The sequence below is a fragment of the Canis lupus genome, chromosome 11, assembly GCF_011100685.1.
Source record: "Canis lupus familiaris isolate Mischka breed German Shepherd chromosome 11, alternate assembly UU_Cfam_GSD_1.0, whole genome shotgun sequence".
Lineage (NCBI taxonomy): Eukaryota > Metazoa > Chordata > Mammalia > Carnivora > Canidae > Canis > Canis lupus.
The window spans coordinates 22,950,954-23,080,863 of record NC_049232.1 but is presented as its reverse complement, the minus strand read 5'-3'; the positions used below and the strand labels follow the sequence as shown (position 1 = coordinate 23,080,863).

General features: G+C 43.4%; 3 protein-coding genes and 1 pseudogene across 11 annotated transcripts; all 4 read right to left on the bottom strand.

Moving 5' to 3' along the window:
• Positions 1 to 8,455: 8,455 nt before the first annotated feature.
• On the bottom strand, positions 8,456 to 47,866 carry CATSPER3 (cation channel sperm associated 3). 7 transcript variants are annotated; one of them, XR_005366692.1, is made up of 9 exons: positions 44,624 to 47,860; positions 42,488 to 42,641; positions 22,298 to 22,537; positions 17,019 to 17,201; positions 16,204 to 16,347; positions 15,735 to 15,854; positions 14,716 to 14,873; positions 11,952 to 13,771; positions 8,456 to 10,353 (listed from the first exon to the last, which is right to left on the bottom strand). XR_005366692.1 is itself a non-coding variant. In XM_038552209.1 (9 exons), the coding sequence occupies exons 3-9, from the start codon at positions 23,462 to 23,464 to the stop codon at positions 13,666 to 13,668; spliced, it is 1,044 nt and encodes a 347-aa protein (XP_038408137.1). In that variant the 5' UTR covers positions 23,465 to 23,606; positions 42,488 to 42,641; positions 44,624 to 47,866; the 3' UTR covers positions 9,370 to 13,665. The 7 variants fall into 7 exon arrangements, 6 of the variants coding, with proteins under 6 accessions (XP_038408137.1, XP_038408138.1, XP_038408136.1 ...); XM_038552209.1 differs by adding an exon at positions 23,372 to 23,606 and having other exon boundaries at positions 9,370 to 13,771; positions 44,624 to 47,866; XM_038552210.1 differs by lacking the exon at positions 42,488 to 42,641 and adding an exon at positions 23,372 to 23,606 and having other exon boundaries at positions 9,370 to 13,771; positions 44,624 to 47,866.
• Positions 42,090 to 42,269, bottom strand: LOC119876838 (annotated as a pseudogene).
• A 2,951-nt stretch (positions 47,867 to 50,817) lies between the features above and the next one.
• PCBD2 (pterin-4 alpha-carbinolamine dehydratase 2) lies at positions 50,818 to 104,852 on the bottom strand. 3 transcript variants are annotated; one of them, XM_038552203.1, is made up of 4 exons: positions 104,754 to 104,852; positions 101,169 to 101,300; positions 52,275 to 52,355; positions 50,818 to 51,062 (listed from the first exon to the last, which is right to left on the bottom strand). In XM_038552203.1, exons 1-4 carry the CDS (start codon positions 104,826 to 104,828, stop codon positions 50,967 to 50,969), a joined length of 384 nt encoding a protein of 127 aa, XP_038408131.1. In that variant the 5' UTR covers positions 104,829 to 104,852; the 3' UTR covers positions 50,818 to 50,966. The 3 variants fall into 3 exon arrangements, with proteins under 3 accessions (XP_038408131.1, XP_038408132.1, XP_038408133.1); XM_038552204.1 differs by lacking the exons at positions 101,169 to 101,300; positions 104,754 to 104,852 and adding an exon at positions 68,442 to 68,575; XM_038552205.1 differs by lacking the exons at positions 101,169 to 101,300; positions 104,754 to 104,852 and adding an exon at positions 62,806 to 62,934.
• Positions 104,853 to 108,132: 3,280 nt separating this feature from the next.
• Positions 108,133 to 122,792, bottom strand: TXNDC15 (thioredoxin domain containing 15). Its single transcript, XM_038552202.1, has 5 exons — positions 122,628 to 122,792; positions 117,348 to 117,835; positions 115,494 to 115,657; positions 110,759 to 110,889; positions 108,133 to 108,840 (listed from the first exon to the last, which is right to left on the bottom strand). Exons 1-5 carry the CDS (start codon positions 122,692 to 122,694, stop codon positions 108,644 to 108,646), a joined length of 1,047 nt encoding a protein of 348 aa, XP_038408130.1. The 5' UTR covers positions 122,695 to 122,792; the 3' UTR covers positions 108,133 to 108,643.
• Between the last annotated feature and the right edge of the window lie 7,118 nt (positions 122,793 to 129,910).

Below are 129,910 nucleotides of genomic sequence, written 5' to 3'. Positions count from 1 at the left end.
CTTGCTTGGTGCTGGACACCCCAAAGGGCTGCCGCAGGTTTAGAGTTGTGAATTAGAAATAGGCGGGTCAGAGGCTGGTGCCCAGCACTTTTCTGCAGGCACAGTGGGGTATCGAGGCAAAGTGCACAACCACCAGAGTGCCCAGTCATTGAGAGGAACCCAGGTACCTCCCCTAGCTTTATGGCCCCAGCCAGGCTGTAGGCCTCCCTCGGTGCCATGGCATCCCTTCGTACAGCTGCCAGAATCATCTAGAAGGGGCAGGGAAGTCACAGCCGGAAGATCCGCCTGGGAGGGGGCACTGCCCAGCACATCTAGGCCCTGGAGGTGGCTTGTGTCATCCTCTAGCTCCACATGCCCGAGCCTGCTGCTGCCCTGGGAGAATGCAGCAGACACCAGCAGGGTACCTGTCCCAGTCCCTGGGAGCCAATGGGGGAGACGACAGTAAGGGTGGCTCATGCCCACCAACCTCCCCATCTCCTGGGCCAGTTACTTGGCCCTGGCATCCCTAGGAAGCTTTGCTGTGGTCTTTGAGAGCAAGGGTCTGAGTCCCGGCTCCCCCCTCTGAGTCGCCTTGGACAAGAGACAATGTCTCTGAGCCTGTTTCCTCTTCCATAAAAGGGAATAAAAATCACTTCACATAGTTGTTTAAAGGATTGAGGGAGATAACACATAAGACACTCGTTGTGGGGCTGGCATATGGTTATTACTGGTAGTGGTGGCAGTGTTATTAGAGCAACACATCTTGCCTCTCCCCGGAAGGAATGGCCCAGTTCCCCACTTTCCACACTAACAGGGCTTCTCTAAGTGTCTCAACAGAGAAAATGTCATATGGAGCCCCACTCCGTTTTTCCCTCCAGCTTTGCTTGGTGTCGTGGATGTGAACCACAAATGCCTTTCCCACCACATCCTACCCAGGGACCCATCCTGGCCTTGGACCCTCAGGAACCCAGCCCATTGTCCCCTAGCCAGGGACTGGAAGGCATGGAGGAACAGGGCCCAATCCCTGCTGTCCACTGGGCCTGAGGAGAGGCACACAGGCAGTCAGGACTCTGAGAGATGAGCCAGGGGAGCAGAGGGGACCTTCAGCCCAGAATTCTCCACTAAGGGGTCCCTGCAACATGGGACAGAGAGGCCTGGACGCTTCATTTGTGCTCTATCGTCTTACTGATAGCTGACATCAGGCCCTGAGTCCAGGCCCCACGAAGCACTAGATAACAATTACAGGCTCACTCCTCAGGGGAGGGAGGGGCTCCTTCTCCTCACAGGGAAAGACACTGAGGCTCAGAGAGAAGCAACAGCTCGCCTGTGATGCCACACTGAATGAGACACAGGTGGGACCCACAATCCAGCCCTCTGATCCAGGTCCATGGTCCCCCTCCACTGCACTGTACACTCTCTTGACATTTGTACTGGGCAGCAGGGGATCAGGGGAAGGGTAAACAGTTATAATCCATTTCAATTCCTAATAAAAAGCTGGGCTCAGGTGTGCTCTGGGAGAGAAAGAAAGGCACCAGGCCCCCAGCATTTGCCTCCACTAAGCTCACTTGGCTCTGGAGGGAGGGCAACAGAGGGCACAGGTGACAGGGAGCCTGAGACAGCCCTGGGATGAGGGCAGCAGAATGGTGTGGGCAGGTGAGGGCACAAGGAAACTCTCTGGCTGGCGAAGGCTGGAGTATCAACCATCAAATCCAAACTCCTGTCTCCTTCAGTACTACAAACCTCTCATTTCCTAGATGCCTGCTTCCAGTTGGCCTTCCTCAGGAAGCCCTCCCAGGCTTCCACCCAGCCCTTGCTGGCCTGCCTCCTTGCCCCCTCACCACAAAACCCCACTCCTCACACTCCTGTGTAGCTGGTGTTGCCCAGAGCAGGTGTCTACCTACTGTGTTGCTATAGGAACTTCAAGAGACTCAGCCAGCCACCAGAGCCCAGCCAGGCTGGTGGGAGGGGAGGGGGTGCTGTGACCTGGGGCAGAGGAACAGGTCAAAAGCGATTGGGGTGGGGGAGCTGGCTCTGGCTGTCTCCATCATGTGGCCACATCTCACTCTGCACTAGCCCCTGCTGTGCACCATACATATTTTCTCTCTCTTTTTTTAAAAAAAGATTTTATTTCTTTGAGAGAGAGAGAGAACGAGAGGGAGGGAGGGGCAGAGGGAGAGAGAGAAGCAAACTCCCCACTGAGCAGAGAGCCCAATGGAGGCGGGGCTCAATCCCAAGACCCTGAGCCGAAAGTAGCTACTTAACTGACTGAGCCACCAGGCGCTCCTATTTCTCTTATGTCTCATTTTATAGATGAGGACGCTGAGGCTCAGGCACGTCATGTAACCTGTCCAAGGGCACACAGCTTTCAGGGACGCAGGTCCCAGCCTGACCACAGAACCAACAGCCCTGTCTAGTGTGGACACAGCCTCCCAGAGGTAGGGCACTGGCAGCTAGGCGGGGAGGCTGCAGTCATGGAGAGTCAGCACGCAGAGGCGGACAGGTGTGCACAGCGGCACCTGGAGAAGTGTCTGCACCCAGTCACACTGGATAAACACCTGCTGAATAAAGGAACTGAGGGCCTGCCTTCCCTTCCCCCTCACTCCACAAAACGTATCTCGGCCCTTTCTCCCTCCCCCTGCTCCTTTCTAGCCTCTCTCTTGCTTCTTTCCTTCCTCCACACACACTTACTCCTTGCTCTCAGCACAGGCAGCTCTGGGCACTGCTTTTAAAGGTGAATCAACAGGGGCACCTGGGTGGTGCAGCTGGTTAAGCATCTGAATCCTGGTTGCGGCTCAGGTCCCGATCTTGGTGCCCTCAGATGGAGCCCCGCATTGAACACTGCAAGGGGCTCTGCAAGGGGCTCTGCACTCAGCATGGTGTCTGCTTGGGATTTTCTTTCTCCCTCTCTCTGACCCTCCTCCTGCTTTCTCTCTCTCTCTCTCAAATAAATAAACCTTTAAAAAAAAAAAAGTGAATCGACAAAAAACAAACCACCCAATTCAAAAATGGGCAAAGGATTTGAATGGACATCTCCCCAGAGAAGACAGACACATGGCCAATAAACACATGAAAAGATGCTCAGCATCACTACTCATTAGGTAAATGCAAATCAAAACCACAGTGAGATACTGCCACACATCCATTAGGAATAAAACAAAATATCAAGTGTTGGCAAGAATGTAGAAAAACTGGAACTCTTATGCACCCATGGTAGGAACATAAATGGTACAGGTGCCCTAGAAAACAGTATGGCAGTTCCTCAAAAAATTAGACATAGAATTATCATATGATCTAGCGATTCTACTTCTGGGTATTTACCCAAAAGAAACAAAAGCAAAAACTCAAAAAAAAAAAATACTTGTACACCCACGCTCATTGCAGCATTATTCACAGTCCCAAAACGTGGGAGCCACCCAACCTGTCCATCAGATGATGAATAAACAAAATGGGGTCTATGCATACAATGGAATACTATTCAGCCTTAAGACAAGATATTCTGACACCTGCTACAACATGGACGAATCCTGAAAAAATTATCCTAAAGTGAAATAAGCCAGACACAAAAGGACAACTACTGTGATTCTGCTTATCTGAGATAACTGGAGAAGGCAAATTTATGCAGACAGAAAATAGGAAAACGGTGACCAGGGAGGTGGAATGGTCATGGCTTAATGGGTACAGAGCTTCATTTTGGGATAATGAAGTGTTCTGCAGATGGATAGTGGTGATGGTTGCACAACAATGTGAATGTAGTTAACGCCACTGAACAATATACTTTTAAAAGGTTAAAACAGAGGGACGCCTAGGTGGCCTCAGTCAGTTAAATGTCTGCCTTCAGCTCAGGTTGTGATCCTAGAGTCCCGGGATCAAGTCCTGCATCAGGCTCCCTGAGTGGAGCCTGCTTCTCCCTCTGACTGTGTCTCTGCCTCTCTCAGTGTGTCTCTCATGAATAAATAAATAAAATCTTAAAACAAAAGAAAGAAAACTAAACAAGACAGGCTATAAAACAGTATATAAGCACCATATCGTTTTTGCTCTTATATATGCAGAGGGAAATTCCTGGATGTGCAGAAAATGTTAACACTAGCCACTTTGAGGTGGTGGGAAATGAGGGATTTTTCTTTCATTTGTCCTTTCCAAGCGTCTTGCACTAAGCATGAGTTACTTTTGTAATGTGACATGAAACAATGAAGATTACTTTAAAAATACAAAGACCTGTGATCTATCAGCAGGACAGGGAGTGACATGCCCATGGGTCCCTGTCCTCACTCCAATGGGGTCAGTCATCACTGGCCTGGAATGACATGTCAACCCTCAGGATTCAGCCTCATTTGGGGGCCAGTGTGACAAGTATCAGGTAAACCTTTACTTTCAGATTCTTACAGAAATGAAATTTTTGCTTTCAAATACATTCTTCTTTAAATGGAGGCCAAATTAATAGGTGCCAAGAGGAATGTTTGGAGAGAATAATAATTTGTAACTCTCTCTCTCTCTCTCTCTTTTTTTTTTTTTTTTTTGGCTAAGCAAAAGGGGGGGGTGTCAGGGTTTAAAAATGGCTATTGTAGGCAGGGAGTCCATCCTTGTCCCATGTGTCCCTTGCTGGCCCTCTTGGTCCCCCACCACAGGTCCTCCAACTCAGCAACCTCTGTGCACTCCTACCTTGACTGCACACACACACACACACACACACACACGCACACATATGCACACAGGGTGTGCCTGCCAGCCAGCATGATCATGGAATCTTTATTAAAGAGGTCCAAATTACCAAGGTTTTACTACACTACTAAAAATAGTCATGCTTACTTAGCCTGCTTAATAAGCACACCATTTCTAATTTTTCTGCCTGAGTAAACTAAAACATCATTCCAGAAATACATTTTTACTTAAACAAGAAGGCTTGTTTTTTTCTTCTCCGTTCATACATTTTCCCCCCTTTCCCCTTCTCCCTCCTCTCCACCTCTCTCAGCTCCCTCAGCCCCCTGCCCCCTCCTCATTTTTAAATTTCAAAACAGAAAGGGGGAGAGTAACAGTAATTTGGACTTGGCTTTCACACAAAATGGGCCAATTTTTTTTAAGTGTTGGTAATTTGTCCTGAAAATGGATATAGGGAGTGGGGCGGGGGAAGCTTTGAAGAATGGGGTTTTACGAGAGGAAAATGAGGCCTGAGTGTGCGGGAATGTGTGCTGCACCTTCCCCTCGTGCCTGGGACAGTGCGGGCACGTGTAATAACCACAGCTAATAGCACCATTATTGCTATTATCACATTATATTATTATGATCCATCAGAATCAGACAAAGCATATTAACCCATTTAATTGAACCAAGGGCTTAACGTCCCAGTGACTTCACGGAAAGTGCTTGGCAAACTCTCCAAGACACTGTAGCCACAAAGCAGCCGGCCACTTTGCTGCTTGCCAGGCTGTGGCAGGGCCCAGTGAGGGTTTCCCCAAACTGTTCCCGCCTGTGGCCTATCTGGGAACCTTCCAGGACACACTGGGATGGATGCTTATCCCCACCCTTACTCCAGCCTTTTCATGCACATACCTCTCTGTCCCGGCGGATAAACGCAATCTAATAAAGGATAGATTTACATGAAACACCCCACACACACACACACACATACACACAGTGTGGCCCAGGACCCCTCCTCCATCCCCAAAGCTGCCACTCCTTTGGAGTCACCAAGGCATACACTATCCATGGTGAATGCCTAGCTTCTCCAGAGCTTCATGCCAACACTTCCAAAGCTCCTTGACTCTCCCACAGTCCGGACCCCAGGGTGGGGCTGCTGAGGTCACCCCTGGCCACCCCCACCCCAAGGCCACAGAGACTGACCCAGCCCAACAAAAGAAGGATACTAGCAGAGCTGCAGCTGGTCCAGGTGCCTGGGGGAGGCCTGGGCCCCCCCGGCTTCCAGCCCCTGGACTGGGCTTTCCTCCTCTCTGGGGCCTGGCCTTCCCTTCAATGGACCCTGAGTGTCCCCCTCTGTCAAACAGGCGCTGGGCCTGCCTGCTTGCCTCGTGGGCTTCGATGTCAGGGTTTGAAGAGACCCTGGATGTGACCAGTATGGAAGGTTCTGGGGTAGGCTCTCTCCTCTCACTGACCACCTATGGTTGGAGACTTTCCACCAGCTCGGTCTCCCGCCCCTCTACCCCGTCCTCCACCATGGTGGCCCTGCCAGCCCGCCCTAAGGGAAGCAGCCTGCTTTATTTCACTGGGGATGACAACACCCACGAGGCCTTAGGAGGGCTACTGCAACACCCCAGATCCTCCACTGGGTCAGGAGCTACCACCTGAGTGACATGGCATCGCCTTTCCACCCTGATGTCCATGTCCACTGGGCCTGGGGTGGCCAGGCACAGGATGGCCCTTCCTCTGCCTCAGCTCAGCTCACGTCCAGGGAGTGTGAGGGCCCAACACAAGCACATCACAGAGATTGAGAGTATGGGCTCTGGAGTGAGACAGGTTCAAGTCTCAGCACCGCCACTCTAGTGCCACATCCGCCTCTCCAAGCCCCCTCTCCTCACCTGCAAAATGGGGAGAGTGATGAAAAGGCAGAGTGTTTGCCACCATGCCTGTGACACCAGCTTCAGCTCGCTCCTAGGTCTGTACTGCCCACTCCTCCTCTATCCCCCAGGACTCAAAAGCTGGCATAACTCAGGCAATCCATCACTGGCATCCAGGTGTTAGGACAAGACTCCCAGGCCACCACCCTCACCCACTGGGACTGAGAGAGGAAGTACCTGTGGGTCTGAGTTGAAGGTCAGGTACAAAAGGCCAACGGTGAGAGCAATCTGGGAGGGCTTCCTGTGAGAGAGAGCCTGGCCCTGAGCCTCAAAGGACAAATAGGACTGGAATGAGTGTGCAGGAGTGGAGGAGTACAGACTGAGTCCTGGCAAAGGGAGCATGGGAGGTTTGGGGAGAGGAAGGGGGAAAGAGATTGGGGAAGTCCTACGTGCCAAGCGAGGGGAGTGAGGCCTCTCCTGGGTGGCAGGAATCCAATCTGGCCAGGTTACTGCCCTGCTTCCACGTTGCCAAGCTGAACACTCAAGTTCCTCAGGATCTGGCTCCAAACTGCTTCCCCAGTCCCACAACACCCCCACCCCCACACCCCATACACTGTGGTCACATTTGCTAAGCCCTCTATAGCTCTACCATCATTCCTTTGTGCATGGGGTTCCTTCTGCATGGAATGCCCTTCTACATGTCACAGGTGTGGGTACATGTGCACACCCTCCCCACCCAGCTTAACATTTCGTTCAAGGTGAAAATTGTGTGATTTTCCCTGATTATAGCATACATATTCATTCTTAAGATTCTTAAAGTTCTGGGGCACCTAGGTGGCTCAGTCAGTTGAGCATCTGCCTTCGGCTCAGGTCATGATTTTGGGGTCCTGGGATCGAGCCCCGCGTCATGCTGAGCAGGGAGTCTGCTTTTCCCTCTCCCTCTGCCTCTGCCCCTCCCCTGGCTCACATGCTCTTTTGCTCTCTCTCTCCCAAATAATAAATAAAATATATTTTTAAAGGATTTTATTTATTTATTCATGAGAGACAAAGAGAGAAAGGCAGAGACACAGGCAGAAGAAGAAGCAGGCTCCATATAGGGAGCCCGATGTGGGACTCGATCCCAGGACCCCAGGATCACACCCTGGGCCAAAGGCAAGCACCAAACTGCTAAGCCACCCAGGGATCCCCTAAATAAAATATTTTTAAATTTTTTTTAAGTTCAGAAAAGTGTGAGGACAAACTAAACCACCATGAGCGATGTCCTCCCAGATATCCCTCTATCTACATATGTGTGTAGGTACACATACATCATATATGTGCACACACTGTTACATACAGGATATCCTGTCATGCGTTGCTCAAGAAGCCACTTTTTTCACTCAGTATGAGATCAAGAACATCTATTCTTATAAAAAAAATCACTATTTTTAAGAGCCACATATACAGATTCATAAGAACTTAACCAGCATCCTCACCAGTGGGCATTTAAGTAACTTCCTGTTTTCCTTTATTTTTTTTTTAAGGTTTTATTTATTTATTCACGAGAGACACAGAGAGAGGCAGAGACATAGGCAGAAGGAGAAGCAGGCTCCCCGCAGGGAACTTGATGAGGAACTTGATCCCGGGATCACCCCTGGAGCCAAAGGCAGATGCTCAACCACTGAACCACCCAGGCACTCCAACTTCTTGTTTTCTTCCACTGTCTCTCTATTATAACAGGCCACAGTAACATCCTTATCCATGCATCTCTGTGCACTAGTCATTTGGCACCTTGGGGTAATTTCAAGAGCAGAACTATTGAGCCATGGGAACACGCACATAAAAATCCAACCTGCGTTGCCTTAGGAGAAAGCCACACCTATGGGCACGGCCAGAAGTGGACAAGGGGGCTCATTCTCCATATACTGGCCAATACTAGGTTTTGTGTATTATCTTTGCCACCTGGAAGAGAACAAATATTGCATTGCCACTTTGTATATGTGGTTTTATTTCTCCTTTTCAAAACAAAATACAGATGGTGTCATGTATGTACAGTTCTGTGACTGGCTTTTCCCACCTGCCAACTTTCATTCCTTTTCTGCACACTCATTCAAGGGTCATGGGCAAAGCCACCTACTCGAGCCAAGAGACTCACAGAGTGCCCCCTTTGGGTGCCGACAGCTTCTACCCTTGCTCATGAATTATCTGTGGGTACAGGGGCAGGCAGAGAACCAGAAAAAAACAGACCTCAAGGTCACCACCCAAGGCCAACCTTCTGGGTACAGAAACGGCTGGGTCTGCTCTACAAAGTACTGACAAGGCTGGCTCATCCCACCTGCCAAGTTCACTCCTGCTCGGCACATCCCCTCTGCTGGCCAAGCCTTCATGTGGGCAGACTTCACTGAAACCCAGGGAAGGGTGACTTCTAAGCCAAACCCTCTGCTGCCCAGGCTGTAATTTCCTGATTAGGCGCAATAGTCACAACCCTTTCATGCACACCGACTGCTTCTTGCCTTCCTCTCCATCTCTGAGGCTCCCAGGGCCAACCCAGGGGACACTGGGCCAGCAGACTTCAGAATCGGGCCCTGCTCTGAAGGCAATCATGGCTTGAATCTTAAAATTCAAAAAATAGCTTTGAAAAGAAAGATCAAGGTCACTGTGAGGCTGTAGAGCAGAGGGTATGTGTGTAGCCTGCATTTTGCCCTTTAATGACAATCCTGGCCAAGTGATGGTCCCTGTGAGTGCCTGCTTACCCACTTATAAAATCTTCCTTAGAAGATTGGTGCACAGCTTCATAGGAGAAGGGCACACGCGCCAGACTTGCATGGCTGTGAATCCTGGTTCTTCCTCCGTAGTTGTACAGACTTGGGGCAGGGAGTGGTTTCCATCACCTTTCTGAACCTCAGTTTTACCAGTTTAATGGGAATAACAAAAATACCTAAGTGTTGCAACAAGTCTCAAATCATGTATGTGAAAGTATCTTGTAAACACAAATGCCGAAAAAACAGAATAGAAGGCGTTGTTTCCACTGTCAACAAAGAGAATGGGCTATACCTTCAGAGCCTGGGCCCGAAGCCTGATTGGATGCCTCCTCCTCTGGAGGCCTTTTTATGAAGAGGACTTTTTATCCCAAACCACCAAGTAGGCATCAAGGTCCTGCTGGGGAAGAAGGGAGTCAAGGGCTATGTGTGCTGAACTGTGGGGCAATGGGGTGCCTCTGTTGTGAGAACATCATTGTCCCGTCACTGGTTTACAGAGGCTAGGGTCAGTCCAGTTTCCCAAGAGTTCTAGAATGGACTCTTCATATCTCTTTGGCTTCTTCCACACTTTGTTTTCAGACTTTGGTTTCACTTCGCAAAAATCCAGCCACATGTGGTACCACCACCCCCAAGGCCACTTCACCTAGAGGCTTCTGAGCCCAGCTGGGGATTCAGGCAGTGGTTTGCAAAGCCCTCTTTAACATTTCCCAATTTTAGCTTGAGAGGTCTCTATTAGACAGAATGATCTTTTGGCCAAATATAATCCAGATTCCACATGGTCAAATCTATTCAGGGGGTTCCATTTGTAAAGGGCACAGTTAGCAACCAAAAGTCATCCTAGAATGATCCCAAGCATGACCTGCCTCTCTCAGAGGACATCAGTGAGGATCCAGTTCCCACCCCCTTCAAGGACACCTGTCATGTCCATTTCTCCCCTTTGCAAGCCTCACACTCCAGCTGGGTCAGAACCTCTGCTTAAAAGTCTCTGACTCTTGGTCCTCGGCTTTTGCTTTCTTCTTCCCTCCCTGTCCCAGTTCCTGTTGGTGTAGATCCACCGTAATCTGACTGGTCTCTTCACCTGCTCTCTGTTCACCCTTTACCCTGATTCTCCATCACGGAGAAGAGACCTAGAAAGCACCAATTAAGAAAGCATTCAAGCTCAACAATTCTCTTCCCTTCCCTGTCTAGTCCTGGCTCTCCCCCAACCCCCCAGCACTTTGTCACCTAGAGTCTATAGTAAAGTCACAGACAGAACTCAACAATGGTGAGGGGTGGGGCTGACCAGCAGAGATCCGGGTAGCAGAACATGGGGAAGAGCGGGGCAGTCACATGTGGATAAATCTGTCTCGGTCACATGGGGTCCCCTTTCTCATCATTTCCCAAGCCCTGGGACTAGAACTAGCAGTCATTGCTCTCCCTTCTGGGTAGTCTACTTAGAAATTCAGAGCCATCCTCTCTCTTGAGAGCCTGTGAACCAAGCAAACAGGCCTAGGCAACCTGGGGCCAGGCACAGAGAACAAAGCAGGGAGAGAGACCACTGAGAGTGGAGTGTGACTGGGTAAAGGGCCTTTTAAATTAGGAGGGGTCCTGTCTCATCCACATTTGAAGAAAACACAAGGTGTGCAGTTTCTAGCATCTCCATAAGATTTCTAAGGGCTGTTGGAATAAATAGAAGAGAGTTTATATTCTCACTCACTGCCCGGATCTCCAAAATATAGGGACTGCTTCCTGCTGTGGAATCAACAAGCAGTTTAAAAAAAAAAAAAAATCCAGCCACCTTCCAAACACCTCCAGCCTTGGATTCTAGATCCTTCCCACAGGAGCTAGGGGAGGACCTGAGTGTGACCAAAAGACTCAAGCCCCAGGTCCCCAGCATTCCAAGGCAGCTACCAAACCACCAGGCTGGCAGAATGCAGATGAACGAGCCATCTGGGGACAGCTCTGCTGGATCTGAAGGCTGGGGGTTGGTGAGGAGGGTCCTGCTTTCCACTGCCAGGCCTGGGCAGGCAGAGCACTTCTGCCCCAAGCAAATCAATTGAAAGTCGTGGCCAAGCCTGTTTGAATTGGTGAGGACCCAAGTGGGAATTCCAATCTGCCAGTGTTTGCTCTGCAGACGAATAGAGCCAAACAGAAATGCTGCTTTGGGACTTTGCGCCAAATATCCGCTGGCTTGTTCTGGCAGCGGTGCTGGGCCAGCCCTCCACACGTCACCCTCTCCCGGCTCTCTGCTCTGTGACAGCCTTCTACTTGCGCCCTTAAAGGCGGCTCGCCCCGGCACACCGCAGCCCAGAGTCCTGTGCCTGGGACTCCCCTGCAGGGACACAGGCCTTCCAGGTCCTGCGCCATCTGCCCATTCCATGCCAGCTCCCCGTAGAGACCACTTCACCGCCCACCCCCAACACAGGTTCCTGACCTCTGCTCCCTGCTCTGGGCACCACCCTGGTGTTGGCCCCGTGCTTCTCTGCCCCTGACCAGCACGGCCCACTGCAGCTGGCCACCCAGCAGAGGCAGAGCTGACAGCGAAGCAGCACAGGCCACAGCTGACCACAGCTTTCCTCACAGCCTCACACATGTTTCATTTGATCCTTAGAAGTGGGTCCATTTTATCAGCCCATTTCTCAGAGGAAATAGCTGAATTTTCAGAAGATCTAGCACCTTGCCTGAGGTCACCCAATTACAGAATCCTGACCTCTACATTCCAGAACCGTAGCACTTTCCGACTTACCTCCCTGAGGCTGATTTCTTAATCTTTTGTTCACATCCAGGGACCTAGGGCGACTCTCAGGATTCCTGGTGAGAGCAGGAGAATGTGTTTTCATATTCTCCTGAGCAATGTAGGCACACAGCATGCCAACAGTGTGCACAGCAGGGCGGGCAGCAGCAATGTCTGCTTTGCCTCAGGCCTGAACCAGAGCCCTCCAATGCACCGGCATAAGCTCTTCTGCGCCTCAGGAAACAGCGAGGCTACAGCCCCTGCCCTCAGAGGGCTCCCCTATAGCATGGTGATGGGTCTCACCCTCCAGAGCAAGCCTTCTTCGCACTTTTACACGATTTTCAATTTGGCCCTGAGAGTGTGAACATTTGCAAATGCCAACAACCTGAGTATCTTAGAAGACATGTGCTCTCTGCATTCAAAAAACCGTCACTTCCTCAGGGAAAATCTCTCCTCCAGTCTGGCTGGATTACTGCTTCCTCCGCATAACCGAGGGCCCCAAGAGAACCAGGATTGGACTGTGGGTTTCTCATTACAGTACCCCCAGGACCCAGCACAGCTCAGTAAGGAGGAGTCGGATGTATGAACAAAACCATGAGGAAAGGTTTCCATGTGCCCTTGTCCCAAGGCCTTGAAGGCGCTGTCACCCATAGTGGGAGACCATGGGTCCACACAGGGATTCTTCGTCCTGCTGCTCTGTTTTACCCCATGTGTTTTCTGCTGACCTGACTCCCCACTATAGGTCTGGGGCTTTGTTCCCCTCAACTATAGATGCCAGTGTCCTACCCCAGCTCCACCCAGAACATATTCCTCCCACTGTCAGACAGGGCACTGCTAAAGTGATGAACCTCCAGAACAGCCCCCAGAAATGGGAGCAGAGGGGCAGTGGGGGTGTCATTTCAACCAATCCTGCTCTTCCTATGCCTTCAGAAGATTCCATCATGGCTGGATCGAGGTAGTGCCAGGACAGGGGCAACCCTGCTAGTCACGTGGCCAGGAATGACACAGAAAATGTCACCTTTTAAGTGAAGAGTCCTAATTAACCATAGGAGGGGCAACAGCCCAAAGGGCCTGATACTGCTGCTCCGTGGACACCATATGAGATGCCCCAGCACTGCTGGTGGGCCACTGCCCCAGGCCAGGCTACTGTGAGCTCCATGCCCACACAATACAGTCCTACTGGTCATGACCACACCCATTGCAGCAACATGACCACTGTGAGCCTAGAGAAAAAGCAAAGTCAACTTCCAAAGAGGGGTCCCCAAGAGAGTAGGTACATAGAAATACTGCTTTCCCTGGTGTGAGGCACCCACAAAGAGGAGCCCAGCTTTAAGAGGTTCCAAGATTAGTGTGGTTATACCAGCCCAAAGAAGCCATACACACTTATGGGGTTGCTGGAGGCCTTTCTTTGTCTGGGGTCCTCCAGGAACCCAGTGAGCCCTCGCTGCTGGGGTCAAGGGATGAGACAGCCAGTATGACCCTTGCATGTGGCCTCTAGCCAAGGGCAAGTCTTGAGCATCCCTCTCTCCACTCCCCAGGCCTGAATGCATCATGTGGAATGGGGAGCAATCAGACTTCATGGGTGCCTACTCGGACCCATCCCGCAGTGGCAGGCAAATACCATGATCCCAAGTAACTGCAGAGAGGGCAATTCAGAAAGCCTGTGTTGAACAAGAGACTGGCTCGACCTGCGAGGCACCTCAGTGCCTGGCTGCCCACGCCCCCTCTACTTCTCATCAGCCTTTTCGGAGGACTGGGACTGCTTCTTCTGCGGCAGGTCTTCAAGCATCAGGCTCAACACGTGTACAATCTCGTAGTACAGCTCCTGAAGCCTGGAAGAAGAGCCAGAGGAGAGGGGGCCTGGGCTCGGGGCGGGGACTCCATGCCGTCCCAGCCCCACCCCCCACATGCTTGCACCTGTGGATTCACCACATCTGGTAGGTATGGGTTCAGGGAAGAGCAGGGACTATAGAACTGGATCAGATCAGCTAAAATCTGGGTCTGCTGCTCTGCCTGTGGCCCCCAGAGTAAGTGATTTTAACCCATGTGTGGGGTTGGTGACATTGTGTGAAGGTGACCAGACACTGCCTGGCCCCACTCTTAGGCCGCAAGTGGATGTTCCCTGACCCCCTCCTTGGAGTTCCTCCAGCCTATGAAGCCCTCCAGGGGGCTGTTGTCATGAAGCCACCCTGCTTTCATTCTCCCTCCCTTCATCAAGAGCTCACTGTGACTCATGCTCCTCCCCTTCCTGTTCAGTAATGGCCCAGGTATAACTCCAGCTGATGCACACGTAGCATAGCCTTGAGCCCAGCCAACTCAAAGCTCCACACACTGTTTTTATAGAATCAGCCCCCATGATGGGAAAGGGGCAGATGGGAAAGGGGCAGAGACCTCCCCAGAGTCCCAAAAGAAGGTTGTGTCAGAACTAGGCCAGGAGCCTCAGCTCCTGCCCTGCCAAGCAGCACTCTTTCCTCTGACTTCTCAAAAGGGGGCAGTGAGAAAGGGGCTGGAAGAGTCCAAGGGACCAGCACCTTGATACCAGGGGAGGGGCAGGGGGACAGATGCCTCTGGGTCACAGGCCTGTCCATATTGCAGCGCCACCCCTGTGCACACAGTCCTGCACCCCCAAGAAGGACCTCGCTTCACCCACCCTGCACATCGGCCACCACCCCCTGGCTCTCCCAGACCACCTGACTTGGCCCCACGCTGAAGGAAACCTCAGGACTAGGAAAGGCCTGGTTTCCAAGGGGCCAGGGGCAGCGGGGTGGGTACTGACTTGTAGACTGTGGTGTCCTGGTTGTCCAGAGTGGACAAATAGACATCGATGAAGGGCAGGCTGGTGCCAAAATCATCCAAGACCATGGGGTCTGTGTGTCGCAGGGTCTTCTTGAAGTTCTCCACCAGCTCACTAAAACTTTTGTAGTCAGCGTTTTTCTAGAGAGGGGAGCGTAAAGAGGGCAATGGAAATGAAGAAGCAATAGCCAAGATGCAGAGAGACCTGGGGACCCTTCACAAGGGGCCCAGGCAAAGGCTTGAGCTGACTTTTGGGTTCGCCCTGACTCCTTCCAAGCCTCAATCCCCCTGACCACCATAGCCTCATAAGCCACCATCACTGAAGTGAGTACAGCTGACATGGAAAAGAGCCAGGGAGAGCCCAAGTGTGGCTGGGCGTGTTCTCACTGTGCCCTGGACAAATGGGCATGATCCAGACAGATGTCTCTAGCTCAGAGAAGGGTCTGAGGAGTGATGCACTGACTGCACAGGGGAGGAAGGGTGGAGATTCAGGACCCCCCAGCAGAGAACCCAGGGCTCTGCAAGAGGAGCTCAGAGAGCTTAGGCTGAAAAAAGAATGTTCCCTCCCCAAGCTTTCACAGGTGTATCATGCTTGACAGGAGACCTCCAGCCTGGTGTGCTTATCCTCACTCCACTTTAGAAAAACCAGGAGCACCTATCAGGACCTCCATGACCTCACTCAACTCCGTAAATGGGGCCTATGGGCTGCCTGGTGATCAAGGAGCCTCAGTCACAAAAGCATTCCAGGCAGTGGGCCTGGCAGTGGAGTTGTGCCCAGGGAGAAGGGAGAAACCGTAACTATAGTTCTCAACTCTCTAAGAGGTCCAGAGAAATACAAAAATATAGAGAATAAAGCCAAACTGTGGAAAACACAGAGCATTGGAACCTGCCCGGCCTAAGACCAGAGATGCCCAACACCACCTGCTGTCTACACTGGCCCCAAGGGCCTCTCTGTGGTCACTCCTTCAGGTCTGATGGTCCATGTGCCTGGAAATGGCCTACCTGCATCTGCATCAGCTTGCTGACCTCTTCCTGCTGCCGCCTTACAATCACCTGCTTCTCTTCCATGAGTGTCACATGTCTCTCCAGCATCAGCTCCCGCTCAAACTTTTTAATGGAGTCCTAGAGAGTGGAAAGATGGAGGTGAGACACAGGCTTTCACTGCCTCCCCACCCACCTACCCCCATCTTTCTTCTTCCCTAGCCTTGCATTGCTCCTCAGCAGGAGGAGCCCCACCCCATACAGGGCCAGCCTCAACTCAAGCTGCCATCTGCAGTTGCAGTGACTCCCCAAGCCCCTGTCCTGCTGACTACCATCACGAGACAGGAAAATGCACTGGCTCAGGAAGAAGAGCAGGGCTGGGGACAGGAGGGCCCACCTGACCACCTCCCCACCCCGTCCTGGACACTTGGCCTATGGCTCTGCCTGCCACACCTAAGCTGACCCCCTAGCCTCACAAGGGCAGCCTCACCTCAGTGTGAATGATCATTACACCCACAAACATACTGAGGAAGACGAAGGAGGCAAGCAAGATGAAGGTGATGGTGAACGTCCGGCTGAGAGGCAAGTTCCGACTGTCCAACTGCTCCTGCAGGTCTGTCCAGCCATCAACCTGCTTGGGCAAGGCAGGGTGTGCCAAGTGCCAAGGCTCATTGGGGCAGGCCTCCTCCTCACCTGTGCTACAGCAGCCCCAGCCCCACTGAGGAGGCAGCTGGCTTTGCCTTCACATCAGCCCCTCACCCACTGTCCAAGGACTCCAGTCCATACATGATGGCTGGGGATGCAAGGTGCCACTGGATATAGACACTACTGGCCAAGGTGCCCTGGGGGCTCTTCTCCAAAAGGCCTCCCATCCTTCCAAGAACTATATTGTCTCTCTGCAAGGCCCTCCTTTGGAAAGATTTCAGAGTCTGCCCTTCCAGACTTGGGCTTTGCAGCTTGATTCTAGGTGGATTTGTGATAGCCTAGTCCCAAAAAGCCTATGTGACATGGGCTTCATTTCTAAAGTAAACTTAATCCAAAAGAGTTCTCTTTTGAGAACTCTTTTAAAGTTTTACAACCCTGTGGGACAAATGGGAATGCTCTAGGGAGTCACAAGATTAGAGAGAGAAATGGACCCCTGGGCAGGGCCCTGGCCTCTCCTGAGAGGCTAGCCTTCCATTTCCCCAGCCCAGCTAAGCATCTGAACATGAGGAGGACCCCATGTGAGGCCCAGCCTGTCCACACACCCAGCTGGCTCTCCCTTTGTAAGGCCTCTGCCCCCACCACTGTTCCCAAACACAGTACCGTGGCCAAGCTGAAGAGGGTAAAGAAGGCCACAGCCAGGTTCCCCCAGTTATTCGGGTCACCCTTGTCTGGAACTCCAAACAGGCAGAAGCCCAAGATAGCGAAGATGTACATGAGGAGGAAGAGCAGGATGAGCACGGAGGCCACGATGTAGGCTGTCTGCCCCACGGCAGTGATGAGTGTCTGCAAGGCAGAGGTACTGGGGCTAGGCCAGATAGCCAGACTGGGTGGGGCTCAGCGGACAGGTCCAGTCTGCCCAGACCCCAGCTGTCCCCAGTATCCAGTGCCAGGCCTGGCACACAGTAGATGTTCTATAAAGGGTTGGATGGATGGATGGATGGATGGATGATGAATGGATGATTGTGAACTGTGTCCAAACTGAAGGCTGGACCAATCCAATAGTGGTTGATTGGTGCCTGGCCTCTATCCTCTGTCACTCATGGGCAGATGGTGCTGGTTGCCTCAGGCCTGGGTGTCTCTCCAGCAGCACCACTGGCCACTCCACTTGAGCCCTGGCCTGCCTTTGTGGTCATCGCAAGGTGTCCTGCTCCTGCCTCTCAGCTGAGGGCCAGCCCTGAATGCTCTGCCAAGCCCAGGAGGAGTAGGGGAGCTACCCTGGGAGTGGGAATGATGAAGGCTGAGAGGAATATGACTTCTCATTCTTTCTGGATCCTGTTTCAGATGCCCTAGAAAGTGGGCATTTGGCTTGCCTCCACACAGCAGATGTCTCCTCATTGTTCACTCTCTACACTCCACACAATAGGTGCTTAAGACATGGTCACCTACCTAGATGCTGCCACAGACATGATTTCAAGGCAGGTGACCATTATCATTTGTCACATTTCAAGATGAGGAAGCAGAGGCTTGGAAAAGCAAAGAGCCTTGGCCAGCATCACATTCCAATAAGTGGCAGAGCTAGAACCAACTCCTGAGCCCTTTGCCTTGTGCCACCAACTTCAACCATTAAAGCCTCATTTTCCAGGTCCAGAAACCATTTATTGGTTTCACACTATGAAAAGAAGCACTCGAGAGAGCTGGGCCCCAGGACAGGGAAGTGATGACAGTTTGGGATAATGTGGGAATCAGAAAGACAAGCTGAGAGCCCCGGCATTACCCTACGTGTGGACTGGCTTGACAGCTGCCCACAGAGGTGAACATTTCCTCTCTTTGGGAGAAGAAAATCAAGAGGTGAGATGTACAAAATTGCCTCCCTCCCTGTGACACAGAGACAGAACTTCTTTCACAAGAACTACTGCAGGTAAAGAAGGAAGTGGCCATGAGAAAATACTACACAGGCATACAGTACGGATGACGTCTGCCCAGGTGGCCTGGAAGGGGCAGCCCTGAGCCAGAGAACCTAGAGCACCAGGGACAGGAGAGTGGAGGACTGGCCCTGGCTGGGGGCTGCACTTCCAGGCCAGCGTGAGGCCCAGTGCAACCTGAGGCCAAAGCTGAGCAGCCTCGAGAACAACAGTGGAGAAGAGGTCACGCTCACCAGAAGGCCTGACATGTGGGACTCCTGACAGCTGGCCCTGACAATGTCCTTCAAACACAATCCAGGCGGGCTCCATTAGTCTGCAGTCCAGAGGTACAGAAATCCAGTCCCAGTGGATGACTGCCCAGAACCCCACAGGCTGATGACTCCTCCCCATGGAAGTCCTGGGCTTTCAAAGCTATGACCTGGTTCCCATAAGTGCCTGATTCTGAATTCCCAAATTCTCTGGGGAAGCAATTCCTAGCTGCTAGCTCAGCCATCCAAAGCTCTAGGTTAAGCCACAGCTGCCCTCCTGGCCCTGGGGCATTCAGGGTAAGGAGAAGATCTTGAGGCATGGCAGGTGCCCAGGCCTGGCCACTCTCAGAGGGCCCTTCTGTGCTGCTGCTTAGATGTGTGGAAAGTGATGAGCTCCAAGAAGTAGGAGCCCAGCATCTGATGGTTGTTCTTTGGGCCTAAATACAGATGAACAGGGGTAGTGTGGCCTCCTGGTACCCAGCCAACAGAACCTCTTTGTGTGCAAAATAACAAGGAACTATTTCCTCATTGTCCAGGTTTATTGTCATGAGGTGGGGGAGACAGAATGTCATTTTAATTAATCAGAGGACAGGAGCCAAGAATTTGCCAGAGTACCAGCTCTGTGGGCTTGGAGGCTATGACTCTGTTAAAGCATCATTTAGACTTCAAGGAATATAAATTAGCACAGAGGTACAGGTCTCCACCTCCAGCTCCACCTGGCCAGTGTACAGAGGATGTGTAATTTAGAGTCACTTCTGTGCTCCTAGGGATCTGGGGTCCTATGATATCCCAAAGGCCATAGGTGAGCCACAGCCAAGTGGCCTGATGATCCCCAGGGAACAACTTTGGGATACGAGGCTCTGCTTAATGACAGAAACCCCTGAAGTCAAACATGGGCCATATGTCTGTGTGAATATTCTATCTGCATGCCCATGGGTCTCTGTTCATGTCTACAAGAACCAAAGGCTGTGGTCACCAAGCAAGCCAGGCTGAGCTTTGGGATAGATGTTGGCCAGCGGGAAGGGCTGTCCTCTCCTTACTAGATCCCTGCCCTGCAAATAAGGGTTATCCCTGCCACGCTGTAAACCTCAGGCCTTAGCCTCTAACAAGGCTGCCACAACATAGCTAAGATGATGCACTTGGCAGATAGCTCATGCCCTCAGCTTCACAAGGAGTCAGTCTGGGTCACTGTCCCTGCCCCAGACCTCAGTCCTATATGGTTCCCTCCTCCTCACGCAGCCCTGGGCTTCCTTTCCCTTAGCTCACAGCCATCACCTTCTTCCTCACATGTTTCCCACCAGTTTCTGCCACTTTCATTCTGTGCTGACTTCTCTCCTGGCCTCACCTGAAAACCCTTTCCTTGGCAGGACATCATTCCTTAGCAGCCCTCTCAAGGGAAGCTGCCTATTCTTCCCAGCCTGATTCAGGAGGCCACCCTTGCCTCTCTCTCAGAGACGCTATCTCCATTGGTGAAGCTCCTGCTTCTAGAAAGAGCCAGCCTTCTAGCTAACCATTCCCCTTCATGTCTTGGAATCTCTGCCTGCAGGATCCACAACATGCTGCTGTCATCCTCGAGGCCTTCAGTATCCCTATGGAATATCAACCATCCCCCAGGCCTCTTTGTCCCTCAACTCCTTCATCTCCAGTGACCTTTGCACCAATTTAGGCCTCCACTATCTTGGTGTCTGTCCAACAACTGCACTAAGCAGACTACATTTCCAATCGCCTGATTGTGCCCTCAATCTGAGGTATCTATCACCCAGTATCTGCCTCCCAAGGACCTCCAGTCTTTTTTCCTGTCCACGTGGACTCCAATGCCTGGCACCTCTGACACATCCCTCCCCTGCTTCTAGGACACTTTATAGGGTCCATCTCTGGCCTACAAACAATGGGAGCCACTCTCAGCTTTGAAAGGAAGGCTGCCATGATTTGATGTACCCTTTAGAGATTCTCCCCAGCTGCAGGGGCATTTCTTTTTTTTTTTTTTTAATTTATTTTTTATTGGTGTTCAATTTACTAACATACAGAATAACCCCCAGTGCCCGTCACCCATTCACTCCCACCCCCCACCCTCCTCCCCTTCTACCACCCCTAGTTCGTTTCCCAGAGTTAGCAGTCTTTACGTTCCGTCTCCCTTTCTGATATTTCCCACACATTTCTTCTCCCTTCCCTTATATTCCCTTTCACTATTATTTATATTCTGCAGGGGCATTTCTGCCCCAGGGCTCTCGCAGGAGTATGGGAAGCCAGTGCAGGAATCCTGATGAAGGCGAGTGAGAATGGTGAAAAGATGATGGGCAGGGTGGGGTGGGAGGAGGTGATAAGATGTGGACAGGTCACTAACCACGTAGGAGGCCGTGCAACAGGACTTTGAGACAGAGGCGTCAATGCTGACACTCAAATTTATGACCTGGCAGTTGAATGGGGGTGGGGCACAGCCTTCACAAAAAGATATAATACAGAAGGAGGGGCTGGAGTCTGGGGATATGACTGCGGGAGAGCGATGACTTCCAGCTTAGACAGGATGGGTTTGAGGAGCATGTGAGTTGTCCAGGAGGCTGTGAGTCTGAAGGTCAGAGAGAGCCATGGGCAGGTGAAATCCCTGAAATGTGGAAAAGATCACCCAAAGAGGATATGCAGAGTTAGGGGAGTGGCGAAAAGAACTTAGGGTATAGTCCTGAGAAAACAGCACATAAAGACCAGGCAAAGCAAGCAGGCACCCAAGAAGTGCTCATGAGGCTGGAGGAACAGCAAAAAGAGGCAGTGAGAGGACAATGGAACTGGCCAGTGGACTTGGCAACAAAGAGATTGCTGACAACCTCAGAGAGGCTAGTTCCTTTGGAGGGAAGAAGCCAGGGCACAAATGACCAGTGAGGAAGCAGGGACTAGGAGTTACAGACACATCTTCCCAGGATGCAAGGGAAGGAGAGGAGAGGAGGGCTGGCCTGAGTTTGGGAGAGGACACACAGCCATGGCACTACATGAGAGCATGAAATGAGTGAATGGGGATCTGTGGTAGGGGAAGCTCTTTAACATTCTCCTCATCTTGTCCCCCAGGCCCTAAGACTGCTAAGTGTAGGGCCCAGGTCCTAGACAGAAGCCCAGGCCTGGCTGGGGGCAATCTCTCAGCAGAATAGGCTGACACACACCCTAGCTGGTCCAATGAGTCCAAAGCAGCCCCTTTCGGGAGAAGCGTGGACACAGGGCACAGTGCCAGGGAAACATACTGTCCCCGAGGTGAATGCTCAATGGCAGGTTGGGTCAGCGATGAAGTTTTTTCTGATACCTTCTGAGCAAAGAAAAACTAGTCACCTCACGACCTCTCAGCGGGAGCACCATCTCTAGAGCTGCCTGAACAAAGTAATGAGATTGTTCTCATCCAGAGAAGCAGCAGATTTTTAGCTGTATGGGGAAAGCATACAACTGAAAGTGTGTGACCAGTGCCACCAAAAAGCAAGAGACCCCTGGGAACATAGTTTAAAGGCCTTGCACCATGTAGCATGGGAGAGAGGAAAAGTTTGTGTGGCCACTGGAGCCAGCCACACCTCTCAAATCTCAGCTGTGTCATCTAACTGCTGAGGGACTGTGAGTCTCAATTTCTCCATCTGTAAAACAGAGATGATGACACTTTTCCTCATTAAGATTAGGTGAGATACCATTGGTAAAGATCAACCTGCCATACAGTAGGATTCAGTAACTGGATGATGGTGGTAGAATGATGACTTCATCAGGGGCTAGTGGGCAGACATGGCACCCCTAGGTCACTCACCCGGATGCCACGGCTATAGGTGATAAGTTTGAGGATGCGCAGGGATTGCATGCCATCAGCAATGTTGAGGTAGGGGTAGTGCTTGCCCTTGAATCTTCGGAGACCATAGGGGATGAAGATTGTGATGATGATGATTACATCCAGCAGGTTGTAGCCATCTTTCCAGTAGTTGATGGGGTCCACGTAGAGCTTCATGCAGAACTCGGAGCTATAGATGGACACAAAGACCAGCTCTGAGACCTGCAGGGATGTCAAGGGTTAGATGGTCAGGCCAAGCTGCAGCACCCCATAGTTCTGTCCTCTCCCTACCTGGGGCACCCAATTGGCTGTGTGCATCTTGGGGAGAGTGTACTCCTAGGTCCCCTGTGTGTGAGGGAAACCCAGGCAGAGCCCCAGGCACACAGTGGAGACATAGTATTGTGTCCTGATTCTCTTCCCCTTCTGCGTCTCCCCTCCCTGCAGCCCTCAGCCCTGGGGGTCACAGCCAGGTCACACCCAGGTTGCTCAAGAACGACGGACTGACCAGAAAACAGAATGACCATCTAGACCCCAGTATAAGGCAACTCAACATATCAGGTGACCTGAATGTAAGCTTTCCCAAAGAGAAGATCCCAAGAGTTTTCTGGCCCACCTGAATATTCAGGAATAGAGATGAAATACTCAAATATCTACTAATATATATTAGTAATGTTCATCACAATACTGAAAATCAGTTAACTACTTCTGACGAACATTCTGCTTTTTTCCCACTTTTACACTTGATGAAATAATCTAATCTTATTCAAATTTTCATGCATCTATAACTTCAGGTGAGCAAAGATTGGTTCAAAGAACAGAGAAGTTAGCATACTAGAAGAGAAAGGGGAGAGCAGAGCAGGAAATGCCGTTGGAGGGGCAGGCCACATAGGGAAGCCCTTATAGGCCTGGTGAGAGCTTTGAAGTTTAACACCCACCTTGGAGGATTCTGAGCAAGGGAGTGATAGGAACTGATTGGCATGCTTAAGAGACCTCTGTGGAAAAGAGACTAGTGGGAAGACTGGCAAGACTGACGACTAGTGGGGTGGGGGGACTTACGGAGGAAGAGGCAGGTGGCAGGCAAATGATTAGACTGGGGGATGGTTGGCATCGAAAGGAAGAGGAGAGAGTGTGTGTTTTGGAGGCTACCATGTCAGGACCTGGCTGCCGGAGTTGGGGTGTTCAGGAAAGGCAAGAGGCCAAGGAAGACTTTAGTGCTTCAGACAGAAGGGTCAGCGGTGATGCTTTCTCGGAGATGAATTTGGGGTGAGCTGAAGTGGGCTAGAGAGAGATTCTGGAGGGAAACAGAAAAGTTTGTGAGGTATGTCACCTTTTCAATACATGTCAGACACTACCACTGGAAAATGTAACTCAAGCCATAGCTACCCACTTAGATAACATGAAGGCAGCTGGTGTTTTTTTTTTTTTTTAATTTTTATTTACTTATGATAGTCACACACACAGAGAGAGAGGCAGAGACACAGGCAGAGGGAGAAGCAGGCTCCATGCACCGGGAGCCCGACGTGGGATTCAATCCCGGGTCTCCAGGATCGCGCCCTGGGCCAAAGGCAGGCACCAAACCGCTGCGCCACCCAGGGATCCCCAGCTGGTGTTTTTATTTGTCCTGCATACTTGTGTCTGTGGCCCTCTACTTGGCAACCATTTACATACCTTTCTATTTTTTAATGACTATGTAATATTTAAGATACACAAAAAGGTATAAAGAATAATATAATGAACCATATACTACCACCCAGCTTTAAGAAATAAAATATTATTACCATTGTAGGTAGTCTCCACTGACCAAGTCCCTTCCCTCTCACAAAAGTAACCCTACTGTAAGTCGGCAGCAGGTCATGCTCATGTATTTTATACTCTTACCACAAAGGTACCCCAAAAGTACATGGCATTTTTTTTGCATTTTTTATACATTATGGAAACAGCATAGACCCTGAAGTATTCTTTGGCAATTTGTGTTTTGTTTTGTTTTGTTTTGTTTTTCATTTAAAATTACATTCAGGCGCCTGGGTGGCTCAGTCAGTTAAGCATCCAACTCTTGATTTCAGCTCATGTTCTCAGGGTCATGAGATTGAGCCCCATGCCCATTGGGTTCTGTGCTTGGCGGGGAGTCTGCCGGAGGGTCTCCCTCTCCTTCTGTCCCTCCTCCCACCAGCATGCACATGCACACATGTGTGCTCTGTCTCTCCAAAATGGATAAATCTTTTTTAAAATAAATAAAACTACGAGATTCATCTATGTTGGTATGTGTAAATGTAGTTTATAGTTCTACTACTATGTAGCAACACCACTCATGAAAATACTGTAATTTATTTAACCCGTTACCCACTGGGTGATATTTGGCTTGTTGGTAATTTTTACTATTGCAAACAACCTAAGAGTACAAAAAGAGTGAGTAAATTCTTGTATGTTTTATCATATCTGTGTATAAAGCTTCTCTCAGTTATATACCTCGGGGTAGAATTAGCAAGTTGTAGGATATGAGTAACTGCAACTTCACTGGATAGTGAGATGTATTTTCTGAAGCTATTGTACCAATTTAATACCAGCAATGTTCCCACTGTCTTCCCTGCTAACCAACGCTTCCCAGGGCTGAGCTTCTTCATTTTTGTCAGACTGATGAATATTTGTCATTTCTCTAATTAATGACGTTGGATGTCTCTTTATATGTTTAAATTGTAAACCACCTGTTTCTTATCTTTTGCCAAATTGCCTGCTGGACTGTTTTCGGTTTTTTCTTATTGGCCTACCAAATGATCACTTTTTCAGATATTCTGAATCCTGATTCTTTACCCGTTATATGTACTGAAAATATCTTCTCCTACACTGACTTATGTTTTCACCTTTTCAATGATCTTTTGATAAACAAAAATTTAAAATCTTAATGGAATCAAAAGAACCAAACTGTTTTTTCATGACATATATTTTGTATTATATACTATATATATATTATAATACAAGCTTTAAAAAAGCTTCCTGGGGCACCTGGGGGCTCAGTGATTGAGCGGCTGCCTTTGGCTCAGGGTGTGATTCCAGGGTCCTGGGATTGAGTCCCACATCAGGGGACTCAGCAAGAAGCCTGCTTCTTCCTCTTCCTCTTCCTCTTCCTCTTCTTCTTTCTCTGCCTCTCTCTCTGTCTCTCATGAATAAAAATAATTTAAAAAAATCTGTAAGAAAAAAAAAAAGGAAAACTTCCCCTCCTGAGATTATTATAAATATTCTATTCTAAACATTCTGAAGTGTCACTTTTCACATTGGGTCTTTAACCCTGTTGTGTACGCTGTGAGGCAGAGATCCAGTTACATGCTTTCCCCACACACACACCCTATGGTCCTAGTACTGTTTCTAGCAGTAGGTACCCTTTTGCCCCTCACCTACAGCGCCCCCTGACAGGTACCAGGTCTCTGTATGGGCCAGGATCTATTTCCCAGCACTCTTACCTATTGCACTGGCTTCTTTGTCTACTACGTCATCACTCTTGCCTTCATTACTAAAGCTCTACACAAAATTTTATCTGGTTAAGTCTACCCTTTTCTCCCCCTTTTAACTTTCAAAGTCATCTTATTTGCTTTTTCTCTTTAATTCTTTTTTTTAAAGATAGATTTATTTATTTACTTACTTACTTATTTATTTATTTATTTATTTATTTATTTATTTATTTATTTATTTATTTATTTATTTATGATAGAGAGAGAGAGACAGAGGCAGAGACACAGGAGGAGGGAGAAGCAGGCTCCATGCCGGGAGCCTGACGCGGGACTCAATCCCAGGACTCCAGGATCGCGCCCTGGGCCAAAGGCAGGCGCTAAACCACTGAGCCACCCAGGGATCCCCCCCGCCGCTTTGTTTTTTTCCCCCGCCTTTTTTAAAGATTTATTTATTTATTTATTTATTTATTTATTTATTTATTTATTATAGACACAGAGAGATTCTCTTTGTTTCTCTAAATTTTAGCATCAGCTTTTGGCAACCCATGAAAAACACACTGCCTTTATTTCTTATTGGAATTGCACTGATTTTACAGATTAATTTGGGGAGATTGCATCTCTAAGAAATTGAGCTTTTCTATCCATGGTCTGATAGATCTTTACATTTCTTTGTCTTCTTTAATGACCTTTATATATTTGAATATTGTTTTCTCCTTAAGGATCACATAAATCTAGGGGCACCTGAGTAGCTCAGCCAGTTCCTGAGCCACTCAGGTGCTCGGGTCATGATCTCAGGGTTCTGGGATAGAGCTCCAGGCTGGCCTCCCTGCTCAGTGGGGAGCCTGCTTCTCCCTCTGCTCTTCCCCCACTACTCATGCTCCTGCTCACTCTCTCTCAAATAAATAAAATCTTTTTTAAAAATTCACAAATCTTTTATTAGATCTATTAGATTTTATTACATCTTTTGTCTAAATACTTTGCATATCTTGCTATTTGAAGTGCTGTTTTACAGTTAATATACTAAATGTAATTAATTTTATTTATTAATCATATATCCAGCAAACTTATTGGACTTAGTATTAACTTTACTAACAATTTTTTTCAGATTCTTTTGAGAGTTCTATGCAAAAATGACAGTATTTTTCTAATCCTTAAAAGAGAATACTGCTAAAGTTTCACCACTGAGTGTGAATTTTGATCCAAGTTTTACAAAGTACCCTTAATTGGGTTAAAAATAAGCCCTTTCTATTCCTAGTTTGCTAAGTTTTTATCTTAAAGGATATTCATGATAAACTTTTTTCTTCATCTTTTGAAATTATCTTTTTTTCTCCTCTAATATTTTAAGCTGGTTAATAAAATATGTAGATTTTTCTAATACTTGCATTCCTGAAAAAAACAAACCTGGCAATAACATATACTCTTTTTCATTCATTTTCTAATTCAGTTTCCTAATGTTCTGTTTGGGATTTTGTATTTTTTTAAATTTTTTTTAAGATTTTCTTTATTTAATCATGAGAGAGAGAGAGAGAGAAAGAGAGAGAGAGAGAGAGGGTCAGAGACACAGGCAGAGGGAGAAGCAGGCTCCATGTAGGGATCCTGATGTGGGACTTGATCCCGGGACTCCAGGATCACAGCCTGAGCCAAAGGCAGGTACCAAACAGCTGAGCCACCCACAGATCCCCATGGGATTTTTGTGTTAATGTTCATGTAATTGGGTGTGATTTTCTTTCTCATACTGTCCTTGTCTAGTTTTGGCATGAAGATTATGTCAGCCTTACAAGATGAACTATATGTGGGCAGGGCAGGTATACTCATTTATCTGATCACTTGCAAGCATTTTATGTTTGAAATTATATCTTCCACGAATGTAAAACCATCTAGTACAGGTTAGTTTGTAGGTTTTGGGGATAAAGTTTTAGCAACTAATTCAACACTTTATACCCATTAAAAGAAATATAAGGACATATAAAAATTAGCTCAGTTTTTTGCTTTTTTGTTGAAAGTCAGTTTTGTCAATTTTTTTCTAGAAAATTATCTTATCTCAGCTAGGTTTTCAAATTTTATTGGCAAAATTATTAGATTTCTGACATCTACTGTATCTGTTATTTTAATTTTAAAATGCTAACATACATACATACATACATACATACATACATAAGCAAGCAAGCAAGCAAACAAGCTAGCTAACATGAGGGTACATGGGTGGCTCAGTGGTTGAGCGCCTGCCTTTGGCTCAGATCATGATCCCAGGGTCCTGGAATCAAGCCCTGCATCAGACTCTCCGCAGGAAGCCTGCTTCTCCCTCTGCCTGTCTCTGTGTCTCTCATGAATAAATAAAATATTTTTGAAATAAAATAAATACTTACATGAAGATATGCTGAGTGAAATAAGTCGATCAGAGAAAGACAATTATATGGTTTCACTCATGTGTGGAATATAAGAAATAGTGAAAGGGCTTTTAAGGGAAAGGAGGGGAATTGAGTGGGAAAAATTAGAGAGGAAGACAAATTATGAGACTCCTAACTCTGGGAAACAAATAAGGATTACAGAAGGGGAGGAGGAAAGGGGGCGTGGGGAAACTGGGTGACGAGCACTAAGGAGGGCACGTGATGGGATGAGCACTGGGGGTTATACTATTTGTTGGCAAACTGAACTTAAATAATTTTTTAAATAAATAAATAAATAAATAAATAAATAAATAAATAAATAAATAAATAAATAAATAAATAAATAAATATAAATAAAAAATAAAACGCAAGCCTAGGGACGACTGCATGGCTCAGTTGATCAGCCATCTGCCTTCAGGTCAGGTCATGATCCTCGGGGTCCTGGGATCAAGCCCCACATCAGGTTCCCTGCTCAGCAGAGACTGTGCTTCTCCCTCTCCCTCTGACCCTCCCCTCTGCTTATACTCTTGCTCTCTCTCAAACGAATAAAAAATCTAAAAAAAAAAAAAAATCCTAACATGATTCAGGGCTGTCATTTGTCTTGACTGTCTCATGAAGAAAGCTATTTTATCATCGTTTTCTAAGATCGAACTTTGGCTTTATTAATACTATTGAATCTTTGCTTTCCTTAAAAAAAGATTTATTACTTATTCACGAGACGCAGAGAGAGAGATAGAGAGGCAGAGACAGGTAGAGGGAGAAGCAGGCTGCATGCGGGCGGAGCCTGATGTGAGACTCACTCCCGGGTCTCCAGGATCACACAAGCCCTAGGCTGAAGGCGGCACTAAACCGCTGAGCCACCCGGGCTGCCCCTTTGCTTTCTATTTCATTAATTTTTGCTCTTATCTTTATTATTTCCTTTTTTCTACTTTCCTTCTTTTCTTCTATTTTTCCTTCCTTTTTCCTTCTTTTTGATTTTATTCGGTTGCTCTTTTCCAAAAGGTCAGCTCATTAATTTTTTAAATTGAGGTATAATTCTTGTACCATAAAATTCATCATTTTAAAAAGTAAAATTCGTAAGGGGGGTTTAACTTTTGAGTACTCATAACCTTTGTTTTTGATTAGGGTAAAAAAATATATATATATAACATGATAAGTACACATTTACCCATTTGTAGGTGTACAATCAGTTCAGTGGAAGTAGTGCATTCACAATATGGTACAACCATCACTACCATCCATTTCCAGAACTATTTCATTTTCTCAAGCAGAAGCTCTCTACCCAATAAGCAGTACCTTCACATTCCCCTCTTCCCCAGCCCCCAGATAACTCCATTCTTTATGTCTGTGTTAATTTTCCTGTTTTAGGTACTTTAATACTTTCACTTATAGTGAAACCACACAATATTTGCCATTTTATACCTGGTTTATTTCACTTGGCATAATGTGTTCGAGGTTCATCCACATTGTAGCATGCATGTATCACAATTTCATTCTTTATAAAAGCTGAATAATATTCCATTTTACATATAGACCACATTTTCTTTATCTATTCATTTGTCAATCATGTGTCATGTGGCAATTCATGTGTCCACATGACTTGCTTCCACCTTTTGGCTACTGTGAACAATGGTGCTATAAACACTGGTGTACAAGTATCTGAGTTTGTTTCCAATTCTTTTGAATATACACTTAGAAGTGGAATTGCTGGATCATACGGCAATTCTATGTTTAACTTTTTGAGAAGATGTTCTCTAGAGCTTTTACATGATTTAACATTCCCACCAGCAATGCACAAATGTCCTAATTTCTTCTTGTCTACATCACTAACACTTGTTCTTTTCCATTTTGCAGTTTTTGTTTTCATAATAGTTGTAATAATTAGGGTGTGAAGTTGTATCTAATTGTGGTTTTGATTTGCATCTCCCATTCTAAAGGGATGACTAGTGATTCTGAACATCTTTTAATGTGCTTATTGGTCATTTACTATCTTCTTTGAAGAAATGACTATTCAAGTCCTTTGGGCATTTTTTAAAATTTAAATTGAATTTACCAACATATAGCATAACACTCAGTGCTCATCTCCTTTGGGCATTTTGTAATTGGGTTGCTCATATGTTGTTATTGTTATTACTGTCAAGTTGTGGGAGTTATTTATATAGTCTGCATGTTAACCCTTTATCAGATTCAGGATATGCAAATACTTTCTCCCTTTCTGTGGCTTATCTTCTCACTCTCTTGATAGTGCTCTTAGACTCACAAATGTTTTTATTTAATGAAGTCTAATTTATCTACTTTTCCTTTTGTGGCCTATGCTTTTGGTATCATCTCTAAGAATCTATTGTCAGATTCAAGGCCATAAACATTTACCTCTATGTTTTCTTCTAAGAATTCTAGCTTTTATACAGTTAATTTTTTAATACGGTGTGAGGTAGGGGTCCGACTTTATTCTTTGAATGTGGATAGCAGGCTGTCCTAGAACCTGACGAAGAGACTATTTTTTTTAAAGATTTTATTTATTTATTCATGAGAGACACACACAGAGAGAAAGAGAGACAGGGAGGGAGAGACACAGGCAGAGGAAGAAGCAGGCTCCATGCCGGGAGCTCGATGTGGGACTCAATCCAGGGTCTCCAGGATCAGGCCCTGGACTGAAGGCGGCACTAAATCGCTTGAGCCACCTGGGCTGCCCAAAGGTTCTTGCCCCAACTAAACAGTCTTGGCGTTCTTGTCGAAAATCAATTAGCCTACTTAATTTGGTTTTATCTCCAGAATTTCAATTGTATTCCATAGGTCTATGTTTATCCTTATGCCAATACCACACTGTTTTTTATTATATCTCTGTAGTCTAAAGTTTTGAAGTCAGAAAGTACAAGTCCTCCAACTCCGTACTTCGTATTCAGTAATATTGTTTTGGCTCTTCAGGGCTCTTTGCACATCCATATGAATGTGGGTATTCCTTTGTTAGGAGGTTTTTGATTAGTAATGTAGCCTCTTTACTTAATATAAGTCTGATCCAACATGTCAGTCTTCTATTTTTCTCTTGAGTCAGTTTTGCGGTTAGTATGTTTCTTGTAATTTGTCCATTTCATCTAGGTTGTCTAATTTGTTGGCATCCAATTGTTTATTCTTCTCTAACCCTTTTTTCCTATAAGGTCAGTAGTAAAGTCCCAACTTTCATTTCTATTATTAGTAATTAGAGTCTTCCCTTTTCTTTAGCCAATTTAGCTAATACTGTCAATTTTGTCAATCTTTAAAAAAAAAAAAAGGAAATTTTGGTTTTATCTCTTCTCTATATGTTTATCTCACTCTAAAATTTTTTATTTCCTTCTTTCTGCTAGCTTTCAGTTTGGTTTGCCCTTCTTTTTCTAGTTCCTTAAGGTATAAAGTTAGGTTACTAAGGTACAATCTGGGATCCCTGGGTGGCGCAGCGGTTTAGTGGCTGCCTTTGGCCCAGGGCGCGATCCTGGAGACCCGGGATTGAATCCCACCTCAGGCTCCCTGTGCATGGAGCCTGCTTCTCCCTCTGCCTGTGTCTCTGCCTCTCTCTCTCTCTGTGACTATCATAAATAAATAATAATTTTTCTTTCCTAATGCAGGCATCTACAGGTATGTATTTCCCTCTGAGCACTGCTTTTGCTGCATAAGTTTGTTTTTTTTAATTGAAGTATATTGAAATACAATTTTATATTAGTTTCAGGTGTACAACAGTGATTTGACACATACATTATGCAATGCTCACCATAGTAAGGGTAGGTATATGTGTCATCAAAGTTATTACAATATTATTGACTATAATCCTTATGTGTTATGCTGTGTGCTCATTTTCATTTACCTTACTTTCTAACCTCCCTTGTGATTTTTTTCTTTGACCTACTGGTTATTTAAGTTTATTTCCATATATTTGAACATTCTTCCAGTTTTCCTGCTATTACTGATTTCCAGTTTCATTCCATTTTTTTTAAACATTTTTTTTAATTTTTATTTATTTATGATAGGCACACAGTGAGAGAGAGAGAGAGGCAGAGACACAGGCAGAGGGAGAAGCAGGCTCCATGCACCGGGAGCCTGACGTGGGATTCGATCCCGGGTCTCCAGGATCGCGCCCCGGGCCAAAGGCAGGCGCTAAACCGCTGCGCCACCCAGGGATCCCTCATTCCATTTTTGTCAGAAAAAATACTTTGTATGATTTCATATTTTTAAATTTATTACACCTTGTCTATGGCCTAACATATGGTCTATCCTGGAGAACGCTCCATCTGCATTTGAGAAAAATCATTGTATTTTCTTAGTGAATTGACCCTTTTGTCAAAATACAATATCCTTGTCTCTTGTAACAATTTTTCCCTTAATGTCTATTTTGGCTGATATTTTAAACCCATCTGAGCTCTCTTTTCATTTCTACTTGCATGGAATAATTTTCTCCATTCTATTTTTTAAGATTTTATTTATTTATGAGAAACACAGAGAGAGACAGACAGACAGACAGACAGACACAGGCAAAGGGAGAAGCAGGCTCCATACAGGGAGCCTGACATGGGACTTGATCCCAGGTCTCCAGGATCATGCCCCGGGCTGAAGACAGCACCAAGCCGCTAAGCCACCGGGACTCCCCTAAAATAATTACTGATAAAGAAGAAATACCTCTGGCATTTTATAATTTTTTATATGTGTCACATCTCTTTTGTACCTCAATTTCTCTATTACAACTCATTTTCATGCTTGATTCTTTTGTAGTGTACCACTTGGATTCCTTTCTCTTTTCTTCTTCTATATATTTTTTAGTTCTTTTCTTGGTGGTTACTTTCATGATTACATTTAAGCTCTTAAACTTCTAACAATCCATTTTTAATACAACCTTAGCTTCAATAGTATATAACAATTATTTCCTTAGAATTTCATCTCCCCCTTTCACGTTTTGTTGTCACAAAACACATCTTTATACATTATGCACCCATTAACTATAATTATTGTTTTATGCATTTTTATTTTAAACCATATATACACATAGTGTGTGTATGCACACACATACACATACACACACACATATATAGTTACAAATTAAAAATATAATACTGACCTTTTATATTTACCTATGTAATTACTTCTATAAGTGGCTTCAAGTTACTGTCTAGTTTCTTTTCTTTTTTAACCTTCTTTTTGAAGATTTTATTTATTTATTCATGAGAGACAGAGAGAAAGGCATAGGGAGAGGGAGGCAGAGGGAGAAGCAGGCTCCCTGTGGGAAGCTCAATGTGGGACTCAATCCCAGGACCCTGGGATCACAACCTGAGCCAAAGGCAGACACTCATCCACTGAGCCACCCGGGCAACCCAGTTACTGTCTAACTTCATTTCCACCTAAAAGACTACCTTTAGCATTTTGTGTAGAGCTTCTACCAGCAAACTCTCTCAGCTTTTGCATATCTGGAAATGTCTTATTTTCTCTCTCTCTCTCTCTCTCTCTCTCTCTCTTAAGTAGGCTTCATGCTGGATGTGAAGCCCAATGCAGGGCTTGAACTCATGACCCTAAGATCAAGATCTGAGCTGAAATCAAAAGTCAGATGCTAACTGAGCCACCCAGGTACCCCTCTCCTTCATTTTTTGAAAGACAGTTTTGCTGGATATAGAATTCTTGGTCAACAATATTTTTCTCCCAGTGCTTGAAATATGTTCTGTCACTTTTTTCTGTCCTCCACAGTTTCTGAGAAACCAGCTGCTAATCTTATAGATAATACCTTATATGTGACAAATGGCTTCTCTCTTGAGAGTTCAAGATCCTAAGATTCTCTTTGTCTTTGGTTTTTGACAGCTCAATTATGTGTCTCAGTGTGGATCTCTTTATGTTTGTCCTTGGAGTTTACAGATTCTTGGATGCATATATCCTTTACCAAATTTGGGAAATTTCTAGCTACCATTTTTGTTAAATATTCTTTCTGCCTCTTTCCCTCTCTCACCTCTCTTTCTGGAACTTCCAATATGTATATGTTGATATGCTTGATTGTGTCCCACAGGTCTCTTAAACTCTGTTCATTTATCTTTCTTTTTTTTTGTACTTTTTTTGTTGTAGTTCATTTATCTTCATTCTTTATTCTTTCTGTTCCTCAGACTAAGCTCAATAGATTTGTCTTCAAGTTCACTGATTATTTCTTCTACCTACTCAAGTCTGCTCTTGAACTCTCCAGTGAATTTTTCTGTTATTGTACTTTTCAGCTCCAGAATTTGTTTGGTTCTGTTTGGTTCTAATTTCTATCTCTTTATTGACATTCTCTTTCTTGAGACACTTTTTCTGGTTATTTAGCTCTTTGCCCAAGGTTTCTTTTAGCTCCCAGAGCATATTTTACACAGTGGACTTATTAAAGTCTTTGTCTAGCAATTCCAATGTCTATGCTTTCTCAGGGACAGTTTCTATTCATTTCTCCTGTATAAAAGCCATACCTATTTGTTTATTTGCACACTTAATTTTTTTGAACTAGACATTTTAAATATAAGGTAGTAACTAAGATTTTAATTATTAGAGAGAGAGAGAGAGAATGAGCAGAAGCAGAGGGAAAGAGAGAAGCAGACTCCTTGCTTAACAGAGATCTCCATCCCAGAATCCTAAGGTCATGAACGGAGCCAGAGGCAGATGCCCAACTGACTGAGCCACCCAGGTGTCCCTACAATGTAGTAACTCTAAAAATCATATTCTTCCCTTTCCTCAGAGTCTGTTACTTTTTCTGAGTAGTAGTTGTTTTTGTAAAATTGTATTCTTTGCAGGGTGCCTGGCTGGCTCAGCCAGTAGAGAATATGACTTGATCTCAGGGTTGTGAATTCAAAGCCCCACATTAAGTACAGAGATTACTTAAAGATAAAATATTTTAAAAACTGTATTCTTTGTCATATGTGGTATTTGAAGTCTCTTCCTTTAGCTAGTGTTTAAAGAGAGATTTTCTTAAATGCTTCAAGTGAAAAGAAGAAAAGGAGGGAGGAAAGAAGGAACAAGAGAAGGAAGGAAGGAAGGAAGGAAGGAAGGAAGGAAGGAAGGAAGGAAGGAAGGAAGGAAGGAAGGAAAGAAGGAAGGGATAAAGTAGACAATACAATTCTTTAAGAACAAAGTCTGCTCTACTGCTTCTGGACCCAAGGAGACCAGAGTCCCTCACTGAGAACTCAAGCTGCCATCTTTAGGACTATCACCATGCTGAAAAAGGGAGTGGGTCAGGGACATATAAAAATGTTGCAAAGTTTTCTTCACTTTTAAAGGTTGACTCTTTCTTGGGGCGCCTGGGTGATGTAGTTGGTTAAGTGTCCAACTCTTGGTTTTAGTTGAGCTCATGATCTCAGTCATGAGATCAAGCCCTGCAACAAGCCCTGGGTCATGCTCCAAGCTCAGCAGGGAGTCTGCTTAGGATTCTCTCTCCTTCTCCCTCTGCCTCTTCCCCCAGCACTCATACTTTCTCTCTAAAATAAATATTTTCTTAAAATAAAATTTAAAAGTAAATAAAAGTTGACTCTTTCTTGATTCACAGTTTACTCATTTGCTATAAAACTTTGACGATTTTTCAGAATTCTGACAGTTATTGCCTCTTTTCAGGTATTTTTCTGGGGGTAGATGGACCCCTTAGAGCTACCTACTCTACCATTTTCACCAATATCACTCCTTCATTTTTGAAGGATGGGTTTTCTGGATGTAGAATTCTTGGTTGACAGTCTTTTTATTTCAATACTTTGAAAACAACACTCCACTGCCTTCTGGCCACTGTAGTTTCTTGGGATAAATAAGCATTAATTTTATTGAGGATACTTTGTATGTGATGAATCACTTCTCCACAGGTACTCTCAAATTCTTTGACTTACAACAGTTTGTTCATGATGTGTCTAGATGAATTTCTGAATCTTAGAGTTTACTAATATTTTTGGATGTGCAGATTGTTTTTTCATCAAATTTGGGGAATTTGGGGCCATTGTTTCTTTGTATTTTTTCTGTCCTTTCTCTCCTCTCCTTCTGGGATACCATATTTGATGGTGTTCCACAGGTCTCTGCTCATTTTCATTCCTTCATTTTTTCTTTCTGTTCCTCACACTGGAGAATCTCAATTAATCAATCTTTCTGTTTTTCAATTTCTTCCTCTACTAGCTCAAATCTACTATTAAATTCCTCTAGTGAAATTTTCAATTATTGCACTTCTCAACTAAGGAATTTCTATTTGGCTCTTTTTAATAATTTCTCTATATTCTCTATTTGATGAGACATTCCTCTCATACTTTCTTTTAGTTCTTTAGATATGATTTTTCTTTAGTCCTCTGAACATATTTACAATAGCTAATTTAAAAAATCTTTGCTTAAGTAAGCCCAAGAGATGGGCTTCCTTGGAGACAGCTTCTACTGAGTGTACTTTTATTTACTTGTGTGGAGGCCATACATTCCGGTTTCTTTGCATGTTTCATGATTTTGTTGTTCTTGGAAAGTGGACATTTTAAATTATAGAAAATTGGAACCCTGGAAATTAGAAGCTGCCCTCTCCTTAGAATTTTACTGTTGCCATTCCTTTTTTTTTTAAGATTTTATTTATTTGAGAGAGAGAGAAAAAAAAAAAAAAAACATGAGGAAGAGTAGAGGGAAAGAGAAAAGCAGGCTCCCCACCAAGCAGGGAGCCTGATGCAGGGCTCAATCCCATGACCCAGGTCATGATCCCTGAGGTCATGACCCATGCCAAAGGCAGATGTTCAATCAACTAAGCCACCCAGGTGCCCCCCCTTTTAAAGGGACTTTCCAGAAGTACTTCTGTGAAGTCTGTATTCTTTATCATACGTGAACAAAGTCTCCACAGCTAACTTAATGGCCTGCTAATAAATGGATAGATGTTTCTATAAATGTCAGGACCCACTAAGTCTCTGAGCCTTTTCTATGAGGCTCTGAGTGTTGGGGCATATATTTAATGTTCTAGCAGTTTACATCTCTGTCTCAGCCTTCATTTTCTGCTTGCAGAGTCTCAAGATTTTCCAAAGGTGAGAGATCGGGGTCTTCTCAGAACTTTCCTGATGCCTTCATTGAGATCTTCCAAAATAGTAATAATTTCTCAGAGTTTCATAGCTAATCAAGGTTTTTCATGCATGTTATTTCCAATGACCTCACAGCCATCCTGTGTGTATTAATAACAGTGCTTTACAAATGTTGATGCTGAACAATTTCGAGATTAAGTAACTTGCCAAAAACCTCAATTCGTATAACACTGAAATCTGTCTGCATCCCTTCCACAGCACAGAACATCCCTGAGGCTTGCAAACCAGGGCCCTACAGGATGTATGTTTTGTGACCCATATGGCCTCTGTAAGGCAATCAAAGATTCAGATTCCTCAACTCAGCTTTTTCCCTGACTCCTATCAAATCCTATACCTAACATGATGTTCTACAGTCCATTACCAAACACTATAGAATACTGGTGTGGATGCACTGCCATACCAACAAGCTCACAGAAGTACCAAATGAACATTGATCCTCACATTTCAGGTGTTGATTAGGGTATTCCATCACCTCCATGATTTCTGACCCCACATTATGTTGATGCAGGCCATTTTTACCACCAAGAAAGAAATTTGTTATTTACCATAAATAAAGACAGAGTATATTTTTAACCATTTTATTTTACAATAAAACATACATATAGAACCAAATAAACAAATATATAGCTTAATAGACTGTTACAAGACCAATACCCCGGTAACTATCACCTAGGTCAAGGAAAGCAACTTTGTTCACCAGCCATCCCAAAAGTCCTTCCATGTGCCCCATTCCAATTACAACTTCCTTCCTTTCCCCCAAAGTGACCACTATCCTGATTTTCATAGTAATCACTCTCTTGCATTTCTCTATAGATAGGTACCCCTGTAGATCCCTGGAACTAATACTTTAGTCTTCTCCTTTAAAATTTTAAAAAATTTGTTAAGTCTTTTAAGTCTTCCATTCCTTTTTTCCTTTCAGTTTACTTGTTGATGAATCCAAGCAGTTTGACTGGTAGAATTTCCAGTCTGGATTTTGCTGACTACACACTCATAGTGCAGCTCAGTATGCTCCTCTGTCCTCTATTTCCCAGAAGTAGGTAGTTGGATCCAAAGGCAAGATCAGATTCATGCTTCATCTCTTTGGCAAAATTTTAGGCTCTGTTCTTTCATAGCAGGCATATGTCTGCTTGTCTCTCCTTTTATGACATATGGTAGCAGCCACTCATACTCATTGCCTAGATTCATTACTTCACCAGGGGTTGAAAATAGTGATATTTTAATTCTACCATTTTTTCATTTATTAATTGGGATACTTCTATAGAGTTTTCCTTACTGATTATATGGTCACTCAGTAATATGGTTCGTGTAAGGTCAGTAATGGTTGATTCTTTATCTTAATTTAATAGTTTTTTAAATAAAGGATTAGTTCTTTTTTTACTCTCCAAAAGCAACATTAGTTTTCTGGTTTCATTATAAACTTATGGATTGTTTGATGAGTTTCAATCCATTGTAATTATTATCCTTTTTGAAGCTCAAAGTGTCCCATCTTTTGCAAGTTGGAGTCTCTTCAAGTAGTCTCCTAAGTCCTTTTGATAGGACTCCCATAATCTTTGATAGCTTCCTTGTTATGTGTATGACAAGATATTCCTGATTCATCTGGTATATATTTTGCCTTGACTGGCAGTCAATCATTTCTCTAAGAATCCCTTAGAGAAACAGCATTTCAACATCACATTATGAGCACTAAAGATGCATAATTACTGAGTGGCAATGTTCTCGGTTTTTCATGGTTAAGGATAAAATACTTTAGTAATTTATCCTGACATTTCCAACTTAAATGTCGAAAGAAAGTTTTTAGTTATCTTTATCTGTTTGTCCTTTCTTCCATGAGTATCCTAGTTCTCAAGAGTACTGAAGATAATAGAACTAAACTGCCACATATTTACCCACCTGCTTTATTCCATATTATAGACTCAACAGTTTCAAAATGGCACTACTACTAGTGTCGCCACTAAATTGACTTCTAAAAATGGTTTAAAATTTGTTTTGCTTTAACTCTCCCCATTCTCCTCCAGTTTTGAGTCACACTATATCTTCACTGTCATGGGATAGATTCATTATATGCTTTCTTCTTGTTAACCCACAATTATGATTAGTTCTACCAATAATTGTAATTAGCATTCACCACCCATCCTAATGTTGATGTGTCTCTAGTCATCTTGGTTGGATGCAACTTATTCTTTGCCAGATTCCGAAGTAAGGGCTTAAGGGAACACTATCACCCAAGTGTTTTCATGATTATTGACAGTTTCTGTGTGTGTGTGTGATCTGAAAGTCAATTATAATGGATCTAGAATTCTTGGTTTACACTTTCTTCCCTTAAGTATCTTAAACACGTTACTATTTTCTTTTACCATACAGCATTATCACGGCAAAGCCTGCCAATACTTTCCCTTTCCTTATCAGCCCCTTTGCCCAGATGCTCACAATTTCCTCCATCCAATTTTTTACTAGAATGTCTTGGTGTTTGTTGTTCTAAATCCATATACTCAGGGGTACAACACGTGCTCTTTCAATAAAGAATTTCAATTCTTTTATTTCAGGTAGCATTTCTTATAGATTTGTTTGCTCCATCCCTTTACTTTTTGTTTCAAATTCAGCGACTCTTATTATCCTTATGTTGGATCTTTTCTTCCCCCCATTTTCTTTGTCTTTTTAATCTTTTTTTCTTTTTCTTTTTTAACTTTAAAGTAATCTAAACCCAACATGGGGGGTCAAACTCACAACCCCAAGATTAAGAGCTGCATGCTCCACTAACTGGGGAGCCAGCCAGGTGCCCCTTCCCTCATTTTCCATATTCATCATTTTCTCTTGAATCCTTTTTATTTCTTCATTTCTGATTGAGTTTTAAAAATCTCCCCCATTGGGGATCCCTGGGTGGCTCAGCGGTTTAGCGCCAGCCTTTGGCCCAGGGCGCAATCCTAGAGTCCCGGGATCGAGTCCCGCGTTGGGTTCCTGGCATGGAGCCTGCTTCTCCCTCTGCCTGTGTCTCTAACTCTCTCTCTCTCTCTCTCTCATGAATAAATAAATAAATAAATAAATAAATAAATAAATAAATAAATAAATCTTTTTTAAAAATCTCCATTAATCCAATACTTCTAAGCTTACCCATTATGTTTACTCACTCTTAGTTTCATCTTCATTTTTGAAGTGACTTTTATTTCTAATTCTTTCCTGAGTTTTGTTACCTCACCTTTGTTCTTTCCTATCTCATATCATTTTCTTTCCTTCTTTTTAAAAAGATTTTATTTATTTATTTGACAGAGAGAGCAAGCACAAGCAGAGGGAGAGGCCAAGGGAGAGGGAGAAACAGACTCCCCACCAAGCAGGGAGCTCAATCCCAGGACTCTGAGATCATCAACTGACCTGAAAGGCAGACACTTAACTGAGCCAACCAGGCACCCCTTGTCTCATGATCTTGAAAATTTACCTTGTTTTGAAATAACATGCTACAGTTTTTATCTGTTTTTTGGACATGTCTTTGTGGTGGGCTTCTACTATCTACATGGATATTATTCTGTACTTCATTCTCTTTTCTCGTTTCATAATTCTGTATGGGATTTTACCTCAATCTCTTTCTAGTATACTTTTTTTATATGACATTAGTTTTCCTGAACTTTTAGATGCTATGGCTCTAACTTCACATAACTCATCTGTTTTGGTGGTGTGTTTTAAGATGTGCTAGCTTGATTTTTAAGGTTTCTTTGTTCCATTCCCCTCCTCTAATTTTATCTGGGCCTTCTCTTCCTTCAGCTCTGGGTCTCTACCCTGCTCAATTTTTATTCCACTCCCACTATTTCTCCTAAGTGGGTGGAGAGCAGGGGGTGTGTCCCTGAAGGGAGCCCTAACTGGTCAGTCTTCAAAGTTCACAAGGTTTAGACTGTTCTAGGCCCTTCAGAAATTACTATGAACCTCTTGTACTAACCCAGTACTGGACTGAACAACACTCTTCCCAATATCAAATGCTGTACATCAATAGATGAATGGATAAGAAGATGAGATGTGTATACACACACACACACACACACACACACACACACACACACACTGGAATATTACTCAACCATCAAAAAGAATGAAAGCTTTCCATTTGCAACAATGTAGACGGAACTAGAGGGTATCATGGTAAGTGAAATAAGTCAGTGAAAGACAAATACTGTACAATTTCACTCATTTGTGGAATTTAAGAAACAAAACAGATGAACATAGGGCAAGGGAAGGACAAATAAGACAAAAACAGGGAGGGAAATAAACCATAAGAGACTCTTAATCATAGGAAACAAACTGAGGGTGGTTGGAGGGGAGATGGATTGGGGGAAAGGGTAATTGGGAGATGGACATCATTAAGGAGGGCATGATATAAGTAGCACTGAGTGTTATATGCAACTGAGGAATCACTAAATTCTACCTTAAATTAAGTAATTTAAGATTACTTAAGTTCTACATTATATACTAATAATACAGTATAGGGACACCTGGGTGGCTCAGCGGTTGAGCATCTGCCTTTGGCTCAGGGTGTGATCCTGGAGTCCCAAGATCGAGTCCCACATCGGGCTCCCTGCATGGAGCCTGCTTCTCCCTCTGCCTGTGTCTCTGCCTCTCTCTCTCTCTCTCTGTCTCTCATGAATAAGTAAACAAAATCTTTAAAAAAAAAAAAAAACCTAATAATACAGTATATGTTAATAAAAAATGCTGTTCTCATATCAGCCCATATTTTCCAATTACTATTTTTTTTAATGTCCTCTGCTTCCTCTCAGAGACTCATACTGTGCAGCTGTGGCTCAGAGTAAGGATATTTTTTTGACTAGTTTTGATTTCGATGCTGCCCATGGGTTTTTGGTTTTGCTCCCAAGTTGCTCATTTTTTTAAAAGATATATGTATATAATATCTCACACTGACTGCTGAGTGTGGAGCCTGACACAGGGCTCAGTGTCACAACCCTGATATCATGACCTGAGCCAAAACCAAAAATTGGATGCTTAACCCACTGAGCCATCCAGAGACCCTCCAAGTTGCTTTTTTTTTTTTTTTTTTTTTTTTTTTTTACTACACTTGATCTTAGCCAAAAGGCCGAGAAGTGATGCTTTTTTTTTTTTTAAGAGGAAATTCAGAGACTGAAAAACCATGTCATCACTGCTACTATTGCTATCATGTTCCTAGATTTTAGACTATATTTTTCAAGTCCTTGAGAATTTTTTCTATGGAAAATTTTCTTGAACGAAATGTCTTAAAATTTTTTTAATGTTTTCACCAATAAAAAGGATGAAACAGAAGAAAGTTAACCCATTTTGTCTGCTTACCTCAAAAAGTCTGAACAAGTTGTATTTTGTGTTATAATCAGTCCACAAGACTACAAAAAAGGCATTCAGTGAGACGATGCTAATCATCATTATCTTAAAGAGACGACTCATTATGACTCTCTTCACAAATGCCTGACATTGGGTATCTTTCCTCCTGTCAAAAAGTTGAATAAGAGGTGTGATTATCTTACAATAAAACTAGATCCCAAACATTACACACATTTGCAGAGACTAGGGTCTGCTTTATCCCCTCTGTCAATATAAATTTAAATATATTTTTAAATTGCAACACAATGCAGGGCACCTGGCGGGTTCAGTCAGTAGAGCAAGTGACTCTTGATCTCCGGGTCATGAGTTTGAGCCCCACACTGAGTACAGAGATTACTTAAATAAATGCATTTTTTAAATTGTAACACAATGCTAATTGAATGACCAATAAAATATGTATGATGACTCCTGAGTTGATCTGTTCCCACTTAGTTACTTAGTTCCTTTTCTTTGGACCTCTGGGGTGGTGCGGGGGAGAGGTTACCAATTCTTCTTAAGCAAAACAAAGCATTATCTTCATTTACTCATTCAACAAATTTTTACTGAGTGATTACAAATGCCAAGCAAGGCAGCAGACAGCAGGCACTGTGGATACAAGGTGAACAAAACTAAATATTGTCAGTCTAGTAGGAAAAACTGGTAATAATAAAATCATCACCCATACAAGTGCTCACAAATCAATGATTAAAAAACTGGACACCCTAAGAAAAAAATGGGCAAACACACAGTCAATTCATGAAATAAATACAAATGGTAATGAACTTCCCCCAAAATGTTTAGTAGCATTACTAACCAGGGAAATGCAAATTAGGTACAATGATTGTTTTTGCTTATGAAATTAGCAAAGACTTGGGGCTCCCTGAGTGGCTCAGCGGTTCAGCGCCACCTTCGGCCCAGGGCGTGATCCTGGAGACCCGTGATGGAGTCCCACTCTGGGCTCCCTGCATGGAGCCTTCTTCTCCCTCTGCCTGTGTCTCTGCCTGCCTCTCTCTCTCTCTCTGTCTCTCATGAATAAATAAATAAAATCTTAAAAAAAAAAAAGAAATTAGCAAAGACTTAAACATAATAGTATCTAATGCTGGGAGTAGTTACTGTGATGAGGCAGTCTCATAAACTGCCTGGGGGCATGTAAATTGGCCAACTCTTCTGAAAAGCCTTAGTACTGTTTGTATCCTTTGATCCAAGGAACCTATCCCAAGAGAATGCAATCTGGAATAAAGTGGCTTTGGCCAAACATGTTCATCCCACCATTATTTAAGTAGTGAGAACTTGGAAACACTTTAAAAGTCTAACAAAAAAGACTGGTTAAGTACATTATGGCATATCCATCTCATGGAATATTATATAAATACTAAAATATGCCTATGCACTTTCTATGGTTTAAAAAGATGTTTATGATCCACTGGGTGGCAACGGATAAAAACAAAACAAGATACACAATTCTCTACTCAATATTATCTCAACTGTGCAAAAACAAGTAGAAAAAACTGAGAAGGAAACACACCAAAATGTTGATAGTGCCTGCCTGTGGATGGTGAGCTTACAGGTAATACTTTTTTTTTTGGTTATTAATATTTACCTGTGCTTTCCAATTTTTCTCAAAATCATGTATTACTTCCCCACTATATGCAACAAATTAACACACTCTCCTAAAAGTAAATAAATACAGAATGTATATACTTTTATAATCTATAAAAACAGGATGTATAATTTTGTCTGATTTGAGGTCTAATACCTCCAAAAAAACCTTCAAATTTTCTAACCTAGTAGCTAATAAAAGGAAAGTAAGAAGGACAAAAAGATAAAAAGGACTAAACTGAGTCAAATGCAGTATATGGGTCAAATGAGAGAGTGACTGAAGCTGACTTAACTAGCCAGTCATGGTATTAAAGCCAAAGAAGCAAAATGTCTGGCTGAGCCTTCACCAACCTTACCAGTCACAGAAGGCCAGTCCTCAAGGGCACATACCTCATTTTAGGCAGCGGAAGAGTATGTTTGTGAAGAAGCTAAGAGAACACTGGCAGCCTGCTCCCCTAAGCTGCCATCTGCACATTTCTTAAACAAACAATAGAAATAAAGAATATTTACTGAAATTTCCCGAATCTTGCACAGAACACCAGTGATGGATTATCCAACAGTGAGCTGGAAATGACTCTTGTTGTATCATTCTGGTAATGAAACTGTTGAGACATTTTCCAAATTTCTAATTTTTATTCCTTGATTATCTAACAAAAAAATCTCTGCTTAGGGATTTCCTTGGCATCCAGATTCTAAGAAGCCAGAGAGCAAAGCCCAGGAAGGGAACGCTTTGTTTATGAGGTCATTCTTGAACATTCTAGTACCTTACTAGCCTGGAGGCCCACAGAGTCAAATACTCCCTGGCTGATCTCTACCATCCACATCCTCTTAATGATGTGTTAGAGTAAATTAAGGGTCATATAAAAGGGAAGAGCAAAGTTCTCTGGGGGCTCTAAGAGCTAAGAGCATACATCCAGGGCACAGGACTGGAAACAGCAGGATGGACAGAAAAGATTTCTATGGATCTGGGGCTAGAACACAAGAAGTGGGAGGAAAGGAACAGAGGTTAGTCATGCCCAACACTAGGTTATGGGGCGGGCGGCATGTAATGTGCACATATGACTCGCCTAGATAGAGCGTAGGAGCTCATGAGCCTGTGGGTCAGATATATTTTAAGTACAGAAGCAATAGTGTTTCTGCTCTGTTCAATTCTTGGGATCAGTATATTCTCCTTGCTTTCCTTCTTTTAATCTCCTGCAAATCTAGACAGAGCAATCTGGGTAACCCTTTGTTGTATTAAATCTTCAGTGGCTAAATTGATCATAGTCGTAAAAACATAACTTCTTGAACCATAGAACAAGCAAATGATCACCACAATATCTCTGTAGTCCCAGGCATTCTGAAACAAGTGTATATAACTATTCTTGGTAGGAAAATACTCTTGTCAACAACCAATATACTGAACTGGGAAATAACATATTTATTCAGCTCCTCCTATACCTCCTACTGCCTCCTTAGGGGGTCATATGCCCCCTAAGGCCTTCTTAGCTAATGCCCAACATCCCCACAACAGCCCTCTGAAGCAGCTGCTGGGAAAAAGCCTGACTCAGTACTCCACCTGAGTCTGTTTCCACCTGCCCCATACATCAATATGCCTATTCAAGTTGGGACACAGAGAAGGCCCTTGGTACATGTATGCTGTATGAATATACAAATGAATGACATCAGGGGTCCTTATGCTCACTCAAGCACCTGAGTGAGCATGGTGGGAGTCCATCTCCAGGAACCCCAATGGTATACTTCCATACCTTCCCTCTTTAAGCATCAAAAGCACACTTTCGGAGAGAAATTGAGAGGAGATTAAGAATATAAAGAATTCTTTCAAGATGCTTGGAGGGGTGAGAAAAGATGGCCAGCTGGAAGCGCAAAGTCCAATTGTTGTTAGTATACATCAGCACAGCTAAGCACAATTGAATGTGGTCTCTGAAGTCACTGAGGAAGATATCTAGTCTGGGAATGGAACTTCAGCTGGTGAGTAGAATCAGAAGTGAAAAGCTTCTCCAGGGCCAAGTGAAATCATCCATATTTTCTCATGAAGAGGTGGGCACAACAGATACCCTGGACAAGAAGCCAAAGGGCCATCTATCTCTTCTGTCCTTCCAGCAGCAACTCACATCGTGCCTGACTTCTGCATCACCACCCCAGCCACACACAGCTAGGGAAGTCAGCAGTCAAGCACGCAGGCATGGCAGCTTGGTGGCTCAAGTCCCGGGGCCAAGTGTCATTCCTTTACTTGTCTCAAGAACTGGCAATGAAACAAAAAGCTCACATTTTATAACCAAACCCTATTCCAGCTCTTGGTGTTTTGCAGGGAATTCCACAAAATTTAAAGTGATAGAGTTTAACCAGTGTCTTTTTGAACACTGGATGAGAAAGCATATAGACTGTTGCATAATTAAACTAGTCCTGCAGGACATTAATGGGAGTCAGGTTTGTGTCCAAACACAATATACACACTGCTTCTTTCTCTAGAGCAAAAACATAAAGAACCATCCTTATTCTGTTTATCCAAAGATTTCCTAACTCCTATCGATGCCAGAAAGTAACCATTATTTTCATAACATTAACTTCAGTTTAGAAAAGGGAACTGTCAAACATCCCGCCACCTGTTTTGTTACCTGTGGAGGTCATACAAGGGGTCATAGTTCATGTCTTTGTAACTCCTCTCTACGCCAGAGATCATTTACAAAGAAAATGGAGGGAAATCGGAAGCTTACTGCATCAGAAAAAACACTGCCATCGCACAAGGATGTGGAATAGAAGGGAACCCAGGAGTCTCCAACTTTGACAAGTGTCTTCTGAGCTGAAATGTCAGTTACTTGAACAGTCTGGAGATTCGTTCTATTGCCATTTACCCTAGTGAGTACTTCCACAGCCTTTTACTATGGGATCGCTGATTCTCTAAAGTCTGTGAGTTCCAAAAGATGCAACAACCCTTAACAAGGACCTTACATCAAACCTTCTTGGAGCTGCTAATTAGTAGATGCACTCTCGGGTCTTCACCACTGCAGTCACAAGCCCTATCCTGCTCTCTCCATCGTGCTAATGTGTGGTATAGGTTAACAGCCAACAAGGTGAGCCTCTCACGCCTACATTCAAGATAAGGGGAAAAGTTTCCATTCAGGGTACAGTGAAACAAGTCAAAGGACACCAAAAGGAGCAAACAAATTCAGAAAGTCAGATACTCCACAGGACAACAACAAATGATCCCATTTTTACAGTAAGTCAATGACATGCAGAAAAGGGAGCAAAGGGGGGAGCTTGCTCATTGTAGATTGAAATGACAGAGACCGAATGTGATAGGTGAATTTCATGATTAGATCAAAATTACTGTCCAAAGGCATTCCTGACTTCAGGGAAATCTGATTTTGCCTGGGTGTTAAGTGATACCAAAGAATCATGGATTATTTTATTAGGTGTAATAATGGCATTATGGTTTATACAGGAAAATGACTGTATTATCTAGAGATATTTACTGAAGGATATAAGGGCAAAATGACATGCTATTAGGGATTTTTACATTTTAAAGCTATTTTAAAGCTTTTAAATGCTTTAGCAAAGAAAAATGAAGAATTCTATGAAGTAACTGGTATAAAATCTTGGTAACTGTTAAATCTCAGTGCACAAGGGTTCGATGTACTATTCATTCTATTTTCTTTTAAGATTTTTATTTATTTATTCATGATAGACATAGAGAGAGAGAGAGGCAGAGACACAGGAGGAGGGAGAAGCAGGCTCCATGCCGGGAGCCCGATGCGGGACTCAATCCCAGGACTCCAGGATCATGCCCTGGGCCAAAGGCAGGCGCTAAAGCACTGAGCCACCCAGGGATCCCCTCATTTATTTTTAAATATGCTTAAACTTGTTCATGTTTTAAAAATTCATGTGAAAAAACTAACTGAGCTAAAAATCTTTGGTAATAAAATTTACAAAAGTTCCAAAATCTATAATATAGGAAAGAGTTTATAAAAACACAATACAGGGTGGTACCTGGCTGGCTCAGGTGGAAGAGCATGTGACTTTTGGTCTCAGAGTTGTGAGTTCAAGCTCCAAGTTGAGGATAGAGATTACTTAAAAAATAAGATCTTAAAAAAAAAAAAGTTATGCTTTTTCCTCTAAAGTAAATTTCTAAGAGGCAATAAACCTGGATCTCCCAACAGCTAAAGAACCTGGGTGTCTTTTGTCTCTCTTCTCTCAGGTACTGTCAGTTTACCACTGACAGTACCTGAGAGTGGTACTGTCTCCCCCAAGCCAACAGACTCAATCAAGAACCAGCTTCAGAGAGCTCAGCCTCCTTGTCCTGTTTCCATATGGTTTCTCGGACTAACGCCAAGGTTGGGTAGGGAGGGGAAGGTTTACTTGTTATAACATACAGATTTTTTCTGGTCTCTGAAACAAGGTGGGTTACAAAGATGATCCCTATTAAATCCTGCTACCACAATGCTTCAAGGGATTAACACAACCTCCTTGGGCAGATATATATATTATTTTAATCTACATTCTAATCTTATTAATAAGTATATTCCATAGGCGCCTAGGTGGCTCAGTTGGTTAAGCATATGCCTTTGGCTCAGGTCATGAGTCCCGCATCGAGCTCCCTGCTCAGTGGGAGCCTGCTTCTCTTTCTCTCTCTGCCCCTCACTCCATCTCATGCTTTCTCTCTCATTCAAATAAATAAATTTTTAAAAAATTAAAATACATTAAAAAAATAAGTACATTCCTAGGGTGCCTGGGTGACTCAGTTGGCTGAGTGTGTCAGACTCTTGATTCCAGCTCAGGTCATGATCTTGCAGTTGGGAGATCAAACCCCACATCAGGTTCCGCACTCAGTGCGGAGTCTGCTTCAGATTCTCTGTCTCCCTCTTCCTCTTTCTGATAAATAAAATTGTTAAAAAATAATAAGTACATTCATGAGTTCCTTCAAAGAACACTGTAACTGTAATTTTTAAATAGACAACTTTTTTTTTTAATTGGGGTTCTATTTGCCAACAAATAGCATAACACCCAGTGCTCATCCCATCAAGTGCCCCCCTCAGTGCCCATCACCCAGTCACCCCATCCCCCCACCCACCTCCCCTTCCACTACCCCTTGTTCGTTTCCTAGAGTTAGGAGTCTCATGTTCTGTCTCCCTCTCTGATATTTTCCATTCATTTTCTCTCCTTTTCCCTTTAATCCCTTTCACTATTTTTTATATTCCCCGAATGAATAAAACCATATAATGTTTGTCCTCCTCCGACTGACTTACTTCATTCAGCATAATACCCTCCAGTTTCATCCACATTGAAGCAAATGCTGGGTATTCATTAAATAGACAACTTTGCATTCCATTTTTTCTCCTATCTATGACACACAGAATAAACAGAGTTCAATCCTGTATAAAAGCTCAGTAGCTTCTAACTTGGTAGTAACAGACCCTTAGTTCAGGAGTCACAAACTACAGATGATTTTCAAAAATGACCTTTAGTTCCTCTTTAAAAAAAAAAAAAGATTTTATTTGTTTATTCACGAGAGACACAGAGAGAGACGCAGAGACATAGGCAGAGAGAGAAGCAGGCTCCATACCAGGAGCCTGATGCAGATGCTCAACTGCTGAGCCACCCTTTGTTCCTCCTTAAAAAAAGAAAAAAAAAAAAAAAACATCTGGGGCACCTGGGTGGCTCAGTGGTTGAGTGTCTGCCTTTGGCTCAGGTCGTGATCTGAGGTCCCAGAATTGAGTCCTGCACTGGGATCCCTGCAGGGAGTCTGCTTCTCCCTCTGCCTATGTCTCAGCCTCTCTCTCTGTGTCTCTCATAAATATATAAATAAGACCTTTAAAAAAAATCTTATTTATTTATTTGAGAGAGAGAGCACAAGCACGGGGAGGAATAGGTAGGGGAGAGGGAGAAGCAGGCTCTGGGTTGAGTGGGGAGCCCAATGTGGGCTCTATCCCAGGACCCTGGGATCATGACCTGAGCCACAGGCAGAGGCTTAACCAACTGAGCCACCCACGTGCCCTGACACTTAGTTCCCCCTTAAGGCAGTAAGTCAAATAATGAACTGCCAAGTTGGTCACTGTGATGGTGAATCCTTATAATGCCCCAAGTTGCCAGAGGCCATGGATAAGACACTTAGTCTTCTCCTTCAACTCCCTCTCTGAACAGGATATAACACAAGGTATTGTTACCCAATTTCTGTGGCTTTTGTAATCTAATTATGTAACTAAAATAGCTACAATCCAAATCAACTTCGGCACCATAAGATCGTTATATATGGTTAAAACCCTTTATCTACAGAGTTCACCATTCTTCTACTTCTAATTATTCTCCATCATAATGCCTTGGTAAAGTCACCATAATCACTTAAACTTCTGGGTTATAAAATGTGTGCATACTCTCACATCACAATTTCCAGTCTTTAAGAATGTTACTTCTTGGGCACCTGGGTGGCTCAGTTGGTTAAGTGTCTGCCTTCAGCTCAGGTCATGACCCCAGCACCCTGGGATCAAGTCAGGGAGCCTGCTTCTCCCTCTCCCTTTGCCTGCTGCTCCCTGCTTATGCGCTCTCTCCCTCTCTGTCAAATAAATAAATAAAATGTTTTTTAAAAAACTAAATAAATTAAAAATTTTTTAAAAGAATGTTATTTCTCTCTGTGAATATTGCGAAAATAATTACTTGAGTTGGTTTACCTCATGTATATGATTAGAAATAATGAGAAATCCTCAGGCCCAAGTTTAATCATGTTGTAATTAAGCACTGATTGTACAAAAGACTATTCAAAAGGTGAACTTAAATTGACAACTGAGTTCGTTTATGTCAACTGCCTTTCACATACATGATGGCTAAGAGGCACACAGGGTTTGCATTTTCCAAGAAATCACACAGAAGCAGCTGCTTTGTCAATAAACGTGGCCAGTTTCACATCTCTCTTGGTCAGTCCGCCACAGTCATGCGAGGTTAGGGTTATCTGCACCTAAGAAACAGAGAAGCAGTTTTAAAAAGCTAGAGCTACAATTCATGCTACTCATTTTTGGTAGTTCACAAGTCATTTTATTATTCAACATTCACATCTAATACACAGTGCAGAGATTAAATAATTTACAAAACACTACATTATGAATAAGTGCAGCATTTCCAAAACCAAGTCTCCTGCAGGGGCACCGTGGGCTTCAGGCTGGGCCCAGCAGCTGCCCACAGATAAAAAAAAGGTCCTTTCACGTGAAGGGCAATCCAGTTGCCGGAATCTGTAATCTTGTCCCTCAAAAAAAAGAGACAGACTACGGTTCCATTTTGACTCCCATTACTTTAATTACACAACTATTTTAAGGCCACTGAGAAAAACCAAAGTATCAAATGTAGTATCTTAGGAACTACAGTCAGAAAAGCCCATTTCCAAATTAGGGAAATGGGGGGGGGGGGGTGGAGGAACAGACTGTGGCTTCTTGAAAAATCAATTAAAAAGCAAAAGTAAAATTATGGGCAGAGAGAGGCAACTAGGTAAGAAAGGTTTATCATGGTACCTGCGTATTCTGAATTATTCCAATAAATCACAAGTACATCAGAAAATGTTCTTTCTTTCAAAGAGAGAGAAAAGAGAATCATGCAGAAGTCTAGATAAGATACTTCAAATGGCATGACCATAAAGGCAAGGACATGGGGGGGGGGGGGCATGACTGTTCTTACTTGAGCCCCCTTCAAAACTACTTAAAATCTTTCTTTTTAGCCTGCTCTTTGTCTAATGAAGGTCAGTTCCCACTTAGAATGTAGAATTTAACAGTTATTTTTAAAGCACAGTTCTTGAGTAGTTATTTCAGTAAGATAATAAGGCCATATCTCTCTTATTTGCTACATTACATTCAAATATTTACCTTAGGAGAGTTTAAAATGTATCTGCATGGCTGATTTTCAACTTTAATTCAGAAGCCTTATTTGGCCGAACTCACTCACATTAGTTTCAGTAGAAGACAAGCATGAAAATAAAAGAGTTTTGTCACTGCTCTCTTGAGTAGATCTGAGAATTTGTTACTAATTTGCAATAATACACAGGGATTCACAGCAAAAGAATAAAAGAACCCTTTCCTAAGCACAATGACACTTGACACATCATTGCACAGGATAACAAGGAAGAATGAAATTTCTTAAACTTCACAGTGAAGGTGATCCCCAAATAAGGCAATTTAGTTACCTTGTTGTACACATTGAACCATTCCGGGTGATGATTCATCTTCTCTGCTTGCAAGGCGACTCGGGACATAAAGCCAAATGCCTGCATAAAATGAAGCTGAAACTGATTAGTGGCACTGCCTTCTACTCTGGACCTGCCCGAGCGAGACCAGAGCAATCCAGCCCGATAAAGACAAGGCTAGGATCCTTAGGGAAGCCTGCAGAAATCAGAAATGAAAGGGATTGCTCTCCACAGAGTTGGGGTAACGGTGTAGCAGGACCATGACCTGCTGGCTCAATGTTGAAAAACAATCAGGCTCAAATAAACAAACCAGGAAATTGGCCTCACCCAGTGACCTGTCTGGACTATTTAATTGTCCTCAGGACAAGACTCGCCAAAATAGCACAGGAGTAATTTCCCTTCAACCAAGTACCCTGGATCTCACTACCTGGCCCTAAAGCTTCGGGGCTACTTTTCTTGGGTCACAACTCCATTGTGTTTGGTGAACAGATTGCTAACTAAGGCATCAATCCCAAAACTATGGAAAAATATCTTCCAAGTTTGTCTTCAGTAAAAGCGCTGGCAGAACTGAACACCTTCCCCATCCTATCTCCCAGACAGGGCAGGATGGGATAAAAGACTTTTTTTGACATGTAAAGTGAGACAGGGAAGTCTGGCTTGCCTGCTCTGGGTCTTCTTGGAATTGCTCAGCAATGCCATGTGGAACAGAACACGCTCTTCCTCAGGGCAAAGGATGGCAGATTTAGGCACATGAGTAACAGTGGCCCTGTAGGGCTCTGTCTTCGTTCCATAGGGAAAGTGCAAACCTAATTTTGCTAAGCAGAAGGTAAACTTGTCCTGAAAGGACAAAAAACTTTTCTTTTGCTTGCTTTCCAGTTTTTATGAAGGCAAATGCAAACAATAGGAGAGTCTGTCTCTAATGTGTCCAAAGGCAGAAATACTTGGTAAGACTCTAAGGTAATGGTATATTAACTACAAATTTACAGTGGAATTCACAGGGCAGTACTCATTGTAGCCACATAAATAAATATTTAACTACATTACCCCAATCCAGAAAAACTGATCTGATGCTAGCTGAGCTATGCTTTTTGGATCACCAAATTGACATAGAGCACATTTCCAAGTAAATATGCGAAGTATGGAAGATGCTATTTTAAACCATTCTATGTTATTCAAAATGGTTCCTTTGTCAGAACAATTGTATTCCAGATAAAGGCTCCCATTTTGGCCTTTAATTAAAGGCCTGAAGGTTTTCCCTGTCAGGAAGAAAATTCAAGCAAAATCCATCTAATCACTCTTGGAATTATCAGTGGAAAAAAAATATTCACTCTCCTACCTCTTAATTTCATAATGTGATTCTCCAGATTCTGTCAAATGTGCAAAGTCTGTTTTAATTATCCAAATACAGAGTTAACCTGCATTAAATTATGTACAATGAGAATTTTTTAGTCTATTTGCCTATAAAGCATTATTCTTATTTAGCTTTAAAAGACTTTTATACTAGCACAAAAACAGACACATAGATCAATAGAACAGAAAAGAGAACCCAGAAATGGACCCTAAACTCAATGGTCAACTAATCTTCAACAAAGCAGGAAAGAATATCCAATGGCAAAACAAACAAACAAACAACAACAAAAAAAAAAACCCAGCTTCTTCAACAAATGGTGTTGGGAAAACTGGACAGCCACACACAGAAAAATGAAACTGGACCATTTCCTCACACCATACATAAAAATAGACTTAAAATGGATGAAAGACAAATGTGAGACAGGAATTCATCAAATTCCTAGAGGATTTTGCACAGGCAGTAACTTTTGTGATCTCAGCCGCAGCAATTTCTTACTAGACACATCTCCAAAGGCAAGGGAAACAAAAGCAAAAATGAACTATTGGGACCTCATCAAGATAAAAGCTTTTGCACAGCAAAGGAAACAGTCAACAAAACCAAAAGACAACCAACAGGATGGGAGAAGATATTTGCAAATGATATATCAGATTAAGGGCTAGTATCCAAATCGATAAAGAACTTATCAAACTCAACACCCAAAGAACAAATAATCAAAAATGAGCCAGAAGATACGAGCCAAAGAAGACATACAAATGGTTAGCAGACACATGAAAAAAATGCTCAACTTCACTCAACATCAGGGGAATAGAAATCAAAAACATAGTGAGATACCACCTCATACCAATCAGAATGGCTAAAATGAACAAGTCAAGAAACAAAAATGTTAGAAAGGACGTAGAGAAAGGGAACCCTCGTATACTGCTGGTGGAAATGCAAGTTGGTACAGCCACTCTAGAAACAGTATAGAGATTCCTCAAAAAGTTAAAAATAGAGCTATTCTATGAACCAGACTGCACCACTAGGATTTACCTAAAGGATACAAACGAGGGATCCAAAGGGGCACCTGCACCCCAACATTTACAGCAGCAAAACAAACTATGGAAAGGGCCCAGATGTCCATCAGCAGATGAATGGACAAAGAAGATGCAGTATATATATACAGAGGAATACTATACTCAGCCTTCAAAAAAATGAATTCTTGCCATATGCAATGATGTGGATGGAAGTAGAGGATATCATGCTAAGCAAAATAAGTCAATCAGAGAAAGACAATTATCATATAATCTTACTCATGTGAAATTTAAGAAACACAACAGAGGATCATAGAGGAAGGGAGGGAAAAACAAAACAAGACCAAATCAGAGAGGGAGACAAACCATAAGAAACTCCTAATCGTAGGAAACAAACTGAGGGTCACTGGAAGGAAGGAGAGTAAAGGGGGATCGGGTAACTGGGTGATGGACATTGAAGGCACATGAGCCCTCAGTGTTATATAAGGCTGATGCATCACTGAACTCTACCTCTAAAACCAATAATACATTATATGTTAATTAAATGAATTTAAATAAAATTAAAATATGTCCACATACACACACAAAAAAACTTTCAAAAAAGTTAACCACAATCCCTGAGAAATAGTAACACAGTCATTAAGGGCATAGGCTTTTGGGGATCCCTGGGTGGCTCAGCAGTTTGGCGCCTGCCTTTGGCCCAGGGCGCGATCCTGGAGTCCCGGGATCGAGTCCCGCATCGGGCTCCTGGCATGGAGCCTGCTTCTCCCTCCTCCTGTGTCTCTGCCTCTCTCTCCCTCTCTCTCTCTCTCTCTCTCTCTATCATAAATAATAATTAAATAAATAAATAAATCTTAAAAAAAAAAAAAAGGCATAGGCTTTTGAGCCAGGGAGGCCTGAATTCAAATTCCATCTCTACAACCTGTCATGTGAGCCTCAGTTCTCTAATCAGTAAATTGAAGATAATAATAAAAAGCTCACATAATCACCCTAATTAAAAATGAGGCTCCATATGTGGAGCCTGCTTCTTCCTCTGCCTGTGTCTCTGCCTCTCTCTCTCTCTCTCTCTCTATCATAAATAAATAAAAATTAAAAAAAATAAAATAAAATAAAAAAATAAAAATGAGATATAGGATATAAAAGTACCTAGCACAGCACTTGGCACTGGGCAAGAGATCAATAATGGCAGATACTGCTACCCCAGACTGCTCTGGCCAAACTGCACGTGATTAACTTTATAAAATGTAATGATAGGTGAAAAGCCCTCCCACGGCCTTAAGAATCTAAGATTTCAGTTGTTGTCTCCCAGAAGAATAGCGCTTTCCTTTTCCCACATGCCATAAATAGAGACTGTAACCCACACACAAGGAAATAGATAACACACTATAGGGTAATCCCCTGATGCACACTGACCAGGGAAAACAGCCTAATGACAAGATACTAGTTGGGTAAAGTCAGTCACCATTCAAGTTCTTGGCCCTGTGGCCATCATTTCTTTTAACTATTATCTTAAAGGTCCAAAGTGATGTTTAGCATCCCTAACAACTTCCAAGAACCAAGTGGATCAAGGGATGATTTGAACATAGAAGTGCTCCTCAAATCTTTGATTACTAGCATGCCATCAGCATGGTAGCACAATCTATTTTAGCACAGAAATGACTTCAAAGGGATCCCTGGGTGGCGCAGCGATTTAGCGCCTGCCTTTGGCTCAGGGCGCGATCCTGGAGACCCGGGATCGAATCCCATGTCGGGCTCCCGGTGCATGGAGCCTGCTTCTCCCTCTGCCTGTGTCTCTGACTCTCTCTCTCTCTCTGTGTGACTATCGTAAATAAATAAAAATTTAAAAAAAAAAAAAAAAAAAAAAAAAAAAAAAAAAAAAAAAAGAAATGACTTCAAAGAAAAAGCTCATTGGGGCACCTGGTGGCTCAGTCAGTTAAGCATTCAACTTCTGATCTCAGCTCAGGTCTCAATTTCTCAGTCCTGACTTTGAGCTTCACAATGAGCTCCACACGAGTGGAGCCTACTTAAAAAAAAAGAGAGATATATATATAGAGAGAGAGAACACCCAGATTCTAAGAAGTACATTGATCAAAGAAAAACTTTCTACCATATCTACATACAATGTGAAAAGAAAAAAAAAAGACTTCCAAAGATCTTCCAAATTTGTGTATTCCTCAGCTTTACATGTTTCCCTTCAACTATCACCTAATATTTGCATTTAATAAAATAACACAAAGCTTGATAAACAGGATCTACTCCTAATTTTTCCCTAGGGAAAGAACACTTGCTCCTGCTCTAGGAGCAAGGAGACAATTTCAAAATCCTTCTTCCATGTAACAGAACCAAATAATCCCCCAAATATTTATATTTTTAAATCCATAAATTAAAAACATTCACAACAATACACACTCAAATTAAAGTAAAAGGATTTCTGCAAGGAAGTGAAATGAGAGGAGAAGAAAAAAAGCAGAACCTCAAAAGGGAATTTTGATTATCTGTTATTAATAAAGAAGGAATATGACTAAACAGCAAAACTGGCAGATGGTGAAAAGCATCTGTCCTTTTTTTTCTACAATTTCTTTTTAAAGCCCTAGCTACTTGTTCCCAGGATGCCAGTTGGAACCTACAGGCCTTGAGCCAGCTAAAAGTCTAGGCTTTCTAAAACCATTCCATCAATAAAAACTGCAAAAAGCCCAAGGCAGAATATATACCACTAACAACCCAATAAGAAGCTTAGATGACAGGACTAAAAGAGTGGAAAAAATGAAACTGAAGTCAGCAAGAGTTTATAAGAATTAGAAAATAAGTACAGAAGACAAAGTAGATCTAACATATAGATAAATTTTGCGAAAAAGGGCCTCCTGGGTGGCTCAGTGGTTGAGCGTTTGCCTTCAGCTCAGGTTGTGATCCTGTGACCAAATCCCACATTGGGTTCCCCACAGGGAGCCTGCTTCTCCCTTTGCCTGTATCTCTGCCTCTGTGTGTCTCTCATGAATAAATAAATATTTTTTAATTGTAAAAAAGAGAACTATAAACACGGAAAGAAATGAGAGATGTAATTCAAAAAAAATTTCCAGAAATAAAAGATTTAAACTTATAGATTGCAAAAATTTAACCATTTCTAGATATCCTAGTTAGGTTAGTGAATTTGAAGAGTCACATCAGCAGTGAGCAACTAACTCAGCTCTAGGAATATATTTAAGACAATTGTGGGGATTGTAGTCATGGAATGGAATGCAAATGTTATAAACTGTTAAAAGATATGGAGAAAAAAGAGAAGAAATAGGGAAGACAGATGAAAGTGTAAAAAGCCTGAAAGCTGAGAGATCACAAGCATATTTCAAGGTATAAAACTAAGCACTAGAACTAAAAATAAAATGTAACAAAACTGCATGGTGAAGGGAAAGTAGGAGAAAGTAGAAGTTTAGTTTTGATACTGCTTAGTGGGGAGAACACTATCTAGAGAAATGCTATATATGGGGAGCCTGGGAGCTAGGTTGGTTAAGCATCTATCTACAGCTCAGGTCATAATCCCAGGGTCCTGGGATCAAGTCCCATCATTGGGCTCCCTGCTCAGTGGGGAGCCTGCTTCTCCCTCTCCATCTGCCTGCTAGTCCCCTTGCTTGTATATGTGCAGTCTCCCCACCCTGTGGTTCATGAGAACCACAGAGAGAGAGGCAGAGACATAGGCAGAGGGATAAACAGGCTCCTTGCAGGAGCCCATTGTAGGACTCAATCTCAGAACTCCAGAACTCCAGGATCACGCCTGAGCCGAAGGCAGATGCTCAACCGCTGAGCCACTCAGGCATCCCAAATAAAATCCTTTTAAAAATAAAAATAAATAATAAATAAATGCTATCTAAAGAAGTAGAGGATTATGTCTGCTATTTAAAATTATAGGTAGGGGATCCCTGGGTGGCTCAGCGGTTTAGCTCCTGCCTTTGGCCCAGAGCGCGATCCTGGAGTCCCGGGATGGAGTCCCACATCAGGCTCCCTGCATGGGGCCTGCTTCTCCCTCTACCTGTGTCTCTGCCTCTCTCTCTGTGCATCTGTCATGAATAAATAAATAAAATCTTAAAAATAAAATAAAATTATAGGTATAACAGTATCCACAAGAATAAAAATAGTAATGGAAAAATTCACAATTAAGTGAAAGAAAACACAATTAAAATGAAGCAAAGAAAACACAATCCATATTATGATTTAAATTAAGGGCAAAAGGGATACCTGAGTAGTTCAGTGGTTGAGCAGATGTCTGCCTTTCGCTCAGGGTGTGATTCAGGGACCCCGGAACTGAGACCTGCATCAGGCTCCCTGTAGCAAGCCCTCTGCCTATGTCTCTGCCTCTCCCTCTGTGTCTCTCATGAATAAATAAATAAAATCTTTAAAAATTAAATAATTAATTAATGGCAAAAAAAAGGTATATTGGTTGCATCATATTTTATAAGACCAAACATCTTTCCAACCAATAAATGTAAAGAGCCATAATACAACTAATTAAAAAACAGAAAACTTGGGGCACCTGGCTGGCTCAGTGGTTTAGTGCCGCCTTCAGCCTAGGGCCTGATCCTAGAGACCCAGGATCGAGTCCCACGTCGGGCTCCCTGTGTGGAGCCTGCTTCTCCCTCTGCCTGTGTCTCTGCCTCTCTCTCTCTCTATGTCTCTCATGCATAAATAAATAAAATCTTTTTAAAAATGTAAAAAAAAATACTTAACTTATGATGAAGTATATCCACAATGAAGATTGAATAATTTTCTTTTTTTTTAAGATTTTATTTATTTATTCATTTATAGAGATGCAGAGAGAGAGAGAGTAGCAGAGACACAGGCAGAGGGAAAGCAGGCTCCATGCAGAGAGCCTGACGTGGGACTCGATCCAGGGTCTCCAGGATCACGCCCTGGGCTGCAGGCGGCGCTAAACCGCTGCGCCACCGGGGCTGCCCTTGAATAATTTTTTTAAAAGATTTTATTTATTTATGCATGAGACACACTCACACACACAGAGGGGAGAGAGAGAGAGAGAGAGAGAGAGAGAGGCAGAGACACAGGCAGAGGGAGAAGCAGGTTCCATGCAGGGAGCCTGACATGGGACTTGATCCAGGGGAGATCTGGGATCACGCCCTGGGCTGAAAGCGGTGCTAAACCGTTGAGCCACCAGGCTGCCCTAAAGATTGAATAATTGTGATGCTATACTACAAGTAACACAGCATCAAAATCAATGAGGCAGAAATGGCAAGAAATACAAGACAAACAGAAACATCTGTAGTGGAAACTTTACTTACTATTTCCTAACCCACAGCACAATAACCAAACAAAAGGAAGATGAACTACTTAAATATATCATTTAAAAAGTAGATCTAGTCCACAAAAAAATAAAAATAAATAAAAAATAAAGTAGATCTAACCAGTATACTTTCAACTCTAAACAATGAGAATATATCTTTTAAAATATCTACTTAACATTCACAGAAATTGGGATGCTTGGGTGGCTCAGTGGTTAAGCATCTGCCTTCAGCTCAGGGCGTGATCCTGGGATCCAGGATCCATCAGGCTCCGTCCAGAAAGCCTGCTTCTCCCTCTGCCTATGTCTCTGCCTCTCTCTCATGAATAAATAAATAGAATCTTAAAAAAATAATTCACAGAAATTGAACATACACTGTTCCACAAAGGAAATCTCAATCAATTCCAAAAAGTAGAAATAGTGCTGACAACATTCTCTGATAAAATTAAAAACAAAATGAGAAGGCAGAAGTAGCAAAAGTACTATCTGGAAATGTTTTTAAATTCTTCTTTTAAAGTCTTGATTCAGGGATCCCTGGGTGGCCCAGCAGTTTGGCGCCTGCCTTTGGCCCAGGGCGCGATCCTGGAGACCCGGGATCGAATCCCACGTCGGGCTCCCGGTGCATGGAGCCTGCTTCTCCCTCTGCCTGTGTCTCTGCCTCTCTCTCTCTCTGTGACTATCATAAATAAATAAAAATTTAAAAAAATAAAAAAAAATAAAGTCTTGATTCAGAGAAGAAATCAAAACAGAAACTGAATAGAAATTATTAATGTATGCACTATATATAGGACACATGTAAAACAGTAATCAGAATAAACACCTTTAAATATTTAAACTAAGAACTTATAAGAAAATAAATTTAAAAAATAAACTTGGGGAGGAAAACAAGAATGAATATAAATAAAGAGAGCAGGGGATCCCTGGGTGGCTCAGCGGTTTGGCGCCTGCCTTTGGCCCAGGGAGCGATCCTGGAGTCCCAGGATCGAGTCCCGCGTCGGGCTCTCAGCATGGAGCCTGCTTCTCCCTCTGCCTGTGTCTCTGCCTCTCTCTCTTTCTCTTCTCTCTATGTCCATCATAAATAAATAAATAAATCTTTAAAAAATAAAATAAAATAAAGAGAGCAGCAAATGTAAATGAACAGCAAAGAAAAAAATGGCAGAACTTTTAAATCCAATAGCTGAAACAATTATGTATTAGGAAACTGGCTACTTCATTTAAAGACAAACAAAAAGATATGGAGAAAAAGTATAGATAAATAAAACAGGGGCAGCCGGGTGGCTCAGTGGTTTAGCACTACCCTCAGCCCAGGGCGTGATCCTGAAGTCCCACGTCAGGCTCCCTGCATGCAGCCTGCTTCTCCCTCTGCCTGTGTCTCTGCCTCCCTCCCTCTCTCTCTCTCTCTCTCTCTCTCTCTGTGTCTCTCATGAATAAATAAATAAAATCTTTAAAAAAAAAGGAAATGAGAATAGAGAAGTAACTACAGATAAAGGAAATTTCAAAACATACAAAAAAATAAATTTTAAACAAATTCAAGTATTTATACAAAGAAATTTCAAAACATAGGTAAAACAGTTCTCCAATAAAAATTACCCCCCAAAAAATCAAAACTGACCCCAGAAGAAAAAAAAACATATAAACAAGAATAACACCAAAAAATGACAGTTCTAGCCATTTCACAGAGCCATTCTATAAAACCTTGAAGGCAGAGTTAACTCTAATACTAATTAAACTGTTCCAGAGCACAGAAGGAGGACATTTTCAAATTAGTTTTATAAACCACCATAACACTATGCCCAAATTCTCACAAAGATAGCATGTAACAATGAAAGTACAAGTTGATCTGATATTAAGTGAAATCTTAATAAATAAAACCTAGCAATATACTAAAAGAACAAAGAACCATGAGCAAATGGGATTTATTCTAAGAATGCAAGGAATGTTCAATATAAGGAATATACTCATATAATTTACCATATTAATAAATGTAGAGGGAAATCATATGATTTCCATAAATTCTGAAAAGATATTTGATAAATTCAGTATTTCTTATGTATTAAAATTCTTAATGAATTAAAAATATATGGGCCTCTCTTTTTGTGGTTATCAATGGTTTTATTTATAACAAGTAATGAGTACAAAAATTGCTTTATATTTGAAAGGTATATAGGAGCATGTAACCACAGCATCAAAATACATATACCAAAATTGGCTATATGGATAATGTATCACTGTTTGTTCATAATAGCAGCAGTTAGGAAGAACCCAAATTGGATCCTTCTTTAATAGACTATGTTCTCGGTCTAAAGGTTATATTCTTAAATGGAAAACACTAAAAGATTCCCATTAAAGTCAAGAATAAAACAAGCCAAAAAAAAGATCTTTTATACAAACAACTAACTAGAAAATATATTGGAAGAAAAGATTCCATCTAAAGTGGCACCAAAAATCACCTAGGAGTAAACTTAACAAAAAATATATGAATTCTATTGGCAGAAAACTTTAAACCACTCCTAAAAAAAACCAGGTAAATCTTACTACATTAAAAATTTTTTTCTATATAGCAATAAAAACCAACAAATGAAATTAAAAGATAAACAAGCCAGGTTTGCAGTACGTATTTCTTTAGCATATAAAGAACTCCTACAAAAAAAAAAACAACAACAACAAAAAAAAAACAAAAAAAAACTCCTACAAATTAATGAGAAAAATATTAACCACCAGTTTTTTAAATAAGCAAAGGACATAACAGGTAACAAAGGAAGCAAATGGCTCCTAAACATAAAAACTGTTCAGAATCATACATGTTCAGAGAAGCACAAATTAATACTAACTTTTACATCAACTATATCTCAATAAAGCTGCAGGGGGTGGGAACTAAGTTAAACTTACCAGTTTGATAAAGATCAAAATGTATGATAATATTCTGTTGATGAGGGAGGCCTGGGTGGCTCAGTGGTTGAGCGTCTGCCTTTGTCTCAGGGCGTGATCCTGGGGTTCTGGGATTGAGTCCTGCATCAGGCTCCCTGCAGGAAATCTACTTCTCCCTCTGCCTATGTCTCTGCCTCTCATGAATAAATAAATAAAATCTAAAAAACAAAAAAATTCTGTTGATGAGCATACAGGAGAAAAGGCACTCACATGATGCTGGTGAATATTAACTAATATATCATCACTCTGGAAGAGAATCTGACAATATCCACCCAAATTAAAAATGCCTATGCCTTTCAGCTAAGTATCTGCACTTCTAGGAATTAATCCTGCAGGAACACTTATATATGACTTGGAAGAATGGTAACTGCAGGGCGCCAGGGTGGCACAGTTGGTTCAGCCTCCAACTCTTGGTTTCATCTCAGGTCATGATCTCGGGATCCTGAGATCAAGCTCCATGTGGGGCTCCATGCTCAGCACAGGGTCTGCCTGGGATTCTCTGCCTCTCCCTCTCTCTCTGCCTCTCCTCCCACTCTGTCTCTCTCTAAAATAAATAAATGGCTTAAAAAGGGGGGGGGGGAGGAATGGTCACTGCAGCACAGCCTGTAAGAGTTACAGGTTTTAAAAAGCTAAAGGTCCATCAGCAAGAAACTGATTAAATATAGGATGGTCCATTTACACACAGGAATACTATGCAGCCATTAAGAGGAATGAAGAAACTCTCTGTTGACATAGAAAAACCTCCAAGAAAAAAAAAAAAAAGAAAAACCTCCAAGATACATTACTACATGAAAACCAAATGCATAACAATAGTCTGTGAATTGTACAAAGGAGAGGAAACTATATGCATGAATACCTCTGCAACCATACTTGAGAGATTGGTAACTGTGAATGACAGCGGTGGAGAGGGGAAACTGGGTGGCTGAGAAGAAGGGACCAGAAAAGACTTACTATCTCTTTGGTGCCTCTGAATTTGTGCCATATAGATACCTGGTCTACTTTTAAAAATTAGTTTGGGGAAAAATGAAGACGTCATGCAAATGAAGATCTCACTCTAAAGGGAACTGAGATAGTGCAACATATGTAACCTGGTTCATATTAAAATATTTTGGCTCATGTTAGCTTCTTAACATATGCCTACCTGTTTGGGTGGGTTTTTAGTGCCAATTTACAACATAGTTTATCCATGAGCCATATTCTATTGAGCTATGGCCATTTCAAACAAACATATGGCCAACAAATAACATATAATGGCTGATAATAGTTTCAGTCTTTCCTCTTTTGCAAATTACAAACATTTTATGAACAAGTCAATGAATGCATGATGAAGTATGACTTTTTAAGTCACTCTGCCATATTAAGGAATGTAAGCACAACAATCACGGTAAATTGGGCCCAATGAAGTTTGTCATTTGGAAATCTCCAAACCATCAGCAATTAAAAGATTTTTCCATGAACCCCAAATCAAGTATTCCTAGGGAACTTTAATTTTTCTTAAAGTTCCTTTTGTTCCATTTTATTCCATGAAAATATGAAAGACTATCAGATGCACAAAACCAAAACAAAAACCCTGTATCAATCTGTGAAATGTTTAACAGAAGTACCCTGAATGTAAAATGCAGCTTCAGCCCAAGTAACATGTACAATTTATTAAAGTTCTAAGACTTAACTTCTAGCACATATTTACAATACAAATCTTTCATTACCCAGAGCAATTCTCTTTGATAGATGTTCTTTAAATCTGCTGCCTTTTATATTTTGATTATAGACTATTGTAATTATGCCCTAAAAAAGAACATATCTCCCACTAAGAAAATGAGCACCAGCGACTCCAAAGTAATTTCCCCAGTACAATCTCCATTAAGCCTCTAAATACTTCCTTTACTAATTCAATGAATTAGAACTCTATTGTTTGTGAATCACCTTTATGTTTGTAGGCCTACAACTCTTCTTTTAGAAAACACAATTGCTATGGAAGGAAAGGATATTTACGTCTGATTAGAAATGAAAACACTATTACATAAATCAGTTTGGGCATTTCTTCACGTCTTGAAACATGATCGGCAATTTAGTCTAATTGGTGATCAAGGAAACTATCTTGTGATCAATTAAAGTAATTACCAGATTCCGGCAATACAACCTACCTTAATTTCAGCTAGAGTCTGCACTTCTTCAACTTTAATTAAAAATAATGAAAATTATTAAGCAAAATGCACAGCAAGATCATTGCCAAGCACGCACATGTCACAGGACGGGGCCTTCCCATGGTGTTGTGACTGATCAACCACATAAACACTGCCTGGTGCACCAAGAAAAGGCATTCTTTGCCCCAGAATATTACATGACTCACCATGACTTTCTCATGGAAACACTGTTAACTGTTCTAGCCACTGCAAAGGGAACATCAGATACTAATTTGCCGGCAACAGAAGAATACTCTGGACTAGCAACATGAGAATTGTGAGGAACAGACCCAACCAAAGATGTATTTGATCCATGCTTTTTTTCTCCGAAGTGTCATTCATATTTTGAGCATGTTGGTCTAGTGTAGAAATGTTAGGGTCAGAGACCTAGATTGAAATCCTAGTGCTAAAAAAAAAGAAAAGAGAAAGAAAAGAAAGGAAAGGAAGGAAAGGAAAGGAAAGGAAAGGAAAGGAAAGGAAAGGAAAGGAAAGGAAAGGAAAGGAAAGGAAAGGAAAGGAAAGGAAAGGAAAGAAAAGAAAAGAAAAGAAAAAAAGAAAGAAAGAAAGAAAGAAAGAAATCTTAGTGCTGCTATTCACTAGCTATCTGATTTCAGAGAAACCACTTAACATTTGAAGCGATCCTCAGTTTCCTATTATGTAAAAATGGAGTATGTGCCAAGCATTCTATGAGACGCTCAGTGAATGCTACTGATTATTATCATCACCAACACTTTAACTTTACAATGTCTGGGGCCTAGACAGGAAGATCCTTTCCAAACCTATGAGAAGAACCACTGAAGACCAAAGAAATTCACCCTCACAAGGATGAAAAATCAGAAACCTACTGAAAACTGTTTCTCTAAGTAAGTATCCTCATAGAAAGATTTCCAGTGGAAATGGCAATCTGTCGGTGAGCATATGAGGCAAGCAGGTGATTCCTGTGTCCTTGAAGAGCCAGACTAAAGACCTTACCTGAGGACCAACACCTAAGCAGTTTAGTATGGGTGTCTGGGGACAGACACAACCCCCACCAATCCCAGGCCACTACTCTACCTGCCTTCAAATTGATCCACTGTAGAGAATTATCTCCAATAATTCATGCCAAGACTATCCCACTTTTCTCTTAAAACTGGCTTCTCCGAGGCATCTGAAACAATGCCCACAAGGTACCAAATGAGCAGCTGGCTCTACTGTACTGTAGGCTAAATTAGTGCCCCTTAAGCTGTTGGTAATAAATATACAACCTGTGAGGTAGCATGCTCACTTCTAAACATTACCCTCAAAAGCTGTGCTCACAGAACCGTAACATTCCAGAGCCTTACAGAAAAGTTCTTAAGTCATCATTTTTGGCAATTACCGTAGTATCCCAAACAGCCATGTGGAAAAATAAGATAGCTTTTAGCTAATTATATGATACTATCTTCAAAAATATACTGTTAAATGAAGCAAGGTGCAAAACAGTTTTCTTTTGCAGAACTAGGATTTATAATTACATTAATAAATTCCTCCTGACTTCCTAGGCTAGATGACTACTCTTTGACAGAGGTCTACTAGTATCCACGCTTCTCCAGGCAGCAGAGTTGAACCAACATCAACACCTCTACCCACAATTATACCTAAGAGCCCATCATTTCTGTTTTGTTTTTAAGGAAAGTCCTCTAACTAGACAAATACCACATATCTGATGTGAGCCAAAGAAGCGCTATGGACAAGAGGATCACAAGCTGAGAATCTTTTCCCTAAAAAGACATGATTAATTTCCAAATTCCTCTGCATGTAAGTTTAAATTACATTTCCCCATATCATCATCAGCTACTATGGGGCATATCAACAGCTCTGTGTGATTAGCTTCATCTGAAATTTCTCACAATCCTTCAGTTTTGCTCTCTTGGAATCAGCACACTTCACCAGTTTCCTATCCATCATTTCCCTCTAAAGCAAAGTGAAAATATGGGTTTCAAAATCATCCCAACAGGAATTCACTAGAGAAGCCATTTACTTGGAGTTCCCTAATATCAAGTAACTTCTCATGCCTCCCTGTTGTCTCTACGGCTGCTTATGACCACCAGATAGGTGCTTGGGAAAAGCCTCATTGGAAGTTGTCTTTCCTAATCAGCTGATAATTCCTGTTTGTTATCCTTCAGGAGTCTCATGAAATAAGAGGTATGGCAAAGACTTCCAAATATTTTTTGCTTTGTTTTAGTCAAATTAGAATTCATGAATTAAATCCTTCAAGAATTAGAATTCAGGCTCCTTGTCATTGTCACCATTATGCAATTTATAAAAATTCAAATTTATATAGAAAAATATCCTTAGGCTTCAACTTTATGCATCCAGATCACTAAGATATATGGAATATCTAGCCAAATACATTTTTAAAAAATCAAATAACAGGCAAAATGGCAGTCTACTCCCGACCTTTTCTTCTTTATAATCAACTGGCTCCTTTTAAAGAGATGCTACTACTACCTGCACTATGTGATTCCAATATATTATCTGACATGATACTGTCCTGCCCTATTATTGTACCTAAGTTTAAATAGAGAGAAGGCAAAAAAGCTTCTGCTCCAATTGGAGTATTTTAAATTAAACTGAAAGTCAAGATCCTCCAACAATAAAACCAAAAGAGTTGAAGGAATAGAACAAGGGTTCAGAGCAGAAAGAACACCTACTCTCACAGCATGGGGTAGGGAGAGATGGTACTCAAAAAATACTTTAAAGAAACAAAGCAATACCTGTTTGGCTTACCTGTCCAGAAAATACATTTTCTATGAGCAGTACACATTTTGCAAAACAGAGTCTCATCTCACATCACAAAATCTGTAACTGTATAAAAAGGTCTATCCCACCATCAACAAATTCATACTTAGTCTTTGCTTATTTCTATATTGGATCAATTCTCCTTTTAAGGGTTTTTAAGTACAGTTTTGATGACATTTGCCAATATCTTCTGTGAGAAAAATATACCACTGAAACATTCAAGCCCGATCAGACCTCCAGATAATTCAGCAGAGGACCTCCAGCGATAGACGGCTGCAATGCATCACTGCAAGCAAACAGCCTGCCAGACCCACTTCTCAGAAAACACTGCCAATCCAGAAGAAGCCTGGTGAAGAAGGAGACCATCTCTTAACTCGTCTGTATTTATTTGTTTCAAAGTGCACACATAGGTTGTGAACTTGAAAAGGTCCCTGAACCTGTCAGAGTCTTCAGACACTGAGCTAAAGCAAACCACAAATATATTCAGAATTTATCCTCAACCTGTTATGATGAGGCTTAAGGAGAGACCTTTGGATAGTTAAAAGATTGAAACTAGGGACTTTTTTGTTTCTGTTTTAAACAGTATTACTAAAGAATTGAAGAAAAATCTCAGGGCTGGACACACAGAGAGAGTAAAACAGACTTAGCACTTACCCTGCTTTTGGTATCAAAAGACTCAGAGGGTCTGGTGGATGGTGTCATCTCATCCTGAAAAGTTCTAATCCCAGCTCTGTCTCATTCTCTGGCCTTGAACGAATCCTAAACCTCACTCACCTCCCTCTCCCCGTCCCTGTAAATCAGAAGCTCTACTACTTAGCTTCACTGTGCAAGGTGTTCTCATAAAAACATGCAGAGTGCTTTGCACAGAAAACATGTTACTGGGCAATACTGCAAAGGTTCCAATCTGCTTGAATCCTACACAAAGTAATTTTATGCAATTTTTTTCCTCTAGAAAAGTTGCTCTGTGTGGCCAAGTAAACTTGGTTGCATCCTGGATATGAAGGAAAAAATTAAGTCTCTGTGATAAAAATTCACAAGTAAGGCTAACAATTCAGGAAATAGTAATGGACAGAAGAAATCTTTAAAAGAACAAATGCTTACTTAGGTCAATTCTTTCTACAGTACTCCTATATAAATTACCTTAGCTTCAATTGTTGATCACGTTGGGTTTTTAGGGTTTGGGGTATTTTTTTTAATCATTCATAATATCCTGAGGAGGGGGAAAAACAGTCTGTTTTCCTGGAAGTATATAAATGGGAAAGTTGGCTTTCCCTCTTTCAAGCAGGCTCCCATCCAGTCCCACCACGGAGCAGCTGCCTTCTCTGTGCACGTGAGGGCTGACGGGCCGGCAGCACCCGATGAAGCTCCATCTCCACACCAAGACCTGCACAGCTTGCCTGCAACACCACCGGAGAAGAACACCACCGGCTCTCACACACCGGCACAAAGAAGACACAGAGATGTTGCTGGAGAGGGAGTACTCTGCCACTTGATCCAATTCCTCAAGAGAAATGCTTCCCTTTTGTTTTTCCAAAGTTTATTATTGCATACCTTATGCAAATCCTACTTTCTCCATCGGGCCATAATATTTGAGAAAAACTCAAGTCAAATTAAAGGCTTCAATAGCCTTGCCAAAAGCACTGTGATTTTCCTATAAAAAAAATTATTCCAATTTGTTGATCTTACAGAGGATGAAACATACTGTAACAATCTTCATAATTTATGTCCTGTTGGGACACAAAGATTTAAAGTAACATAATACAGAGCTGCATCATGGCTAATCTAAACCACCTGACCAGATAAACACCAGCTTCCCTTCTCTCCTCAGCAAGGGCATTTCTGTTTATTGTCATATCATTTCCTCATTCTAGGAACATGCAGAATAAATGCAGCCAACCTGCATTTCAGTGGGAGGCTGAGCTGGCCTTTCCCATGTCAGGAGGTTTGTGTGCACACAGGTACCAGTACAATGTCAAGGGCTTACAAGACAGAAAACAACCCAGGAATTCCACCCTCAAAATCATTTACAGCGAAGCAAATATGGATTCGTCCAGTACAATCTGGACCAGGTGTGGTGTTATAAACCACAATCTTTGGGGTCGTTTTTTTTTTTTTTTTTTTAACGTCACTGAAGAGGTAATTCTTTCCAACAAATTATGGTGCTTACTATGAGCCAAATTTTTATAAATGTTTCAATCATGCCTCTTGCTATGTTCACAAGCACTCCTGATCTGATTAACTAAACTGAAACACCCAAATTAACCAAGATCTTTTTGGAGGTGAGTAATCTTGGTAGAAGATAAAGACAAAGAGCCCCTGCAGCACTGACCATGGCCATTTCTGGTGCACAACTACACAGGACAGATTTTAAATTGGGAGGTTTCTCCAGGGTCCAAATCCCTTCAGCCCTTCTCACATATGCAAACCTTACTGGGCAGAGCAAGGTTTTTCAGGGGGACTTAAGGGAAGGGTTTAAAGTTTCAATTGTGAAAGAAAAAGTGCAGGAACACATGTGCATTCGGCAGATAACAATTCACTGAAAATATTTTAAAACAAAACAAAACGCCTGTCTGACTGAATTTTTATAAACGTGGTTGCGGAAGAGGAAAACAAACAATTGTTTAAGGATGGTTTCAAATGCTGCTCTCTGCTATTACTGAGAATTTTCAAAACTTTTCATGCTCCATTGGAAACGGCTCTGCTTCACAAGCTGTTCTTGTTGGTCCTGCCAAAGAAATGGTCTGATACACTTTATTGCAAGTTTATCGATTTGCTTACCCAAGCAAATATATATAATTACCTCTGCCTATCAAGACGGGTGTACAATAGGATTCCTCCACAGAAAGCAGTGAGATGATTAAAAGACAATGGGATGGGGGCACCTGGGTGGGTCATTCGGTTAAGTGTCTGCCTTCAGTTCAAATCATGAACCCAGGGTCCTGGGATCAAGTCCAGCATTGGGCTCCCTGCTCAGTGAGGAGCCTGCTTCTCCTTCTTCCTCTGCCCCTTCCCCTGCTTGTGTGCTCTCTTGTGCATTTCTATGAAATGAAATGAAATGAAATGAAATGAAATGAATGAAATGAATGAAATGAAATGAAATGAAATTGAAATGAAATGAAATCTAAGGGGATGAGATGGATTAGCAGACACCAGGCATGTGGGTCCTCCACCCCAGCTCCACTGGAGTGGCCACTGCAATGTCCTAATCCAGTTCCACCAGTTCCAGAATGTGCAGAACCTGAGCCAACCCGACCAGCACAGTTTTTCACTAAGATGTGTACAGGAATGAACACAGCAAACAGATACAATTTGTGTCACAACCTGGAGCCCTCTGATTTGTGAAATTAAAGAAAATAAATCTTGTGAAATCAAACAGAAAGTATCTTTTTTCAGACAATAGACATTCCGTAATGGGTTTGAATTTAACATTCTGCATTTTGTAAAAATTTAAGGTGACAGATTATAAACAAGCAATATTACTGGCGACATTACAAATTAGTGCTATCATAATAAGTTCTGGTAAAAGTAGGTCTTTTGCCTTAAAGCACTCACACCTTGGACTGAGACCCCACTAGCTAATTCTTGTTTTCATTATGTTTATACATCTTCCCACACTTCTAGTACCACTTCAAAATCAGCTCACAATGCTCTGAAATCATGAGGACCTAGGTCACTATGCGGTTCTCTGATGATGAAGAGCCTTATCCAATGAGCTACAATGTGACTGTCCTCAAGCCTTGACTTGTCACAATCCTGCATCTTCATTTTTTTCAATCTGTATGCCAAAGAGTTATCCTAGCAATTACATTTTTAGATCTATACCCTAAGGAAACTCTCACATCTGTACATAAGGAGACATAAGGATGCTTGTTACAGAACTGACAGTAATAATGAGCAGTGCCGAGAACCTAAATGTCCATCAATAGGGGCACCTGGGTGGCTCAGTGGTTGAGCATCTGCCTTTGGCTCAGGTTGTGATCGCAGGGTCCTGGAATAGAGTCCTGCATCAGGTTCCCCGCAGGTAGCCTACTTCTCCCTCTGCCTGTGTCTCTGCCTCTCTCTGTCTCTAATGAATCAATCAATCAATCAAATCTTTAAATAAATAAATAAATGCCCATCAACAGGGGGAATGGATAAACTTGGTTAATTTATTTACAATTGTATTTCATTTTCAGAGGAATAGAACATTTAAAAAACAAAGTACTATGTGAGAAGCAGATGGAAGAGTATTAGTCTAGGAATCCAAAACCTGGGTTCTGTACCCATACCTTGAGCAAGCTACAACACTTGGCTGGGTTAAGACTCCCTACGGACACTACAGGAGGTGATGTGTACCAATCACATAGCACAGTCCCTTCACACACAGAAATGTTCAATTAAAAAGAACAGCAGCTAATAATGATAGCCCATCACCATCTAGCAGGTTGATCATTTTTATTTTACAGAGAAGAGAACTGAGGCTGTAAGAGTCTAAGTCATGTGTCCAGAATCACACATCTCATCAAAGGTGAAGCTAGGATTCGAATCCAAGTATGCCCAACTCCAAAGCCCCCACATGTATATCTAGGACAAATCCCTGATGTCAGGTTATACTTTTTCCATTTATTTCCTTTACCTAAAAGTTAATGATAGCAAAAATAAGTTTCCTATACTTTTTACTTTCAAAGTTTATTTTAAAAAAAAAAGATTTTATTTATTTATTCATGAGAGACACACAGAGAGAGGCAAGAGACAGAGGCAGAGGGAGAAGCTGGCTCCATGCAGGGAGCCCGATGTGAGACTCGAACCCGGGACTGTGGGATCATGTCCTGAGCCAAAGGCAGATGCTCAACCGCTGAGCCACCCAGGCATCCCTTTCAAAGTTTAATTAAAGAGAAAAATTAAACAGAACAAAAACTTTAGAAAAAGGAAGAACTTTTATAATTTTTTTCCTATGCCTTTCCCCTCAACTGTCATAGTACTATTCATTTACTGTGTACTCTGAACATGAAAACATCTTACTCATTTTTCAGTTAGTTCCATGGTCTTCTTTACTTCTTTTTAGAAGCCACACAATCTCAGAGAGAATGCGTCATCTTCTCTTTGAGAAACTATTTCATGTACACAATTCAAGCACGTAGGAGACATGGATACCAAATATGTCTTTCTAAGTCAAGCCTTCTGAACATTAAGATTCTTTGAATTCTCTATCAATACATTGTGGAGTTTTAGGGGCAAAACTAGAAGACCAACTGTATAATTTGAGGTCTATGGAATAAATGAGACATCTTTCTTTAAATCTTTTTTTTTTTTCAACACGCAGTAAAAACATTAGATAATATGGTAAAGTCCTCTTTAGCTGAGCACCTATTAAAGCAACCAATTAGCACAAGTACTGTGCCAAAACTATGACAATTGAACCTGTAAAAACAAACACTCCACCCAACAAACTTCAAACAACAGGGACATTGTCGTCAAATCCTCCAACATGCAGGGAGAGTACGCTGTGGAAAGATCCCCAGAGTAGACTTCTCTGAGACCAAGGTTCTTATTGTCAAATATTTCTTCCAGCCACATGTGTGACTGGGGCTTGCCACTCACCCTTCATGCTCAGCTCTGGTTTCTCCAGGAAAGAACCACTGGCTGAGCAGCTGTGAAAAGGCCAAGCAGTCAGGAAGCAAAACTGCTATTACGTAGCTCTGACTTTAGTGCTTAGAGAAAAGAGTACAACAGACATCAAATGATCTCCATCTTAGGCTTTCAAAATGATGACACTGGTAGACCATAATGAGGTTAAAGTCTCCATTATTGTCTTGCTCCGCCTAATCTTCCTCAGGCACCAAGTGCAAACTTGGGGGCCCTGCCTGCCCTGAGATGTATTCTTCATCAAAACCTTGAGAATTATGAGCAATTACAAATTCAAATACAAAAAATATGCTGAGCTGTGATTGTGGAGAGTGTGATTGTGGAGAGTGGGCAAGGGATGCCTGGGTGGCTCAGAAATAAATTCGGGGGAGGTTCTGAAAGACATGTATGATCCAGAGTGCCATGTTTTATGAGACCAACGGGGTTGGGGCTGGCAGGGACTGCAGCACTTAACTGGCCCAAACCCTCAAGGCTCAGAAAAGCATGCCTTGCAATTTTTAGTTTGAATTAATTTTCTCTACTAAACATCTAAAGAGATGTTCTGCTTTAACTTTAAATCCTTCTGAGCCCACACAGAATGTTATGGAAAAGTGCCTAAATGGTCCTGTGATACATGAAGTCCAGAAACAGAAAAGGGGAACGTGTGCTTGAGGTACAGGCTTAGCACTCCCACCTTGGATACTTATTCCTCCCTGCCAGCCTTGACTTCCCCACCGCAACAGTAAGGGGGAAGACCAATGATGGCAGGGTTCCTCCTGCTGGGTGATGTGATGACCAGAATACAGAGATAAGTTCTGTGTTCGATGATGATGATGATGATGATGATGATGATGATAAGAAGAAGATTATTAAGATTCTTCTCAGAGCATAGACTTGGAGTCTCCTTCAGCCAGTAATCATACTATTTAGGAAGTAAGGGTTTGTTTTTTTTTCATGGTACTTAGGAGACAGTCTAGAGTTCTTTGTCTGGCATAAATAACTTACTTTGGATCTCAGAAGTGTTTTTATATGAGCTAGTAAAACTTTAAGGTAGTTAAGTATCCCATTTATCTTTCAGTTTCATATACTAGGAGAGTGGACACCAAGTCACAATTATCTGTCCCAGCCTTTCCAGAAAGAGCACTTTTGAACCTTCTTAAGTGTTTCATCTGTTGCCTTCCTTAGATGCAGTGAAGGCTTTGGGCCTGGAGATCATGTCCACACATGGTGGGTGCTGCAGAGGATTTCTGCAGTCACTGCTTTTTTAGCATAGACTGAGGTGAGGCACTTTGCATTACTTTCTCCTGACTGCCTCAAATTTCAGTTAAAACCTCCTTCAAAGATGATGAAGCTTCCTTTAACTCAGCAGATGACCCACACACATTATTACATGGGCATAACAGGTTATGGATATAAAGTTCTAAAAATTCCACAATCTCAGACGAAAAAGTTGAAAATAAGAAAATCAATGACCGTTATTAACATAAGCTTGTAATTAAGTTAGAAATCCTGTCTGGCCACTGTCTGTTTGTATACCACATACAGAGTATTACTAAGAAGGCAGAGTATTACTGACCAATGATAACTAAAAGAGAAGATTCTAGGTTGGTGTTTTCCCTCGAAATTCAGTACTATTCAGCACTTTCTTTAAATGTATTTCCTTTAAACAGTAAATATGGTCAGATATATTTCAAATATGGTGTTTTGTTAAAGACTAACACTGTAAGAATGGGTTTAACCTGAGGTACATGCATGTCTCAGTCCTTTGTATACCGAACTCTTGATTGCAGCTCAGGTCATGATCTCAGGGTTGTGAAACCGGGCCCCCACATCAGGCTCTGCACTGGGCATGGAGCCTGGTTAAGAGTCTCTCTTTCTTTCCCTCCTCCCTCCCCCTGGTCCTCTATTAAAAAAAAAAAAATGGATTAGCTTAAAAAAAATCCGCTCACCACTGACAATAGAGACGATGATGGTTACACGAATATATCTAATATTTACAGTCCCTTTAAATAAAGTCTTCGGCTTTCACAAGTATATATAGGCCCTACTTCATTGAGAATCTTAAAAAATTAAAGGTAAACAGATTTTTTTGATGCAACACCTTTCTGTTGCCACTTGTAAGTTTATGAGTTAGTAATGAGTAAGTTTGGTCCCACCAAAGCAAATGGGAAATGATTTGGGTTTTAACTCAATAACTTAAAACCTGGTAATAAGTTCCTTTAATAGCATTCTACATATACATTAAAAGTAATTGAACTTTCTAAACCTAATGCTTGAATTTCAGACAGCATTCAAGCATTCCTAACTTCACAACCTGCTAACTCTATCCCTTCCCCTGCACAGCACCACCTCAGCACCAGCTTCCCAGCCTCTATTTGCACAAAATTAAGTCAGAGGTTCATTTCCTTTACCCAAACTCCAATCCAAACTCCAACCCTGTGCTCAAGTGTCCCACCCAACCCACAAAACCACCATGTAACGGTCTCTGCTCCAAAGGGTGATGACACTCAACAGTGAAAATCGGCTCTGAAACTCAGTGTCGCTGAGAGCCACACCATATTACAGAGGCTACGTAGTTAGCCAGTGAAAAAGCGACCTCAGAGTACCTCTGCTGCCACTTCTCAGTGAGAAAATCACTTTTAGAAGCTAGTCAAAGCACCACATGGGGGGCAGCTAACAGAGCCGCAGCCAGTTTCATATCTGGTACCCAAGGCAGTGACCACAGTGACAAAGCCCGAGATGCGCATGACGATAAATACTGCAAGGCAGCAACATGGTAGGTAGAGAGGCTACAGAACTGCAGACCAAGAAGCAAAACCTCGAACCCCCCACTCCCAAAGCTAAAACGTTTCCTTGTGTGAGAAACAGAACGACCACTAACAATTTTCGGAAATAATGTTTGAATCTTGGCTCAATTGGATAATTTTGTTCTGCACCAAAGACAATTCCATTCAAATTCCCAAAGTCTACGGGTAGATCTATACTTATTTCAAGATATAGTTTCCTTCCAAGCCCAAAGAAATGAAAGGCAGAAACTGGCAAAAGAAAAAAAAAAAAAAACATGTAGAAGATGGTTTGCCATTTTATGAAAAACAAATGAAGAATTACAGTCACATCACACTGATAAACTGAGAGGCTGCCAGTGGTTTTCAGGGCAGATGTAACATTTTACCAAATGTGATTGTTTGTGAACGAAATAATTCTGATCAAAAACTTAATTGCAGCCAAAGTGAGCCCTGGGCTGTGTCACCATAATCCAGTCTGACAGGAAGCAGTGAGTGGAGATTCCTACTGTGAACGGAGCACATGTGAAAGGTCAGCTCTGGCCTGGAACTTCAAAACCGTTAACGTGTAAAACAGTGTGCATTAGAGCCCGGAATGGCTAACCACTGGATTAGCGGATGTCCGCTGTGTGGGTCTGATGTGCTTTTGGCAGGTAATGGTTAATTTGTAAATAGGCAAGGTATTGTAACTTTCTTCTGTGCCTCTTCCCAACACTGGTCAGCAGAGCCCATTCTTAATTACAGACCCAGAGTATTACAATATTAGATGTATATAACATAGACTCATTATAACAAAGTTTTGGATTTTTAAAGGATTCTTATTTTTTAAGAATTTGGTGAAGGAAAAGTTGCATGCAGTTAAAAAAAATGTTTGCTTGTATAATGAATGAAAAAATGTTTCACGTAAAATCTGTTTGTTCATCCAACACCAACTATATAACAACAGTCAAAATTTGCCAAGTGAGGATTTCATTACTAGAAATATAAACTTTACTCATATATACTCATATATACTATCATCTGAAAAAACAATTATACAATGCTGTTTTGCATGGCTTAAAACAAAATTCTAAAATGCAGTTAAGTACCACAGTTTTCATTTCTCAATGTGAGATGTTATTCATGAAAGAACCAAAGTAAACATGTTTTATGAGCCAGTGCATGCAAAAGTGCTTTATACATATTTTGTGCTATAAAAGTTGGCCCATTTGACTCTAAATTAGCCATTTCTACCATATCTAAACCAATTACAGTAACAGAGTATTAATGAGTGATAAAAGCTGGCACTGGGCACTTCAGTGATTCTTTTAGGATTTAACTCATTTCTGAGTTAAGGGTAAATAATACTTCTCTTTGAAAATAAGCAGGTCTTCTAAAATACATTTTATTTTTGTTCTCAAAATCAACCTTCTAAGACTGTGTCTTTGGTAGCTGGACAGATGCGGCTGCTGGGCCCTCTGTAGGCTAAACCTTGAGATCCTGAAAAAGGCTATGTGGCAAGGCAGACCCATTGCATGGCCAGCACTCTCATGATTCCTATCTCCTCCAGAACATCAACTGACACATTTATTTATTTATTTATTTATTTATTCATTCATTCATTCATTCAGAGAGAGAGAGAGAGAGGCAGAGACACAGGCAGAGGGAGAAGCAGACTCCATGCAGGGAGCCCGACGTGAGACTCGATCCTGGGTCTCCAGGATCACACCCCAGGCTTCAGGCGGCGCTAAACCGCTGTGCCACCGGGACTGTCCTCAACTGATACATTTAAAAACAAAACCACACATATGCTTCTAACTGCAATGGAAGATGGAGGAGAAAAACTAATTGTGGCCAGCAAAATCTCTCGTTTCCACTTTCTGTACAGGATCTGAAACATTTAACATAACAGGAATATTTGGCATCTCCTGAACAGTCTGTCCCTGAAAATACAGGATATGCATGTATACCAATCTGCTGCTCTGTACCAAGCACCTTTCCAGACTCTGGGCCCCGTGACACTGTCCCTGTCCCCCTAGGAGCCCACAGTGTGGTAGGAGAGGACAGAAAGGCCAACTGTGAAGACCTGGTAAGAAAGGAGGTAGAAGAGTAAACAACTGAGAAAGTCTGGGTCAGAAACTGGTGCTGGGCACACCCATCTTCCATCTTCACCCCTCTTTTCCACATACCTCTGAGTGGACACTGCACTGGCAATCCAGGGTCACAAGGGCGGGGGGGGGGGATGGGGAGAGGGCAGCTGCCCAAGTTAACCTAGAAGTGGACAATGATGTCATGATTTACCAACAAAATATTTTACAAGGCTCCAAACTGCTCATTACGGAAATTTTTTATACTGTTAAGTGATTAATTACACCAGGTAACACACTCAATGTATGTAATTTTAGCCTCACTCCAAATTATTTCTTCCATGCACTACCACCTTATTCTAGGCTACCATTCCCTTTGGTGAGGCTCAGGCTCAAAGAAGCTTGCAAAGGTCCCTCCAGAAGGATAATCAGCAAGGCAGAGATGCCTCCACACTGAGCTCCAACCTAACATGGGTATGCCCACTCAGGGTTATGAACCCAGTTCTGAGGTCCTGCAGGCTGCCTCACCCACGGGATCAACCCTAAGGACTCTCTCAGGAGCAAGACGACTGCTCAGAGACACTGATTATATCTTAATTAGCTTATATTTGTTTACATGTCAAAATACAGAATGTCCAGAAAGCTGAACTTATGCTTTCATTCAGTTCTGGACTATAAGTTAGTTTTCACGAATCCAAAGAAATATGTTACTGGTTTCTTTTTAAGGACTCACGTTCAAATGGGAGGATGCCAAAGAAATTAATCATTCAATTCTTATTTGTAGGAGTAGATTATCTGTAACTTGTAAATTATTTTGATTTACAGTGAATCATTATTGTATCCATAAATGCTGGAAAGTTGGTGAACAACATGATATAACGACACCCCAAAATAATTTTAGAACTGCAGGTGTACAAATCATAACACGTGGGAGATGACTCAAAGGATAATGGGGAATAAAACAGCTTAGAAGGGTCACATAAAGGAGGGAAAGGGGTGAGGGCATGCACCCCAATTTTCCAAGATGTCTGTAAAACCAAACTACTAATTTCTAGGCAGATGCGGTGGAGCAGTCAGGCATGGGCAGCAGAGTCAACAGTTACGTTCAAACAAGGGAAGGCAAAATGCTCCATAATTTACAACAACCCAATCACACTGCTCATTCTTTTGAGGTTAAATGCTACTGACATAAGCTACACCTGAATCCAATCAATGCAGAGACGTTGAGAAGATTCACACGAAAGGGCTAAATTTGTCACAAATGGGTTGGTTTCCGATCTTAATGTAGCCAAGTTGCTTTACTCTGACCTCCATTGAACAAATCAACTTAATGGGCACTAGGAGTGCTATAAAACTTAACAATGGAGTGATTTTTAACTTTTAAAATATAGTTATGAAGCAAAATGTTGGATAGCTCCTACAATACTGGAAATCAAATTAAATCTAGATGTTTTTTAACAGTCTTGACAGATATAATCCTAGTTACCATGTAAATTTATGGTAAGCTGCTGTGATATTAGCCACAGGTGCTACTTTTAATATATGAGCCGCATCTGGCTGGGAATAGAATTTCTCAGAGGACTGAAAATGACCTCACTATCAGACAATGGAAGGGAAAAAAACAAGACCACTGTGGCATATAAAAAGCTGAAGATGTGGTCCACAACTAAATATTTCACATAAAATTCATTTTAACTCTGCAGTTATAGGTTAAAGGATATTATGCTTTCAATATCTAAAAAGCATAGATATATTTCAACCAAATAGCCAAAAGATTAAGAATGTAAGACAGTTATGAATGCCCTGGCTACATACATAATACTGGTTTTCCAAACTTTGATCAATGTCAGAAAAATGATGCACGAAGACTTGAAAAGAAAATTCTTTCATGGTTCCCAAGAACACAACATGATTAGACATCACCAGGCATACCAAACCAAGATGTAACAATTACTGATCTCTACGCAGCAGCAACTCTCCAGCACCTGGCCAACATCACTGGCTGTGTTTTTAAAGTTCTTTGGAGTTATTCATCACACCCAAGAAAACATTCTCATCAGGTGAAATTAAAAAAAAAATCACTACAAGTATTTACCATTCTGAGTTTTAAAACTGCTAATATCACCCATAGACATCCACAGGGAGAAAGCACAAGTTTCTCTTACCTAACCAACTCAAAAATTAAAAAATGAGTATGTACAAAACATGGAATTGTTTCCTTTTAAGAAACTATTCCTGAACCATTTGAAAGCCATCATTTGCTAGAGAACTGGCAAGTGTGGAAATGTGATAAAGGATTTACAAAGATTTAATTTCCTATGAAATAACTCTTCCTGAATTAAACAAGCCTTCTTTATCTGAAAAACATCTCTAAAAGAGAAACATTTCTATGAAAATATTCCCTACATCATTCCACTGAGCTGTGAGAATGGTAGCTACAAAGCCCTGTAACATAACATTTTCCTTCTGACCTTCTCAAGTAACTTGAAAGGGCTTGATTTTTTAGCTTCAGGAGATCAATCTAGGTGATGATTTCTATTTACTTTAAAAAAAAAAAAAAGTAATTGGATCTATGCCTGATCTCCAAGGGCATCAAGACCCTGAATATCTTTAACCTAAGAACAACCTGGTAAGACTCCCTGATACTTTTGTAATCAACCGGCAGCATGAATATGGATCATTTAGAAAAGGTAGGGTCACAAAGCCTCAGCTGTGAAATGGTGGGTTACTGCAGAAAAGTACTGGTTAAATTACATATGGCCTTTCCGTCCAATGGAATAGAGAGAGAAAGAGAGACAAAGAAAAAATATGTATAAACATACATCCCACTATATATATATATACACACACACAAACACACACACATATATATATCCCATCAATGAAAGTCATGAAGTAAAATATTTTTTGTCAGAGAAAAATGTTCACTATACATGAAGGAAAAAAAGTGAGCAAAATACATCTACACTATGACCCCAAACCTATATAGATACATACATACATAGAAGTTATAGATTCACACATACTGCTTTTTAAGCAAGCAGAAAGATTACAGGTACATTTTTCTTCTTTGTACTTTTTTTGTGCTTTCCAAATTATAAAACATACTATGCCATCAGAAAAAAAAAATGTTGTAGTTTATTAACAAATTAAACATACTACACAGATGTAACAGGGTGCTGTCATTCCCAGAGGAATGAGAAAGGCCTGGCTGAGATCCATGGGGTATGCAAGTAATGCATACATGTTAAACCCTTCAACTGAAACCTTGCAGTTGTAAATAAATAGGAAGACTGAAGAAACTTGTTCTCGAGCTTACATAGCAGAACCACACTTTAAGACATCCAGAATTACAAATGCCCTCTCTTCTACACATCTCTATCCACGGCTGTACGGTCAGTGGCTCAGAAAGCTGGCGTCTCTCGGTGCAGGACAAGTTTAACCTCTTACATAGAGTTCTAATTTGCCAAGTAAAGTTTTTAGCTTTAACTCTATAGACCTTCATTCTGGAAATGACTTCCCCCTTCCAAGCTGTAGTCGACTTAGGGCCAATAACTGAATGATCAAGTATTATAAATGACTGTTATCAGGGCAAGGCATGGAGAACCATACAGTAATTTACAGGTCAAAATCCAAACAATACCTGGCTTCTCTTTTCTTCAAAATACACAAAGAACATGTAGCCTCCTTTAGGCCCTCCAAAATAGGCATTTTATCCTAAATGAAGAAACAGACTTGATTTTGAACTCAACAGCAGAGTTGGTCATTCAAAAGTCTAAGATATTCCGAAACAGGAAGCCCATCCACATCTTGAATTATTCCACAACCCTTCGAAATACAGATCCGTGTCAGACAAGAGCTTTGGCCTTAGGTCAGGAAGCCTGGCCTGGGAAGGAGACTACTGCCTCCTTCCTCAGTCAAGTCTGAGCAGGTTCCTTAACTTCCCTGTTACCACCATGACCAAACTGGCCTATATTACCTCCCAGGACCCCAAGAGAGACCTACTATCACTTACTGGATGCTCAAACACTCCTTGGTTCACAAAAACTTTTGTGATTCTCCAAACTCACAGAAACAAATGATTTGGCTACATTTCAAGTAAATAACGCAACATTAAGAGTTACCTATATACAGGGGCACCTAGGTGGCTCCAACAGTTAAGCATCTGACCTCTGCCTCAGGTCATGACTTCCGGGTCCTAGGATTGAGCCCCGTGTCGCATCATCCATCATCGCATCATTCAATGGGGAGTCTTCTTATCCCCCTCCCTATATCCCTCCCTCTGCTCATGCTCTTTCTCCCTCTCTCAAGTAAATAAAATCTTTTAGAAAAAGTTATCTGTATATAGAATGACCTTAAAGTAACATTTTTCACTTAATCAATATTTGTATAAATAATTCCCAAAAAATGTATTCAACGAATTTATAAACTTTTCTACCTAGAACACCAGGAAGTTTTTTTTTTTTTTTAAAGTTGGCCAAGAGTGCTAGACCAGTGGTCATAGAAAAATGAAAAAAAAAAAAAAAAAGGACCTGGGATTAAAACAGAAATGAGCGCCTAATTGATAGCGGTAAACAGGTCTGTGCTAGTCTCCCAGCATTATACTTTCTGGAAGCTTGGAAGAATCTGCCATGGGCTCTCAGGATACTAAAATTCACAAAAGACAAAATTGTGGGTAGCCGGAGCTGTTAAACCAAAATCATAAGTGTTAACTTCAGCCTCTTATTATCGATGCAATTTACTACAGATGCCACAAGTGGCCCATTTCCTTCTCTGATACTTCAAAACTGCAAGCTGAACAAAGACAATCAATGCTGTTCTTTTGGGAAGTGCACCATGGCATCACAGATCATCCCTCATACACAACTACTTAGCGGCCAAAAATACCAGTCACCATTAGGAACCATCTGTGTCCAAGAGCAAGGAAATGAGGGAGGGGGGAAAGTCCCTAGTGAGAAAGGATTTTAGGTAATAACCTGTAGGAGACAAACAGATGAAAAATACAACTCCCTGGGGCTAAGGGCACTGGCTAAGATCACCTATGCTGAACCCAATCAAGGGACCTCATGTATTCAAAATATACCTAGGTCTATCTAAATTTAAAAAGAAAACAAAACAAAACAACCCACCTAGGTAACCCCGGGCTGGGTACTGTGGTAATGTACATAAGCACGACCTGAGTCTCGGGCCTCAAGGTGCTTGTATCTTAGGTGGGAAGAGACAAAGGTGAGTAGCTACCTCCCCCTGTTGCATGATTTAATCTGAACACATCGTAATTCTGTCACTGGTTCATTGTTAATGTGAGCAAACCACTTTGCCCCTAGGCCTTGGTTGCCTCATCCCTTCTCGGTCTAATGTTCATGAACTCATCATCAAAACGATGCTGATAGAACACCATAAACAAGGTAACTCAGGGGCTGAATTCAAAATGCAAGAACAAATAAGACTACTGTCTATATAACACACGGGCTCCCTCCTTTCCAGGCTGGCCTGTACAACCATATCATCCAAGCCATCCTCACCATGGCCTTGATGGCATCTGTGGCACTTAATACAGCGGTCATCCTTTGGTATCTCTTGGAGTCTCAGCAGAAAAAAAATTCCTCTCTGCCTTTTTTTTCCCCCTCTCTGCCTTTTAAAACACCATCCTCTTTGGGATTCTGTGATACAACAGCAACCTGACTTTCTTCCTGTATCATATCACTAAGTCTTTCTCAGTCTTCTGCTCCTCCTCTTCCTTCCAACCCCTAAACGTACTAAGTCCTAAGCCCCCTTCTCTCCTTGCATTACGCTTTCTGCCTGAGTGGTCTCCTCTATTACCTTGGCTTTTTTCCACACATACCTAAGACTCCCCAGTTACCCACAACCCACACCTCTACTCTAAGTCCCGAACTCAGACATAAAACTGGCTTCTTGAAGTTGACATCTGGACATCTCCTGGCAACTCACACATAACAATGTTCAAACCAGAAGTCTTGATCACAGCACCCCCATCATGTTCCCCTCCCATACTTCCCCAGCTTAATAAAGGCCACTTCTGACCACCCAGACCCTCTAGAAGTCATTTTTAACATCCCCTGCTCATCTTCCTCATCACCTATCACCACTCCTCCCTAGTCAGAGAATCTTAGATTTTCCATTTATAAAAATTATGTGTGGCATCACTGGCTCCTGCTCATGTAAGCTCCAAAATACAGCTCCAACCCCTCCAGCTCTCTGCTTGGCCTGTGTCACTGCCACAGTCCCAAATCCCCTGCTGGGCCTACCCTAATGACGAGGTCTCACCTGGATGGACACATAGCCTCCTTCCTATCCCCCCATGTGGCCTTTGTCCCCCGCTCCCTTCCGCTCCATCCTTTAAGTCCTCTAACTGGTCTTGGTAGAAAAAAGCATCAGTCCTTCATCCCCCCCACCTCCTTCAACTACGAAGTCCTTCCCCCCATGCCAAAAGTCTCGAGATACTCCTCCTGTTTCCCATAATACCTCACAATGGCCCCTCTTTGCATCCATCCCGCTATCCTTGTGCCTGTGCGTGTCCTCTGAGACGCTTTCAAGAGCATCAGCAATGCCAAAAGGAGAGGTAAACGCCACTTTCTTACTAGACTGTGCTCCAAAGTCACTGTCAGGTTCCTAACTGAAGATGAAGCATAGTTATATTGATGAATTTGATGTCATGGATAACCACATCAGTCAGAAAACCGTGAACCTTACGGGCAGGTCAAATGGACAAGGGGTGATCAGCCCTAGATCTGATGTGCAACTCAAAGATCTAGAAAAATGGCTGAATAGCCATTTTTGAAAATGGCTGAAAATGGACAATATCAGGGGGCTCCTGAGTGGCTCAATTAAACCTCAACTCTTGATCTCAGCTCAGGTCTGGATCTCAGGGTCATGAGCTCAAGCTCAAGCCTGGTGCTGAGATCCATACTTGGTGTGGAGCCTACAAAGGAAGAAAGGGAGGAGGGAGGGAGGGAGGGAGGGAGGGAGGGAGGGAGGGAGACAGGCAGACAGACAGACAGACCTGCTCCCATCCCTTTGATTTCATTGTACTGACAACCTAAGCTGGCATCATGGACCACTAAGAATCAAGAAGAAAACACAGGAAGGAAAATCCTGGAAGTCTTTTCCCAGGAATGTAATACATATGTGCAAATAAAATGCCTCAAGGGACAAAGGGGGGCGGTGCATCACCTTCTCAGTTCCTTAGAGAGACCTTCCATGATGGTTCTCCTCAGACTGAATTAGGTCTTAACCATTATTCTTTCTCATAACACTCTTTTCCATTGGAGAGGCAGCATCCATTCGGGCAAATGGTTGGGATCCGCCTGAGGTCAAACCCCAACTCCACTGCTTACTAGCTTAATCTAAACCTCAGTTTCCAATCTGTAAAATGAGGAAAATAGTCTCTACTCCACTTCACACCATTTTGTGAAGATTAAGTGAATAAATACATGCAGCATCCTTACAATATAGTGCTTGGCCCAAGGTTAAGTGTTCATTAAGCATTAGCTAGTAGGATTTTCCTCCATGGCACTTATCATAATTTACAATTATATAGTCATTGCTTTATTTGTTTATGCTCTCCCTCCACTCCTAGATCTAGTGAGCTCCATGAAAATGGGGACAATATCTGTTTTGCTCATCACCGCACCTCCAGTGTCTAGCTTAGTACCTTGCCTACAGTAAGTGCAGTCACAGCTTATTAGTGCTAAGTGCATAAGTGTTAGGAAAAACTTTCTAGAAGTGGGTGAGATGTGGACATATTGGCCTAAGATAGGTGGAATGGAACAAAGAAGGTGAATAATGGCTTAAAGGAAGAAAAGAATTGAACCAAGATGCTGGGGGTCTTGGCTCCAGCTCCAGCATGGCCACTATTTCATGCTCCATCTAAACCTCAGTTTCCCATGGGCAGCCCAGGTGGCTCAGCGGTTTAGCACCGCCTTCTGCCTAGGGCCTGATCCTGGAGACCCAGGATCGAGTCCCGCGTTGGGCTCCCTGCATCGAGCCTGCTTCTCCTGCCTGTGTCTCTGCCAATCTCTCTCTCTCTCTCTCTCTCTCTCTCTCGTGTGTCTCATGAATAAATAAAAAAAATCTCTAAAAAAAAATTAAAAAATAAACCTCAGTTTCCCCATTGCTTCAGTGAAGGGGATGACTAAATGACTTATTAATGAGAAATATAATAAAAAAATAAATTTAAAAAAATAAAAATAAAAATAAATGACCTCTTAGTTTTAATTTTTAAGAGACTTAAGAGGCCTCTGGCAGAGAAATAACAAAAGGTAGGGTTAAGGGCCAGCCTATGGGAAGCTCTGAAAACTTCTGAGAAGGGGTGCCTGGGTGGCACAGACAATTAAGCACCTGACTCTTGGTTTTGGCTCAGGTCAGAATCTCAGGATCATGAGATTGAGCCAGCATCGAGCTCTGCAATCAGTGGGGAGTCTACTTCAGATTCTCTCTCCCTCTCCTTCTGCCCATTCCCCCGCCCCATATTCTCTCCCCCCCTCCAAATAAAGGAATCATAAAAAAAAAATAAAGGAAAGAAAAGAAACCTCTGAAAAGATGGTGTCTTGTAATATAAAATAGGAAGGAAATGGGATTTTCTGAGCAAAGACCAGCTTGGTCACAACAAAGCTACATGGAGCCCACCAAACACAGGGAGGTAAAAGGCTGTGAGAAAGCTTGTACAGGAGCTCAAGGGGGAGATGAGGTGAACCCAGACCCCAGCACAGTCTTGGTGAAAGACACTGGGTTCTTAGGAACTGATAACCAAGATAATTCTTCAGTTTTAGGTCTAGGTGCTCAACAGAATGGTGGTACTGCTGAAAGCAACAAGCAAGTTGGAGGAAAGAAAGCGAAGACTGCTTTCAGATACTCTAAACCTGAGATGCCAAACCCAGGAGAGCCGCACCACAAGGACCTGCCTTTCCAATGTTTAGTCCAGCTCACTGAACCACACCTAGGGCCCACACTTCCCCAACACATTACAAATAAAATGTGCCCCCCTTTCCTATATCCTTCCTTAGCTCCTACCCTCAAAACAACCTATCAGACCTTTTTTTTTTTTTGTACCTATTATCAACCTTTCTCCAATTCCCTCTTTTCCCACTTTCCACCCCTGGTAACCACAAGTCTGATCTCTCTTTCTGTAAGTCCTTTTGTTTTTCAGATTCCACATATAAGTGAGATCATACAGTATGTGTCTTTCTCTGACTTATTTCACTTAGGATAATGTCCTCAAATGGTAGGACTTCCTCATTTTTTATGATTGAATAATATTCCATTGTAATATTACATCTTTTTAATATTATTCTAATTCCTGTACATTTAACATATGGTGCTTAGTTTCAGATGTATAATATAGTGATTCAACAATTCTAGGAGTGCCTGAGTTGCTCAGTTAAGTGGCTGACTCTTTGTTTCAGCTCAGGTCATGATCTCAGGGATGTGTGATGGAGGTCAGGCTCCACCCTCAGCAAGGAGTCTGCTTAAGAGTCTCACCCTCTCCTTCTGCCCCTCCCCCTGCTCCAGTGTGCTCTCTAAAATAAATAAAATATATATTTTTTAATTCTATACATCGGGGAATCCCTGGGTGGCGCAGCAGTTTGGCGCCTGCCTTTGGCCCAGGGCACGATCCTGGAGACCCGGGATCGAATCCCACGTCGGGCTCCCGGTGCATGGAGCCTGCTTCTCCCTCTGCCTGTGTCTCTGCCTCTCTCTCTCTCTCTGTGTGACTATCATAAATAAATAAAAATTAAAAAATAAAATAAAATTCTATACATCACTCACAGTGCTCATCACAGTAAGTATACTCTTAATTCTCTTCACCTATTCTACTCATCTCCTATTCTCCCTCTGGTAACCATCTGTTTTTTCTTTAGAGTTAAGAGTCTGTTTTTTGGTTGGTGTTCCTTTTTTCCTTTTTTCCTTTGTTCATTTAGTTTTTGAAATTCCACATGAGTGAAATCATATGATATTTGTCTTTCTCTGACTGACTTATTTCACTTAATGTTCTACTTCCTAGTGCTACCTATGTTGTTGCAAATGGCAAAATTATGGGTATTCACGACCCCACTGTGTGTGTGTGTGTGCACGCATACATCTTCTTCTTTACCCGTTCATCTATCAATGGAACTTAGGCTGCTTCCATAATTTGGCTATTTTATTTTATTTTTTTTATTTTTTTTATTTTTTAAAGATTTTATTTATTTATTTATGATAGTCACACAGAGAGAGAGAGGCAGAGACACAGGCAGAGGGAGAAGCAGGCTCCATGCACCGGGAGCCCGACGTGGGATTCGATCCCGGGTCTCCAGGATCGCGCCCTGGGCCAAAGGCAGGCGCCAAACCGCTGCGCCACCCAGGGATCCCAATTTGGCTATTTTAAATAATGCTGCAATCTGGGTGGCTCAGCGGTTGAGTGCCTGCCTTCGGCTCAAGGCATGATCCTGGAGTCTGGGATCGAGTCCCACATCAGGCTCCTTGCAGAGAGCCTGCTTCTCCTCTGTGTGTCGGCCTCTCATGAATAAATAAATTAAAAATCTAAATAAAAATTAAAAATTTAAATAAAAATTAAAAATTTAAATAAATAAATATAGAGGTGCAGATATCCTTTCAAATTAGTGTTTTTGTACTCTTGGGGTAAATACTCAGTAATACAATTACTAGACTGTAGAGTAGTTCTATTTTTAATTTTTTGAGGAGAGTGGCTGCACCAGTTTGCATTCCCACCAAATGTAAGAGGATTCCCCTTTCTCCCCATCCTCACCAACACCTGTTGTTTCTTGTGTTGTTGAATTTAGCCATTCTGACAGGTGTGAGGTAATATCTCATTATAGTTTTGATTTGATTTCCCTGATGATGGGTGATGTTGAGCATCTTTTCATATGACTGTTGGCCATCTGAATGTCTGAATATTTCTTTGGAGAAATGTATGTTCATGTCTTCTGCCCATTTTTTAATTGGGCTATTTGTTTTTGGGTGTTGAGTTTTATGAGGTCTTTATGTATTTTGGATACTAACCCTCTGTAGGGTAGTCATTTGCAAATATCTTCTCCCATTCTGTAGGCTTTTAGTTTTGCTATTTCCTTCACTGTGCAGAACCTTTTTATTTTGATGTAGTCCCAATAGTTTATTTTTGCTTTTATATCCTTTGCCTCAGGAGACCCATCTAGAAAAATGTTGCTTTGGCTGATGTCAGAGAAATTACTGCCTATGCTCTCTTCTAGGATTTTAATGGTTTCCGGTCTCACAGTTAGGTCTTTAATTCATTTTGAGTTAATTTTTGTGTATGGTCTAAGAAAGTGATCCAGTGTCCTTCTTTTGCACATTGCTGTTCAGTTTTCCCAATACTATCTGTTGAAGAGGCTGTCTTTTTTCTTTTTTTTTTTTTAATTTATTTATTTATTCATGAGAGACAGAGAGAGAGAGAGAGGCAGAGACATAGGCAGAGGGAGAAGCAGGCTCCATGCAGGGAGCCCGATGTGGGACTCGATCCCAGGACTTCAGGATCACGCCCTGAGCCAAACCACTGAACCACTCAGGCATCCCGAGACTGTCTTTTTTCGATTGCATATTCTTGCTGCTTTTGTCAAAGATGAGTTGACCATATACTCATGTTTGTTTCTGGGCTTTCTATCCTGTTCCATTGATCTATGTGTCTATTTTTGTGCCAATGCATACTGTTTTGATTACGAGAACTTTGTAATATAACTTGAAATCTAGAATTGTGATACCTCTAGCCTTTTATTTTTCCAGATTGTTTTGACTACTCAGGGCCTGTTTTGGTTCCATACAATTTTAGAACTATTTGTTCTAGTTCTCTTTAAAACGATGTTGTTGTTGTTGCTGAAGTAATCTCTACACCCAATGTATGGCTTGAACTCACAATCCTAAGGTCAAGAGTTACATGTTCTAAAAAAAAGAGTTACATGTTCTATCAACTGAGCCAGCCATGCATTCTAATACTGCTGGTCTTTTGATAGACCCCTTCTTGGCTAAGTTTATTCCTAGGGTATTTTATTATTTTGGGTGTAAATGCACACTGGATTGCTTCCTTAATCTCTTTTTATTGCTTCATTATTAATTTTCTTTACACTGATTCTGTATCCTGTGACCGTACTGAATTCATTTGTCCATTCTAGTAGTTTTTTGGTGGAATCTTCAGGATTTTCTATGTATAATATATGCCACAACTTCTGTACCTATTCATTCATCAGTGGACACTTAAGTAGCTTCCATGTCTTAGTTATGTAAATAATGGTGCCATGAACATAGGAGTGCAGATGCCTTCTTGAGTTACTGTTTTCATTTCCTTTGGATATATTCCCAGAATATATAAGTTAATGGAACATATGGTAGCTCTATTTTTAATTTTTTGAGGATCCTCCATATATTTTTAAAGATTTTATTCATTTATCTCTGCTACCCTCTCTGCTGAGCAGGGAGGCTGATGCAGGGCTCAATCCCAGAACCCTGGGATCATGACCTAAGTGAAGGCAGATGCTTAACCAACTGAGCCACCCAGGCACCCCTCCATATTGTTTTCTAGTGTCTATGCCAACCTTTAAGGACCAACTCAAAACTCTCCTTCTCAAGGCAGCCACACTCTAGAGTACACCTCCTTCAGTTTATTACTACCTCACATTTTAGTGTCTGACAACATGGAAATTTTAAAAATCAACTATCCTGTACAATTCGGATGTGCCACCTCCCCAACAAAACTGGAAGGTCCTGGTGCACCTAGGTGGCTTAGTCAGTAGAGCATGGGACTCTTGATCTCGGAGTTTTGAGTTCAACCCCCATATTGTGTAGAAATTACTTAAAAATGAAATCTGAAAAAAAATAAAAAATAAAAAAATAAAATCTGGAGCACTTGGATGGTGCACTCAGTGGAGTGTTCAACTTTTGGTTTCAGCTCAGGGTTATGAGACTCAGCCCTGCATTGGGCTCTGCACCAAGAACAGAGACTGCTTAAGACTCTCTCTCTCCCTTTCTCTCTGCCTCTTCCCTCTGTGCTCTCTCACTCTCTAAATTAAATCTTTAAAAAATAAAATAGGAGCACCTGGGTGGCTCAGTCAGTTAAGATCTGCCTTCAGCTCAGGTCATGATCGATGATCAAGACCCACACTGGACTCCCTGCTCAGCAGGGAATCTGCTTCTCCCTCTGCCCCTTACCCCATTCATGCTCTCTCACGTTCTTTCTCTCTCTCTCTTTCTCTCTCTCTCTCTCAAATAGATAAATAAGATCTTTAAAAAAATTTTTTAATCTAAGAACAAAAATAAAATATATATTTTTTAATCGGAAGGTCTGGGCAGAAATGGAATCTTGTACTTTTTTTACACTACCCTTCCACACTCAGAGTGCAGCTAGTCCCTCAGTGGTTGCCAGCTCAAAGACCTCACTACATTCACTGATTCCACCAGAGGCAGGCTCTGTGGCTCTCAGCAGGAAGACCATGTGGCTCCCTGCCCAGCCATGACTGGGTCTGTTCCAGATGCCTGGTATGTGTCCACGGCCAGAGTTGCAATGGTGAGGACAGGGCATTTGAAATCAGTTTGATGAACAATACAGTAGAAGGCCACAATCCTATCTTGCTGGCTGAGAGCACAGGAGCAAACAGATTCATTAGTGGCCTTTGCTGTTTTGATAGGATTGATTTTAAGGATACAATTAAATGACCTCTGATTGCTCAACAGTGATACCTGGGTTACTCTTAAACAAGTGGAGCTTTGTTTGTTTTAGCTGGTGAATAGTGCCTTTCTCAGGGAAGTGTTGTCAAACCCATTTAAGGTGGAAAGTAATCCAACAGATAGCCCTTGGAAAAAAGATTATCCTCTGGAAAAAATAAATGTAAAAACAAAACAACTTTCTGCATCATAGTAGGATCTAAAAATCTTGCTGTAGGAATCAGAGATGGGAGTCTGATACCCACTGTGACATGACCCAGTGTGACCACAAGCAATCCCAAGGTTTCGGTCTAGTTTGGTGTCCTGTGAAAGTCCATGAATTAGTCAAAATGGCCCATTCCAGCCTGGATCAGAAGGGTATCGAGGGAGATGCCTGGGTGGCGGAAGGCGGTTTGGGTGTGCTGCCTGCCATTTGTGGCCCAGGGGGCGCGATCCCTAGGAGACCGGGAATCTCGATCCCCCACGTCAGAAGGCTCCCGGTGCATGGAGCCTGCTTATTCTCCCTCGCCTGGTCCTTCTCTCTCTCTCTCTCTCACTGTGCCTCTCTGCCCGCGTCTCTCTCTATCTCGCCTGTTGGCCATCATGATATAAAACAAATTAAAAAAAAAAAAAATAAAAAAAAAAAAAAAAAATAAAAAAAAAAAGAAGGGTATCAGGAAAAAAAAAAAAAAGAAGGGTATCAGGATGGTAAATTATCTGCAAAATGGGGGAGATGACGTGCTATTCTGTTTTGTTGACAAGAATGTAGGGGAAAGAGCAGAACACAAAGAGCTCCAAGATATGGAAAAGCCCCTCACCCACGTATCCACAGTGGTGGGCTGGATCCCTCCCAGGTGCAGAGGGCACCTGGTCATGCCCAGCCCCAGAAATGGTAGCACACCACTGTAGGGAGAGATATCAGCTGTTGAGGTCACATCCCAAGATCCATATTTTGAAAGAGCTGAATTTAAGTTTCTATGCCCTAATGCACCCAAACTGTACTGACAAAACTCTTGCTTTGCAAACCCGAACACTGTTTTTAATGGCTGTACTGAAGCAAAGGGCTGGTACACTCAAGAAATACAGACCAGAAAAGAATAAGACTAAAATACATTGAAGTTATTATTTGAGGTCTCTTTTAAATTATTTTCTGTAATTACTGAGCTGGCAGTCCATTGTTATTAATTCCTATTCAACCTATTTAAGCAGTCCCAGCAATGCAGGCAGAAAACAAATGCCTCTGTAATTTCCTAACTTTTGAGTGTTATTTTCTTGTCAGTTAAATTTAAAGCAACCCAGTTCTGATCACATTATACCAAGTTAATCTCATCTAAAGTGCTCTGCAACCCCTAACAGCTACACTAAAGTTTTGTACTAATGAAAGCAATTTACATAAATGAAATTTATGTCAATGCATTTCATGAAAAATTTTTTATTTTATAATAACTGCAGTACTTATATGATAACATCTGTTGATATTCACAGTCTAAAGCTGGCAAAGATTTAAACCCACAACATTTTCCATGCATCATGTACATTATCTGTGAAAAGCAATAAAAAAAAGCAATGAATGCATTAATCATACCAATATCATCTGCAAAGCATAAATCTGAAATGCCTTTCACGTCAGCTCAAACTGCTTTTTATTTTTACACACCTGATTTGACGCCATCTGTAAAAGGGCAAGACAAAGACTGCTGAGGAAATTATATTTCTTGGCTGTTTGACTTTCACAAAATACTCAGGCTAAGTTCTGTAAACAGAAGATTTACTACATGACTAAGAAAAAGCGATGCAGTTAAAAGTCCATTTTTATGAAAGGCCCGTGTGATGGCCACAGCATTTTCACACTACACCGTGGTGCCATATTTGCATTTTTGACACCTGTTTTACATTTCCCCTTGTTCATCCATTACATGAGTTTTCACAAATACACATCAGCTCTAAACCTATTTTATGAGATACACAGCAGAAGCAAGACGCCAAATGATACCATTCTAGGCTCTAGTTTCCCTACCCTGTAGGTCACCAACACTGCTGTCCCAGCCACCGCCTGACAACACGAGCAGCATCCTGCCCAGGGCTCCCTGGAGCCCCAGGGGAAACTCCAAAGTGAACATCACCACAAATACACCACACAGATAGTTTAATTAGCCCCTCAAATGTTAGGTCAAGTTTGCTCAAATGTATCTCTCTACTCTCCATTCCAGTGACAGTGGAGGAAGCTTTCTTGGGTTTCAAGTTGGCAGAGGCTACAGAACCCATCAATGGGCACAAGTGGAGCAGAAGCCACCGTGCGTGGTGAGCATACAGGTTTTCACTTGATCTGGCTCCCAGACAGAGACATGAGCCTATATTAACAGCAGAGGACACTTTCTAAGCTACATAATGAATCAGCCTTGGGAACATCCTCCTGGGAGTGTTCCCCTACCTTCAACAGGCAGAATGAGTTTCCACTTTCAGGAGTGCTCAGATGTGACATTTCTATTATTGCACTGCTGACTCATAACTTTGACGTGCACCAAGTTTTGGCTTACAACAATGAACAATGAAACCTGAATTAATTCTTTCACAAAGAGAACTGTTGAGAGCCGTGTCCCACTGAGGACTGTTAAGATTTTCATTAACAGTTGTCTTCTGGTATCATCAAGGTTTTGACTTCACTAAGTGTTTCAAAATGTTAACCATAAGCCTATTATCAGATTCCTCAATAAAACATTTTTATAAAGTAAGTCAGCAACAGTAACTTTCAACGGCTCTACAACAGGAGCTCCAGGGCACAGGAAGGGAAACATTTTACAAACCCCAACTCACATATGGTGCTACTGCTGCTGGACACACAAAACGGGGTTCCCTGGCACCACCACCCTCATGGCCCCGGCCACTCAGAAGGCCCCTCCCCCGCTCCCCACCCTCTCGATGGCAACAGTTATACCAACCACAATATGATAAATAAAAAGTCCAACAAATGAAGCTTGGACCTTGTCTGCAAGCTCTATCCATGACACGCTGTGAAGCTGAAAAGGGCCATTTTTGTAGGGTCAAAATGGGCTGTTAACGAGTTCATGTGATTCACTCTAACAAAATCGAATGCCTTGAGGGCTGGTCCACTGGAGGAAGCACATACAAGGAACGGGAGCTCCTCCAGGAATTCAGGGAATCCCAAGTCTTTCTCCGAAAGTTCAGTCCCTTTCTCCTGAGTCAAAAGTGTTCTCTATTACCAACTGGAAACTCCTTGTATCCTTCTCCTGGAATTCTTCATTCACCCAAAAGATACCAAACCAGGCGAGGTATCCCAGCGCCACTGCTTACCTATTCCCGATACTAATTTCTTGCCATGCTCAACAAGGGTGGCTCTAGCATCCCCAAATAACATAATGGGGGAGCCCTCCCAGGGGGCTATGCTGCCCCGAGGTCAGTTCAGGATCCTGCCCTGGAGGGCTCCACCTGCTGGCATCCGGAAGAGCTGTTTACTGGGTTCCAAAGCCTCACCTGCTGCACCCACTTCCAAAGCTTCAAACTGCATCTGATTTTGCAGGCTCCCCACTTGGCCCCACACATGACAATACCTAACAAAACGGACCTTATGAGACACACCCACATTTCTAACTGAATTTTTTTTTTTATGCAGTCGCCCTACAGTTGCCAAACACCTAAGAATCAGTTTATCTGTCACTGAGGGACCACTCTCTCCCCAAGTCTACATAAACAGAAGGCAAAACTCCCTTACAAACGTGCAGAGCCCACCATGTGAGTCCCAGCACTCAGAGCGTGGAGACCTGCAGCTCCAAGTCCCGGCAGCGCTGTGCCCAGACACTTCATGGATGCTCACTGTGCCGGTCACACTGCCCAGCAGCTCTCAGCTCAGTACTGGTCCCTCCCAGAGAGACACCACAGCTCCGGTGATAAAAACCTATAGCCTGGCCACCCACCAACACTGTAAGGATCCCCTGGGAATCCTGCTTTTACGGTCTCTAAATATTTGCACCCATCTGAGCTATCAAATGAATGTGCACTTTTTGGAACTAACCATACGCTGGAGTAAAACCACTAAGAAAAAAAAGTTCCAATGTATTTTGCTGGCTACTTATTATTAGAGAAAAACCTAGAATAAACCCAAAGTTTTGAGGAGCTTTTACCCAGGGTCACTAAAAATTTTTCTAAAAGGTATGGTTCAGGGCAGCCCAGGTGGCTCAGCGGTTTAGTGCCACCTTCAGCCCAGGACGTCATCCTGGAGACCCGGGATCAAGTCCCATGTCGGGCTCTCTGCATGGAGCCTGCTTCTCCCCCTGCCTGTGTCTCTGCCTCTCTGCCCCCCCCCCCCACCGTGTGTATGTGAGTGTGTCTCTAATAAATAAATAAATAAAATCTTTAAAAAATAAAAAATAAAAGGTATGGTTCATTTTTTATAGCAATAAGAGGAATGAATTCTACAGCGAATTGTGACACCACTTCACGCACTGTTAGCAAACCATTTAAAGACTGTAATGCCCAACAAGTGTAACCTTCCTCCTGAAGATTTATTGTAGGTAAAAACACTATGTAGAAAACTGAAAAATGTTCATAACCTATAAAGAGGATAAAGAAGAATGTAATTTTTACCTGTATGTTCAGCTGAGACTATTTAAAGCATATGCTAACATCCAGGGTGGGCTGAACTCTGCCAAGGGAGAGAGGGGATCTCTTCTGACAGTGGCTCCCTCCAGTTTACAGAGTCAAGGCCAGGACAGGTGCTGCCACTGCCAGGAGCACAGGGGCCTCCCAGACTCTTGTTAAGGGCAGGGCTGCAGCCAGGGTAACATCGCCTCAGGGAGGTGTGCCTAGGCACACGGAAGTGCCGGCTCACGACAGAAAATTCAAGGCCAATGTCCTCATATATCCGTTCTGTACACACAGATAGTATCTAGAAGATAAACTTCTAGATTAGGACAAAAGGTATGTGCATTTTAAAAGCTGATACACACTCCTCAACTGCCCTCTAAAAAGGTGATACCCCACTGACACCCCCATCTCCTCCCACATCACAGCTGCAACCCCCCTCCCACCAGCTAGATTCCAAGCCCCAATGTTTTAATTCCTGTCCTGCACATGCCCTTACTTCCCTTGCCCCTCAGTTCCTCCAGTGGACTCGCTTAGCAAAAAGTACAGCCTTGGGGCACCTGAGTGGCTCAGTTGGTTAAGCATCTGCCTTCAGTTCGGGTCATGATCCCAGAGTCCTGGGATAGAGCCTCGGATTGGGCTCCCTGCTCAGCAGGGGGTCTGCTTCTCCTTCTGCTGTTCCCTCTGCTTGTGCTCTCACTGTTGCTTTCAAATAAATGGATAAAAGCTAAAAAAAAAAAAAAAGTACAGCTTTTATTAAACCCAACTCTTCAACTACTTGAATCCCAGTGCCCAAACAGCTGAACTTATGACCATAAATCTCCAGTGACACTGAAAACTGCCTAGACAGTAACCACAAACCCCTAATTAGTGGACTGTCCTAGCCTCCAAGATGCCTATTCTACTCTTTTTCCAATTTTCCCAGATGAACATTCCTCCCTCCCATTCCGGCTCATTCTCAATTAATAACCTCCCTTAAAAAATAGAAACCATCAAAGAGAATTATCTCTACTTCCCAGGACAAATGTAGCAACCAACCTTCATCTACATTTATATTTTCTGCCTTCTTTCCAATGACAGTGGATACACCGGGTGCCGTGTGCTGCTACTTGTTCATTCCATCCTGTGCTCTCTTGCCAACCACGTGCTCACAATTATCCCTTCTGACGATTCCCAAACCAGTATCTCCATTCTGACCTCCTACCTCACACATCCAAGAGCTGACCTGCTACCACCACCTGAGTGACTAGTAAGTATCTCACACCTGCCACATCCAAAACAGGATTCTCAACTCTCTACCCTGCCCCCATCTTCCTCAACTCAGTAAATGACACCAACAGTACAGCCTATACCTCAAGCCAAAACCTTGGGATCATCCTTGACTCTGCTCTTCCCTCATATCCAATCTAACGGCAAGTCAGGATCGTTCTGTCTTCAAAATATATGAGGAACCCTACATTTCTCTCCATTCCACTGCTACCTCCATAATCCCCCATCACCTCTTACCTAGCCTGCCAGATGGCATCCTAGATAGTCTGCCTATTTCCCCTCTGACCCTCCTATTGATCAGCCTGGCTGACCAGCGAGGGCAATCTTTTTAGAACATAACTAAATCATGGCACTTCTATGCTTGAAATCCCAACAGCTTTCTTACACAGAATAAAATCTAAACTTTTCACCATACAGGCAAGGCTCCAGGGCTCTGGCCTCTCCCTCTCCTCAGCCCCATCTCCTACCAGTCTCTCCTTTCTGTTCACTCCAGAACACAGGCCTTTTGGCTCTTCCTCAGTCATGCCAAGATCATTCCTGCTTCAGGAAATTTATACCTGCTTTTCTCTCCTTCAAGAATGTTCTTCCTTTGGGTCTTCATGTGCTGAGCTCCTTCACATGATTGAGGCCTCGGATGTCCCCTCCCTGAACAGGGCCTGCCAGACCACCCCATCTTAAGCAGTGTGCACACCCCTCCATCAGCCTCCATTCCAGTATCCTACTTTGGTCTTCTCTGTGGCACTTATCTCTACCTGAAATTATATCATCTACTCATTTGCTTATTTGCATATTGTCTATCTTCTCCATTAGAACAGGAGCTACCTGGGGATCCCTGGGTGGCTCAGCAGTTTGGCACCTGCCTTTGGTCCAGGGTGTGATCCTGGAGTCCCGGGATCAAGTCCCGTGTTGGGCTCCCGGCATGGAGCCTGCTTTTCCCTCTGCCTCTGCCCCCTCTCTCTCTCTCTCTCTATGTCTATCATGAATAAATAAATAAAATCTTTAAAAAAAAAAAAAAAAGCAGGCGCTACCTGAGCTTAGAATTGTGCCTGCCAGAGAGAAGATCTTAATAAATATGTGTTGAGTTCATAAATACTACATGTACAAAAAAAAAAAAAAAAAAAAAGCTGATTTTTAAGACTGCAACTGCATGAACAACTGATACATTGTGAATAAACTCTACCGCTGGAGAAAGACTAGAAAAGAAATGAACACTAGATGAAAGAAGTTGCAATAGTAATTGTCCTTAATTTATAACATCCTATTTCAGCATTTCCTCTGTTTTATAATAAAAAACAGTATCTTTTCTGCCCTAAACAAGAGGTTAGTGAGACTCTATCAGTGCGAGAGAATCATGACTCTAAACATAGGTTGTGAAACAGAGAAGGGCAACTCCTGACAGCCCGGGGCCAACTTGGCACTCCCATGGAGGTCTGGGATTAAACTTGAACATCAATACCAGATAAGGCCACTCCATGACCAGGATGGATTCAAAGAAAAACACGATCACACTGCAAGGTTACATGAACACAGAGAAAACATGAACATCGTCCACAATACAAAGTACCGAACACTCCCTCTCCCAGCTAGTGAGTACTGCTTCTTTGCCCATTTCAGCTTTAACCCACTGCAGTCTACTCTCCTTACTGGGAAGAGGTATTAAAATACAGAATCAGAGAACTGCCCATTTTCTGACAGCATCCAATCCAGACCAAACTATCCTTCCAGCACCATCTTCCTGAGAGGCCCCACAGCTCCCTGTGGTGTGCATTACCCCTCACAGAAACAATTACCACCGTGCTCAACTAAGCCCAGATGGGTCCCTGGCGGTCCTGGCTGGTGGGCATCGACAGGTGTCATGACATCAGATGCAATTATAGGCCACTGTACATGCAGAAGTCGTAAGAGACCTGGCTGGAAGACTGACCCCAAGATACAATCTCAGTGCTGGTTCTCTGAATACATTCCCTGACATTGGCTGATTTTGTTATCTGCCTCCTTCTCCTAAAAGCTGAGTGAAACAAATTTTTTTTAAAAAGTCAAATTAATAAAATGTCCTGATGAATTAATCAAGGATGCCCTACACAGCTTCCTTACCCTCCCATTTCTGAAAGCCACCCCAAGCACAGGGTTAGGGTGGGCTGGACAACTGACTCTTGGGCAGAGCCTGAGGCAACACCACTCAAGTACTTTAAGCCACATGTTCAAGCCTAATAAATTAGCCCAGGCTTAAAGAAGTCAGGCTGTACGCATGTAAGAATTTTAATAAGCCTGGAAAATGCTACCTAGAGCTTATACACGAGCTTACTGTACCAATGGGATTCCCTGCCACCAGCCATGGAGTGCTAAGCCCCTGACAAGAGCTGTCGAGCACATGGGGCAGCAGGGACATGGAATCGGCTTGGTCCAGGTCTCCTCAGGAGTTGGGAGACTCAAAGCAGAAGGCTGGCAGCCAGATGGATGGAGAGCAGAATAGGGCATGCAGCTCAGTGGAGCCAACGGCATTTACTAGGAAAACATGTTGAAGGTTTCTTTGGTGGAAACCTGGTCCTCACACACCCTTCCAGAAACCAGCAAACACCGTAATCAATGTCTGCATTTATCAAATGCCTGTTTATACCCAGAACTGTGTTAGGTACAATAGAGAGTTATTGAAGCAAACATGGTCTCTGCCTTCTAGATGCTGACACCTAATATAAATAAAAACAATAAATCTGTCCAGAGGATTACCAAACTAACTGAACAAACATGAAATAGTCAAAAGCACCAACTTTATATAAATGCAGTAGAGTAAGTGCTGAAGGGCAAGTTATGGGAGATGACTCTCTAAGCAGGGTGGGGCCCTAATGGAACAGTTACCTTGTGAAGGCTGAGTCCCCAAGGGGAGAGGTCAGCCCTTTAAAAAAGCTGCAAGGGCTGGCTCCCGGCTGTGGGAAAGGAGCCAATCAGAGGACAGGGTGAAGCTTGAGGGTGGATTTAGAGACTGAAATACATGTACAGGGAGAAAGAAAACTTGACCAGGGTCCAAGAAAAGTCGGGGAAATTAGTCCAGCAGGTGTATTTTTCTCAACTGCTTTTACTCAGGCCCTCTTCTGATAAACATAAAAAACTCATACTCCCTTTTAATGTTACTTAAAATTTGAAAGGAAACTAAATATCCTAACGAACACCAAACCAGTGGTTTCACAATCTGATTTTCCAAATGACAAAAACCACTCCCTTCCCCTACAGCTGAGAATCATCCTGTTGGATAGTAGCACCTGTCAACGAGGACAGAGCAACTGTCACTGAATTCTTAACAATCCACATGGGATCAGACAACCAGTAGTGTTAAAAAGACCTGCAGCCTACAGTGACACAAACAGATCATGGCACTAGCAAGAATATGTAATAATTACCTGATTAAAATTTTTAAAGGAAAACTCTTTGTAGATGGCATCTCTCTCATTTAATTCTGACCATCCTGCTGCTTTCAGGTCACGGATAACTTGGTTCCTCTCTTCTGTTGTCAAACCACGAGCATCTGCTGCCTATGAAAAGAACACATTTCATATCTGATATGTAGAAGTTTGTTTAAACTCAAACACATAATCCTTTACCTTACAGACAAATGCAAAAAATATCTTAAGGGCAACAATTTGTCACTATTTTTGGTTCCTTGGTTCTCAAAAAATATACAAAAACAAGGCTAACTCTGTACAAAATAAGCTGCCTCCATGGAATGTTGTCTCATGCACCTTACTGTTGCCTCAAACTTCACATTTCTGTGCCTCTGGTTTATTACAAGTACAACCATTAACCATGACCACTGGTCATCTTACCAATGGCCAGCATTCCGGGATGTGGGAAACTTGGTAAGCACACCCATGCAAGGAAACCCTGCAAGTCCACTGTTATGAGAATTAGAATTCAGGGCTCTATATTCATGGTCCACTGCTCTTTGTGGAGGCTCCCACACATCTTGGTAGACTTCACTGCTTATTCATATGGGTCTCAACTCTCTGGGCATACTATCCCCTTTCAGGTCTGATGAAAACTAAGCTCCAGAGAGGGGGGAGAAAAACAAATGTCCACTTAACTCAGGATTTGGGATAATAACTTCTAGGAGTCCACAGATCCTCTGGACCACAAGCAAAAAGCCCTTGCCTTAGTAAAGTGAGGTTTTTTCCAGGACACCAGGAAGACAAATCCCTCCAGTCTGGCCAGAGCACTGTCCACCCTGTTCCTGCACTCACCCTGGTGATGAAATTCACAAACCCAGAGTTCTGTTGGTTAACAGGCCCACATTTCCAAGCTATTTGTTTTTTAAGGAAAGAAATCTAAACATCACGGCTAGAGAAAGAAGAGAAGGATACTGTAGGAGAAGTCAAAAGAGCTTAGCTCTCCAGCATAAATGCCAAACAATACTTCCAACCATATCTATTTTCGGAGCTATTGAAGGCTCAGGTGAGAGAGGGACTGTCACCCAGAAACACAAAACGTATTATAAGGTGTCCTCACGAAATGCCAACTGGAGGCTGAGCTGGATCCTCCACTGTGAAAGTACAACTCGTTCCCATTTTAGAAATCCTGAAACCTTTTATCACTGACATTAATGTAATTAAGAGGGCAGAATCAGTGAAATTAAGACAACTTATTTTGGGCACCTGGGTGGCTCAGTGGTTGAGCCTGCCTTTGGCTCAGGGTGTGATCCCGGGGCCCCGGGATCGAGTCCCACAGCGGGCTCCCCATAGGGAGACTGCTTCTCCCTCTGCCTATATCTCTGCCTCTCTCTCTGTCTCTCATGAATAAATAAATAAAATCTTTAAAAAAAAAAAAAAGACAATTTATTCTAATAAAAGGAAAAAAAGGATGCTCATGAGCCAATTTTCTTGTTTCTGTTCCTTGCCAGGTAGCCACCCTTCCCACAACATAAGAAAAAAAAAAAAAAAAAGAAAAGAAAAAAAAGTCTCTAATAGAAACATTTGAAGACTTCTTATCAAAACCAATTACTATTGGGGCACCTGGGTGGCTCAGTGGGCTAAGCATCTGCCCTCAGCTTAGGTCATGATCCCAGAGGCCTGGGATCAAACCCCGCATCAGGCTCTCTGCTTCTCCCTTTCCCTCTGCCCCTCACCCCACGCATGGTCTCTCTTTCTCTCTAACAAATTTTTTTAAAAAGCCAAACAATTACTGTTAATATTAAGATCCAAAACACTGGGACACCTGAGTGGCTCAGTGGTTGAGTGTCTGCCTTCAGCCCAGGGCATGATCCTGGTCCTGGGATCAGGTCCCACATCAGGCTCCCTACGAGGAGCCTGCTTTCTCCCTCTGCCTGTGTCTCTGCCTCTCTCTCTCTCTGTGTCTCTCATGAATAAATAAATAAAATCTTAAAAAAAAAAAAATCCAAAACACCTATTCATTAGTTTTATAGTGACCCACTATAGGAAATAATCTAAAATTCTTATTAGTCACTTAAATATGTTAATTCAACTCCAAAAATTATGTAAAAGAATTTAAATTATCTGTGTCCACGCTGAGTAGCTGCCAAGAAAACCATTAACCATGCTGTGGGTAATGCAGCAGTCACCTGAAGTGAGCAAAACATGCCCACTGAGCTGATCTCCACATTCTCCACCCTGCACATCCCCAATGAGGGCAATGGTATGTGCTCTGTGCTCGGTACTTGCCACAGGTGTCTGCCCAAGAACAGGGACTGAGTCCAGGACTGTGAAATGGAGCCACTTCACCTACCTAGCACAAATGGTCCCCTTGCAGATACACCTTCTGCAGAACCCTTTATGATGGGCTTAATTTTTTTTCTGCAGGAGATGGGGACAGGGATAGGGAAGAGCATAGAGTCTGGAGAGAATGAACTTGATTCAAGGCCTAGCTTTGTCACTTTCAGGTGCGGTGACACTGAACAAATCACTTAGCTTCTCTCAATACCAGTATCCTCATGTCTCTGTCTATGTCTATGGTGGGGGTATCACAACAACTACCTGTCAAACTTTTTTGAAAGGGTTAAAGAGATCTTGAATGTAGACACCTAGCATAGAGCCACCATGGCTTGGTGCAGCCACTCAAATCATGTCGTTTATTCATTCCTCTGAACCCCGTAATTTTACTGGATTATCAGCACCTTGGGTAGAGGTATGCTTTGGGACACGTTTAGGTGTCAGTAAGCACTCAACTCGTGCTCTCACCTTACTGGCCACGAAACAGAGTCCATCATCATCATTAAAATATATATATATTTTTTTTTTTAGATTTTATTTATTTATTCATGAGAGAGCCAGAGAGAGGCAGAGGGAGAAGCAGGCTCCCTGGGGGAACCTGACGCGGGACTCTATCCCAGGACCCCGGGATCACGACCTGGGCCAGAGGCAGACGCTGAGCCGCCCAGGTGCCCCCGTCGTCAAGCTACCTTAAATGAATCCCTGTTAAACACTTTCCAACTGCCCAGGGGGCTCTAGCAAGCGACGGAGGATGAAATGGGAAGTTTAATGCAACATTTCCCCACTAGGTGGTGCTGCGTGTCCAAACTTTCCCTCAGGTTCATTTATCTCCATACATTAATTTCCACGGCCGGTAAAGTGACGGGACGCTCTGCGGAAGAGGAGAGAACAGATCTGTCCCCTGTAAAATAGGTAAGTGTCCCTAATAATTCCTCCTAAAGCAGCACATCCACAGCAGCGCGCTGACCCCGCGCCGAGCGGCGTGGAGCCGGGCCCCGCTCTCAGCCGGCGCACCAGCGAGCGCAGCGCCCGGGCTCGCTAAAGACAGCTTTACCGCTACTATTCGTGCTCGTCTTTCTTTCTTTTTTTTAAGCCAAAATCGTCCTCGGTTTTGTTCTGGCGGGCAGCTCCGTAGACCGCGACGGGACACGCCAGCCCGGAGGTCCGGCAGGGGCCCCGCGCCCGCCCGCCCCCGCGCCCGCCCCCGCCCCGCCGCGGGGCCCCTCGCTCTCCTCCCGCCGCGCTCTCCTTCCCCCCGGCTCTCACCCCGGCCGACAAGCTCGCGCCCCGGCCCCGCAGAGTCGCCACCACGAGCCGCGACGTCCCCCGCGCCGCCGCCATGGCCGCCGGCCGAGGGCTGCCCGCCGCGCTGCCTGCCTGCCGCCCGCGGGGCCCACCGGGGGGCCGGGAGCCGCGGGGCCGTGCGAACGGCCTCCAGCCGCGCCGTCCTGCGAGCGCCCGCGCGGCCCGCCCCGGAAGGGCCCGGGCGCCTCAGGGCCGCCGACCGCGCGGGCGGCAGGGGGCGGCAGGCGGCAGGGCGGCAGGCGGGCGACCCCGCAGGCCCCGCAGGCCCCCTCCAGCCCGGGCGGGGAGCGGGGCCGGGAGCGGGGCGGGAGCGGGGCCGGGGAGCGGGGCGGGGAGCGGGGCGGGAGCGGGGCCGGGAGCGGGGCCGGGAGCGGGGCCGGGAGCGGGGCCGGCGGGCTGGCGCCGCTGGCTGCGGGGCGCTGGGGCCTGACCCACGTTCGCCGACGGTGGGCGCAAGGACTCCGCGGGCCGGGGCGCGAGGCGGTGGGCGCCGGGCGCGGGTCGGCCCGTGTCCCCGCCCGCGGAGGGCCAGAGCCACCGTGGACCGGCCCGGGGCGAGCTCCGCCGTGCCCGCCGGGGAGTCTGGGAGCCTGGCCCTCCGTGCCCCGCGAAGAGAAGCGCCCGGGGCGCGCTCCGCAGAGGAACGTACGCGGGTTATTTACGGAAGTGTGTCTCTTTCTGGAAAAGGGGAGGGGGGGGTCTTTTATGTATTCACTAATATTTTATTCTTACTCCTTTTTTTCTTGCCTTTTTTTGCGATGGGACGCCACATACCATAAAATTCACCCTTTGAAGTGTACAGTTTACGGCCTTTTAGTGTATTCACTTGGATCTTTTACTAGTTTAAGCAAATTAATAATACAGCCAAATTTTTAAAAAGATTATTTATTTATTCATGAGAAACACAGAGAGAAGCAGAGACCCAGGCAGAGGGAGAAGCAGGCTCCTGCAGGAAGCCCAATGTGGCATTCAACGCCAGGGCCCTGGGGTCATGCGCTGAGCCACCCAGGGTTCTATAATATAATCCATTTTGCCTAACATTTAGCCATATACTAGAGAATTTTTTCTATGCGTGCCCATTTAAGTTCAACTTAGCAGGTGCTAGCAGTTAATTTTTTTCACATATCGATTGGGGGATAAGCGTTTTTGCCTTAAAATATCCTAAAATTCAGACTTATGGCTCAATCCATATTCTTACCTTTGCCCACTTCACAAAAACTTAATGGAGGAATCTCTGCAGACCCTGATCGGATGTCACTGATCTCAAAGCATTCATCTAAGACATTCTAGTTTCCTTTGGTGCCTCAAGTGGGCAGAGACTGGAGACAGGATTAAAAGTTTCATTTCCAGTACTTAATTAGGTGTATACAGTTATGAAGAATACTCTGCAAACTTGCTTATTGAAGTGAGAACTGCAAAATGAACTGGTGGGTGTGAGGTAACAAGAGATTCCTGATCGGGAGACCTGGGTGGCTCAACAGTTGGGTGCCTGCCTTTGGCTCCGGTCATGATCCCAGGGTCCTGGGATCGAATCCCACATCCGGCTCCCTGCGAGGAGCCTGCTTTCTCCCTCTGCCTGCGTCTCTGCCTCTCTGTGTCTCTCGTGAATAAATAAATCTTTGGAAAAAACAAAACTCCTGATTGTTTTCTTTCCCTATATCCACTGTAGGAAATTGGCATCTCGGCTCTAGTTATGAAAAGCAGCAGCAGTAGCACACTAGTAGGGCCCCGGGGAAGTGAGGTGCACCAGTAGCGGCTGTGAATACTCTGGCTTCACACCAAAGTCTCTAATTAGTAGGATTTAAGTTCCTTAAGTAAAGATTTACTGAGCAACTTCTTTATAGTGGATACTCTTAGGAAAGGCGGTCTCCTGCTCACAGGAGATCTTTTAAGCCCTGTTCACCCATGTAAGAATGGGCCTTGGGCCTAGAACACTTCCTTACCGATAAAGAGCCCATGCAGCCTGTTCGAGGCTTAGCACCTTGTGTGGGAATATCCTTCCCTGATCCAGACTCAGTATATACTCCTTTATTCGTCTTAAGCATGTAAGTCAGATCGTCCTGGGACATGCCCTCCCCTTTCAGTATTAAGAGACTCTGCTGGGTGGGGGTAAACTTGTGCTAAGGCACTAGGGGCCCTCTGGCCTTTGGCTGCTGGGGAGGATCCACTGGCCATGAGGGACCAACGCACACTCCCGGAACTGATCTTGCTTTGTCTCTTCTGTAGGTATACACACACACACACGTAAAGGTTCAAATCCCTCAAATCCCAGCTTCGTCTATTTACTGTGTGTGACCTGGGCAAGTTACTTAACCTCTCTCCATGCCTCCATTTGCTCATTTGTAAAGGGAAATGAGCCATTCTGAACCACTGTCCCTTCCCGCCAGTAACCACCCCAGCCATAGCTGTCCACAACATAAAGCTGTAAACTCCTGCCCAACATAACATTCTGAGAAGGTGACTCAACTAAAGTTCTATTTCCAGAGAATTTAAGGTGCATTATGAAATGAACTACTCTATCTGGAACACTGGAAACAATCAATCTAAAAGTAACTTAGCAGGGGCCTGGGTGGCTCAGTCAGCTAAGTGTCTGCTTCTGGCTCAGGTCATGATCCCAGTCTCCTGGGATCAAGCTCCACATCCAGCTCCTTGCTCTGTCAGCCCCTGCTCCCCCTACTTGGTGTTCTCTCTCTCTGTCAAATAAAATCTTTTTTAAAAAAAGTTTTTCTGTGGTCAGATGTTGTATCTGAGTTTAAAGGATCTTAGAAACAGCTTTTCAAAAAGCTGGTATAGGGATCCCTGGGTGGCGCAGCGGTTTGGCGCCTGCCTTTGGCCCAGGGCGCGATCCTGGAGACCCGGGATCGAATCCCACATTGGGCTCCCAGTGCATGGAGCCTGCTTCTCCCTCTGCCTCTGTCTCTGCCTCTCTCTCTCTCTCTCTGTGACTATCATAAATAAAAAAATAAAAATTTACAGTATGACTCGAGTTATAATGGACAATGTTTAAAAAAAAAAAAAAAAAAAAAAGCTGGTATAAATTTCATGTTGTCTCTTTTCTACATGTGTCCTAAATTAGACTAGAATCAACTGTGGGCAAGAACACAGTGTTACATACTTCTTTTGGCTCTCACTGAAACTCACACAGTGCTAAGAACCTCTTAAGGCTGAATCAGTGCATGCTGGGTAGGTAACTGTGACTAAAATTTGAGTGATGCTTTTGCCTAGATCTGGTAATAAATAAGCTTTAGTTTGATGATAATATTTACTTTCTCCTAACATCTGTCGTATCCAGAAACAACTTAAACCACTTCAAATTCTTTCAATGAAATTAAACATTACAAACACCAAAGTACTTGACTCTTTTATTTTCCCATCAGTTACTCAAGAAGGTCACACTTACCAATTCTAGTTATTCTTCTGCAACAGAACACTCTCCTGCACGGAGAGAAAAACTGCAAATGAACAGAAACCAATCTTCTTACACATATATAAGGAATCAAGAGTTTCCTAAAACTATAATGTGAAACTCCTATTTCTTCCTTCTATGAAGCAAACTGTCACTATCCACTATTCCACCTGAATACAGCTCCACATTTGAAACTGGATTACTCCCTTAAAACATTGGATTAGTCAAAACAAGAATGGTGAGCGCCACTGAATATTTTTGCATTTGCTTATTGCAGTACTAATTAAAACACCAATTTATAATTTTTAACACATTTAACAGTTCAACAAATGCATGATTCTTTTAATCTAACTGAAGTTGTAAATCTACACTTCACTGGAGAAGATGTAAGAAAAGGCAGCACTGATTTCTGAAATTCCTCGTTCCAACTTCTTTCAGCCCGTCACTATTCCACGTGTTCCTGCTCTTGTCCTGGAATTAGCCACCGAATGCTCTCAGTTCGAATGGTAGCATACATAATAAAGCTAATTAAAAAGAACAGGGAAAATACAAGCAGCCAGTCCACACTTTTGATCAGAGTGCTGGGAAGAGGGCCTATTTGATCAGCTTGCGTTACCACCACATTTTTCTTGGCTTCTATGCCTGAAAAAGAAATCAGCTGTTTCAAATCAGACAGAAAACATACACGCTAAAGATCTTTCTCAAGCATTTTGTGTGGTATGCAAAAAAGATATGTAGTCTTAAAATAAATACACTGGTGTATCTGGGACGGATTTCACTTGTCTGTTGGTATAATCTGTGTTTGCCTTTCCCCCACCACACATCAAAGGAGCAGGAACCCATTCAGCTGTTCAAAGCCTAAATGCTAAAATTTTTATGAACTCCCCAGAAGGGTCTTAGTGCAGGGTAAGAGTTGTCTTTTGTTCTCTGTGACACCAAAATTCAACAAGTAACTGCTAAAGCTAGTCTCAGGAATCTACAGAATGTTTTCACAGGTGAATGAATGCTAAATTCAAAATGCCTTTAAATCATTTACTGAAAACATTGTTAGAACTAACCACCACTAAGATACGCCATTACCAAAGATGCTATGACTCCTCGATTTCTTTTGGGTTCTAGGTTTTCCTAGAACGTTGAGCAAAATGGCACCTTCTTTCCATATCTGTCTGATTGATAAGCAGGGGTATGGAACTCTAAGACTTGGAATAGCTAACTACCCACCAACAACCCTTTCACTCATATGAGGTAACTCAGCTCTTTGTTCTTTACTGTGAGATATAAGTAGATTTCATGTATATGTAAGGTATGTTTTAACTTATTTTTATTCCCAGTAAATATACTTCAGGAAAAAGTGGGGTTCATAATTAAGATATTCAAGCTTTTGAAGAGCAAACTTATGCAAAGAAAAAAATTTCTTCAATATTTAGTGTTCAAACTTCTACAGAATAAAAAAATTAGGCTACATGTTTTGGCAAATATTAAGGGACTAAAATAGCATCTGCATATGGGTGAATAAATGGAACAACACACAGCAACAAAAAAGAAGAAAATACAACTGTACCCACCAATGCAGATGAATCTCACAAAAACACAATGGTGACTGAAATAAGCCAGCACAAAGGAATCTATTCTGGATGTCTCCATTAATATAAAGTTCAAAAACAGATAACACTAGCCCATTGTGTTAGGAGTCAAGGTGGTAGTTATCTTTGCGGGCAGGAGTGCTGAGGGTGGACTGGTCACATTCTCTCTGGGTCTGAATCCTGGTTACTCAAGGTGTTCATATTGTGAAAATTTATCACCCAGCACACCAATAATTAATGCATACATTTGGGTAAATATTACACTTTAATGAAAAATGTATGTAAGAAATTATCTACAAGGGGCAGCCCCAGTGGTGCAGCGGTTTGGCACCGCCTGCAGCCTGGGGTGTGATCCTGGAGACCCGGGATTGAGTCCCAAGTCAGGCTCCCTGCATGGAGCCTGCTTCTCCCTCTGCCTGTGTCTCTGCCTCTCTCTCTCTTTGTCTATGAATAAATAAATAAAATCTTAAAAGAAAAGAAATGTAAATGTTTAAAAAAAAAAAGAAATTATCTACAGGTGTATGGTATGTGAATTATAGAATAATAAAACTGTTTTTTAAAGGTATTGATAGGGATCCCTGGGTGGCGCAGCAGTTTGGCGCCTGCCTTTGGCCCAGGGCGCGATCCTGGGGACCCGGGATCGAGTCCCACGATGGGCTCCCAGTGCATGGAGCCTGCTTCTCCCTCTGCCTATGTCTCTGCCTCTCTCTCTCTGACTATCATAAATAAATAAAAATTTTTTAAAAATAAAAAATAAAAAAATAAAGGTATTGATAATCATTAAAATTACCTATTCATGTGAAGCTTGCCACTGATTGAGAAACTTTTAATAGAACCATAGCAGTTCACCAGAAAAGAAGGTTTGCATCTGAAAACCAATCTTGAATCTTTCACTTAAGAAGAGCAGACAGGAACCCACAGAATTAATATACCTGAGCAAAATAAAATCCCTTGAATGGCATATTATTTCTACATACCCGTCTGGTTAAAAATGAAGACTTTCAGTGTTTCCAATGTTCGGTCCGTATGATTAAATCTAGCCATTGGTTTAGCTCCTTGAAATAACAAGATGTTGGGAACAGCTACGGTTCCAAACCTGGTAGAAAGGCTATCATCACAGAAAGAAGTCAGTCAGAAAACCAGAACCAACAGCAGGTTTTCTCACGCAGTTACCATATCAGAATGGATGGCCATAAATCCATTTTTTATCAGTTTATCAGTATCAGTTTCCTGTGACCTAGAGAGGTTTCTGATAACTCAAACTCTATGCTTATAGCTCTTTCTGACCTTTTTCTTTCTTTCTTTCTTTTTTAAAGATTTTATTTATTCATGAGAGACAGAGAGAGAGGCAGAGACACAGGAGAGGGAGAAGCAGGCTCCCTATGGGGATCCAGATGTGGGACTCGATCCCAGGATCCAGGATCACGCCCTGGGCCAAAGGCAGACACTTAATCACTAAGCCACCCAGGTGTCCCCCTTTCTGATCTTTTTCCTTATGGGTTAAATTTGGGGGCATTCCTATTCTGCTGAGTTGCTTTCTATTATAATAAGGCACTATTCTTCACACAGTTATTCCACTTTTTTTTTTTTTTTTTTTTTTTTTTTAAGTAAACTCTACCCCCAATGTAAGGCTGGAACTCACAACCTCTAGATCAAGAAGTGCACACTCCACTGAGTCAACCAAGCTTCCCCTAGTGATTACACTATTTAAGTTGCTAACTGCCAAAAGTGGTCAGACCAGAAAATTCTAGTTCATGGACAAAGCATACTATGTCAATTTTTTTGACAAAAGAAATTTCAGACTCTCCAGAATGCCCATCTCCATCCTTCATATATGAGATTCAACTTAGGGTGAGCAGTTAGTTTGGTTAAGTCAGGACCCGTGGATCTATGGTCTAGCAGACACACCAGGAAGTTCACCACTGGGGCAGGACATAACATGATCTGAGTGGTACTGCTTCACCTTTACATAATACAGTCGGTCCTATAAGCTCTGGAGTCAAAACACTCGGGTTCAAGCCTCAGGTCTGTCACTGAACCAGTTGTGTGAGCTTCAGGCAGACTATTTAACCTCTTTAAGCCTCAGTTTCCCCCATTAGTAAAATGATAGTATTGGAAAATCAGGATTTATTTATTTTGTAAACATGGTGTACCTTAAATATAACACATGAGGCAAACACATGCCCCGGCCTTATAACAAGTCTCTACTCTCCATGATCAGCAGACACTGAGAGGCATGCACGGAGATGACAGAAGAAAGCAGATGATAAAGGCCAGCAGAAAACGGCAGGGTGAGACCCAAACCTAGAGCTTTAAGCTGGTGCTAGGGGCCAGCCCTGCCAGTGGGGTAGGGGGAGTCCAGTCCAAGTCTGACACTGACCTAGACTGTCCTTCCCACCAGTCTCTTACCTTGGGCCAGGCCACCTAGATATTTCCCTGAAGCCCTTGTGAGAATTACTAATTTGCTGCAATTTCTTTCTCCCTAAACAAGTTTAGGTAAATGTTGGCAGTTACATTACCCACATGGAAGATCAGTGGAGTGCAAATTTTTACTCAAAATTTTTACTTGAAGGGTGCCTGGGTGGCTCAGTTGGTTAAGCATCGACTTGATTTAGGCTCAAGCCATGATCTCAGGCTCATGGGATTGAGCCCCAAGTTGGGCTCTGCACTCAATGGGGAGTCTGCTTCTCCCTCTCTCCGTCTCCCTCTGCTCACTTGGTCTCTCTCTCTCTCTCTTTCTCTCTCTCAAATAAATAATTAAAATCTTTTAAAAAGTCTGAGGGGACACTTGGGTGACTCTGTGGTTGAGCATCTGCCTTCAGCTCAGGGCATGATCCCGGAGTACAGGGATCAAGTCCCACATCGGGCTCCCTGCATGAAGCCTGCTTCCCCCTCTGCCTGTGTCTCTACCTCACTCTCTCTCTTTCTCTCTGTCTGTCTCTCATGAAAAAAATAAATAAAATCTTCAAAAAAAAATTTTTTTTTTTTTACTCAACTTCATTTTTACCAATTTGACCATGTTCCAGACTTTCCAAAGTGATCCACCCACCACCTCCTGTAACCTGCTAAAGGGCATGTGATGCAGAGGAGGAGGGACACACTTTAAAACCCATGCACAGGGGCGCCTGGGTGGCTCAGTGGGTTAAACATCTGCCTTTGACTCAGGTCATGACCTCGGGATCCTGGGATTGAGCCCCACATCGGAATCCCTGCTTTGTGGAGAGTCTGCTTTTCCCTCTTCCTCTCCCTCAACTCATGTTCATGCTCAAGCTTTTTCTCTCACACACAAAAATAAATAAATATTTTTTAAAAAATAAATAGGGCAGTCCTGGTGGCGCAGCGGTTTGGCGCCGCCTGCAGCCCAGGGTGTGATCCTGGAGACCTGGGATCGAGTCCGACATCCGGCTCCCTGCGTGGAGCCTGCTTCTCCCTCTGCTTGTGTCTGCCTCTGTGTGTGTGTGTGTGTCTCTATGAATAAGTAAATAAAATCTTTTTAAAAAATTTTTTTTAATTAAAAAATAAATAAATAAATAAAACCCTCGCACAGTCACAGCCCTTGGGGGAAATACACATCTGAACAAAGCTCTTTATACCTTATCTCACTGAACATCTAAAAAAGACAAAAGCCCACTGAATAACATAAAACAAAAGTAAACACCATTTTATTTATTTTATTTTTGTAAAGATTTTACTTATTTATTCATGAGAGACAGAGAGAGAGGCAGAGACACAGGCAGATCCACTAAGGAACATGCATACAATAAATGTAAATAAGAGGAAAGAAAAAAGGGGGAGGGAAAGGAAAGAAAGAAAGAAATCCTGAGCAGACACACAACAGGGTGCTGAATCAGGCTACCAAGGGGAGAAACTTAAACTGCAGATGAGTCTCAGGAGGGTTCCACATGTGACACTAATTTTGCTAATTCAGGCAGACCAAAACCCTGAAGAGTCCTCTGGCCCCTCCACTACCATCAAGCAGACCCACCTTTAAATTCCATCCTTAATGCAAACTGGTGCAGGCACTCTGGAAAACAGTATGGAAGTTCCTCAAAAAGTTAAAAATAGAGCTACCCCACCACCCAGCAATTGCACAACTGGTTGTTTATCCAAAGGATACAAACATAGTGACTCAAAGGGGCACCTGCAGCCCAATGTTTATAGCAGCAATGTCCACAAGAGCCAAACTGTGGGAAGAGCCCAGATATCCAGTGACAGATGAATGGATAAAGATATAGTATATATATAAAATCGAATATTACTCAGCCATTAATAAGAATGAAATCTGGGCAGCCCCGGTGGCTCAGCAGTTTAGCGCTGCCTTCGGTCCAGGGTATGATCCTGGAGACCCGGGATCCAGTCCACGTCGGTCTCCCTGCATGGAGCCTGCTCCTCCCTCTGCCTGTGTCTCTGCCCCTCTCTCTCTCTGCATCTCTCATGAATAAATATATAGAAAAAAATAAGAATGAATCTTGCCATTTACATTGATGTCGATGGAACTAGAGGGTAATATAGTTAAGTGAAATAAGGCAGAGAAAAATACCATACGATTTCACTCATATATGGAATTTAAGAAACAAAATAGAGGAACGTAGGGGAAGGGAAGGAAAAATAAGGTAAAAACAGAGAAGTAGGGCAGCCCGGGCGGCTCAGCGGTTTGGCCGCCGCCTTGCAGCCCAGGGCCTGATCCTGGAGACCCGGGATCGAGTCCCACGTCAGGCTCCCTGCATGGAGCCTGCTTCTCCCTCTGCCTGTGCCTCTGCCTCTCTCTCCCTCTGGGTCTCTCATGAATAAATAAATAAAATATTAAAAAACAAAACAAAACAGAGAAGTAAGCAAACCTTAAGAGACTTAATGCTAGGAAACAAAGTGAGAGTTGCTGAAGGAGAGATGGGGGGGAATGAGTAAATAGGTGATGGGCATTAAGGAGGGTATGTGATGTAATGAGAACTGGGTGTAAAAAGAAAAAAAAAAAAAAAAAAAAGAAGAAGAACTGGGTGTTACTTGAAATTGATGAATCACTAAAGCCTACCCCTGAATCTAGTAATACAATATATGTTAACCAAATTGAATTTAAATTTTTAAAAAAATTATTAACTTAGTCATAGTAATTCACTCATTTATATAATACAACCCAGGGCTAGTTACTTACTTCTGTTCAAAATTGGGGGGAAATTATCGTACATATTCACTATACCCATTTTGAGGACAAAATGAGATACAAATGAAAAGTACTTTCCCCAATGTCTAGCACATGGTAGGCCCTCCATAAACAATAGATGTAATTAACATAAAGATAGATAGGGAAGCCTGGGTGGCTCAGTGATTGAGCATCTGCCTTTGGCTCAGGGTGTGGATCCCAGGGGTCCTGGGATCGAGTCCCACATTGAGTTCCTTATGGGGAGCCTGCTTCTCCCTCTGCCTGTGTCTCTGCCTCTCTCTCTGGGTCTCTCATGAATATATAAATTAAAAAAAAAAAAAAAAAAAAAGACAAATTCCACCCTGCAGACAACAGTCCCTTCTCTTCAGGGGCCTCCAGAAAGTGAGTCTCAGCTCCCTGAGGAGTCTTTACCACTCACCCTTGCCCATCCCTCCTGCTAGTCCACTTTCCATGCTCACATCTACATTCTCATCTTTGAATTTAAATGACTACCTCCAAATAACTGCAACCATCATCCAGAAGGATGACGTGTAAGCTCTATTCAGGGAACATACCTGCTGTGCTGAGAAGCATCGAGTGCCAAAAAATGAAGAGCTGGAAATGCCCGGGGCAGAGAATTAAAATGAGGGGCCAAACTGGCAGAAAATCGGCACCATGGGGTGTAAAACAGGACCAGCGTGCAGTCACTACCATTTGGATTCAGAAAATCCATAAGGTCCTGTAGTAAAAAAAAAAAAAAAAACAAGTGTTAAAGTCAGCAGTAAATGTTCATGTACATTCTTCTGGAAGGATGCCCAAGAAAGTGGAAACACTGCTGCCTCCAAGGAGAGGAGGCAGGGACACGATAGGGAGACTACAGGATATCCCCTTAAGAACCTTTTGGGTTTGGGGGCACCTGGGTGGCTCAGTGGTTGAGAGTACGTCTTCCACTCAGGTCGTGATCCAGGGGTCCTGGGATCGAGTCTCCCATCCGGCTCCCTGTGAGAAGCCTGCTTCTCCTTCTGCCTATTTCTCTGCCTCTCTCTGTCTCTCATGAATAAATAAATAAAAATAAAAAATAAAGAACCTTTTGGGTTTTGAACCATAGGAATGCATGAATCAGCAGCAAAGTATTGGCAAATAACGAATCATAAACTTTCCCATAGGCTTTCTTGATAGTACTGTATAGCAATTTCAGTATCTTTCGGGATTCGTCAATTCAAATACTAAGTACCCACAAGGCACAAGCCATTGTCCCCACCTCTGACCTGTGCCTTTCACACATTCTAATGGCATTATTAAAGCACTGAACAGTAGATCCAGATCTGCAAGCAGTCAAATCAATGTATTTGCCCAAAGGCTAGTTCAATGACAGGGTGCATCATCCCTGCCACCACCCTAACTCAGACTGCTGAAACTGCTCTCTCCTGGTCAAGTGTGTGACACTCAAGAAACAGTCCAGCAGGGCTGAGGCACACTGTTCACCAGGCACTAAGGGGAGGGTGTGAGGCCAGCGCGGACCCCTGTACTTCAAGGGGCCACGGACACTCCATATACCATTTACCCTCATTTAAAATAAGCAGTCATAGCGTGCAGAGCTAGGATTTCTTCTCATATTACATAAGCAGCCTAAACTCATCCTGCTACCTGACTCAACAATCCCACAGAAACAGTCAGACATTATCCTAGTGTTCTCTTTGGAATTATTATTTATCCAACGGGCTGGAAAAGCATGGCTGCATTGGGGACAACTCACTCCGGAGAAAACACTGGAATCATAGTCTTTGAAGAAACTTTTCATTAATATAACCTGCTTCCCAGGGGTATCACTAGTCTAAACACTGCTAATCACAATCTTAGTAATTCAGATATTTTTAACTTACCTCTGTAATAAATAGCTCATTTGGAAGAAGAAAAATGCTAGGATTCTGATGCTAAGTGCCTATCTGTCCAATGGGATTTTTTTTTTTTTTTTAAGATTTCTTCATTTATTTGAGACAGAGAGAGCATGAGTGGGGGGTTGGAACGGAGGGAGAGAGAGAATCTCAAGCAGACTCTGGGCTGAGCGCAGAGCCCAACATGGGGCTCTAACTCACGACCCTGAGACCACCACCTGAGCTGAAACCAAGACTCAAACTAAACCAACTGAGCCACCTATATGCCCCTGGGATCTCCATCATGAGGCTTGGTGGAGAGAAGACCCCAAGGATGACTAGGCTTAAGCGGCCTACAAAGCATAATTGATAACTGACACTAGTTCTATTGCCTCCTCTCCTCTCCCTACAAACATGAGAGCAAAGTCAATTTTCACTGATGCAGCCGTCAGAAAATGATAAAGATCCCGACCCTCCGTTTGATAGCTGATAGAATATTAAATAGGAAAATCAGTATGCAGAAAAGGAGGAAGAAACTAAGCCATCCTTTCTTACCTGTGACATATTTAAAACTTTGAGAGTAAAGTTTTCTAAGCCGGTCACATTTCTCTCCTCGCAGTTCACCTTGGGAGATTTCAGACTTTCCGTGTTATTGGAGTCCTCGTGTGGGGCCGGGTCCGATTCGCCCACCTCGGGCTCTGAGTAATACTCCTCCTCTCTGTCCTGGAAGCTGGCCCCCGTGCCGTCCAGAGAGAAGAGGTGCTCTCGGAGGCTGCACCGCGAGTCCTCCTCCCCTTGGGCCCCACAGGTGCCGCCACTGGGCTCGGAACTCAGCTTGTCGTCCGTCTCCCCGGGGATCACGGACAGCATCAGCACATGGTCGCCATCCGCGTCAAGCCCCAGGACCGTGCCTGCCTCTCCTGCTGACCTGTCCTGGCCCCCAGGGCCACGTGGGTGCTCTTCCTCACTTGTGGACACGACTCCGGCCAGCAGAGCATGAGCAGGCTGCTCCTCCGACTGCAAGTGACTGCCTTCCTCAGCAACTAAAACATGCCAGCATGTTCCCAGGTGTAAGTCACTTCAAAGTACACGCACCCCCAAAGAATTACAGTTATCCTCAAACAAGAAATTTTCCCCTACCAAGAAAAAAGGGTAATTTTCCCATAAAACTATCAGAGGGCCACCCATCATTCTCCAGATCATGAAGAAAAAGGTACCAGGTCAATGAATGTCAGATACCAAATGGACAACTACATGCCTTCATGTGATACCTGCTATTTGTCCTGTCGATTATAAGCAAAAACATTCCACTGCAAATATCCGATTAGGAAAATATAACGCAAATACTTCAACAATTTCATATGCTTGATGAAAATATCCAACAAAACAATGATGCCTTTATAGAAGATTCTACTATAGCAAGGCAACCTTGCACACATCATAACAGCTCTGAGAGCCCAGCAGGACAAGGATCACCATCCCCACTTAACGGATGACCAAGCCGAGGCACAGAGAAGCAGCATAAGGCCCAACCCAAGCAAGCTAGTAAGCAGCAGAGCCAGGTCTCTGAGTGAAGTCTTCGGACTGCTACTCCAGATCAGGCCTTACCCTGCCCCCATAATACCTCAGGGAGTGCTGTGCCTCGCAACCTGAGAACACTACTCCAGCCATACAGCAGCTCCTGCATGAGGTAGCCTCTCTCCTGCTTGCCACCCTTGGGAGTGCCAGGAGGTACACCCCACAGTGCCAAGGCAACAGCAGAGGTAAGGAGGACTTTCCTCCCACTTTTGGAGCCACTAGACAGGGAGTGGGCAAAATGTTTTGGGTAAGGGAAGACCCTAGGGAAGTCTCATTCACTGAGCAATCTCCACTCACCTTTTTTAACAGTGACTCCTGCCTTCCAACTCCCCTTAACTCAATAAAAGCAGCCAGACTCAGTGCCAACCACGGGGCAGCGGAAACAAATGAGCCCAGCTGTACTCAGACAAGCTCGCCTTGCGGCTAGGAAACCACCAGCCATGTAATGGGCTGTGCCCTGTCAACAGCATGTCACCCAAGTGTGAATAACCAACTGACTTTAAAGTTGGGGAGAGGTCTGGGAGCTTCCTAAGGTATGCACACTTAGTGTAAGAGCTCAAAGAATATCCCCATAGAGATTTGCAGATTCAAAGAACATTCTCTCAGAATCCTGCTTCTGGCTAAGTTGGAGGAAGAGAGACCAGATTTACCCTCCCTAGTGAAACAACCCCCAAAAGGCCAAAAATGTGCAAAAGTTTCAGGAGACTAGTTAGCCCGCAAGGAAGGATAGGGATCCCTGCAGAACAGGAAGAGAAACAGAGGAGAGCCCTACAGGGGCTCTAGCTTACCACCTGAGGGAGTGCCTGCCACAGCTCAGGAAGGGGGGAAGCAGGAGTCCAGCAGACTCCTCCAGTTGAGGAGTCCAGCAGACTCCTCCAGTTGAGGAGATGGTACTGAGGGTTCAGAGGGACCAAGAAATCTAGAGTCTGCAGGACAGAATAGTGGAGATGGGCAAGCTGCAGAGAGAGGACCCAGAGACCTGCAGAGAGACCCCCATCAAACACACTCATCAACATTTACATGGGAGTAAGTTCCCAAAGCAAAGCAAAGAACCACCCAAAAGGATCAGAGGCAATAGTAAGTACCCACCACTCACAGAGAGCTGGGAGGAGTACCTGTTCTCACCAGCTAGACTAGAAAACCTCACAATTCACAGAGCACCGGAGAGAGGATGCAAAAGTAGTTGTGCACAATTAATCCTACAGTAAATACAGCTGTGCACCCATCTAGCAAACCTTAAAAGCAAGGCTCAAACCAGGCTCAGCTAACTTAACTGTACCCCAGGACAAAATTCATGAATATTTAGATGAACACTAAAATATCTAGCACTCAATAAGATCAAACTTATGTCCGGCATCCAATCAAAAGTTACCAAGCATTCCAAAAAGCAGGAAAATAAGATCCATAATGAGAACAAGAATTAACCAATTACAACTGACCCAAAGCTTGCAGATGTCAGAATTAGGAGATGAGGATATTAAAACAGTAATTATAACTCTATTACTATGTTCAGAAAGTTAAGCAAGTATAGAGATATAAAAGACCCACATCAAAATGCAAATCAAAACCACAGAGATCTCACCTCACACCTTTTATCAAAAAGACAAGAAATAACAAGTGCTGGGGATATGGAGAGAAAAGGAAACCTTCATGTGCTCTTGGAAGTAATGTAAATTGGGGCAGCTATTGTGTAAAACAGTATAGAGGTTCCTCAAAAAATTAAAACTATAATTACCATATGATCCAGCAATTCCACTTCCAGGTGGAACAAAAACACTAATTTGAAAAATATATGCATCCCATGTTCATTGCAGCCTTATTTACAAAAGCCACAGAAGCAATTTAGGTGTCTACCAAAGGAAGGATAAAGAACATAGAATCTATACACACGATATCATTATTCAGCCACAAAAAAGGAAACCTTGCCATTTGCAACAACATGCATAGATCATTATGCTAAATTGAGATGAATCCCAGAAAGACAGATTACCCTATGCTCTCACTTACATGTGGAATCTTCATAAATAAATAAATAACTAGCTCAGAGATACAGAGAACAGACTGGTGGCTATGAGAGGTGGTGGTGGAAGGGGGTGAAGATGGGGGCGCCTGGATGACTGGTCAGTGAAGCATCTGCCTTTGGCTCAGGTCATGATCCCAGGGTCCTGGGATGGAGCCACACATTGATCCCTGCATTAGGCTCCCTGCTCAGCAGAGAGCCTGCTTCCTCCTCTCCCTCTGCTCCTCCCCCTGCTTCTGTGCTGTCAAATAAATAAAGTCTTTTTAAAAAAAAGGGGGTGGGTGGGGAGGGAGATCCCTGGGTGGCTCAGCGGTTTAGCGCCTGCCTTCGGCCCAGGGCGTGATCCTGGAGTCCGGGGATCGAGTCAGGGGATCGAGTCCCGCGTTGGGCTCCCTGCATGGAGCCTGCTTCTCCCTCTGCCTCTCTCTCCCTCTCTGTGTGTATCTCATGAATAAATAAATAAAAATCTTTTAAAAAAAGAAAAAAAGAAAGAGAGTATAGATGGTCAGAAAGTACAAACTTTCAGGTACAAAATAAGTCATGAGAATGTAGATTCACAGTATGGTGACTCTAGTTAATAATACTAATACTGCATTGCATATATTAAAGTTACTGAGAGTAAATCTTAAAAGTTCTCGTCACAAGAAAAAAATACTTTAGGGGGGCGCCTGGGTGGCTCAGTCAGTTAAGCATCTATCTGCCTTTGGCTCAGGTCATGATCCCAGGTTCCTGGAACCAATGCCCATGGCAGGTTCCCTGCTCAGCAGGGAGTCTGCTTCTCCTGGCTCTCTGTCCCTCCCCCCACCCTCCCCCGTTCCTGTCTGTACACCCGCTCTTTCTCAAATAAATAAAATTTTTTCAAAGATTTTATTTATTTATTCATGAGAGACACAGAGAGAGGTAGAGACACAGGCAGAGGGAGAGGCAGGCTCCACGCCGGGAGCCCGACGCGGGACTCGATCCCGGGTCTCCAGGATCGCGCCCCCGGCCGAAGGCAGGCGCTAAACAGCTGAGCCACCCGGGCTGCCCGATAAAATATTTTTAAAAAAATATTTTAGGGGATCCCACCCGGGCTGCCCAATAAACTATTTTTTTAAAATATTTTAGGGGATCCCACCCGGGCTGCCCAATAAAATTTTTTTTTTAAATATTTTATTGGGGATCCCTGGGTGGCTCAGCGGTTTAGCACCTGCCTTCGGCCCGGGGCGCGATCCTGGAGACCCGGGATCGAGTCCCGCGTCGGGCTCCCGGCGTGGAGCCTGCCTCTCCCTCTGCCTGTGTCTCTACCTCTCTGTGTGTCTATCATAAATAAAATCTTTAAAAATATCTATATTTTTTAGGTGGGCAGCCCGGGTGGCTCAGCGGTTTAGCGCCGCCTTCGGCCCAGGGTATGATCCTGGAGACCCCGGATCGAGTCCCACGTCGGGCTCCCTGCATGGAGCCTGCTTCTCCCTCCGCTGTGTCTCTGCCTCTCCCTCTCTCTCTCTCATGGATAAATAAAATCTTAAAAAAAAAAAAAAAAAATAGCCGGCCAAACGGTCGGGACCTGAACAACTCGCGAGGGGCGGGACGACCCGGCCCTGCAGGGTAAGGCCGCAGCCTCGGCGCGGGTCGGGCCGGGCTCCGGCGTGGCTCCTCCCCCCGGGAGGCCCGGAGAGCGTGCTGTGGCTAGCAGCGGCTTACGCGGGGAGCCTCCTCTAGGTACGCCCGTCTGTCCTGCCTACAGGCAGCTGACCGAGCGCGGCCTTCTTAAAAAAAAGTGATCCGTCAAAGTGCAAAATAAAGCGTGGGCCCTGCAGGCGGAAAGGCAGGCTGTGACAGGCCCCGGAGAGCAAACCCGGCCCCGCCCGGACACGGAGCTACTCGCAGCCGGTCTCCTAGGTGGGTGCGTCGGGCGCCGGGAAGGTCGGCTCCTCGCTAGGATCCGCGTCGCCCCTAATGACGGGCGCGCCTCCGTAGGCGCCCACACGCTGCCGCTGGCGACTGACGGACGCCTGCGGCGCGGGCCTGCACGGGCTCCCCGCCGCCCCAGCCGACCCCGCGGAAAGGGGTCGGGACGCCGCGGGGCTGGGCGCGCGGGCCGGCGCCACGAGGAGCCGAGGGGTGAAAGCCCCGCGCAGGTGAAAGAGCGCCGCCCGAGCCGACCTCCACGCGCGTCATTTCGCTCGCCGCCGCCGGCCGCCCCACCCCCGCCGGCCACGGCCACGGCCACGGCCACGGCCCCAGCCCGCACTCACCCTCCAGGCCGCGGGCGGGAGACCCCAGCACCCACAGCAGGACCTGCCACCAGCCGAGGAGCCGCATGGCGCGGGGCTAGGAGCGTTCGGGACCACTGCCCGAGCCGCAGGGCAACGGGCGCTCGGCGGGGCGCGGCGCGGCGCGCTCCTGGCTTCCTGGGGGAGGGGAGCCGCGAGCGCGAGCACGAGCGCGAGCGCGAGCCCGTGCCGCCATCTTGGAAGCTGGCGGCGGCCGCGAGCGCCATCCTGGAGTCGGGCGGCCTGCCTCTGGCTTGTGGCCTAGAGGCCTCTAGTCCTTGGCGTCCGCCGCTGTTCAGGATCCCAGAGCTAGACACCTCCGGTCGTCTCGAGCTCTCCCGACCCGCAAGCCCCGGGCGGGGCTCCAACACAGACCCGCAGCCCGCCTTGTTCGCGCGGAAGGCGCCCTGGCTGCCGGCAGCAGGCGCTGCGTCTGTACGGCGCCGCGTTCCGGGGCGGGAGAGGCTCCGAGGCCTCCGCCGAGTGCCCGGAATCTCCGCCTTCCCCCCCGGCCCTGCCTGCCCGGGCCGCGCGGATCACGGGGCGCCCAGCTAAATTTGAATTTCGCAGAAACAACAAATAGGTTTTTATTTTACTCTAAGAAACATATGGATTTTGTTTCCTTTTTTTTTGTTTTTTAAGATTTTAAAAGATCATAAGCAGGGGGAGGTGATAGAGGAAGAAGCAGGTTCCCTGCTGAGCGAGGAGTGGGCAGTGAGGCTCCATCCCAGGATCCTGAGATCATGACCTCGGCCTAAGGCAGAAGCTTAACAGACTGCCCCGCCCAGGCGCTCCGAAACATACAGATTTTCTTTTTCTTTATTTTTAATTTGTAAGAGTGTACAAGGAGACACCGAGACATAGGCCGAGGGAGAAGCCGACTCCCCGCGGGGCACCGGATGCGGGACTGGATCCCAGAACCCCGGGATCACGCCCTGAGCGGAAGGCAGATGCTCAACCCGGATTTTCAATGGAGCTTTCTTTGTCCTGTCATTGTATTTGAGGAGTCTGATAACCGTAATCCTGCCTCCTGTGAACCCAGGGCAGGCAGTTTTGGTTGGTTGGTTGGTGTAACTAACCCACTCGCAGGGCAGTCTCCGACTCCCGGACCCTCCCCTCAAGCCCCGTCCCCGAGGAGGTTGGGCCACCTCTAAGCACACAGCCCGGATGAGGAGGGGAGCGGAGTAGCAGAGGAACAGGGCTCCGCATTCCAGAGCTAGGGGGGAGGGAGGAGGGACCTGAGAGAGCAAGCTGAGATGAAAACAATGACTCTCCAGGTCAGCAGTTAGGGGGAAGGGCCTCCTAAAGTCAGTAAAGCAAGTTTTGGGCATCCTGCAGTGCTACATCAGTGCAGCTTTCAAACTTGCATTAAGTGAGGTTAAAAACACAGAAATAGATGTTAAAGATCTTACATCAAATCCTTGGTAGTTACAGTTGGGCTGGCGAGTCTGGGGACCTCAAAATGGCCCACCCGAGGCCAGCAACCCCCCAATAACACCGCCCTACCCCCATCTTCCCGCCAACGCCACCTTGCTGCCCTACCCTAACTTAGCTTAGGAAACCCGTAACCTTTGCCCTAACCAAAAAAAAAAAAAAAGACCCGGAAAAGACCGAAAACCTGAAAAACATCACCAAATAAGGAAACCTCACCCCATATTTCCCTACCTAACCCTCCCGCCAAAAACTCCTTATAAACCCTCCTGCGACCTGCCTGGGCGCGACTTCCCTGCTCTCTCTCTCCCCTGGGGGCCGCGGAACCTCGCTGGAGAGCGTGTCCCATTAAAAGCTTGTTTCGACCAACTTTTGCCTGGCCTCTCCATTTCACTACCGATCGGATTAAACCTGACATTTGGTGCCGAAACCCGAGAGGAGATCGAGGCCCCACGCTGGTTGGGGAGCCTCTCTCTTCTCACCACCAGGCTCAATGGCCCCCCTGTGGGTACTTTTGACTAAACCTGACAGTTACCCCAACTTTGAGAGGGAACTAGGCTATTTTTTGGCCACGTGGCGAATCCCAACTTCCAACATTTTTTTTAAAGATTTTATTTAGTTTTTCATGAGAAACAGAGTCAGGTAGAGACATAAGCAAAGGAAGAAGCAGGCTCCCTGGGGGAGCCCGATGCGGGATTCGTTTCCAGTACCCAGGGATCACAAGCTGAGCCAAAGGCAGATGCTCAACCACTGAACCACCTGGGTGACATCCAGGTGTCACCCAACTCCAACATTTGTAAGAGTATATGGTTGGTCAGCAACTTAATAACTGCACCAGCCAGGTGCCCCAAACCTTATTTTCTTTCACTTCTTCTTTCCCATACCCTTCATACCTAATTCAAAGATGCATAAAAGCCAATAGGACAGAGGATTAAGGGAGTTTAGGACTTACAAAAAGGAGAGTGATTTGATTTGTCTAGACACTCCAAAGTGAATGCTCTGTGTTTACTATCTCCTTTTTATTATGTCCTTTCCCTCCCTGTGTTTTTGCTTTAGCTATTGGGACAGATATTCTGCAGATGTTAGAATTGTTGTCTGGTTAAATACTGTGTATTCACTCTTCTAATGACATCGCAGCAAATGCTGTCAACAGGACAGAATCCATATTTGACTGTCTCACCACCAGGGGGCACTTGCATTTATTTTCAGCAAGAAAATTGCCTTCAGGTTTATCTTGAAACTCCCATTTTATTTTCATTTCTGAGGGGTGAAAAAGTTGACATCATCTTCTTCCTTTGGCTGAAATGAACTCCGTGTACCAACACCATTTGGCCTGGGATTGTTCATTCGTGTGAATGATAATAATTTGATAATAATTGGAATTGTTATGCATAAATACACACCCACATACCTAGTGTTTAGTTTGTCCCTCTTCATAGGTTTGCCTAATTTGTTTTGAATCTGAGGAGTCATGAGAACTTCTCCTTCTCGGTGTTTTTCTCTCTCATGAACAAATGAGTATTTACTTTCCTTTATTTTTTTTTTTATTTTTTTTACTTTCCTTTAGATCACTATAGCAAAGTACATTTTCCAAAGACTGCCACAATAATATCCCTCCTCCCACATGCTGTTCTTTAAAATAATTATGCCCCTGCCTAGTCAACAGGTAGAATCAAATTCCCCTTTCCTTGAATCTGGGTGGGCCTGTGATTCACAAGGAGCCAGGAGAATGTAACAGTACGTGAAGAGATCCTGTGTAACTTCTGAGGCTACACAGTTTTACCCTCTTCCCTGGAAGATTTGCATGGAGGCACTAAACTGAAACACAAAGTAGTTGAACTGTCTTAAGCTGCCATGTTCTGACGAAGCTCAAACCAGCTTGCCCAGAGAAGCCCAGACACTACTGAGGAATGTCCACCATCACTCCCTGATCCCACTTATACTCTGCTCCGCCTTCGGCTATCCCTGAACTCCTACTGCCTAAGAGACCACAGCCAGAAATGACCTGACCCACAGATGCAGAGATAAAAAAAAACTAGTGTTATTGGGATGCCTGGGTGGCTCAGCAGTTTAGTGCCTGCCTTCGGCTTAGGGTGTGATCCCCATCTGGGGATTGGATCCTGCATCGGGCTCCCTGCATGGAGCCTGCTTCTCCCTCTGCCTGTGTCTCTGCCTCTCTCTCCCTATGTCTCTCATGAATAAATAAAATATTTTTAAAAATTTTTTTCCTTTAATTCCAGTATAGTTAACATAGAGTGTGATGTTAGTTTCGGGTGTATAATACAGTGATTCATGAGCCTAGTTGAATCTTAACATTATCCTGAAAGGGAAATTTCATGAGTTGGCCATTCATTTCTTAGTTATATGAATACTTGATATAACAATTATTATAACAATTATTTATAATCAGTGCATTAGTTGTCTATTGCTACATAACAAATTACCCAAAACTTGGTGTCTTAAAACAGTAATAATCATTATCTTACACCATTTATACGGGTTAGGAACTCAGGCATTGGCAATATCCCTGGCTTAGCTGGGTGTTCCTGGCTGAGAATCTCTGATGAGATTACATTCAGGATGGTGGGTAGTGCTACAGTTATCTGAATACTTGATTGGGGGGATCCCTGGGTGGCTCGGCAGTTTAGTGCCTGCCTTCGGCCCAGGGCGTGATCCTGGAGTCCTGGGATCGAGTCCCGCATCAGGCTCCATGAGGGACTTCTCCCTCTGCCTGTGTCTCTGCCTCTCTCTCTGTGTCTCTCGTGAATAAATAATAAAATAAAATCTTTAAAATAAATGAATACTTGATTGGGAATGGAAGATACGCTTCCAAGATGACAAGTTGCTGGCAACTGATGGCAGGAGAGCTCAGTGCTTAAACATGTGGATCTCTCTGTAGGACATTTTGTTCTCATGACATGACAGATGGCTTTCCTCCGACCAAGCGACATAAGAGAGCAGCGCTAAAGCTGCAGTACCTTTTATGTCCTAGCCTCAGAAATCACACACCACCGTTCGTGCAGTATCCCATTAGTTACACATGTCACCACATTTAATGTAGGAGGAGGCTATACAAGGACATAAATACCAGAAGATAAGGATCATTGGGAGCTATATTGGAGGCTGGCTTACCACAGTGAGTAATAATATTTGGATTCCTATAGTATTAACACTTGAAGATGTTGTACATAATATTGTGTTAATAAAAAACTTTTAAAAAGTAGTGATTGGGGCATCCCAGGTGGCTCAGCAGTTTAGCATCGCCTTCAGCCCAGGGCGTGATCCTGGAGACCCAGGATCAAGTCCCATGTCGGGATCCCTGCATGAAGCCGCTTCTCCCTCTGCCTGTGTCTCTGACTCTCTCTCTCTCTGCTCTGTGTCTCTCATGAATAAATAAATAAAATCTTTAAAAAAAAAAAGAATAAAAAGTAAAAAGTAGTAACTGAAAAAAATACTGTTATAAATAATATGAAACATAAAAAATACCTATCCAAGCCATCACCTAATGATCAATATAGGCTTCCTTCTCTTTTCAATTCACTGAATCTAATTTTGAGAAGTACTTGAGCTTATAACAGATTTGTGAAGTTCTGTTTAGGAAATACCAAACCCTCAAGCTATAAATCCTTAAACTGTAATTCAGTTTACTGTGTTTGATAATGTATCCAATGTAGTATTTGGAGAAACTGAGTCACTAATCCTGCCTTCACAATATTAAAAGTGACATCATGAGATCGAACCCCATGTCAGGTTCCACACCCTGAGGCAGAGTCTGCTTGAGATTCTCTGCCCTCTCCCTCTGCCCCTCCCCTGGCTTGCCTTCCTTCTCTTTCTCTCACTCTAAAATAAATAAATAAAATCTTTTTTTAAAAATTTGATCTATAGGGCAGCCCCGGTGGCTTCAGTGGTTTAGCGCTGCCTTCAGCCCAGGGAGTGATCCTGGAGACCCGGGATCAAGTCCCACGTCGGGCTCCCTGCATGGAGCCTGCTTCTCCCTCTGCCTGTGTCTCTGCCTCTTTCTCTCTCTCTCTCTCTCTCTCTCTCTCTGTGTCACATGAGTAAATACATAAAATCTTTTTTTTTAAAAAATTGATCTATAGTGATCTATAGATATAATACAATCCCTAACAAAATCAAAGGAATTGGTACAAACTGACAAACTTATCCTAAACTCTGTATGGAAACATGAAAGCCAAAATATCCAAAACAATTTTGAGGAAGAAAAACAAAGCAAGAAAAATAACTTGGCTGCCTCAGGAACATGTGACTTTTTATCTCAGGGTCCTGAATTCAAGCCCCATGTTGGATGTAGAGCTTACTTTAAAAAAAAAAAAAAAAGGAAAGAAAGAAAAGTAAAACAAAGTAAGAAGACATTACTACCTGATTTCAAAACTTACTATAACCAGAGATGGGCAGCCCGGGTGGCTCAGCGGTTTAGCGCCGCCTTCAACCCAGGGTGTGATCCTGGAGACCTGGGATCCAGTCCGACATCGGGCTCCCTGCATGGAGCCTGCTCTCCCTCTGCCTGTGTCTCTCTGCCTCTCTCTCTCTCTCTGTCTCTCATGAATGAATAAATAAAATCTTTAAAAAGAAAAAAGAAAAGAAAAAAGAAATTTGGGGCACCTGGGTGGCTCAGTTGGTTAAATGTCTTCCCTCGGCTGAGGTCATGATCCTGAGGTCCTGGGATTTAGCCCTGCATCAGGCTCCCTGCTCCATGGGGAGCCTGCTTCTCCCTCTCCCTGTGTCTGCGCTCCCGCTGCTTGTGTTCGCTCTCTCCTTCTGTCAAATAAATAAATAAAATCTTTTAAAAATAATAAAATAAAAATAAAGAAATCCAAACCAAGGGTTGCCTGGGTGGTGCAGTTGGTTAAGCATCCTACTCTTTGTTTAAGCTCATGTCCTAATCTCAGGGTAGTGGAATCCAGCCCCATGTTGAGCCTCAAGCTCAGTGCGGAGTCTGCTTCGAATTCTCCTCCCTTTGCTTAACGGACTGAGCCACCCAGGCACCCCTATATGTATTCATCTGTTTGGAAAGATGTGCAATCATAACAATATTTTAATCCAAGGACATGGTATATTTGTCTATATATTTAGGTTTTCCTTGATTTCTCTCAGCATTGTTTTATAGTTTTCAGTGTACAGAACCTAAACTACTTCGGTTGAATTTATTCCTAGTTATGTTATTGGGGTTTTAGTTTATTTGTTAAATATTTTATATATTTATTTGCGAGAGAGAGAGAGAGAGCATGAGTGGGAGCAGGGGAAGAGGCAGAGGGAGAAGCAGACTCCTTGATGAGTAAGTCCCAAGGCAGGGCTCGATCCCAGGCCCCTAGGATCATTTCCTGAGCCAAAGGCAGAAACTTAACCCACTGAGCCACACAGGTGCCCCTATGTTATTGTTTTTGATGATATTATAGATGGTATTGCTTTCTTTATCTCATTTTAGTATTGTTTCATTGCCAGTATATAGAAACACAGTCCATCAAAATCCATTTTTTAAAAGATTTTATTTATTTATTCATGACAGAAAGAGAGAGAGAGGCAGAGGGAGAAGCAGGCTCCATGCACCGGGAGCCCGATGTGGGACTCGATCCCGGGTCTCCAGGATCACACCCCGGGCCGAAGGCAGTGCTAAACCGCTGGGCCACCAGGGCTGCCCCCAAATCCATTTTGATCTTGTATCTTGCAAGCTTGCTAAACTCACTTATTTTGGGAAGTTTTTTGGGTGGCTTCCGTAAGATTTTCTGCATTTGAGATCATATTATCTGTGAAAAAAGACAGTTGTTCTTTTCTTCCAAACTATATACTTTGAATCTCATTTTATTGCTGACTGC

Bases quoted from the DNA above. Each gene is read 5' to 3' on its own strand.
- CATSPER3 (XM_038552206.1), bottom strand. From the start codon at position 44,727: ATGTCTCAACAGTTTCATTACCAGAATGATACAACAAGAGTCATTTCC. The intron at 22,538-42,487 runs GTAAGCAGACAA...ACATCCCTGCAG, and splicing joins ACTTGTTCAGACTTTTTGAG to GTCTCAGAGCTGGTCTTTGT. The intron at 13,772-14,715 runs GTCAGTACCCAC...CTCTTCTTCCAG, and splicing joins CAGGACACCACAGTCTACAA to GCTTCAGGAGCTGTACTACG.
- TXNDC15 (XM_038552202.1), bottom strand. From the start codon at position 122,694: ATGCGGCTCCTCGGCTGGTGGCAGGTCCTGCTGTGGGTGCTGGGGTCT. The intron at 117,836-122,627 runs GTGAGTGCGGGC...GGCATGTTTTAG, and splicing joins TCCCGCCCGCGGCCTGGAGG to TTGCTGAGGAAGGCAGTCAC. The intron at 108,841-110,758 runs GTATGTAGAAAT...TTTCTTTTTCAG, and splicing joins CTTCATTTTTAACCAGACGG to GCATAGAAGCCAAGAAAAAT.
- PCBD2 (XM_038552203.1), bottom strand. From the start codon at position 104,828: ATGGCGGCGGCGCGGGGGACGTCGCGGCTCGTGGTGGCGACTCTGCGG. The intron at 101,301-104,753 runs GTGAGAGCCGGG...TTCTTTTCATAG, and splicing joins GCGCGAGCTTGTCGGCCGGG to GCAGCAGATGCTCGTGGTTT. The intron at 51,063-52,274 runs GTAACTAAATTG...TCTGTTTCTTAG, and splicing joins GGTTCAATGTGTACAACAAG to GTGCAGATAACCCTAACCTC.